Raw genomic sequence first — 121,896 nt, 5'->3', positions numbered from 1 at the left:
AGATGACGACACTAGGTTGAGAGGGAACCCTGCTTAGAGCAAGAGAAGAAGTCACTTGTTCAACTTTCTACAACTCAGATCTATTTTTATTACAACAAAAATACCCCAAAGAAAATTTACGCATGAGGAATATGAAAGGCCTAGTTGAAACTGTAGAACCCATGGCTCCTTGTTATTTAATGCTTACTTTACTTTTTTGTGGTTTTGAAGTATTTTCTTAGTATCAGACTGGTTGTTTTAGTATCATGACAATTCTATCACAAATATTACAATTACATATTTTTCACAAATTGTTAAAGGTCCTATATTATGCAAAATTGACTCTTTTGAGCTTTTAGACATGTTAGAATGTGAAATTGACACATGTTTGAATAATCCTTTATTTTAGTCAGTTTCCAAAGCTCAAAACGCTCTGTTCCACCTTGTGATGTCATGATGCTGTAATTTTCAAGTTAACATCTACTTTTTACCCTTTGTTCTGTAGAGATTGGCAATGGTTGAAATTATCCATATGATTCTAGGGAAGAAGTATGGAGTTTAAAAACACAGTGGAGCACTTCCTGTATTACCACATGATATCACAAGGTGGAAGAGAGTGTTTTCTGTTTGAGAGAAGAACTCAGCCTAAATATGCAGGGTTTGTGTGTTAAACATGTGTGAATGAAACAAAACACAACTTCCGGTATGTTTGTGATGAGGAAACAACATTATAACATAGATCAGAAAATGTGTGTAATATGAGCCTTTTAATGCTTTTTGCTCCTACCACGCAGAAGTCAGGTCAAGTCTTACTACCCCGTAACTAGTGAAGATTCCCACTTCTGTTTACATGGTGTGAAGTTACAGTATTAAATTACTCCAGAGATATTCCAGCTATTCCAGATTTCAGAGTACAACTGTGTGTAGAGGGCGAGGAGTTTGTTATTTCTATTTGTAGCCAGAACTAGTTCACACAGGCTACAGCTGGAGCTATTAAAAATGCCCTGAAAGACTGGACTGAAGAGAGTGGAGGAGGTGGCTGGAGGTGTGGCACTATATGGCAATTGCGATGTGGGATAGAGTTGAACTCTGTCTGAGTGAAGATGACTGGGAAAACGGCAGATTTTTGAGGTTATGAAGGGTGAAAGGTGGCACAGAGAGGAGAGGAGCTGCTGTCACGTCTGCAAAATTAACCGTACTGTCTTTGGGGGACCACATTTGTAAAGCAAGTGATCTGGGCTAACACTGATAAAGATATGACTGAGTTCAAATGACAATAAAATACATTGTTGCATCAGAAACAACATGTGCTTTTCGATTCAACATTGCTATTATGTTGCTATTCCGGTGCAGGTCTATCTTTAGGGTTGAACTCACCAGCTCTTAAGAGTTTTTCTGTGTCTCCTTGTGTTGGTTTATCTCCACCCCTTTCCACGGTCCAATCACACCTCAGCTTGGAGTTAACACGTGCTCCTGAAGCCTACATCATGTATAGGCCAATGAAACATAATGCAGTGAAGTGTTAGCCAGTTTATCACGTATATGCTCTTTGACCCAGTATTTCTTCAAAAGTTATGGTTATCTTCCCTGTCCTGCTGTTCTCAATAAAATGCGTGAAAGTCATTGTGAAATAGACACTGGCCTTATTGCAATAAACCAACTGCTAGACATGAAACACTCGTATATGGGTATAGCTGGAGCATACCTATGTTTCCCTGACTCTGTTTTCTAATATTTAAACAGTGGTGGAACGTAACAAAGTAAAAGTAGTAATGCACTCTAGTGTTTAACTTCAGTACTTTTTAAAGAGGATGCTTTTTACTTCACTACATTTGAGAGAAGGTGTCTGTGTTTTCTACTTCACTACATTTTTGAACAAGACCGAAAAATTAAAGTATTTTCACAACAGTTTGAAACCTGCTGAACCTGGTATTTTAATACTTTTACTTAAGTCTAATTGTATTTTTTGTATTTTTTTTTTGCTCCAGTGTCTGTACTTTTACTTCAGGAACAAAACTGAGTACTTCTTCCACCACTGCATTTAAAAGATATTTGTGAAAGTAAACCCACAACCTCTACCCTCACCAGCCATAACCTTAACCACAATTTCAAAAAAAAAAAAGGCCCTGACCTTAACCATAACCCTTCAACCCAACAAATGTAGGAACACAGAGGTGACCCCATATAGATTACCTATTAGTATATAGACTAGGCCTAACCACTTTTTCTTGTTCAAGATGTTTATTAAAATCCTCCACTGAATCAACACGAATCAGAAGTGATGAATTTCTCCATGAAGGGAATAAAGGTCATTAGTCTATATTAGGAAAAAATGCAAATAAATTAAACAAAATAAAAAAGTTGGTACAGTCGTAGATTTTCTTCAGTGGGATACGATGAATTTCAATTGCATTATTTGCATAAAAAAGACACGAAAAAGTCAAAATTCCATCTTCCACTTACCCTCCATAGGTTTGAACAATGTGCTTTAGGTGCAGTGTACATATTTATTCACCAGAGGGCGCTGTGTTGTTAGTAATAATAGGTCTGTAGCAGGAGCAGTCACTGGAGTTAGTGAAACTTGTACATTAGCAGCATCAGGGTTGTGTGGCTTCTTCCTTTTCTTTACAGGAAATCATAGTAAAAGTTTTTTTAATGTATTTTGTAAAAGTTTGAACACGTTTTTACAAATGTTGACTTGTATTCCGCTGTTCACTGAATAGGATATTTATAATTAGTACATGACCTAACTTGACTATATAACTTTGGTTTGACATGCTCAAAATAAAAAAATAAAATAAAAATAATAATAAAAATAAAAATAATACATATAAAAGTCAAGGGGGTTTGGTCATTTTTGGCAGTTGACGCACGGGCCTCTGATTGGCTGCAGTTTTGACGTATGCTAATGAGGGGAGCGGGGCTAGTGTGAAAGAGTACGTGACGTCAGTTCCCCCATTCTCAGTGAGCGAAACAAACATGGCGGTAGACTCGAGTGGACCAGGGTTTAGGCTAACTTTATTCTTATTTACCTGCGCTTTTCTGGGGACCCGGACTGAGGTGGCGGGCCAGGACACGGGAGGCCCCCCGCGGATACTTGGCATGCGGCTGGAGAGGAGCGACACCCCGGCAGCCACCACGGAAAAGGGGATAATCCAGGTGACGGAGGGCAGTGACATCCTCTGCAGGTTCTACGGGCTGAGCTTGCTCCCCAACAGCTCGGGTCTGATCAGGTTTACGGAACTTTACTCTAGCGATAAAGAGGATGACGATCTGGGAGCGATAGACGTGCAGTTCAACAGGACTTGTCCCGAGCCTACTATAGATGTAATTGTGCGCAAAGGTATGAACATTTCCAATCATAATACAGCCGGAGTGGTCAGTGTTCGGGTCAAACAACTTCGTAAGAGCGAAGTGGTCAAAGTTTTCGGCTTGTGCGTACGCGACAGCTTGGAAGATGACAAATGGCGACTGTTGGATGAAATTGATGGACGATTGCGCGTGGTGGAGGAGAAAAAGTCGCTTCTTCCCATGTGGTTGCAAGTTATCCTGATCGCCTGCCTCTTGGTCCTGTCTGGGATGTTCAGCGGGCTTAACCTTGGACTGATGGCGCTGGACCCCATGGAGCTTCGCATTGTGCAAAGTTGTGGCACAGAGAAGGAGAAGAAGTACGCGAGAAAAATCGAGCCTATTCGTAGGAAGGGTAACTACCTATTGTGCTCCCTTCTTCTTGGAAATGTCCTTGTCAACACCACTCTCACTATACTACTTGATGATCTCATTGGCTCTGGTCTAGGGGCTGTGGTCGCTTCTACGATTGGCATTGTTATATTTGGAGAAATTGTGCCCCAAGCCCTCTGCTCCCGCCATGGTTTAGCTGTAGGTGCCAACACTATCCTCCTCACCAAGTTGTTCATGCTTTTGACTTTCCCGCTCTCATGGCCTATAAGTAAGCTTTTAGACTGCGTTTTGGGGCAAGAAATTGGCACGGTTTACAATAGAGAGAAGTTGGTGGAGATGCTCAAAGTGACAGAGCCTTATAATGATCTGGTGAAAGAGGAACTTAACATGATCCAAGGAGCGCTTGAGCTAAGGACCAAAACCGTAGAAGATGTAATGACTCCGCTTAGTAACTGTTTTATGATCCACAGCGGGACCGTTTTAGACTTTAACACCATGTCAGAGATAATGGAAAGTGGTTACACAAGGATACCTGTCTATGAAGATGAGCGGTCAAATATAGTGGACATCTTGTTTGTCAAAGATTTGGCATTCGTCGATCCGGATGATGCCACCACCCTCAAGACCATCACGAAGTTCTACAACCATCCAGTGCATTTTGTGTTCCACGATACGAAGTTGGACGCCATGTTAGAAGAATTCAAAAAAGGTTGGTGCCAATTATTATTAATCGGACTATGAGTTTAAGAGCTTTCATTCGATGTTTAGAACAGTACCTCTGATGCAAGAGATATTTGATATTCACCGGTAAATGCTTCAATGTTGGGGTAAATAGCATGGACCTAACAATAACCGAAATATCATGATATCGAATCGGCAAAGGTCTCATAATAATATTGTGGACATTCAAAACATATCAATATAAATGTGTTTGCTTAAAGGCTTTGGTTTGTAGCAGCATCAGTTAAAAAACAGAGGGAACTACATGGACCATGATCCTTTGCTCCATTTTAATGCAGACAGTGTGAAAAAATACTGTTAGAAAAGTTCTTTATGTCTTAATTCAGTCAGTAATACAGAACCAAAGGCTTGTCAAGGCTTTTTAAGAGGAATAAGTATAATTTATTCAGTTCTGTTCACATCTCCACAGAATAGCAGTAAATACCGTATCGTGGAATGAATATCGTGACAGTATCATACCATAAGATTTGCATATCGTTTCATCTCTTGTAAACTGCACCTTTTACATGGGGATGGTGATAAAGTGGTATAAAATTGAATCATTATTTATATCTCCCTTTGTATTGCAAATTTGGAGAGCTCATATAGTGATTTATTGATTTGGTTTTTAGTTCTATGTGCTGACACAGACTTGCCATTTACTTTTCCCTCTTTTGCTATTGGTCAGCCTCTGCTCTGACTGAGTGACAAGAGCAGTAAACCAATCACAGGGAGGCGTGAACTTTCAATAGAAGCAAACGGCTTTGGTCAATACATGAGGTAATATAGTCAATAAGACAGGTGCACTTGAATTGTACAAAAGTTAAACTCCGACCTGGGCATAGCGGTGGGTAAGTGAGGAATCTCACTAGACGAGACAAGACTAGGGATGGAATAATAAACAATAAGATTGCGACCCGGCTCCGGATAAGCGGAAGAAAATGGATGGATGGAAGATTGTATTGTTCGTCACGATAAAAAGGGTAGACATTTAATATAATCGTGATGATCACCAACAAAGATAATCACCATTACATCACCAGAATGTGCAGAACAAACCTACTTCTCCATAATCATCTCTTCTAGTTCATTGTTTTCACTTTTACAGTTGTGTAAATATGGAACCTATTCATAATATTAAAATTACAATTATTAATATCCATAACATTTTTAAACTGTCAGTATCTTTAATAATTATCATAATTGCAATTATTTTGACCAGGATTATCATGACACCATGTCAATATTGTCCCATGCTTAGATGAGACACGAGATTTGGTCCACAAGAATGCAACAAGACAAGATTTTGACATAGATTGTGTGGTTCAGTTCACAATTTTGGCCTCACTATTTATGATTTATTTAGAGTTTGTATATGTTTGCTGTGATAGCTCTATTCTACAGGACTCCTGCTTCACAAAACATGTAACTCACTCATGTATTTAAGTAAAAGTACAGATACAGAGGTAAAAAGTTACTCAAGTAAAAGTATCACATGAACAAATGTACTTAAGTAAAAGTATTACCTGTTTAAAATGCATTTTAAGAGTAAAAAGTAAAAGTATTTCACACAAGTGTTAAATGTAGGGATATTGATTAAAAAACTATACATATTTTGGTCCACAGTAACAATACAAATCAGTTTCTTAGTTTTTCTCATGAGTTTTGTGCAATTATTTTTGTTTGCTCACATCAGAATGTTACCACGAACATGGTAAAAATAAACCTTCAAATCATATGAAAAGTACCCAAAAATTCTACTTAAGTACAGTACTTTACTATTTTTTACTTCGTTTCCTTCCATCACTGCTCACTAGTATTAACCCTTTTGTTGTCCAAACTGAATGTAATCACATGGGGGTAAAAAATCTCTGAAGATTATTTTTCACAATTTTATGCTGTAAGATCTTTTGGCGCAAGAGTGAGTGACTTTGACTGACTGACAACAATCCTTTTATATAGATTTTGATGATATGCCAAAAAAATTATATCACGATTTTCTTGGAGCCTAATCACATTTTATACGTCGCTCTGGAGTATAAGTTGCACCAGCGAAAAAATGCATAATAATGAAGAAAACTTAACACATTTATATTTATTCAGCTACATGAAGAATAGACAACGAACTGAATACATGTCTGGTATGTTCACGTAAGATATTAACAGTTAATCAGATAACTAAAGCATAAAAACCAAGTTTGCTCCCTATCTCACTCCAAACCACTAAATCCAATGAATTCTTCATCCTCGGTTTTGCTTCTGAACAACTCCACTCAATTTACATTTTGAATATTTCATGGCAAAGCCAATGTAATCAACAGTATTGTACATTTCAAATTGTTTTTTGTAGTTTTAATCTACTCTTGGGTTTTTGTGTCAGTGGCATAAATTAGTTTCAGTATTATTGTTTATCGTCTATATTTACTTCAGCGATATATCGAGCTTCAAAATGTGTTATCGTGACAGGCCTTAGTATAAGCAGTACAAGCTCACTGAACTTTGGCTGCATTTCTTAGCCCCATGTGGTGTCCTTTGTGACTGTTTAACACACTACTCCATTGACCTCCTTTGCTCTCCCTCTTACAAACTGTCTGTCTCTGGAGCCGTCCCCTGCAGGGAGATGTTTTCCTTTTCTCAGGCGTCTCATCACAAGGTCACAAACAGTAGAGGCACATGCTGCGTGCCGAGAGTAAACATGACTGGCCTCTCTGTGAAAGCAAGAAATAATAATGTTTTATCTATTAAAGGCCCCATATTACACAAAATGGACTCTTGTGAGCTTTAGGTCATGGTATAATGCTATTACCTCCTCAAAAACAAACTGGGAGTTGTGTTTTGTTTCATTCACATATGTTTGAGTAATCAGCTATTATTACTCTGTCTACATCTTTTAAAGCTCAAAACGCTCTATTCCACCTTGTGATGTCATGAAGTGGTAGTTTTCAAGTTAACTACTACCTACTACTTTAGAAGAGATTGTCAATTCTAGTGCTGAAATTATCAAGTTGATTCTAATGAAGGTGTGTGGAGTTTAATAAAACAGTGGAGCACTTCCTGTGTTACCACATGACATCACAAAGTGGAATAGAGTGTTTTCTGCTTGAGAGAAGAACTCAGCCTAAATATGCAGGGTTAAACTTGTGTGAATGAAACAAAACACAACTCCAGATATGTTTGTGATGAGGAAACAACATTATAACATCAATCTGACACTGGGAGCAAGGTGGGTTAAGTGTCTTGCCCGTCAGAGCTGGAATCACACCGCCAACCTGTGGGTCAGTAGATCTACCCACTCAACCAATGATGTTTATGTCGAGAGTGGTTTTCAAATCGCCAACGTTCATATTGGTGGACAAACACTTGACCAGCTGAGCAACTGTCTCCCCAGTGCAGCTTGGTTGTTGTGGTGGTTGTGAACAAGGCCAGTTTAAACACAGGAGTTTTGTGTTTTGATTAAGGATGCCATTGTTATGATCGTTGTAAATAAGGGGGATGTGCTCAGTATTAGAAGGGAACTCAGCCAAGTAACAACTCTGCAGATAATCACTGTAGTAATTGTTGGCAGGTTTAAAAACATTTGGCACTGAGCGTATTTGGCATCTGCACTGCACAAAATATTTCTCATATTTGTAGTACATTCCAGCTCTTGATTTCCTAAATGAGGAAAGTTGAAATTTTACCAATACCCCTTAAGATTTTTCAAAATGTTAGACGCACACTACCAGCGAATAGTTTGGACACAACATCTCATATTTCTTTTTCTTATTAGTCCTACTTTCTACATTTTATATACATACAGAAGACATCAAGTATATGAAATAAGATAAATGGAATTATATAGCAAAGACAAAACGTTAAATGCTCTACTAAATATGCTTTTAAAAAATATTTTGTATTCCAATCCTCAAAGTAGTCACCCTTCATGACATCACAAGGTGGAACAGAGTTTTGGAAATGTAACTGACTAATAATAAAGGATTACTTGGACATGTGTGAATGAAACAAAACTCCAGGTATGTTTTTGAGGAGGTAACAACATTATAACATGGTTTAAACCTTAGAAGAGTCAACTTTGCGTAATATGGGACGTTTAAGCTGAAGTTATATATTAATTACAGTGTGGTTATAATCGGCCTCCCCGCTCTGCCCTTGCATCCTTTGTAACAGTTTTGATCCCTCTGCTTTGCCACTCACTCCCTACCTCCCTAACTCCTAGCACCTACCCCCTAGCTCCTATCCCCTAACTCCTAACTCCTATCTCCTCACTCCTAACCCTCTCTCATCTGAAGTTCCACTCTCTCGCTGCTTGGCGTCCGTCTCCATAGTGATAGCATCCAGCAGCGGCGTTGTGTTTGTGGAGCATGAGAGCCCAATGAACTGTTGACATTTACTGGACTGTGTAGGAGGCAGGCTGTTGCACAATATGTGTCTATAGCCGGTGCCATCCTCCTCATTTAAAACCCACGACCTTTAAATGATCTTATTAGATGTTATGAATGTTTAATGACGCCCCGGGCTGTGGCAGAAAGCTGTTGATGAGGCAACTGAATACACACAGGTAGGCTGTACGAAGCGCCCAAAGATTTTAGTTTATATTTGTTTATATTTTAAGCAGGGAAGGGACTTTTTTTGGAACGAAAGCTTCTCAAAATTTTAAATCACCCACGTTTAATTATCAGTGTTTTTGTTCAAGTCCAAATGCAAACATATATGCAAACTTTTTTTTTCTTGTGGCAGTCTGGTCTTGCGAGATCTTGTACCGTGAGATTTTCACTCATCCCTAATTTTAAATAATAACAGTGAGGGCTGCACAATTTTGGAAACAAATCTAATTCAACTTTACTTTAACTATTCAGTTCAATTTGCTGTATTTGTTTTGGATTCTGTCCAGGGTGCACATTGTAAACAACTCCAGGACCATTAACATTTGAGAGAAAACTTAATTTTGAACTGATAAACTGACACAAGAATCCCATGTTTCCCAAATTCTCTGTTGAAATGAATGGGATTCCTGCTTAACTGGAAGTGCCACCACAAAGAAAGCACGGTTTAGTCGCATTTACAGCAGAAGTGAGCATGGCTGAATAAGGTTAATGGCCACAATATGATTTTTTTAAAAATAGAAAACTGGATATTTTGTTCTGTAGTAGTTTGGTTTGGTCTGTCTCGCTACCTCACCTATCACCTAACTCCCGGCCCCTAACTCCCGGCCCCTAACTCCCGGCCCCTAACTCCCGGCCCCTAACTCCCGGCCCCTAACTCCCGGCCCCTAACTCCCGGCCCCTAACTCCCGGCCCCTAACTCCCGGCCCCTAACTCCCGGCCCCTAACTCCCGGCCCCTAACTCCCGGCCCCTAACTCCCGGCCCCTAACTCCCGGCCCCTAACTCCTACTTTTAGCACCCGTTGCAAATGTAATAAACTTAAAGGTCTCCAGGTAAAATATGTATACACTCTATTTCCCTAGTCCATTTATAGAAATAATGAACAAAATTAATGAATATCTAAAAGAGGAGCTTGAGCTACCAGAAAATGTTACTAATCGACTAACAAAGTATTTTAAGTTAATTAATAACATTTTAATAGCAGTTAATCACAGAAGAAAAGCTCTGGTTGAATTTTTTTTTTGCCTCCAACAGCTCAGTGCAAACCTCAGGCGTAATTGCCAAACCACACAGACACAAGTGAAGCATGAAGGGTGGCCTGTCACATGCCGAGCCCTCAGATCTCCACACCAGGCCAAACTATGGGTGCGTTGGCCTGTCACGATAACACATTTTAAAGTGCAATATATTACTCAAGTAAATATAGACGATAAACGATAGTCTTGAAATCAAACCATAAAGCAGAATTATCCCTCAAAACTGTTTTAAATGTTCCAAATTGTTTAAAAAAATATGAGCTGCAATAAATAAATAACAGCCTATAATGAGTTTAGAAGTTCATAATTCATTGCACCACAGCTCGAAGCTCATCATCATTGTACCTAAAAATAACAAAAAATTTCCCAGTAGTGCAAAGAAAAAGCTCCACAGTAAATATTGACCCCAAAAAGTATTGTTCCATCTGTCATGTACTGAACGATAAGTTGATATAGTATTTATTGTGACAGGCCTAGGAGCGTGATAGTAGGTGGGAAAGTGACAGAGTGGTTAGTGCTCTCACCTCACATCAAGAAGGTCTTTGGTTTGATTCCCAGTTCAGGTCGGGCGTTTATGTGCGACGATATGCTTAGCATGGATTTCTTAAGCCTCCAGATGGATAATCCTAATCAAAGCTACCTGCTTGTTTCCAGAGATGCTGTTATTTTGCCTGGAATATTCCATGGTATGGCATTAAACTTAAAGCTACAGTATGCAACTTTCTGGATGTGTTATGTCACTTGCATTATTCCACGGAAACAAAGTTAAAACCATACTTCAGGACATTCTCTATGAAACAAGCATAGAAACAAGCAGGAGGATACTCCTTGTGAAGATGCAACATTAACGACACATGTTTTAAATAAAAACAGCTGAAAAAAACAAAAACATCTATTTTTACCGTGAGTGTGGCGTCATGTAACATATAACGTGACCTGGTAGCATCACCTTCTTGTGTCTTTGGAGATTAAAGAATTTAACGCCATGCTGTGGAACTTTCTAATCAGTGCAATAATTTCTCCATGAAGTCAAGCAAATGCAGAAAACTTTACGTAGAGCACATTTAATTTGAGATGTCCTTCCGTACATTTAATGATCACAAACAGTTAACTCTATTACTGATTAGCTTCCAAATCTCAAGCTTTTATTTATTTTTTCAGAAAGTATCACCCACCCACAGTTGAGCTCCATAACCCTCACTACTCCTCCACATATCTTCATTTTAGTGAAACATTGTTGAAAATCTGTAACTGGACATGAGTCATAAAGCCGCACACTGTTGGATTCTTCCCTTGTTAAACTTCAGTGACCTACCTTCAGTGTTGTTGGCGGTTGTCATGCCTGTCTACACTGTCCACTCTTTATCAGGGAGTCTGTTTATCTCATAACTCACATTGGGTCAAGATTAAACGTGCTGCGGTTTGCCAACTATTGTCTGGTAGCTTAGATCTCCAAAATCTACAGACAGTTTACTGCAAACTGTAAATTTCTTTATCTTGAAAAGTGTATAATTTACGTTGAATACCACATGCCTTTAAAAAAAATCTAAAGCTTCACCATAGAATGCATAAAGACGTGGACTAAGTGAGTGTGACGTCATCAATAGCGTTTGGCTCCAGTCAAATGAAGTTCATCAAGTCTTGCAGTTACAGGGACGAATATGGAGCCAAGTTGCATATTAGGAATTCCAACTGAGAGTATCATAGCAACCAAAGAGCCAATCCAGAGCAAGGCTGCTGAAGGTAATGCCCCTTATCGCCCGCTCCACTGGGTTAGCAGGGAGGGGGCACTTGGCAACACTGTCAGTCATACCTGTTGCTAATGCTACGGGGGAACGACCTTGGGAAAAGAAGGCACCTGATTTATCTGTTATTAATATCTTAGAGTACAGACACAATACAGTAATAAAAATACCAGGAGCAGGTGTAGAGTGGGTCAACAGAAACATTTTAAGACCAAAATGACACGCCTGTAATGTTAAGTGAATGGGAACCAGAGTCGATGAAGCTTGAAGTGAGCCCATGATCACTTCCTATCTCCTAACACGGCGAATAGTGTGTTAGCTATGTCCATTTATATATACAGTCTATGGGCTTCACACACAGACACACACACACACCAATAATGTATTAAAAAATGTTCTAGAAATCCGTTGTTTTATCAACCCGGATTTTCTAGATATTGTGCCAAATGCAGGATCAAGTATAAGAAGTTGAACACAATTTTGAACCAATTACGAGGAGCATGTTTAAGTTTTAACTGTTAGCCTTTCCCCCATAGTCCTCTAATGTTGAACCATGACAGTTAAAGTTATTTCCACGTGGTTCTCATCCAAAAACAACACATCTGACTGGACAAAACATTGCGTCTCTTGCAGTTGCTTCTATATGGTTTTCATCCATCAAAATGCCTGTTATAATCATGCATAGACAATTAGGGTTCCGATACAGTAGGGGTATCGGCAAAAGCTCTGATGCTGCATATTTTTCAGGTATCGTATCACCAATCCGACACAATGACGACCCGTAGATGTCTAGAGCTAATGCTAAAGCTAACACCCAGAGCAGGTTAAATGCAGACTGTGGTGGCTCTGCAGACACTTATATGCTAATAATAACAGAAAATGACGGCGCTAACACAACCACATTGCTAACATGACCACATTGCTAAAACAACAATAGCGCTAACACGACGACAGCATTGACACGACAACAGGCTTCACTGCTGTTTTTATCTGTGCTACAAAGTGACAGAGAGCGTGGATAAATCAGCACAACAAATTTTTACACTACACTGCAAATTGCAAAACTAGATGACACAGAAGTCAGGTAAAGTTTAATTATATTTTTTAAAATCTGTTTTCTCAAATATCTTTGCAAGTTTTAATGCTTATAAAATAGTTTGAGAAAATGGCCTGTTATTGCATCTAAAATTATAGAACGATACAACATCAAGTCTCGTACTTTCTCCCTACAGGTTTCAAAATTAACCCGCAGTTTGTCAGTGTACACGAACCTTTGCCCTCATCCACCTTTGCCTATAGTGCATATTGTACTGAAGTTTTCTTAAAGGGACGTGTACCAATCTTCATAATGTGTCCGTATATTTATTTTTCACAATCTCACGCTATTATTCTTTGTGACAGCCTGAACTCAAATTGACTTTAACACACCTTTTTACAGTTGCCACTCCCTTTTACTGCAACAACACACTAATGTGTCATGTATCCTTTAGTATAGAACCAAATGTAAACCTGCCTTTATCCACATGTACAGTGCCTATTTAGTCTTATCAGTGTTGAGAAATAACTGAATACATGTACTGAAAATACATATACTGAGTACTGATTTTGAGTAAATTTTACTTTTTCATTTGGTATGATTCAGAGTACTGTTACTTCTCTAAAATCAGATAAATACTTGGCGGTAGACCTGTCATGATAACAAATTTTGAAGCATGATATATCGCTACAAAGAGATATTGCAATAAACGATAATACTGAAACTACTTTATGCTAGTGACACAGGATAGTCCCAGTAAATTAATTTTAAATAGACGGCATCATTAGAAGGCCTGAGCTGCAACAAATAAACATGACCTGCTAATCAGCCATAGAAGGTTTTTTTTGTGGCATTTTTACATAAAAATGGCAAAAATCTCCACACTTTTGTCAAGAAAATGTGCACATGATAAATATTGAGCAAAATGCAGGGTGTCCAAAAAGTCTCTTAACAATTTAAACAGAGTTGTTCTGTTGTACTCAGTGTGTTAATACACCTCTATATGTGATCATTAGTGTCATGAAACACATCAAGACGGGACTCTAGACATGTTCGCTGTAGCATAGCCTCATCAAGGTCCCATGTCTTTATTTGATACACGATATTATTAATATAGCCCCATAGAAAGTAATCCAGAGGTGTGGTATCTGGTGACCCTGGTGGCCACGAAATTGGTCCATCTCTTCCATTCCAACGGTCTGAAAATGTTTGATTGACAAACTCAAGAACTTTCAGCCCCCAATGTGGTGAGGCACCATCTTGCTGGACAGTGATGCAGTTGTGGCGCCACATCTTCAGTCAAAAGTCCGAGGTAAACATCTGCAGTAACTGATCTCTCGTGGAAGAAAAATTGACCAATAATTTACCAAAAATGAAATGTGATTTAAAAACTTTTGTAACCACTGAGTACAATAGAACAAATTTACCTAATATGTCTTATCAGTTGGCTTTGTTATTAAATTTTAAAATTGTAAAGTGACTTTATGGACACCCTGTATATTTTTACAGCTTATGTATATGCAACGATAAGTTGATATAGCGATTATTGTGACTTCTTTGCGATACTTGATCACGCAATTTAGGCTTTGGACTGCATTGATGATAAAAAATAAAACACCCCTCTTGCAATGTGTGGTTGTGCAACTTTTTCTTCCCTAATTAGACATAAATGAATACATAACAGTGTAATGAAAATCAAGATTTATGATACAGTATAACATAAGGCAACTTGGTGTAAAAATATTCTAAGTGTTCAGAATACAGTACTCTAGCCTATGTAACGGAATATGATACAAAGTACATTTTAATGGAAGTATTCAGTCTAACTAAATACCTTTTCAAAGTATTCTTCCCATCTCTGGTCTTTATGACTATGAGTGAAACATTAGCCATTAGCTCGATAAGGGCACACTTGAATCTCCACTCCTTTGTGTGTTTTGTGGCTCTGTACTATCTGCCATTTAGACATGTTCGCTGTTCTGAGAATGGCGGGTTTACTTGCTATGTAACAATACAGATATAAATAATAGTGTATTTTTATAGAATGTATTTTTAAGGTAACCCAAAGACTAGACTAGATGTATATATATGTAATGTGATTATTGTATATTATATCTTGGGTAGATTTTGAAAGGTCTCACTGTAGATCAGAGTTAGTACAATGATTAAGTATATTAAAATATTAAAGAAGCTGCTAATATGTTGTGTTGAAAATTACATATTGTCTAGTAAAGCTTATTTTATGATTGTGGTATCAAAATCAAAATGGAGAATAGAACTTTTTATAGTATCAAAATCAGCCTGGATCGTAAAATGGATAGTAAAATATTACATCATTCAAATGGCTTTACAGGACATGTTTTGTATAAAGCAGCAGGCAGGAGGTTGCGTAACATGAGCTGCAGGAAAGATAGGCGTATAGAAGTGGGAAGACAGGCACAACCAGAAACAAGCACAAAGAGCTCTGTGGGCATACAAATAAGCTACCACACAGGGAGCACGTATTAATAGGATTTTTCACTTGAATTGGAAATATAAATTGATATGGTGGACTAATTTGCTAACAGTGAATACTTTTGAATGTTTTTACATATTTGCATAGAGGTGACCTGGTCTGACTTAGTTCTTATTTCTGATTGGACATTGCCACGCTTATAGTGACTCAGTTTGAATCTCTCCTTACCTTATTCAGCCCCACCCACTTTGCCATAAATGCGACTAAACCGTGCTTTTTTGTGGTACCACTTTCATTAATTTAAATGGAGAACTTGGGAAAAGTTTCTCCTCCAAAATGATGATATAAAGTTAGTTGATTTGTGTCAGATGTTCAATGTTTATGTGCAGTAACAATCTAATAATCTTTTTGGGGGTCAATATTTATCGTGGGTACTTTTTTTTTTTTTCTACTAGTGGGAAATATTTGGCTATTTTTCCGTTCTGCACTTAGAGTTGAGCAGTAGTTTGAATTATGAACTTTTATGACTCATTACAGAAGAAAACTAACTTCCTAAGTGTTGCAATCAGCTATTTATTTATTGCAACTCATATTTTTAACAATACTGTAAATTTTGAATACTTTTTGGGGATGTTCTGCTTTATTTTTGGTTTCAATATTATTATTTATTGTGTATATTTACTATATCGCACTTCAAAATGTTTTATCGTGACAGGCGTATGTGGCAACTTCTGGAAAAAGGTGAAAAGTGACTCAGTTTGAATATGTCCGATAGCTCTGGCAAGTACGCTCGTCATGATAACTACTATATCAACTTTTTGGGCTCAATATTTATCCTGTTTACATTCTCTTTGTGAAAACAGGTACATTTTGTGTTATTTTAGTTGTAATATGATAAGATGTGAGCTGCAGAGGGTTGACTAAATATAACTTCTATGGCAAATTTTTGGTTAATCCTGTTATTTACTTGTTGCAGCTCACGCCTTTTAAATATACTGTCTAATTAAAAAAAGGTTCACTTCAATTGTCCTGGTTTATTGTGTCAGAGGCATAAAGTAGTTTCTATATTGTTGTTTATCGTTATATTTCTCTGTAGCAACCATGCTTCAAAATGTATAAATAAATGGACATAGCAAACCTGCTAGCTGCCGCATTCCAAATAGGAAGTGATTGTGGGTGCGCTTCCGGTACCATCAACTCTGGCTCCAGTTCACTTTCTATTGAAAAACTGTCGTCCCTCTGTCTGTAATTGCTACTGTGAGGCTCGTCACTTTGGTCTTAAGATGTTTGCATTAACCCACTCTCCATGATCCTGGTGGGGTTTTTTTTTCGCTATTGTGTCCGTGATTCCGTGAAGATATGAATATTAATACCAGACCAGGTCGCTCCCACTTCGTGCTAAACCAGCAGTGCGGCCGGGAAGTGGTGTTATCTTCATCAGCCTCACTCTGGATTGGCTCTTTGTTTGCTATGATACTTTCAATGTGGAACTTGGCCCCTATAACTGTTAGCCTTGATGAGCTTCATTTGACTGGAGCTGAACGCTATGAGTGACATCAGACTTAGTCTTCTTCTTCATACACGTCTATGATCGTGACAGACCTTCTGGTAACCATAGCAACTTTAAATAGAGGTGCAGCTGCCACCTTTGACCGTGTTTTATCTATGTATCACCAGGACTAAAACCTGCATGTGTTAGTATTATCGTTGGGTATTTTGAAGTTCATTTTTATAGCCCTATCTCGCAATTCTCCTAAATACACAAATAAATAAACACACGATTGATCCTGAAAATGAAATCTTATGGGAAATTTGACATGGTAAATAATTCAGTATTTCTCTCAATTTCTATTTTTGTAGCATGACGTAACCTGTTGACTGGTACAGAACCTTGTCATCTGTGAGACAAGTTAAACATTTTTGTATCTTGAATAAAATGAGGTCAAATTATTCCCATGGGTATTTTGGTTCTTTTCAGTCATTCGCTGCTTAGATTTCTCTTCCTGTTTCTTTTGTTCCTCTGGTAGTGTGTGCTGCAGTACTTCTGGACTTTCCTCTAGAGACGCGATGACATCAGGCATATTTGAAGCAGAAGTAATTCAGCTAATTGACCTAGACTAGACCTGGATACATACAGCTAGTGTGTTAAATAAAAGTGTTACCTGTATACTACAGTTCCGATACCAGTATTGATACTTTGGCTTTGAGTGGCTGCCGATACCCCGTATTAACCGATACTGTGTGTATAACCGTGTAGGAACAGTGAACACTTATTTCCTTAAAACACAGTTAACTTATTACGCAGGAAATGTATTTGTGTAATGCAACTGTTATTTATCCTTCAAGTCACTACTGAAGAGCTTCATATGAATAAAAATGGTCTTTTTACTGTAAATAGTCTTATTACATAATACTAAAGCCCCAATTGGGATATCAGCTTTACCAGTATTATGGAACCGATACCCAATCCAACAGGTTTTTCAGTATTGACACAGATATTTGTTACCTGTATCGGTATTGGTGCATCCCAACGAGATACTAATCGATACTAATACTAGTATCAAAACTAGATACCCGTTTGAACAAGTATCTATACTGAAAAAAAAGTAACATTGGACAGCATTGGACCTTTCCAGGATAGTTTTAGTGTGATCTAGATCTATATCAGAATTGGCATAAGATCACATGATGATATTACAGGAAATTGTAAAAGCCTGAGGGATTACACAGACATTACAGAAAGTACTTTGATATTTTTGAAAATTACACCCTGTTGTCTCTAGTAACAATTTATATCAAGTATTAAGCTGTTTAGTATCAAAGCCAAGTTTGAAATATAACTACAATAGAAACTGTAGAAGCATTACAAGAATGCTGTAACTCATTATTGCTTTAGTGTCTATCTTTAGTGTGCCCCAACAGGGAATATTCTGCTATCAAGTTTGTAGTCATTTACAGAAAGAACAAAAAATAAACATATTTTGAACTATTGCATTCAGATAGAAGATATAACATAATAACATACATAGGTTACTTTGTTATGATATACATTTTGCCCTATACCAAAAAAATAGGCTAGTAATGTTAAACTGTACAGACAGATCCATTTTAAGTTACCATATTCTAATTAGTTTTACACACTTCATCTGTGTCAATGCAAGCCTGTGTGCTATTTCTGTCTCCTTGCCAAATGAAGCCCATTACTTCACAGCTCCTCTATGCTCCAGCTGAGTGTATTCAGTGTTGGGAGGGAGCTCTGGTTTTAGATGAGCAACTAGGCCTGCCACAGTAACAGGTTTTGAAGTATTTTGCAAAAATAGAAAATGTAGATGGTAAACAGTAATACCGAAACACATTTTTGCCATTGACGCAATAAAGCAGGATTTCTACCGCCCACCCCCACCCCAAAAAAATCTAAATGTACAATGTTATTAATAAACATGAGTTGCTATAAATAGATAGATGGATAGTAAAAGACAAAAATAAAATATGTCAACTGGACAAAAATGTGTTGGAGTGAACACGTTTTGCTGCTCATTCAAGCCACTTCTTCATTTCGGGTCAGATTGCTGTTGGACAGTGCCTTATGTCTGTCTGAAGAATGTAGCAACACAGTCACAAGAGCAGCTCAGGACCCCAGTCTGCAGTTGATCCCTAGCTAAAAAAAAATGGGTACAGAAAATAAATGGTTTAAGAGGGGAGTTTAAAGAGGTAATTTTTGTTAGGACACACAATGCTTTGAACAGGAATGGGGTTTTAGACATAATCTATGTCCTCTTTATAACTCCATCCTCATACATAAATCTAAATAAGGAAAACAATAGGGCTAACTAGTATGCTAATAGGAGTGAGAGAGCACTGATTAGGAGCCTGAAAAATTATGCAAAATATGACTCAGGCACAGTTCACACTAAGTGTAGCTCAATAGACCTAGGCAACAAACAAACTGTAAACAAACAGGTGTGTTAGTTTCACTTAGCTCGTCCCTTCAGACAGATATAAGGCAGTGTCCAGCAGCAATCTGACCAGAACTGAAGAAGCGGCTTGGATGAGCAGCAAAACGTCTTCACTTCAACAACTTTTTGTCCAGTTGACAGATAAAATTTTTGTTTAAATTATGGATCATATGAGGACAATTGAGGGATTACACAGACCTACAGATGGATAGATAGAAAGAATAGTAGAATGAAACTTGGTATGGTCTAATATACATTAACATTGAACTGGACTTAGAACTGGACAGACAATAAAATCTAGTCTCTTGATTCCAATGGATTTTTTTTTAGCTGATACTAATATTTGGCCTTCTGCTGTAATTTTAGATGATTATTGCGGTTTAAAATGTGCAAATTATAACATAACGATCCACGGGTGTCATAGATTATGACTATATAGCAGACACAAGCACAATAAGTCTGATTTAAACAAAACTCTTTAGTAGTTAGTTTGCATCTGTAAGTGGGTGTCATAAGAGAGAGTTGTAAGTTATTTATTCAACCCTTGTACAGCTCAAATATTATCACAGTCCAAAGAAAAAGTACCAATGATAAATTTTGACCGCAAAAATATCGTTCCATAATTTCAGACGGGCAAAACAATGTCTTTGTAAAGTGTTGCGTACACAGAGGTCATGGGTGTTGGTTTGCATGTGGCTCAGTGGACAGTGAGGGCTGCGTTTGCATGTGTGGTTGGTATGCACTGTGCACGTGGCATTCCTCTCCCATACGACCCCCTTGGTCTCTTTGTCAGCAGTGTTTCATGTCAACAGTCGACCCGTACGCTGTTTGTTGGCGGTGTGGGTGAAGCACAAACATATGGCTGTAATATCAAACTTAAAAGTAAAGGCAGGCGTGTAGTGTCGAAATGCAGTTTATGAGAGATATTATTCAAATTATGTGGTCTATTACTCAAAAACTATTCAGAAAACGTGCAATTTTTATTTTTAGCAATATCTATTTTATATTGTATTTAGTTCTAATACTAGTTTTAGTATCCAGATGTAGATTATTTGACCACCCAAACATATCGCTGTCATATCAAGCTTTAAAATATAGGCAGGTATCAATTCCCTGGGAAAGGCTGTACCAATTTTCATAATTCATAATAATAAAATCCCTATTATGAGGCCTATTATTTAAAAAAAAATATTCAGAAAACTTTCAATATATATTTTTATGTTTCTTTATTTTATTCTACATTTAGTTCTAGTTTTAATGAACAATATTTTTAAGACAAAGAATGTGATTTTCAACAAATTATGTGATACTTTTCAGTATTGATACTGTATTGCTGTTCTGCTAAACTGTAGGGTTAGCACTTTGTATACATAGTAAGACCCCATGATTTTGTATATAGGAATAATATTGTATTCCCTAAATAAATAAAGTCTTTACAATTGGATAATTCTGACCATACAAACTGTGATTTCAGTTCCATTACGATTAACCTTGCGTCCCTGTGGGCAGACTTTAATGTATTTGTTTAAAAATAAAAATAAAGTCAGTGTGGGTGTGAAAAGTGCCTTTTGTGGAAAAGTGAACCGTTGCAGAAATTTGTTTCTGTCAAAGGGCAATTAGACTTTCACTTCCTGTTTTTGTAATCCTTTGTGCATTGTGCTGGTTTCATTATAGATTTAAATGTATGAGGACACAACGGTAAAACTTTAGTTAGTAATTATCTTGACAGGCCTAGTGTCATATCAGTTTCATGACTATATCGACTGAAAGTTGGAACAATATTTTTGGGGGGTCAATATTTATCATGTGTACTTTTTCCTTGCACTACTATTTTTTTGCTATAAGATTTGAGCTGTAGAAGGTTGAATTAATAATTTCTATGACTCATTACAGATGCAAACTAAAGTGTTTCATTCTGCTCATGATTTTTTAAATATATTATAGAGTTAGAATAGTTTTTGTGGTTTAAATCTGCTCTTGGGGTATTGCGTCAGTGGCATAAATTCAATATTATCATTTATCGTCTGTATTTACTTCAGCGATATCAAAGCACTTTAAAATATGTTCTCATGACAGGCCTACATGACACATCACTTTGTTCCAATCTGACGTCCTTAGAATAACCAGCTGATCACACACAAGGATGGGCCAACATTGTACACACACTCACACAATCACACAATCTGTGCTTAAAAAGAAATCACAAACTAAAATGATTCTTTAGAAAATGACTTTATAAATGTCCTACGGGGTCTGGTGTTCTTTGAAATAATGACTGGGCTCCATAGGGGACAATTCCTTTTCTGTGACTCCATGTCTCCATATCCGTTGCTACAGTGATGGTGGTTAATGATGGTACTTAGGTGGGCTACTGTGTTGGACCCTGCTGGCTAATATTCCCCATCCAATTAAATCACTCTTTTATTAGCTCCCCCCTGTAATGAATCCTAGTTTGACCGCATTACTCAAGTCCACAGGCAGTATGCCCCCCCACCCCCATCCTCCACAACCAACCCGATTGAGTAACTATTTTCAATTTTTTTTTTACATTTTTCTCTTAAAAAAACACCACAGCTCTACAGAAAATATGAACATTTTGACATGTTCGAGGATCGGTTACCTGCTTGTCTCCATAGAGATAATGTCACTTAGTCTTGAATGTTAAGCAGTATGGCATTATACTTGTCCATTTTCAGTTCAATTCAGTTTAATTCAAGTTTATTTAGATAGCACAGTTAAAACAACGTCAGCTGACCAAAGTGCTTCACATAAAAGTCAACAAAAAACAAATATATAGGTAACACGATACAAAGGAAAAGTGCAGTAAAACACCAAGATATCCTGTCTAGCTAGTATTAAATGCCAGGGAGAAGAGGTGGATTTTCAGTCTCGTCTTAAACTATGTTAAACACTGAGAGGATTGCCTCTCTGCAGATCTTGGCCTGGTGGGGTCACCTGCTTGTCTCCCCGGAGATATACAAGTTTAATGCTATACTGTGGGATAATTCAGGCAAAGCTCTTCTATCTTCATGGAAACAAAACAGATGGCATGCTCACTATAAGAGAAGGTACTCGCCTTTGAAGGCTTTACTTGCTTTATTTGGGGATCAAGTAATGAATGAACAAGTTGGCGGCTTGATTCCAGCTCCCACAGATGAATACTGCCGTTGTGTCTTTGGGCAGGACACTTAACCCACCTCGCCCCCAGTGTCTGTGTACACTGGTGTATGAATGTGTGTGTGAATGGGCGAGTGGTTCTTTGATGTAAAGCGCTTTGAGGGCCTTGAAGTTGGAAAAAGCGGTATATAAAAATGTGACCCTTACCATTTACTATAGTTTTTCACATTTTTAGAAGTTAATATTTAGTTATTCTATATTGTAGCTTAAAAGAGTCGTAAAAGAGGTCATGATTAATTAACTGGAAGGAGTAAAAAATGGTGTTCCAACTTTTTATTACTTTGATCAAAACTCAAACATTTTAAACAAACTGTATTACTGTTTACTGTATCATTTTAGAGTCCTCCCTTTAGGGCACTTTCCACTCTATTCAGTACGACGCCCATGAGTATTGCATTGTCTGGGGGCACTGGCAGACATGAAGGACACATTATCTAAACACTTGTAGCCTTTGGTCCTGTTTTAATTGCTGGTCATACAATCTCCTGTTAAATCCCATTGATCTGTGCTCTGCTTTTGGAAACAAAGAGCCTTTCTATTAGTGGAGCGTTTTATCATTCAAACCAGAGTCGTCTTTCATCCCACTTACTCTCTGTGTGGGAGAGAGGAGACTGAAAGGGGAGCGGGATCTTTGAAAAGCAGGGGTGAGTTTTATCCGTTTAGGAAGCAAGCGCATTTTGATTAACCAAAGAGCTTACCTTAAAAGTTCAAGATTAAGAGTTAAAGCGTAAGTAATAACAGTATGTTGTTTTTTATGTTGACCGCAGTAACACAAAGCCGAGTCATGGTTCCCTGTGTTTTCAGACAGGGAGCTTGCAATTCAATATATTTCAAGTCCAAAATATCTGATTAAATGTATTTCAGAATTGGGCATTTTATAAATAGACTAAAATAAAGCATGTTTTTTATTACATTGAACGAGATAGAAAAAACTTGTCTTTTCAATGAGTCTGCTTGCATCTCTGCAGACCTGACCTGTACTTGCCTGGAGGAGGGTATCTACTTGCTTGTTTCCATGGAAAGGTTCCTTTGGCAATAATCTTCCACCATATTTCATAAAACATATCTAACCCCAGGGACAATGTTCTAAAATGCGGTTTTAACTTTCTATTCCACATCCAGTGTTGCTTTAATTTCCATTACATTTTAAAGAAGCTAAGATTGTTATCGATTGTGTTTAAATTGTGTGTTATTGTGTGCGCTCTATGGGTCCTTTTTATTTGAGGGAGTTGCTGCAGCCCTGTACTCCACCCAGAGCCCTGAAGTCAGCTGGTCCTGCTGCTGTGCCCAAAGCGAGGCCCAAGACCAGAGGTGACAGAGCCTTTTCTGTGGCAGCACCCAGACTATGGAGCAGCGCCCTCTGCCTGTCACACTTTAACACAGAGTGGGGTTAGATACGTTTTATGAAATACGGTGGAAGTTTATAGCCAAAGGAACATTTCCATGGAGTCAAGCAAGCGGACGCCCTTCTCCAGACCAGTTACAAGTCAGGTGGCGATGAAAGCAGACTCATAGTAAAGACACATGTTTTTTTCTATCTCATTAAATGTAATAAAAAAAACATGCTTTATTTTTTAGGCTATTTATAAAAAAAAAAAAAAATCTGAAATACATTTAGTCAGACATTTTAAACTTGAAATATATTGAATTGCAAGTCTTTAACACAATTTAAGACTAATCCATAGAGTGTATATATAAATGGATATAACTAACCTGCCAGCCTCTATGGTCCAAATAGGAAGTGATCAGGGGCGCACTTCCGCCTCCATCGACTCCAATTCACTTTACATTAAAAAAAATTGTTACCCCTCTCTCTGTAATTGCTGAAGTGAGCCTCATCTTTTTGGTCTTAAAATGTTCGTATTAACCTGACAGGATATCTTGGTGTTTTATTGTTCTTCTCCTATGTTTGATCGTATCTGTATATTTGACTTTTATGTGAGCACTTTGGTCAGCTGAAGTGGTTTTAAATGTGCTGTATAAATAAAATTGAAATTGAAAACTGAAGCAACAAATATCTTGCTCAAAGTACTTGGACTAAAACTATATAATTATTGTGAAGTGTTGTGAAAATAAAGACTTCATTGACTTCTTGTGAGTTGTATCCAGGATGTTTTTGCCTGGACAGATCACATTATCCTTCAGTGCTTCAAACCTGCAGTGTTTTTTCCTGCAGTGTCATTAATTATTCAGACCAGGACCCGAGCCAAAACCTGCTGTGTCTGAACTCATCCAGGGTCCATCTGCTCTTAGTGTGGACCGGGGTGTGTTTGTGCCTTCTACAGTTACAATATGTATGTTTGGCGGTTACACAGGCCAAAGTCCAGACCCAGCCCAAACTGTAACAGGACTTACTGAGGCGCTCACAACACCAGCTGCTGTTTGTGTGGACCAGGGAGGGGGCACTGGGACGGCATCTGGGGCAATGTCTGGAATGAAGAGCTGCCACTGAGCTGCCAGACAAAATAAGAAGTGAGGTTAATGCTGACAAACAAATGAGGGGGATTTATTTGACTATTTTGCTCCATCACAAATTAGGGATGTGAAACTAATTGGATTTTAATCAAGAATGAGCCATCAGTGTGGGTCTTTTGAATTGAAAGATCCTATGTCAGTGGTTTGTAGCAGAAGTCAGACTTTTGAGAAAGAATTGTGAACTTTTTTGATTAATTGGTGCAGATTAGGTTCAGGAAATGTGGAATGTGGAAAAATCAAAAATTTTGATTATGTGAGAAACGGCTAATGGCATATTTGTTAAAAGGGCCCATATTACACGATTTTCTGATCTATGTTATAATGTTTTTTGTTTCATTCACACATGTTTAACACACAGACCCTGCATATTTCTTTTCTCAAACTGAAAACACTCCACTTTGGGGTGTCATGTGGTAATACAGAAAGTGCTCCACTGTGTTTTTAAACCTTGAAAACTACCACTTCATGACATCACAAGGTGAGCTTTGCAGATGTAGACAGACTAATAATAAAGTGTTTCTCAAACATTTGAGTGAAACAAAACATAACTCCGGGTATGTTTTTAATGAGGCAACAGCATTATAACATGGCTTAAAGTGCACTAGAACCAATTTTATATAATATAGGACCTTTATGTTGTACTGAAGTTCAAAGAAATTTACAGTTGCACAAGGTTCACACCCAAACTGATTTTTATTTTGACTGTTTAGATCCCTCTCTTTTCACTGTCCAACTTTGTTACATAAGAGAGCTGAAACATTACTTTGGTGCATTTCAAGGACATCATGAAGATCAGGAATAATGGCTTCTTTGTTTGAAATATACACTCCACTTTGTACAGTATCAAATAACAGAGTTGTCTTTTTGTTCCCAACACAGGAAAGTCCCACCTGGCCATTGTCCAGAAAGTCAACAATGAGGGAGAAGGAGACCCTTTTTATGAAGTTTTGGGACTGGTCACCCTTGAAGATGTTATTGAGGAAATCATCAAATCAGAGATCCTAGATGAATCAGACATGTACAGTGAGTAAATCGAACCCCATCATTTTATTTTATTTTAACTCAGTTCAAAGATAAAAGTTCAGTTAAATGTTCAGTTAAGTTCAAAGTTAAGTTCAAAATTAAGTAAAAAAAAAGTTAAAACTTCAGTTAAATGTTTAGATCCTATTTGTCTTTGTCTCATCAGCGGATAATCGTAACAGGAAGAAAGTGGCCCCAAATAAAAACAAGAGGGACTTCTCCGCCTTTAAATACGAGAGTGAATCAAAAGTGAAGATTTCTTCTCAGCTCCTGCTGGCCGCTCATCGCTTCCTAGCAACAGGTAAGAGTACATGCCATATTTATTCTGACACTACTTCACTACAAACATAATTAACACTAGCCAGGAGCCAACTAGACAAATCTAGATAAATGCTGGTCCTTTGTAATTCTGTCTACCTGTCCATACAGTCGCCCTAGCCACCTTGGCCAGCTAATTTTTATGTATTGATTTTGTAACCTTGACTACTTCCTCTAATGTAAGCTATTTTTGTATTTACATCGATTTGATCCTCATTCAGACCATAGACGGTATATATAAATGAACATAGCGTTCCAAACAGGAAGTTTATATAGGTTTATGTATATATTTTTTTTTAAATCCTTCTGTCATTATTCTGGTATTTAGAAAATAGAAAGAATTTTGATAATCTTAATTGACCAAAAACAGGAAAAGTTTAGTCTGATTTCATGTCAGACAGTAAGAAAAAAAAGCGTGTGTCTTTTTAGATAACGTATGTAAACTTCTGGTTTCATCGTGACAGGCCTATTATAAACCATTACAACTAATGCAATTGTGGCTGGGTAAAAAGTTAATTACAATTTAAATAGGACACACTCTTTGCCTCTACTTGGCTGATGTAAGCAGACGTAATTCAGTAGTATGTTTTTGCACTTGTGGTCAGACAAAGCTTATACGAGCACCACAATGGCATGATCCTGGGTGTGATCATGACCCCATCACCTGACTCCACTCACAAGTTCAAACACGCTTGGCTAGACGTGTTTATATCCATTAGTGTAGCTCATTTTAGCACATGTATCTGAGGCTACCAACCAGGAACAGTTTGGAGATGAGCACGACTGGAGGACTGCTACAGCTAAGAATGTCGCAATCTGCTCTGTTAGCATGTTTACAGCATTGGCAATTAGCTTTAGTTGTTGGTTAGCATGACGTAGCTGTTCTTACTCATAGCCAACTCATATTTTGTTATAGGGTTAAATGGTTGTGGAAATCTTTTTTTTTTCCTGTGTCTTTGAATAGAACTGAAATTAGGCAAGATTATTGAGTTATTTGAGTTAAATCTACTGAACTGCATGGTGTGTTTAACTATGCAAACAAGTTAATTTCAACAGAATCGATTATACTCACATCATTTAAGTCCTCACTAGTGTGTGTGTGGGTGTGTGTGTGTATGTGTGTGTGCGGGTGTGGGGGTGTGTGGGGGTGGGGGTGTGTGTGTGCGTGCGTGCGCGTTTGTGTGTGCGTTTGTGTGTGTGTGTGTGTATTGTGTGGTCTATTGCTTTGATTTTGGGTGCGGACCAAAGCACTCGTGGTCGGGCCCATTACAGCAACCTGTCACACCGCAATTGAGAAATCCACTTAAACAAAAGGCACTGCAGAAGTTCTGTTAATAAGTAAAGAGTTGATTTGTAAAAACAGATAAGAACTGTTAGAAATGGTCATCAGAGCATTGTAGTTTATTCTTTTTATAGTAATAATTTCAAAAGCCAAATGTATTTTGAAAGTCCTATATTACGCAAAACTGACTCTTGTGAGCTTTAAGCCATGTTATAATGTTACCTCCTTAAGAACATCCCTGGAGTTGTGTTTCACTCACATGTTTGAGTAATCTCTTATTATGAGTTAACAGCTACCATTTACCTTTAGTCCAGTAGAGATTGGCAATTCCAGGGCTAAAATTATCCAAATGATTCTAGGTGCAAGGTCCTAGTTTTATTGCAAATACATTATATTTATCATTATCAGGTAAACTTTTTTCCCTTGTATCGAACTTTTTGTCTTTTTAAACACACAAAAATGGCTTTCAGTATTAACTTCATGAATATTTTTCACTTCATTTCAAGTTTATTTATATAGCACATTTAAAACAACTTCAGCTGACCAAACAAACACAAACAAACAAATATCAACAACAAATACACAGATCAAACGATACGTAGGAAAAGTAATATAATCAGTACCAGTGGTGAAAGAAGTAATCAGTTTTGTTCAAATAAAAGTACATATACCAGGGTAAAAAAAAATACTAAATTAAAAATATGACATGAAAAAAATCTACTTAAGTAAAAGTATTAAAATACCCCCTTAAAAGTGTACTTAAAGAGAAGAAATCGGTATGTAGTGGGGTTTTTTTCTAGCTGTTTTTAATTTGTATATTTCTGTTTGCTCAAAATACGAACGTATTAAAAATAATCCCTCAGAATTTTCAGCAGGTTTCAAACAATAATAAAAAAATACTGTACTTTCCAGTTAAAAAATGTAGTAGAGTAGAAAGTACAGATACCTGTTCTCAAAAGTAATGAGGTATAAGTACAAAGTATCCACTGAAGTACAGATTTTATTTACAGGACAGATTTATTGAGAAGGTTTTGACTGTGGTCCTCTCAGATAAAAAGCACTAAGTATCACTGACCATTTGAAACAATAACATTTCAATTATGATGAAACTGATGATTACCCAGCCCTTGTTTTGTATACCACCCACCATAATGCTGGACTAACTGCCTGTTTACTTGTTTCTGCAGAGGTCAGCTTGTTCAGCCCGTCTCAGATCTCAGACAAAGTTTTACTGAGGATTCTGCGACATCCTGACGTCATCCAGGAAATAAAATACAACGACAACGACAAGCGCTCGCTCCATCACTATGTTTACCAGAGGGGCAAGGCTGTGGATTACTTTGTGCTCATCCTACAGGTATGCACTTCAATATAGAACATGTAATTTAAAAGACACACTGTGTCACTTTTTTGCCAAAAATACCTGCTTGTAAATGTTAAGCCTTTGGCTATAATTTTCCACATTATGGTAGTTATAGTTGGAGAAGTATGGCTTTAACTTTCTAATTCCATGTAATCATTCAGGTAATGTACTGCCTCCTGAGTGTTACACCGTGTTTTAAAATTAAGTTTCATTTCAGAGTGTGTATGTTAAACAAGTCCAGGTGCATTTGAGAGAAAACAAGAATTACACAGATTTCGAATTGTTTGTAGAGGTGTAAACTACAGGGTCAGCAGCTTTTACCATAGACTGTATAAAGAAGTGAATGTGATGTCACCCATAGCTCCAGTCAAATGAAGCTCATCGAGACCAGAGTTATAGATGTAAATTGGAGCAGAGTTCCATATTTGGAATTCCAACAGCAAATATCAGCAGCCAACGAACCAATCTGGAGTGAGGCTGTTGAAGGGAACACCCCTTCCCACCTGTTTGCCACAGAGCGGGTGCTTAGCAACGCTGTTAATCCAACCTGTTGCTAATGCTGTCAGGAGCGACCTCGGCAAAAGAGGGCAGCTCATTGTTTGGCCGTTATTCATTTTCATACCTTGATTTATGGACAAAATTGGGAAATGAAAATACCAGGATCATGTAGAGCAGGTTAATACGAACATTTTAAGACCAAAATGATGAGCCTGACAGCAACAGTTAGAGAAAAAGGGGCAACAATTTTTCAATAGAAAGTAAATTGTAGCCAGAGTTGATGGAGTCAGAAGCGTGCCCATGCTTACTTCCTGTTTGGAACACAAGGGCTAGCAGGTTAGCTATGTCCATTTATATAGTATACAGTGCAGGGGTTTTACACATAGAGTCATAAAATGAAATACTTTATTTTACTTAAATATTGGCCTGTGTGACTCACTAATTTCAATTATTATGTGATGCAAGAGTTAAAGGTTTTAAAAATAAATTTCATGCAGTGGACCCCCTACTTGACTCTCTGAAAATGCCGGTCTCACTGCGCACCTGATTTAGAATTCTGACCTTATAAACACCTTCTCTTCTTCATCCTCCCTCTTTCACCTTTTATGACTATTAAGGTTCTCTGAAAACATGATATCCAGACACCAATACCAAAACTAGATACTTATTTGAATAAGTTTAGATACAGTGTTTTGTATCTGTGGTCTATATCTGAAGCTAATATAAGATCACCAAGACAGAGCTATTTTTATGTTGAAAATGACTTTACCATTAAACACAGTAAACAGCTGTAACCACGAGACCAAAATACAGGTAAGATCTGTGGATAAACGGATCATACACGGTGCAAATACAAATGTTTTTCAAGGTAGTTTGGAGCAATAGTACATGTAAATGAATAAATGCAAGTTGGATCAGTTAAATGCCACACTGTGGAACATTCCAGACCCTCCACCAAAAAAGTTACATAGTCCTACTTTAATAATCTATAATTGTGCTATCAGAATCAGTGTTGAGTATCAAGCCTTTTCGTATCAAAATCAACTCAAATATTTGTATCGTTTGCTAACACTGATTGTCTATTTGGTTCATCATGGGACATTTGACACATCAAGCACTTTGACCAGCTGAGGTTGTTTTAAATGTGCTTTATAAATACACTTGAAATAAACTGAACCACACCTAAGGGTAGAAGCATGTGTTTTACATTGTTTAAAATGGAGGAAGTAAAATGGACTTAATCACAGTAATTAAAGTTGAAAAGGCTCAGAAAACTACCATGTTCTGTAATAGCAGTTTATATAGTGGTTATGTTGTTATGGGTCTATGTTAAAAAAATATGTTCATTAGCTGCTAGTGAAGTCACCATTGAATTATTATTTATCTAAAGTCAATGGAAACAGGGAATTACTTATTAAATTATTTTATTTAGAGCAGACCTATTCGGACTTATATTGCAGTTTTCTAAAGCAGAAGTCACCAGATTTGTTTCTTTTATTAAGTCGTATTAGATGAATATTGTGGTGCTGTAGTTGTGTCTAATAATAATAACATCATAGCCTCTTCATAAAGCTGATATATTTGCCCACACCCCATCAGAAGATATGATAAATCTATTGAAATTATATTTCGTATTTAATGTGTTTGCTTTTCCTCTTCCCACCAATGATCTCATTCAAATTTCATATAATGTGGACTGGGCTGGACTCAGAAAGTGCTGCATGATGATTTTCCAGGTCATATATGGGACACTGACTCTGAAATATTGATCCACATTATGTAATACACCCAACACATTTAGGAGTCGATGAGTTTATTCAATTTTCCCCCTACAGTTCTGTGCACTCTGCTATAAAGACATACCAGACCATGAGGCTTTTATCTCCAAACCATAATCTGGTAGCGCTTGGGCAGACTTTGTGCTTTTAATAATCTAATTACATTTTCAGTTCAGTTGAAAGTAATCTTGCAGTGTTCGTTTTGAAATCTATGATATACAGTAGCCTTCCGGTGTGAGGAAACACACACACACAGGTTAGCTATGTCCATTTATATATATATATATATATATATATATATATATATATATATATATATATATATATATAATATATATTATATATATTATATAGATATATATTATATATATTATATAGATATATATTATATATATTATATAGATATATATTATATATATTATATAGATATATATATAAAATGTTTGATTAACAGTGTCTAAGCGACCGCTCTCTGGTAAACCAATGGCGAGGCGGGAAGGGTCGGTATGTTTAACAGCCTGGCTCCGGATTGGCTCTTTGGTTGCTATGATACTCATGATCGGAATTCCAAATATGGAACTCTGCTCCAAATTGGCCTCTGTAACTGCTCAACTCGATGAGCTTCATTGGACTGGAGCCGAACTCTATGGGTGACGCAACACTCCCTTACTCCACTTCTTAATACAGTCTGTGCTCTCAACTTACTAGTGTCAGTCTCCAAAACACACCAGTAACTGACGAATACAACCTTCACATCAACTTGTTGGCATGGCAACAAAGTGTCACTTTTAAAAGCAGTTACAAAACATGTTCTCTATAAACACTGGGCCTTTTATTTTATTTCGCATAACGTTTGAAATTGTGCATTGTGTTCTATAGCTTAGTCTCCATGTTAGCTGGTACATGGGACAGTAGCCTACCCTCATGGCATACTGCATAAAAGATACATGACTTAAAACTATTGATCCACGTTATGTAATACAATAAATGCCCATTAGGGGTCAATAGCTACGTCTTCTCTTTAGGCCACTTAGCTTCTTTGTCATGGGCTTCAAGCAAATGATTAATTCCTGGTTCAAAATACTGGTAAACCTTTACTCTATAAATGTATTTGGAGATTTAAAAATATTTATATTATTTAAAGGTGCACTATGTAGCTTTTCTGGTGGCATCTGATTGTCTTTATGGCAATGTTCAACAGTATGGAATTAAACTTAACATTTTATTCCCTTATGGCTGTTTTTATTGCTCAAAGATACAGTGTCAAGACTCTACAGATCTGACCAGTAACTAAAATAGAAGTTTAATGCCATACTGTGTCATATTTTTAGACAAAGCATCTCCACACAGACAACCCTCCTTCAGAAAAGTTACCTAGTGCAATAATAGTGTACTTTTCTTTCTTTCAAATTTACTGTTGCAATAAATCACACAGGCCTACTTCTGTATTTACCATAGACTCCAATACACACACGCACATACCAGGCCTGTTCTCACTAAGGCCACTCACTACATTCCCACAGTTTTTCTTGCCTTAAACAGTCGTTATCTCACTGCAGTAATCCAGGGATGACTTTGACTTTCTCTGCTCTTACTCTCAGCTCTTGTGGAGGATTTTGGGACCCCCCACCGACTAAAATCCATGGGGACATTTCGGTAAACTGGGTGGTATTTGAAGTCAGCATGCCTGGATGGAAAATTGACTTAAAGCAAAAAAAAGCTTCTCAGTAATGCTTGTTTTAGCTGTTGTTAATATTTGAGCAGTAAATTTGACTCAGTGGGAAGTTGTCTCAGAAATAAAAATAGCGGATGTGGTCATATACAATACATGAGAAAGAAGGGCGTATTGATCTTGTTTGTCTAAATATTTTTCCATCCACTGCAGTGAATCATTCCATACTTAGCACCAAGTTCTTTTGAAACTATGTTTGTTTTATAATCTTATGCAGTGTGTGGAGTAGTGAAAGTGACTTGTAGCTGTTGCCTTTTTAAATTGTTAGCAGTTTTGTGAGTTTAAAACATCATTTTCAGGACTTTTGACCAGATAAAAGCAGCGCTGGAAGGTAACAAAGTACAAGTAGTAAAGTACTGTACTTAAGGAGAATTTAGGTGTCTGTGCTTTACTTAAGTACATTTTACAGCTGATACTTTTACCTTTGCTTCACTACATTTGAGAGCAGGTATCTGTACTTTCTACTTCACTACATTTTTTAACTGGACTGAAAAGTAAAAAGTACTTATATAGTACATATGATTTGAGGGGTTATTTTTACCATGTTTGTGCAAACATCCTGAATAAAGTTTTCGAGTTCAAGTTTCAGCTTTGAGCAAAAATAAATACACAAAATTCATAAGAAAAATGAAGACATTGATTTGTATTGTTACTGTTGACCAAAATATGTATAATTTTTTTATCAATATCACATTTACACTCAAACAAATGAACAACACTTGTGTAAAATACTTTTACTTTTTTCTCTTAAAGTACATTTTTAAATACATTTACTTAAGTAGATTTTTTTCATGTGATACTTTTACTTGAGTAACTTTTTACCTATCTGCACTTTTAGTTTTTATAACTTTATTTTTTTATTTACATAATCTCTCATATTCCTTATAGCCTTACCAAGAGCTTACATTTAGCACATTTACACACAACTTGATCTTAAAGGTAGGTAGGTTCCTAACATCCTAATTACTACTTGCTGCATTGAGTTTATAATCCCTTTTCTCAACGTTTAGTCCAGTTATGCTGTCAGTCACACCACAGCTTCTGACAATGCAGTAGCTTTTTTTCTGGTTCACAGATGATAAAAACGCTCCGTAGATGTACACTGCCTGGCCACCAGGATTTAACTAAGCAAATAGGTTGAGGTTGCAGCAGTTGGTCAGGTCTAGGTTCAGCAACAGTCTGTGCTCAAAGAATGAGGTCAGCTGACACCTGAATATACTGAGTGACCAGGTTATTCCATCAATGGATTTTTTCTTCCCTGATGGCACGGGCATATTCCAAGATGACAATGCCAGGATTCATCGGGCTCAAATTGTGAAAGAGTGGTTCAGGAGCATGAGACATCATTTTCACACATGGATTGTCCACCACAGAGTCCAGACCTTAACCCCATTGAGAATCTTTGGGATGTGCTGGAGAAGGCTTTGTGCAGCGTCAGACTCAACCATCATCAATGCAAGAACTTGGTAAAACATTAATGCAACACTGAACGGAAATAAATCTTGTGACATTGCAGAAGCAAAATCGAAACAATGCCACAGTAAATGCATGCCTCAATCAAAGCTAAAGGCGGAACAGCGAAATATTAGAGTGTGTGAGCTTTTTTTTGTTGGTGACTTTTTTTTACATTTGGTTATGCAAACAGCACATTGTGTGATTTGCAATGTCAATATAATGTCCAGTTTGTTTTTAGACTATTTCTCTGTTTCAGATGACAGATGATGATGGGGGGGCAGATAAATGAATTGTTCAAATGCAGATTTTTGTTGTAATACAGTGAGTTCTTAGCTCTAGTCTTTAATAGAAATGATCTGGTTCAACATTTGTGCATTTACTTTTTTTAAACAGCAAATGAATCATACAAGTTCAGCACAAAATAATGATAACATAAAGTTACATTTACAGCAAAACAAATTTTCTTTCAGTAACAAAATTACTTATTTTTGGTATATCTTCCAAAACTAAAGTTATAATAATCTCAATTTCAAACCATTCTTCATTCATTTTTTGTCCCACCCTGTTTTCAGTGAAATCTTATACATATTAATATCAACATACTTAACATAATGGTTCTACACATTTAATTTTGTGTATTTGAATTTACTAGCAGAATTAGTAAATTAACTTTAGCTTGCTTTTAAATAAATTTTTGTAGTTATGGTAATTGAACAATGTAATTATATTATTCTAGCTCAAATGGCCAGTCTTTCGGGCTATATAACGTTCTAATTGTTTCCAGAAATCATGACATGGGAGACATGACATTCATAGACTAGATGTTTTAAATGATCAATCTCAATATTACAGAAGTTGCATTTTGAAGCGTCATAGGGAAATCTGGCTCTTGCGCCCCCATCTGGGAGTATGACATCATCGTATCCTAGACCAGACCGTCAGGAGCCACCTAGTCTCTTGTGTCAATGGGAAACGCTATTCACAGATTCTTGGGAAAAGCAAAGATATAAATAGTCCCTGTGATTAATAGTTTGTAATGATGCGATGCTTTTTGTAGTCTAAACACATAAACGTGACACATTCCAGAGGGATGACATCAGGACGTGTATGAGTCACTTGTCCTCTGGTGAAATGGAAAATCCGGTGAGAATAACATGCTTTTCTCATGAAGGAATTTGAATAAATAAATAGACAAAACCTGTGTATTTACTGCCGGGTAATTTCTTGTCTAGTCTATATAATCAAGATTTATTTTACACATATTACGGTACTCTATTTTCTGATCTATGTTATGTTGTTTCCTCATCACAAACAGACCCGGAGTTGGGTTTTGTTTCATTCACATATGTTTAAGACACAAACTATTTAAGCTCAGTTCTTCTCTCAAACTGAAAACACTCTGTTCCACCTTGTGATGTCATTTGGTAATACAGGAAGTGCTCAACTGTGTCTTTAAACACCATACACCTTCACTAGAATCATTTCAGTAATTTCAGCAGTGGAATTGCTGATTTCTACAGAACCAAAAGGTGAAAGGTAACTACAGTTTCATGACATCACAAGGTGGAACAAAGCATTTTGGGCTTTGGAGATGTAGACAATATTAATAAAGGATTACGCTAACTCTGTGTGTGAGTGAAGGAAAACACAACTCCAGGTCTGTTTTTGAAGGTAATAACATCATAACATGGCTTACAGCTCATGGGAGTCAACTTTGCGTAATATAGGACATTTAGACTATTTTTTTCTTTTAATAATTTTGAGCTTTCCTTTGTCCAAATAGTAATTTTCTTAAAACGGCATACTTTGTTTCTATTGTTTTAGCAGTAAGGGAAGAAAATTTTGTTTCAACCAATCTTTTCAGCCTTTATTAGACAGAACATATCGAAGTGTGAAGGCAAGGTAAGTTTATTTGTATTGCACAATTGGTACACAAAGTAATAAAAAGTGCTTTACAGAATAAGACATTAAACGCTGTTAGTCCAGGTTTAGTCCAGGTTTAGTCCAGGTTTAGTCCAGGTTTGGTCCAGGTTCGGTCCTGGTTCGGTCCTGGTTCAGTCCTGGTTTAGTCCTGACTCTGGGCACCAGCAGGAGGCCTGTCCCTGAAGTCCTCAGAGTGTGAGATGGTTCATATGGCACTAACATTTGGGAGATGTACTTTGGTGCTGGTCCATGGAGAGACTTGTTCACAAACAGAGCTGCTTTAAAGCCTATTCTCTATTATGTTTTTGATCCTCAATGGCACATTCTTTAACTTGGGGGTGAAGGGTTAGGGGAGACATTCAGTAAAGGAAATTGCCAAAGCCAGAAATTGATCTCACAGTGCTGAAGCTATCACAGAGACATATATGCAATAGCTTTGGCCACAAGACTCAGGGATTCATTCACTGGACCAACTTGATTCCCTTTTTTTTAATTTTATCATACATTTTTTGTAATATTGTGCTTTTGTAATTTTTAGTTCTTACATTTGCTGATCTGTATTGTAGAAATGTAGTATATTTAAATTCCTGTTCAGAGCTTACATTTATATCATAGACTGTATAAAGAAGTGGACTAAGGCAGTGTGATGTCGCCCATAGCTTTCGACTCTAGACAAACGAAGCTCATCGAGGCGAGCGGTTATAGGGGTGAATTTGGGCCAAAGAGTGATGGTGTTGAAGGTAACTCCTCTTCTAACCTGCATCGCTGATTTAACACAGAGCAGGTGTTTGGCAATGCAGTTAATCAAACCTGTTGCTAATGCTAGCGAGAGCAATGCCGGGGGAAAGAAAGCGTCTGATTCATCTGTTATTAATGTTCATATCTTGATTTACCGACATAATAGAAGTACCAGGATCATGTACAGCGGGTTAATATGAACATTTTAGGACCAAAAGGCTCACAGCAGCATTTACAGAGAAGTTGTGACAGTTTTCCATTGTAAAGTGAATTGGACTCAGAGTCGATGTAGCCGGAAGCGCGCCCATGATCACTTCTATCTGTAAAGTGGCAGATGGCAGGTTGGCTACATCCAATTATATATGCAATTTATGATTCATACCTTTGTGGAAATAGTATCCGGTTGGTAGTGGTAGTAGTAGTAGTAACAAGGAAAGCCACAACCCCAAATTATGTCATTAACAAAACAAATTAGTTGAAACGGATTAGTTTTACTCAGCTAAGTCACCACACAGATATGAAACATGCGGATTAATTCTGACTTAAACTAAAGTCTATTGTTAAGACTCTGTGACTCTCCACATTTTTCTTCTTCAGAAAAGACTCTTTGACATGTTGCAACCACCAACCTCTGAGCCCTGTGTGTGTGTTGTGTGTTTGTGTGGTGTGTGGTATAAAACCTATTTTTACATTTACAGACTCCACTCCACCTCATCGGCTCATTGCAGCAGAATTATAGTTAGCGCCTTGATATTAATATTGATGTGGTTTGGAAATGTAGATGGTCAAGTTCATTTGTATAGCACAATTGAAGCACAAAATAATTCTTCCCAATTTGGACAGAGTATTTCTCCTGTATACATGTATTTGTACTTATTGCTAATTTTGCAGTTGCTTAAAATAAACTTTATATGAATTTAGTGGATTCATACGGCTTTAATCAATCAAATTTCATCGCATTTTTATATTGCGCTTTTTCACCTTCAAGGCAAAGCACTCTACATCAAGGAACCACAGTTTGCGTGTGAGTGGGTGCATTCATACACACACTCATACACCAGTGTACACAGACACTAGGGGCAAGGTAGGTTAAGTGTCTTGCCCAAGGGCACAATGACAACATTCGTGTGTGGGAGCTGGAATCATGCTGCTAACTAGTTGAATCACCAACCTTCAGATCAGTGGACAAATGCTCTACCAACTGAGCTACTATCACAATATCATTAAGAAAAAACATGAGCCGCAGAATGAAAACACGAATAGCTGAATGAAAAAACTTTAAATAAGAAAAGATTCCCCATTTGCTCAAAGAAAAAGTCCCCACGATAAATATTGACCCCCAAAAAGTACTGTTCCATTTACCATGTACTGAACTATAAGTTGATATAGTAATTATCATGACAGGCCTACGACTGTACACTTTCTTTCTTTCTTTCTTTCTTTCTTTCTTTCTTTCTTTCTTTATCTTTATCTTTCTTTATACAGGGGAACCCAATGAGAGCACTTGGGTGCCCTGTTTAAAACACAATGCAAACAGAAAAACAAACAAAACAAACAAGCCTACAAGTCCATACAGGTGTGTGTATCAAAGGTCATGACCAGATTATGAAATTATGATTGTGTCACTAACGTATCCAGTTTACATTTCCTTGTGAACAAACGTCAAGTGATCTGGTATTAAATGTTCCAGTATGGTATCTGGTATCTAAGTACTTTCATATTGTGGTTTATAACATTTGAAACTCTATTTGATTATTGCCTCTTCTAAAGTTTCACCTGTTTAACTAGGATATCTTAAAGATACAGTTTACTATTGTCACATGAATGGCTTCAGTCCATAGTACCTCATTAAAACAACAGCAAAAGACACACAGTTCTCAGTCACGGTTTAATGAGTCATAACTATTTGAACTTTGTCCAGGTCACGCCCACAACTCCAGGGTCAGCACATGTCATCTTAACCAAAAACAAGCCAGATTACTCATTGATTATATTGACTGTGATAAGCAATACTTAAATACTTCATTGAATAGTATTGTTGTAGTATCGTAGTAACAGATATTTTGGTAGTGCAACAAAAATGTGCTAAGCTGTGTATTTAAATATATTCGTTGACGTTTAAGTATCAGATGTGAACTTAACCCTCACCCACAAAAGTGCAGAGATATCAGTTTATAACCTTGTTTCAAAGATTGCAAAAAATTCTTATTCAAATTTTTATTTTTTTCTCACCTATTTTATTTTGTTATAGTAAAAGATAGATGCAGGATTCCCCAGTGGTAAAACGTAAAAAGTAGTAGAGTAACTTAAGTAACAGTTTTAGGTATCTGTACTTAACTTTTTTTTTTCTTTTTCTTCACTACATTTGAGAGCAAGTTTCTGTACTTTCTACTTCACTACATTTTTTTAACTGGACCGAAAAGTTTTTAATCGACCTGCTGAAAAGGTTGAGAGTTATTTTTTAACGCGTTCATAATTTAAGCAAACAAAAATATACAAATAAAAACATCTAGAAAAAACGATCGATTCAGTTGTTTCTGTTGAACAAAATTCAGCACAAATCTTTAACAAAATCTTTACATTTGAAGCTTTATTGGAACTCAAAATCTGCGTGAAATACTTTTACTTTTTACTCTTTAAATAGATTTTTAAACAGGTACTGTAATACTTTCACTTAAGTAACACAATTGAGTACTTCTTCTGTCACTGGGTTTCACATTGTGCAAATCTCCAAAACAAGCGTTATCACAATATTATTATGATTTGATTTCTTGCTTGGAGTGCAGAGGAGTTTTTATGTAATATTTTTGCATAATTTGATCCTAACATAATTTGTGAGTTCGCTGGCTGGGTTTGGAGAGCAGAAGTTGTAAAAGCAGGTCTGACCAATGCATCAGCTACACGATTTCCACCTCTCACTCTGCCCTCTGCCGGGTTTGAAATGAGTGTATATAGAAATGAGGCCTCCTACATGTACCACGCAAAGTACTGGAGTCAAGAGTGCAAAATGTGATAACTACCGTACTTTTTGTTAAAGGTGCATTATATACTATACTATATTATGCATTATTATCTTTTCTGGTTTTCCGGATGGTAACTATGGAGATGTTATCACTTTGCCTGGAGTATTCCACAGTATGGCATGAATACAAATCTTAGCTACCTTCATACATTTTTATATAGCGCTTTTCCACCTTTAAGGCACTCAAGCACAGTGTCTTGCCCAAGGACACAAAGACAGCACTCATCTGTGGGAGCTGGAATTGCACCACCAACCCGTGAGTCAGTGGATTGGACCGCTCTACCAATGATGTTTATGTTGACAAACCTCAAACCTTTGGGCCAGTGGACAAACACTGAGCTACCCTATGATAGATTAAAAAAATTCAACATTAAACATGCATTCTTACAGTAAGTTTTTAATATACTTTTGCAGTATAATTCTGTGTTGTGTTGTATATCAATATTCCCATCTTGTGGCTTTTTAAAAATTACTATACGCATTAGGACTGCGGTCCTCAGTTGATGATGCCTCGTTCAACCAAAATATGTATTATGCAACTAATAATTTTTTTTTAGACTATAAGGATTTATGTGGACAACAGCAGAAAGGTAGGGAGAAGGTAGGGAGTGTTTTATCTAAAGATCTGGGAGTGAATCGTGTTCAATTTGCCTTTTTTTAATCCTACAAATGCAGCTTTTCCTAGTACTTTTCTGTACAAATAGTGGTGGAAGAAGTTCTCTTTTTTGTTAAGTAGTAAAAGTACAGACACCGGAGCAAAAAAAAGAACTCAAGTAAAAGTATCACGTGAAAAAATCTACTTAAGTCGTCGTACAGTACTTTACTACTTTTACTTTGTTACATTCCACCACAGTCTGGGACGATATTGAAATTTGATGTCACGATTATCATGACCAAAATAATTGCGATTAACGATGATGTCACTGTCATTTTTAACTGTAGCCTTGTACTTTGTTGTAAGTGAAATCAACAGTGATCCAGAAAAGATCATCAGGGAGAAGTAGTTTTGTTCTGCACATTCTGGTGATCACGATGTTATAAAATGTCTACCCTTTGATTACGATAAACATTATTATTGTTTCTAGTTCTATCCCTAATAAATGAGTGCAGTTACTTTTGCTACACCCTCTCTTAGTTGGCAAATCAATCAGCAACACGTCTTTTGTCGACCTTTTCTTTTGTTAGCCGATCACAGCCCTGATGACCAAGTTACAAGCTCGTCTGTGACAGTAATCAATGCTATTACCGTTGTAACATGCCTCCAGGTCAATTTTGAGTCAGAGCCCGATCATTACTAGAAAGAAACACAGGTTAGACAAGTTTCACTGTTTTCTATTGAGATTAAAAGAAAAAAGGTAATGGGTGTACGCGTGTGTTGTTGTGTCCTTGAGCAACGCACGTGACCTCGTTTTATCCGTGCGGCTGTAGGAAGCAGTGTGGAGTCCAGCGGGTGTGAACGTGTGGCGAGTTCCAAGTTTAGACCAGGGTCGTTCTAACCTCTGGAGTCATGCTATGAGCAACAGGCCTTTGTTATGAGTTCAAACAAGATACAAGAAAACGTCAGGGTATTAATAAAGGGATATGTTTAAGAGGCGTAGAGCAAGACAGAATGGATATTATACAAAAACGACTCTTTGGAGCTATGTTATAACGTTCCCTGCCTGTAGAGAGTTTAGATGACATCCATACACGTTTGAGTAATTTAGTGATCTCTGCCAGGCCCTATTTGAACCCTGCTTATGGTTACATGTCATTAATTTATGCCACTGACACAATAACAATAATACAAGATGATCCTAGTAAATCATTTTTAAATAAATGGTACCATTTAAAAGGCCTGAAAAAAAATCTCAAAATATCACAGCAAAAATAACAAAAATCTCCCCACTTTTGCAAAGAAAAAGTACCTGAAAATATCTCGCTCCAGCTTTAATATATTGAACAGACAGGCGTAGCTCCCACATGCCTTTCTTCCATAAGTAAACAAAAGCATGGCGCAAAACAATACGCTACAACTCGACAAACCTGATGTGATGTGCAGTCGTTTCATAAGTGGAACGCACGCCAATTGTAATATGATAGCGCTCTGAATGGGGAGCGACTTAGCGCGGAGAGCAAAGCAAGGGGAAAGAGCACTTTGGGCAGCTGTGGTTGTTTTTAGATGTGCTTTAAAAATGAATTTGACTTGATTTGACTTGAAGGGGGAGTGACTTAGCAGTGGGGGAGGGGGACTCAGAGGATCAAAAACAAAACTGAAACTTATTAAACATGTAAATACATTTCCTTGTGGCATATATAGTTAATATTTCAAACATTTAATTCAATAAAAAATGTAATTACATAATTTTTAAGACTTGGATATAATTCAGAGATCTGCTAAATATTTTTTCTGTTGTTGTGACTAATTTAAAATGCTGCTTTGTCTGATTTTCTCTCTGGCTCGGGAACGTCTCTTCCTCGTGTCTCTAAGCTCATATGGGCTTTTATGGTTGTGTATTTAGTTACATGGCTTATTACTTTTTATTGTATTATTGTATTGTGGGCTGTGTATTGTTCAACCGGTGTCGGCAATAATCCTCTTATAGGACAATAGGCAATTTTTGTATAAAATGACCTTTGACACTAGGGCCGTGCATCAAATAGTCAGTTAAGTGGGACTAAACCAGGACGGAACAGATCAGATCAAACCAAGTTCAAAAAGTTAAAGCTTCAGGGATATAGACAGACTAATAATGCAGGATTCTCAAACATGTGTGAATGAAACAAAACACAACTTTGGTTATGTTTTTGATGACATAACAACATTATAACTTGACTTAAAAGCTCACACGACTCCAAACCATGACAAAAACGCGACAGATCAAATCAGGACTTCTCTAGTACCACTATCCGAGCATTTATTTGATTTATTTGGTCGTGTTTACATTGTCTTTATTGTGTCTTTGGAGCACCTGTTTCATCAGTTGACTCTTTTGGGGGAGGAGGTTGGATTAACTGTCCTGTGTTGTTGCTGCCGTTCACACATTCCTACATGCCAAATCAGGCCAAGCTGCTCTCCTCCTCTGTCCTCATATCTCCCATTTTCTGTGAGTTTGTTGAGTCATAGTGAAGCAGTTTTCAGTCAGGTTTGCAGGCAGCTCCAGTTCAAGCGGCTGTGTTGTGATATGTGGTTGTGCTGCCATCCAGTGTCCAAAAACAGAAATGCAGTTTAATACATCTTCAACCGAGCTTTTCAGAATCTAAACTTTGTTGTCCGAAGTGGAGAGTATCTATTATATGAATTGAAATAAAACAAATTTTCAGTGTAGGCTTTCAAGTACAGATCCAAAGTGACAATTCTTCTGTTTTGAGGTTATTTATTTTTATTCATCCTCAACTGCTGTTTCAAGAAGTTGTGTTTCTGTAGATAGCATGTTTTTCTACCTTCAAGGCACTCAAAGCAGTTTAAATCAAGAACCACTTAACCCTTCACATACACAATTTACACAACAATCAGTTCACAATTTAGGCTACGTTCACACTTGTTGGGAAAGGCGCATACAGTACATAGGCACATGTTCTCCTGCTCAGTCAAGTTATTGAAAAGTCTGTGTCAGTGAAGCAGCTCACATCAGTGTCCCACGTCTTACACACCTCACACCACATGCTTCTCAAAATGTAAATGGCAGGTAAGGCCACTTATGTGCTTCGTGAAATCACCCTGTTAAGTAAACGTTTGCTCCAGTTGCTAAAATTACTTGAAATAGCCAAAAATGTGCCAGAACTCTGGGCCATGTTTACTTACGCGAACACGACATACCATGCGTTCCATTGTGTTGTGTTGTGTTCTGTTCTGTTGTGTTCTGTTTCGTGCATGCGAGTCACTCCGCGACCGCATTTTGTTCACATTAGGGATAAATAGCAGTCACATTTTTCTTGTAATGTAAAGGACTACATAAAAAAATCAGATACAAAAAAACAAAAATTTAAATTGGGGCATATACACTGTAGTATGAACGTGGCCTATGTCTTCTCTCAAATATGAAGTCTCCTGGACATGTTTAAAATGTACACTTTTAACTGAATCTGAAAATCTAATTGCTTGTTCACTATTAAATATTACAAAAACAAGCAGCTGTCCAGTCTTTGTATCGTCCTCATAAAATGTTCTAACTGTGCATTTGTGTTTATGTTGCAGGGCCGAGTGGAGGTGGAGGCGGGCAATGAGAACATGAAGTTTGAGAGTGGACCTTTCTCGTACTATGGGGTCATGGCCCTCAGCGCTCCTGCTCTGGGTGAGTCCTGCCATCACCGCCCTGGCCCAAAAAAACCCAAGTGTTGTCAAAAGACCTAATAATGTGGGCAGTTGTCTATAAGGCTTAGAATTTCTCATTTGTAGTCTTTCATGTTTATAGGTAGATATTTTAACAATTGGCCAGTAGGGCTGCACAGTATACCCCGGGAATATCAATATCGCAATATGGGCTGACGCAATAATCGCTCTTCAGAGTTCAAATTTTTACAAAAAGTTACTGTTTTTGGAAAGAAAAGCTGATTGTGTTAATGATTTTCCTTAAAGGTCCCATATTACGCTCTTTTCTGATCTATGTTATAATGTCGTTTTCTCATCACAAACATACCTGGAGTTTTGTTTTGTTTCATCCACACAAGTTTAACACAAACCCTGCATATTTAGCCTGTTCTTCTCTCAAAGAGAAAACACTCTGTTCCACCTTGTGGTGTCATGTTGGTAATACAGGAAGTGCTCCACTGTGTTTTTAATCTCCATAAACCTTTGCTAGACTCATTTGGATAATTTCAGATCTGGAACTGCCAATCTTTACTGAACTAAAGGTAAAGTAGCTATTAACTTGAAAACTACTGCTTCATGACATCACAAGGTGGAACAGAGCATTTGGAGCTTTGGAGATGTAGACAGACTAATAATAAAAAAAATTACATGTGTGAATGAAACAAAACACAGCTCCATGTATGTTTATGATGAGGTAACAATATTATAACATGACTTAAAACCAACCATCATGTGACTAAATAATGTAATAATAATATATTCAGTGTATTGTTCACTACAGGCTGGTGCAAAGTGGAAATTTTCCAGAGGAGGGTCCACTCCCTGCTTATCTCCCCAGGGATGCTATTCCTGTGCTAGAAATATTTCACAGGATGGCATTAACCTGAAAAATATGCATTCTTACTATGAGCTGATAAGTTTATCTTTAGTAATAAAACATACATCGGCAATTGAATATCAGAACGATGGACAAGGGGAAGGCCATATTGCGGAACATTTCAGGCAAAGAAATTTGGAATTTATTCAACTTTTCCCAGTTATAATCCAGACCAATTATGAAAATATCTATCTTTAAACATGAAAAACTAAAATTACAAATTACTATATTTTATTTTTAATACCACCTATACACTGAAGTAGATGGTCAAACATGGCAAACTGTGATATTCAGATTCATATGTATTCATGTTTTCTTTATTGGCCGTTCTAAGCAGGAGGGGAGAGTTTACCGGGTGCACCAGGCGGGTCAAGTTTTAGCTGGAATGTAGTTTAACTGTCTAAAATGTCTTCCAGCGATGACCTTTGAACTCTCCTCCTTGCTCCACACTCCCTATAAACAAATAGTCACTCCCTCTTGTGCTATATTTAAACACAAGATGTTTGAATGTTTGTTTATCTCCATAACACATTTTCTTACAGTTTTTATTTATTTATGTATTTTTATTTACTTTAATAGTCTTGTCATTCTAGCAGCAGTGATTATGAATATCTCCAGGAGGTAGAGGTGGGCAATATTGACTAAAATACACCTCAAGTAAACAAAAATGTCACATTTTAATCAAACAGTTGTGTGTCTGTAGTTCCTGCAGGTATAAAATATAAATGATGATATAAATTTATGTAATTTTCCAGAAAATGAAATGGAAATACAACATGTGCACTCCAACCTTAGCAGCTAGGCTAAACAGCTGCTATTCAGGGTCTAAATGTAACAGTGCACAAATCTCTTATTCATTACAGATTAAAAACAGCAGGATAGTCATTTAAGAGGACCCATCATCAGTAAAGTTAAACAGTCACTTTTAAGATGGGCCCATAGACTGTATACATAAATGGACATAGCTAAACTGTTAGCCGCTGCGTTCCAAATAGGAAGTGACCATGGTGCACTTCTGGCTCCAATGACTCTGGCTCTAGTTCACGTTACATTAATAAATTGTCGCCCCTCTCTCTGTAACTGCTGCTGTCAGGCTCATCATTTAGGTCTTAAAATGTTCGTATTAACCCGCTCAACATGATCCTGATGTTTTTATTTCACTATTCAGCCCCTAAATCAAGATATGAACATTAATAACAAATCAGGACATATCAGGCACCTTCTTTCCCTGAGGTCACTCCCGCTTTCGTTAGTAACAGGTTTGATTGACAGCATTGCTAATCATCCGCTCCCTGGTAAACTAGCAGTGCGGGCAGGAAGGGGTGTTACCCTCAACAGCCTGTCTCGGGATTGGCTCTTTGCTTGCTATGATACTCACGGTCGGAATTCTGCTCCAAATTGGCTCCTATAACAGCTGGGCTTATTGGTTGCTGCATTCAAAACATCAATTTTCTATATAACCTTTTTTGACGAGGTGGCCCACCTCTACCTGTATGGAGCTTGTGTTTCCTAGTACTTCCTCTCTCATATTTGTCTGTTTATGTCTGACTGTTCCCCCTTGCTCCTCCCTCTGTCCTGTCTCAGTGGCCGCTCCCCGCCATCGTCACCTCTCCTTTAAGAGGTTTTCTCTGTTCTCTCGGTTGCCAGGTAACCTCCGGCATGTCTGGGTGCTTTAACATTAGAGGATGGATGGCTAACTCTAAGTTAGCAACATGTGCGTGTTAAAAGGTTACACTGACGAGAGGTAGAAGAAGTTTGATCTCAGATAATTGTTTTGCTTTAAAATGGAAAATTAGACTTAAGCCGTTGAATGGCAACAATTGGCAAATCACAAACACTGAAACTCCTCCAGCTAAAGTAGTCCTGACTAAGCCAATTTACAGTGATGGAAGAAGTACTCACTTGTGTTACTTAAGTTAAAGTACTCATACCTGCTCTCAAATAAAGTAGTGAAAGTAAAAAGTGCCCACTTTAAAATGCACTTAAGTACAGTACAAATACCTAAAATTTGTACTTAAGTACAGCGCTTTATTACTTGTTCTTAGTTACATTGCAATACTGCCTCTAGCAACAAGATCGCAGAGATGGGTCCCCCCAGTGGCATTGAAAGATGGGTCAAATGCAGACGACAAGTTTCCCTACAGGGGCAATTAAGTGTACCTTAAAAAAATTATAATAATTATACAGCCTAAGTAATATAATGTCCCCTGCAAATTATTATACAAACCTCCAATGGGGTCTTATTGAACATGTTTCTAGAGGCAGGTTTAGCTGGTTTTATTATTATACCTGTCTAAGGAGTTCATATCACAGTGTTTTCTTAAATATTGAGTAAAAGTTTGCAGTCTTATCATTTTTAAAACAAAAATTATTATAGAAGTTATAAATTGGACATCCCCAGAATATATGCTACAGAACTGGTTAAAGCCAAGTATATCTTTTACTTAACTGTCATTATAGCAGGGGTGGGACAAGATCCAATTTCCACAAAACGAGAGACGAGATTGGGCCCATGAGAACAAGATAAGATCAGATTTTAACATAATTCATAATATATAAATTATTTTTTTCCTCACCATTTATGATTTATTTATGTTGTGTCTTATTTTTGTTTTTTGGAACTACAACTTATAACTTGCACTTTTCTGTCCAATCTAAATGTAAAAACACAGAGGAAAATCATGTTTGATAATTTTGTCTCGTGAGGTCTTGTGGTACGAGATCTTGTCCCATCCCTTTATTATAGTTGCGGTTTTCCTATTATCAATATAAAAAGGTTTTGGAGAACAGATCTGTCTTCATGCTCCATTTTTCCTTTTAGTCAAACAGAAACTAAATAAAAAAGTTTGTAGATCAAAAATGAAAGCATATTCCATCATTTATTTTTAAAATCCCGAGAATGAAAGATTTTAAAGGTCAAAAATGTCCACATGACTGGCTCTAGAAAGTGAGAAAGAAGTGAGAAAGATCAGTTCTGTTTTCTAGTCTTTGAACCGATTAAGTCATAATAATAATCATAATCACTCATTATATTGCTATACTATAGTGTCTTTCCTGTTACTATTTCAATTAAGAAATGCCATGTACAGCTAATAAGTTATCCCCATTAAAGAGCCCATGTTACATTATTTTATGATTTATGTTATAATGTTGTTTCCTCATCACAAACATACCCGGAGTTGTTGCTCAAACATGTATGAATGAAACACAACACAACTCTAAGTATGTTTTGGAGGAGGTAACAACATTATAACATGGCTTAAAACAATTCAATTTTGTGAAATATAGGACCTTACATAATAAGTTGGTAATCATTAATTTACATGTGACTCCAGGTTTGAAACAACTTCAGTATAAATCATTATTGGAGAGTTTGCAACTGCATGAAATGTATATGTTTTAGACGCATGGCAAAATATATTTAAAACAAACTAAGAATTTATGTAATAGTAGCAGGATTCTGCTAGCTTGGTGAAAACTTTCAGGTAACTTTATATTTATATCTGCTGCAGAGTTGGTTTGGTTTGTTGACTTCCATACATTAAACTAAATGCACTAAATCGAAGTTACAAGCAAAAAATGCAAAAACACAACCAATTTTAAAATGAACAAACATCAACATATATTTCGTGTGTGTGACAGTATCCTTTACTAACATGGTCTACAGTAATGACCCTAGTGCAGTCTAACCTCTAACTGGAAATAGTACTAGTTTGTGGCTTAACCAACATCACATTAATGTTATTAAACAAACAAAAAACTAAAAAAGAAACTAATGCAGTTGACGTGTCCAGGGAAAACTGTATCCTATGACTCACTGAGGCCCCCTACTGGACGGCTCACACCTATGGGTAATACAGCCATGCACAGCTGATGGATGTAGTGTATTTTTGCATGTGACGTTCCTGGATGTTTTGGAGGAAGTTAGCATGCCACTGTAAATCTTATGACTGTTGAATGACACACACAAGACTTACACATTTCAAGTTTCATTATGAAGCGGTAGAGCTGGAAACGTACTACAGGAAGTGATTCAGTACTACACCAAGTGATTCAGTATTACAGCAAGTGATTCAGTGTTTTATATTGTAGTCTAGTCAACATACTCAGGTAGGATTATCCCACATTGTGTGAATTATGGCAATAGTGTGTGATATATATTTTATATATATATATATATATATATACATATATAGTATAATTTTATTTATTTATTTATTTTTTATAGGTATTGAAGCAACTTAATAGTTAAACAACTGTCAGTGCTCTAAAGCTACAGCATAATTTAAGATAACCAGGTGTTCAGCCAGGTGTTTTTGTAGCAATAAAACCACCTGGAATTGAATCTAGATACGCTTAATGCCATACTGTGGAATATTCCGTAAATCAATAACATGGCGGCAGGCAGGTAGCAGACAGTCCATCCAAAAAGTTACATTGTGCTTCTTTAATCTTAGTAGTTTTGACTAGTTAAGATTACTTTATATGTTGGACCTACATTATTTGACTTGTTTCCATGCTTTTTAATTCAAGCTATTTATTTGCTCATAAAATGAGAAAATGGCTACTTCATTGGCCAGTATTTTTTCTTATATCTACTAATTTATTTTAGAACCAGTCAAAATTGTCATAAAACAACTGAAGCAATTATTCCTCTCTAGAGATGCTCTGATACCGATACTGATGTCAAATATTGGCACAGATACTGCAAAATTTGCTGGATTGGGTATTAGTTCCTTGATATCAGTTAAGTCGATTTCCTGTTTTGGTCTTTAATTGGGTGTAATTAAGACAATTTACAGGCCGATTTTGGCTTACAACATCTTGTAATGTTTGAGCCTTCATTTGTCCCACAACAGAGCTACAGAGCTGTTAAGACAAGTGTCTGTGGCTGTGGTTATGTTCTGTGTTTGTGTCTGAATGCTGCATATATGAATCACTCTCTTGTGAATATTTGCATGGTTTGTCTCAGGACAAGGTCCCATTCTTTGAGGAGCCATTGGAATCTGTGATGTTTGCCATGAATAATTTCATAACTTTCTTAAATATATTTCTCTGTATCTACTATGTTATGTAGTCATCAGGGCTTGGTTTTCTATAAATATTAGTGAAGAATTATTGAATTATATTATTATATTATTGAATATTTGAATGTATTATTTAGTAACTAACTCTTTATAAAGTAGTGGAATCTTGTTTGTAGGTGTGCAACCAGAAAATAGTCTCAACTTAACTATATATTAACCCATTTCCTTCATTAATCCCCTGTCTCCATTGTGTTGTACCATTATTTGTATGTCACTTATCCAGTTGTCTATTAATAGTAATAATAATAATAATAATGTGTTCATAACAGATTCACTGCATCTTGTCTCCCATTGAAACCTTTCAGAAAGTGGCTTCACTGCAAAGAAAACCATATCTAAATGGGTTAAAATGACTTGAATTCAGAATATCAATCTTAAAACCGCTTCATGCAACTTTCTGGTAGAGAGTGTCACTTTCTTGTTGCTATGGAGATGTTCAAATCTTAAGTATGGCATTAAATTAACCAAACAGGTGACATCAAAGGGCTAGGTATTTTTGTAGCTATAAAACCACCTGTAATTGAATCTAGATAGATATGTTTAATGCTATACAGTGGAATATTCCATAAAGCATCTGAGTAGTTTTGACTAGTTGAGATTACTTTACATTGGATCTACTTTACTTCACTTATGGATCGATTATTGGTTCCTTGATATCAGTTAAGTCCATATCCACCTAAACTTTTCCAGATGTGACATAATATTCTCAATTCAAGTCATATTAAACCCGGTTAGATATTGTGTTTTTTCCAGTGCAGTGCTTGTCCACAGAGCTCACAGATGACATCGTTCTAATGCTTGTACTTGTGTGTGTTTCAGAGTTCCGGTCCCCCTCTCACATAAGTGGTCTGAACCGCACGTCGTCTCTGAGCGGAGCCGACCGGACCGAGTCTCTGTCCATCAGCGGCAGCAACAGCCAACTCAACAACAGCCTCCCCGTGCAGCAGTACATCCCCGACTTCAACGTGCGGGCCCTCACGGACCTGCAGTTTGTCAAGGTGGCGTATTTATTGTTTTTCTCCTCCTCATCCTTCTTCTCCTGCTTCTCCTTCTTCTTCTTCCTCTCCTTCTCCTCCTCCCCCTTTTTTTCTCCTCCTGTTCCTCCTCATCATCATTAGGCCCGAGCCCATACAGGGCATAGGGCCTATTGCTTCCGCAACGATGAGTGCATGGGCGAATTCCATTGGGTCATCCCAATCAATAAAGTCAATCACACCCATGTGTTTTTTTGCTCCGTGTTGCCATGGCGATGCCAAACTGCCAATGTTATCCTAATGGGAAACCTCCCAATTTTTCCCATTCATGGGAACAATATTAGCTTCATGGAATAATGTGAAATTTAGCACCATGACTCTTCATGTCATCCTGATCAAAAAAGTCAATGGGACTCATGTCATTTTTTTCATTGGGTTGCCATGGCGATGCTCGAAAGAGCCTATGTTATCCTAATGGGAACATTTGCAAATTTTCGTACATTTCAAAGTCTTATAACGACTTGTTTGCTTCATTGAGGAATGTGAAATTTGGCACAGTGATTCTTCAGGTCGTCCCCGTCAAAAAAGTCCGTGGGGCCAAGTTTGTATTTTGCACAGTGTTGCCATGGCGATGCTTGGAAAAACCCATGTTTTTGCATTTTCTGCATCAGTCCACCCACTGTGTGTACACTTTGTTTAGTGACAAGTACAGCCCAAAGCTGCAATAACACAGACAAAACTGGCGCGTTAGCGACACCCACAGGGAGTGCCGGGTCGGCCGAGTGCGAAGCACCGCCCGCGAGGGCCGTTCGCTGCCACTTGCAGCTTTAATTACACTGGGTTACAAAAAAAACATTTTTGAAAGTTGTCTGTGTTTTTTCAACTAAATTAGGACCTTTTAGCACCGCTGAATCCAAAAATGTTTTTTCTCAGTCAGGTCAGGTTAGGCTAATTTGATTTTGAAAAATCCAATCTTCTGACTAAATTGATTACAATTTTGTGACATTATCAGTTGATTTTCTTTAATATTTCTCATCCAAAAAATGTTTTAGGAGATAAAAAATAGTTTTCTAACAGAATGTATTAATTAAATGTTACGTTATATTAATTGATAAAGGTAAGTACATGTAAATTGGAACGTTACGTTATCATTGTGCAAAATTCAGGACATGAACTTCTGTTTCTATGAACCCCTTGAATGCTCAGCAGCAGGGATGTCTCTCTTCAGAGTCCAACAGTAATCAGCCATCATGACTGCATCCCAGCGTCCCTGATACCTGGTCTCCATCTCTTTTATGTCCTGATGGAATCTCTCCACCTGCTCATCACTCAGTGATCCCAGATTCACAGGAAACCTGAACATTTAGCTCCTTTTGGGAAAAAGGATGTGGAGCATCATCATTAAAACCACACTGGAGGAATCTTTGTCACTGATGTCAGGAACTTCTACAAAGACAGGTACTGGAATTTCATCACAGTGAGCTACAGGACGACGTGCTGATTCACGGTCAGGATACTTGAGGCTGCTTCGGTTCTTTCTGTTCATCCCAGTCACATCAATAGCCCAGAAGTAGCTATTGATGTCGGCTCCCTCCAAACTTCAGACAACTCTTCTTGCCTTTAGTCCACTGACGCAGATACTCGGTGCATGACTTGCATGCCATGTGTGGCGCCCAAGCTTCATCTTGGTCACCAAGTTTAATACCAAAATAAGCATGGTAAGCACGCTTTATGAAACTTGTGACTTGATTCCTGTTAGGAACATTGGTGTATTCACTGCAGATGTAGCAGAATATGTCAGGCTTATTTTTGCAAGATCTTCTAGTCGAAGCCATTTCATTCACTTGTAATATAAAAAAAAAACAATTAGTCATAAGTTGGCACATGCAAAATCTTCAGAATTTGTTTATAGTGAGAAATATAACAGAATTTTGCATCATATGATGTGAAAATACTCATACATTTAAACAAAATTGTCCAAAAACAAATATGTAGCTTAGTTCAGAACGTTGACCTGATTGAGCAAAACCAATGTGATTTTTGGATTCAGCACATCAAAATTATCCTAAATCAGCTAAAAAATCTTAGACAATAAATTTAGTGTTGACCAGTGTTATTATTATTCCTACTATTTTTATTTTTTATGGTCTATCATTTTGTGAGCTTCCTCCTTTAGAAACAACATCATATTTAAAGCGTTGCCCGTTACTCAAACTATTGACTTCCTGTGGTGACACCTGTTTTAAAAAGGGTGTGCCATCTCACTCAGAATTCTTCTAAATAACAACTGTTTAATCAAACCTGTACAAACTTGTTTACTATGAGGCTTGGTTTAAATCTTGATTCTCCCCTTTGTGTTGTTTTCTTTAATCCACCCAGTATATCCAGTATGGGCTGGACGTCTCTGGCCACACGGAGACTCAAACACTTGTATCTACTTATATACAAATGTATTCTTGGTCAGCTTCCTTCATACTTGCAAAGGCACATAGTTCAGAGAGATACTGGTGCATACAGCCTTCGCTCACAGGATCTGTTTTTATTGTCTGTTCCCAGGGTTAGGTCTGAGTTTGGGAAAAAGGCTTTTCAGTTTTCTCCTCCTTGGGCCTGGAACCTATTACAAAATGACTTGAAAGTAAAGGAGCTGGTCTCCTTAGATTCTTTTAAACATTAGTGTGTAATTGTTTTAATTGAACCTGTTGAAGCAATTTGATCGATCTGTGTTTTTAAATTGTGTGTATATGTTTGTTTTTTTGTACCTAACACTGTGGCCTGTTGGCCAGGACGCTCTTGGAAAAGAGATTTTTTAATCTCAATGAGTCTTCTTCCTGGTTAAATAAAGGTTAAATAAAAATATCATACTTTCATTTGAGCTTTCAATTTCTATACGTCACAAAATTAATAACACGTTCACATAAATAACTATAGGAACATGAGGAAAATGGTGGTTAGACTTCCCACTGTGAGTCATACTAAACACTGACAAAACATTTATATTGAACTTATTTTAAATTATTTACGTTTCAAATACGCTTTAGTTTCTCTAAGTTTAAGTGCAACACGTACTACTTTACGCAACTAAGATATTACTATTGCTTAAAGGTCATTCTCCTCCTCCTCCTCCTTCTCCTTCTTCTTCTTCTTGATTGGCAAGAAGTTGGCAGAGTTCCCTCCTTTAGAAACAACAACATAGTGTATTTAAAGTGTTATATCAGTAAAAACTTTCCCCGTTAACCAAAACTATTGACTTCCTGTGGTGACACCCGTTTTAAAAAGGGTGTGCCATCTCACTCAGAATTCTTCGAAATAACAACTGTTTAATCAAACCTGTACAAACTTGTTTATTATGAGGCTTGTTTTAAATCTTGATTCTCCCCTTTGTGTTGTTTTCTTTAATCCACCCAGTATATCATACTTTCATTTGAGCTTTCAATTTCTATACGTCACAAAATTAATAACACGTTCACATAAATAACTATAGGAACATGAGGAAAATGGTGGTTAGACTTCCCACTGTGAGTCATACTCAACACTGACAAAACATTTATATTGACTTTTAAACTATTTACATTTCAGATACGCTTTAGTTTCTCTAAGTTTAAGTACAACACGTACTACTTTACGCAACTAAGATATTACTATTGCTTAAAGGTCTTCTTCTTCTTCTTCTTCTGCTTCTTCTGCTTCTTCTTCTTCTTCTGCTGCTTCTTCTTCTTCTGCTGCTTCTTCTTCTTCTGCTGCTTCTTCTTCTTCTGCTGCTTCTTCTTCTTCTTCTGCTGCTTCTTCTTCTTCTGCTGCTTCTTCTTCTTCTGCTTCTTCTTCTTCTTCTGCTTCTTCTTCTGCTTCTTCTTCTGCTTCTTCTGCTTCTTCTGCAAGAAGTTGGCAGAGTTCCCTTCTTTAGAAACAACAACGTAGTGTATTTAAAGTGTTATATCAGTAAAAACTTTCCCCGTTAACCAAAACTGTTGACTTCCTGTGGTGACACCCGTTTTAAAAAGGGTGTGCCATCTCAGAATTCTTCAAAATAACAACTGTTTAATCAAACCTGTACAAACTTGTTTATTATTAGACTTGGTTTATATTCTACAAAAATATAAGACTTATAAGACTTGTGAGCTTTAAGCCATGTGATAATGCAGCTACCTCCTCAAAAATCACACGTTTGAATAATCCTTTATCATTCGTCTGTCTACGTCTCTAAAGCTCAAAATGCTCTATTCCACCTTGTGATGTCATGAAGCGGTAGTTTTCAAGTTAACAGCTATTGTTAAACTTTAGTTTCGGAGCTGAAATCATCCAAACGATTCTAGTGAACGTGTGTGGAGTTTGAAAACACAGTGGAGCACTTCCTGTTGTGATGGTAATGTATAATTGCATTTGATCTGTGTGACTCAGATCCAGAGCGGACATCAAATTGTACAAAGGCTCTCACCCATCCTCCAGGAGAGCCTTTGGTGTCTTACCTGTCCACAGTTGTAAAAGTTCATTATCTCATGGATATGAAGCAAAAGTCACCCTGCTTTGATATGTATGTAGCCTTGTAATTCTGGTATAAATGCTCAGAGCTCAGATGCTCTGGGAGAGATCCTCTAAAGGAGAGACTCAGGGAGATTTTCTTGGGACACCAGAAGGCTACCAGTCTGTCCATATCTGTTATAACTAAGAATAAACCTTTTTGTATTTCATAACTCAACAGGCTTCGCAAATAAATTATTATTCATCAATAGAGTAATTTTCCAAAACACTGTATCACCACATGACATCACAAGGAGGAACCTGGAGTTGTGTTTTGTTTCATTCACACATGTTTAACTCACAAACTCTGCATATTTAGGCTGAGTTCTTCTCTCAAGCAGAAAACACTCTGTTCCACCTTGTGATGTCACGCAGTAATACAGGAAGTGCTCCACTGTGTTTTTAAACTACTTACACCTTCACTAGAATAATTTGGATGACTTCAGCCCTGGAATTGCCAATGTCTAATAAACAAAAGGTAAAAAGTAGCTGTTAACTTGAAAACACCTGCTTAATGACATCACAAGGTGGAACAGAGGATTTTGAGTTTTGGAGATGCAGAGAGCCTAATAATCCAGACTTACTCAAACATGTGTGAATTATACAAACACAACTCCAGGTATGTTTTGGGTGAGATAACAACATTATAACTTGACTAAAAGCTCAGAGGAATCAATTTTGCATAATATAGGACCTTTAATAGTATTTTAAAGTGACAGTATTCATACTTCAGTACAATGTTTACTCTACCCACCTCTGTATCTTTATAATTAACCCTATATTTTGTGTCATCTTCTCCAACCCCTACAGATCACCAGGGCCCAGTACCAGAATGGCTTGATGGCATCTCGCTTGGACAGCACCCCTCAGTCTCCAGAGAGCACCCATCAGACGCCCATCCTGGACCCTACCGTACCCCTTAGTACCACTACCACCACCACCCCTCCACCCTCCACCCCCCTGGCCATCTCAGATCTGAACAGGCAGGACTCAAATGTGCTAGAAAATGGACCGGATGAGACCACGTTACTCCTCCAGAATGAAATCCATGCCCCCCATAGTGCCCCGAACCACCACAGCTCTCTGGACAACAGTATCTGACCCTCAGCCCGACCCACTCACACTGCACATTTAGGCTGAGAGACACAGACTGTGCTTAAGAGTGGGAACAAGCAGATCCAAAGACGGTAGACATGCCAAAGGAAACACTGCAAATGTCTACAGAAGTTGAAATAGCTTGAATTTTGAATATTAATTTTGTTTTATTATTTTTACTCTAGATTTTTTTTTTTTTTTTTTGACTGGTATATTTGTTTATTTTTATTTAGAATGGATTATCCAAATTTTTACTAACATGATCTACAAAATTAGCCATAAATTCTCACTCCAGGGACAGATATTTTTTCTTAAAAGTACAAAAAAAATAAAAATAAAAATCTTGAAACATACAAAAGCGTAAACCAAAATCAGGGTTACAAGATGATTTTCAGAAATTATATTATCATAATATTAGTATTTAACCCATAGACTGTATAAAGAAGTGCAGTGTTCGGCTCCAGTTAAATGAAGCTCATCAAGTCTAGCAGTTATAAGGACGAATTTGGAGCAGAGTTCCATATTTGACAGCGAGTATCGTAGCAATCAAAGAGTCAATTCGGAGCGAAGCTGTTGAAGGTAACACCCCCTTCCCGCCCACACCGCTAATTTGGCAGGGTGTGGGCATTTAGCAACACTGTCAATGAAACCTGTTGCTAACGCTAGTGGGAGCGACCTTGGGGAAAGAAAGCACCTGATTTGTCTGTTATTAATGTTCATATCTTGAGCTACAGACACAACAGCAAAAAAACATACCAGGATCATGTTGAAGGGGTCAATACAAACATTTTAAGACCAAAATGACGAGCCTCACAACAGCAGTTAAAGAGAGAGGGTTGACAGTTCTTTAATGTAAAGTGAATTGGAGTTATAGTCGATGTAGCCGGAAGTGCGCCCTGCTTTGGAACGTGACAGCACGGTCATGGCAGCTAGTGCGTTAGCTATGTCCATTTATATATACAGTCTATGATTTCATCTTTATTAAAATAAGATTTTAGTAAATTAGTTAAAGAAAAACTAACAAATACACTAGTTAAAACCATTGTAAATGGACCAGAATTCAAATATTTTTCCCCCAAGAAATCATAATTACATATATAATTACAGTACAATTTATCTTTACAGTGGGGGTCCCAAGTTGCGCACAATGGTTTTTTATTAGCCCTGCTTGAAAAATGTGGATATCCATGATAAACCTACAAACCAAATAGATCTAAACAAGCCAAAATTCAAAGTTTTAAGTTTTAATTCAAGTTATTTTAAATCTGTAAACTTTGTGTTTTGCAGTGAACAGACATAAGGAAACTCCAGTTGTTTTGTAAGCCTGTGCACCTTCATGTAATTGGACCTCTGCTACCTTTCTTTCTCTGTCCTAATAGAAAGACTCAGGGAGACCCCACAACCCCTTTTTGTCCCTCCCAAGCTACTGTATGCCCCCGAACCCAAACAACTCTGCCGCATGTGTAGCACTGTGCAGTCTTCTTTCCATCTATCTCACCAGCTAGAAGGCAAAGAGCAACTTACACCAAGAAACACAACTTGCATCTTCCGTAAAAGGCTTAAAATGAACTGATATTTATTGAACTAATATGAGTGTTTGGGTTTATAGCTACTGTACTACTGTTTGTCTTTTCCTGGTTTGAGAAGTGATCGCCTCTTGTTGGCTTTTGGATTTTACAAGTAATTATGTCATAGGGAGAGTTTTAACCATAGAGAGCAGGGTCACAAATCAAAAGCTTTGGGGAAAATCAGCCATGTTTGTCCATAGAGATGCTTTAGCCTAAACAGTATAAAAAGCAAACAAAAGAGCTCTGAAATAATCACAATAACTTCCAAATTAGTTAGTTAGAATATTTATTTTAAGCCTACACATTTAATTCACATATTAACATAACCGCACAGACACAACAAACATTCACACACATCCAGACAAGACACTGGCCCAATGCTCTTCGACCCTACACCTCCCTCCCCTGATATTACCCTTTGTGTTGAGGACATCACTCTCTCACCTCCAGGTGTTTCCTCATTATTTCTCTTTTAAATACACTTTTAACCTGATCCAGATTCGTACAAACTTTTAATTCTTCTGTTAAGCTGTTCCACAGACTAACTCCACTGAGATGGGCATTGATTTTAAAGTAGCTCTACATTTAGGTTGATATAATACTTTTACCTCTGAATGTGTAACTATGATGAGCATCTCGAAATCTTGATACAGATCATGTAAATTGGCTACAAGGGAGTGAATAGATGCCCTGAACATTATCTTATTCATGTGCCTGTACAGGGCAAAGGGCATGAACATCGTCCTCTCAGTCGCCCCCAGCCTTAACAACACTATTAGTTTATAGTCAACAATGAGTCAAAGTGACAGGGCTGAAAATCACTGTATATCATCTAAAGAAGTGGGGTGTCATAAGTTGTTCAATTTATTGTGATAACTATCATGGTTTATGTGTGGTGGAATCGCAAATTTCCATAGAAATTTTTTTCAATTTTTCAATTTTGAAAGCTTCAAACTTCGGCTCTGAGCATACAAAAATAAATAAACAAAATTCCTAAGAAAAATTAAGAAATGGGTTCGTATTGCTGCTGTTGAGCAAAATATGTATAAGTTTTTAATCACTACATTTAACACTTTAAAAATGTACTTTAAGATCAAAAAGTAAAAGTATTTTACACAAGTGTTGTTGATTTGTTAAACGGGTATTTAAATACTTTTTCATTTGATACTTTGACTTTTACTTGAGTAACTTTTTATCTCTGTATCTGTACTTTTACTTAAATAACAAAACTGAATACTTCATCCACAACTGAAAATGGATAACAGCCCCAGGCCGTCACTGGTAATACTTTTGAGTGAAGGCAAACCCAAATAACACCACATGTTAAAATCATCGATTACTTTTAAGCCAGCCATTACTTTTGGGAGGTGTAACAACAAAAACACAGTTGCAAGATATTGCTTACATAGTTTTGTTTTTTTTTAACTACACATTTTAAACCTGATTTGATTAGTTTTAGCGATCTAGGTAATGATTTTACTATATTACAAAAACTACTTGCATATTTCATTGTAGCTGCTCCCCATCGCTATGACATATTAGGTGTTTTAAATTTCATGTCATCTGAAAACCAGCAATAGGTCTCTCTATAAACTGTTTCTTGATAATCAGCCTGAATGAGTCACTGGGTACATCGGCTTTGATTTTGTGTTTCTTTCGTTTGTGTTTCTTTTCTTTCCTTATCGTAGCAGCTGATGCCTGCGGTTCTGTGCCTGTATGCAAGTGTCTGAACTAAAGTGTGCATGTGACCAAAATACCATCACTTAAAGGTGTACTATGTAACTTTTCTCATTTAGGCACCACCGCCGCCTGCTTGTCTCCATGGAGATGTCATTGCTATACCTGGAATGTTCCACAGTTTGGCATTAAGCTTCTCTCTCTCAAGCAGGTAATGAAACTAAGCCAAGTTACAGGTCAGACAGAATGTTTGTCCACTGATCTGAAGGTTGGCAGTTCAATATCAGCTCCCACAGATGAATGCTGTCGTTGTGTCGTTGGGCAAGACACTTAACCCACCTCGCCCCCAGTGTCTGCGTACACTGGTGTATGAATGTGTGTGAATGGGTGAGTGGTTCCTTAATGTAAAGCTCTTTGAGTGCCTTGAAGGTGGAAAACCGCTATATAAAAATCTGATCATTTACCAGATCTGTGGGAAGGCGAGCTGGCTCACTGTAGGAATACTTGTTCATCACTGCAATAAAAATGCCTCTAATTGAATAAATAAGATAGATTAAGTTGAGATGAGAAGTTTAATGACCTACTGTGGAACATTTCAGGAAAAACAATAACATTTCCATGGAAACAAGCAGATGGCAGACTATCCATCAGAAAAGTTACATAGTGCACCTTTACTTTGTTGGGAACACAACCAAAAGAGGGGATCGCGTTCACCTCATGACTAGAAAATTCTTACTAGAGTTTTATTTATTGTATCCTTCAATGCAAGTGTGTATATAAAGATATTGTATTTGTGAAACGATTTATGAGTTTTCTTGCTATTTGATTTTACATTGCGTTTCTTTTATATGTTTTTAATTGGTTTGGTGGGGTTGGGTTCACACTGGTGTATTTGTAAATTATTATCGTTTTTCCCCAAAGCCAATCCGTGAATAAGGAACATTACACTCCTTTTTTTTACTGTACCTGTACGCACCTGTCATTTTAAATTAAAGTTATAGACTGCCAAATACTATGACTGCCCTGTGTTTCTTTTGGGGTGGAGACGAAATCTATAATTCTCTCAAGTAAATGAATACGGGTGGGCTGAAAATGTAGGTGAACAAGGAAAGAAGATTTTAAGGTGTAACTGGGTGGCACATAGCTCAGAGTGCTCATCTTCTGATCCAAAGCCTAACGGTTTGAATCCCGCTCTCAACATAAAAACATCGTTGGTAGAGCAGCTGCTGGTCCACAGGTTGGCAGTGCGATTCCAGCTTCCACAGATGATACTACCATTGTGTCCACAGGTAAGACACCCAGGGCTGATTCACACCTGAAAGTCCACACCAAAGTCCAGAAGTATTCTATTATTTTTGTTCGTTCCTTGGACTTGTTTTCACACTACTTGCCTCAAATCCAATCAGACTTCCCCTGGCACTATTTCTACTGTTGTCATGACAACAAGAGCACACATCATGAACGTGGAGCGTCTTTGGGGAAGTAGACATGAGCAAGACGGGGCCGGGGCTTTTCAGGGCCACAAACTGTACATATAAATGGACATCGCTAATGTGCTAATGCCGCTTTCCAAATACGAAGTGATCATGAGCGAGCTTCTAGCTCCAACGACTCTGGCTCTGAAATATTGTCACCCCTCCCTTGGTAACTGCTGCTGTCAGGCTCGTCATTATGGTCTTAAAATGTTCAGATTAACCCGCCTTACATGATCCTGGTGTTTTTATTTCACTATTTTGTCCATGAATCAAGATGTGAACATTAATAACAGACAAATCAGTCAACTTCTTATTCTGAGGTCTCTCCCGCTAGTGTTAGCAACAGGTTTGATTGACATCGTTGCTAAGAGCACAGTCCCTGCTAAACCAGCGGTGCAGGCGGAAATGGCCATTCCCTTCAACAGCCTCACTCCGGATTGGCTCTTTGGTTGCTATGATACTCGTGGTTGGAATTCCAAATGTGGAATCGGCTCCAAATTTGCCCCTGTAACTGCTACCTTCGATAAGCTTCATTTGACTGGAGCCGAACGCTATGGGTGACGTCACCCTCAGTCCACTTCTTTATACAGTCTATAGCAGGGACGTGCGCAGACAGAGGACAGGTGGTGCTTAAGGCCCTGCCCCTTTGACTTAAGTGCCCTCGTAGTTAACATATTTTTTAGGTTTAATATTTCCCCCAAGAAAACAGCACAAGTGTAAAAGCTGTTTTATACTCTCAACTTTAATATATAATAATTTCACTGCCATCCACACCTGGACTTTGGACCAAACCAAACTGGAAAATCTAAAAGTCCCGCCCAAAGGTTACAAGTGTAAAATCCATCTTGACCCCAGTGTCTGTGTATGGATGTGTGTGTGAATGTGTGTGTGAATGTGTGTGAATGTGTGTGAATGTGTGTGAAGGTGTGTGTGAATGTGTGTGTGAATGTGTGTGAAGGTGTGTGTGAATGTGTGTGTGGGGGTGTGTGTGTGAATGTGTGTGTGAATGGGTGAGTGGTTCTTCGATATAAAGTGCTTTGAGTGCTTGTCCGTAGAAAAGCTCTGTATAAGTTCTACATATTTACCACTGGGTGGACAGAGACAATTTAACACAAATCAGATTAATAGGACTGCTGCCTCCATTTTACCAGTGGTGGATTAAGTACTAATTCCCTTACTCAAGTAAAAGTACAAATACAGAGGCAGAAAGTTACTCAAGTAAAAGTAAAAATATCACATGAAAAAATCTGCTTAAGTAGAAGTATTTAAGTACCTGTTTAAAATGTACTTTAAGAGTAATGTTTAAACTGTAAAAGCAGTTATATTGATTTAGAAATTATACATATTTTGGTCAAGAGTAACAATACGAATCAATTTCTAAATTTTTCTTTTTCTTCTCTTCTTGTTTGCTCAAAGTCAAAGCTTGAACTTGAAAAAGTTGCAAAAGTGTCCAATCAAGTGTAACTTTAATATGGAAAGTGGTTGTACTGTTCTTAAAATACACTCATGTTTTTGATTTAAAAACTGCATCAAGGCTGGGTCTTTCACTAACACTAATACAGCACTAACAGACAGGAATAAAGTATTTTCCAAAACTCTTTTCTTTATATTGTGGCAGCCGCCAGTGAATACCTCTGCATTTAAACATGCAATATGTACCTTTAAATACAGAGTATAACTTTCTGGAGGTGGCACGTCGTATGCATGACTAATGTAAAACCATATTTTGGAACAACATGGAGATGGATACTGTGGAATATTATAACCAATGGAACAACATTTCAAAGGAAACAAGCAGGTTGAAGGTCTCTCTAGGACAAATAAAACACTACAATCACATGCACAGCAGTCTAACAGAAGTGAACATGATCCTTTGGAGAAGTGTGTGCTGTTGTGAAATCCTGCTCCCGCGCTGACATCACTGGGAAATTTGGCTGTAAAACTGAAATGAGCGGATCCATGACTGACCTGATACTGTCATTAATCCAGTAAACAGGTTTATGGTGCTGGACTTGTGGAACCTGTAATGAGGAAATACAGATAGTAAGCGAGTGTAAGAATACTCATGTAGAACAGGCTTCTTTGGAGATATAAAGTTGAAACCAGAAGTCTACATACACTATATAAAATACACATATGCTTGTTTTCTCAGTCTGATATGAAATCAGACTAAACGTTTACTGTTTTAGGTCAGTTAGGATTAACAAGATTATTTCTATTTGATAAATGCCAGAATAATGAGAGAAGGATTCTTTTTGGACAAATTTTCATTACTTTCTTTAAAGTCAGAAGTTTACATACATTTCATTAGTATTTGGTACCATTGCCTTTAAACTGTATGATTTGGGTCAAATGTGTTACGGCCCCTGGCCGTTAGCTCCTCCTACTGTGTGCCTCTCCCCTTTTCTCTCTCTTCCTCTCTCTCGGCCCCTCCAGTGTATCCCACAGCTGGTGTTGACTGACAGCCCTGCTCTACCTGCGATTGGAGGGACAATCAAGGCTTGGCCAATCGTCGCCCTCCACCTGTGGCTGCTCCAGTTTAAAGGGACCCGCCTCCTGCTACTACTGGCTGCCAGATTCTGGCTGTGAATCGACATGCCATTTCATTGACTTTGCACTCTATTCTTTATGTTGTTTTTTTTTGGATTGTAATTCTATGTTGTTAACTGCCCTTCATTTTCCCTACATAAAAGCTACTTATTTTATTATACTATCTTGTGTTGCCTTCCTTTTTTCCCTAGGAAACAGTTTGTAACACATTGGGGGCTCGTCCGGGATCCAACAATCATTCCCAGATAATAAGTGGCCAAATTTAATTAGTAGGTAAGTGCAGGGTAAGCTAATTTTAATTGGATTTAAAACAAAAAAAAATGGCATCATTCGACCTGCAAGAGTTTGTGGACAACCCCACAATCGACCAAATAGTTGTTTGCAAAAAGGAGTTAATTGTTATTGCCGAATATTTCAACATTTCTTACCCCAGAATGGCCAGAAAAGATGACCTCAAGCGGCTCGTGAGGGACGGGTTGGTGGAGAGGGGTGTAAGGTATTTCTTAACAATGTAACACTACATCAGATGCCTGTAGCCCTATTCACCAAGGACTGTGTGACCCTCACCCTGAGAGGGTCATAAAACAATGAGATTGTTTGATTTAAAAACACACATTGTTTGATTTTGCCAAAAGGTTTTTGACGTGTGACCACATGTTGACGAGAAGAGGTCCCGCCTCACACGCACACACACACCCATGCACTGGGAGACCATATAAAAGCTGTTAACACAAACATCTCAGGACTCTCTCTCTTCCTATCTTTCCTGAGAGTCCGGTGCTTCATTGTTCACTTTACCTGTGAGGAACTCATTAAACCCTTCTGACTTATACTTCAGTCTCTTAGTCCTCTTTGACGCTTGCACCAGAAACGAACAATTCTAACAGGGGCGTGTTCCAGAGGCTGGAGGACCTTCTGAAGCACCTTCTCTAAACCCTGTGCTCACGATTACCCTGAAGCATGAGGAAAGACCTTCGCGTACTCCTCCTAGGGCAGAGGGTTCGATTGCTGGGGCTGATGAACGGACTGAGCAACCGCTCACACTCCCCCGGTTTGATCCCCTCTCGTCTACCTCCTCTCCCGGATCCAAGGATGCTGCTCAGCGTGAGGTGCGCGTGGCGCGCATCCAAATGGAGGCCGAGGACAAAGAGCGGAATCGTAGAGCTAAACTCGAGTTGCAAATCAGAAAACTTGAGATTGAGGCTGACACGGCCGTGAAGCTGAGACGCCTTGAGCTAGAGGCCGAAGGCCGCCTCTGGCTCAGTCCTACCAGCCCTGGACTCGCTGCATCTGCCCTCTCCTCCACCGCTCAGACCTGCCCAGCGATTGACGTGAGTAAATACATCCCACTTGTCCCAATATTCAGAGAGAGTGAAGTTGACTCCTATTTCGCAGCTTTTGAACAAATTGTGATGGCTTTAAGCTGGCCTCGTGATGTTTGGCCCCTCCTGTTGCAAAGCAAAATGTACGGCAAAGCTCAGGAGATTATTGCTGCACTTCCCCTAACTGAAAGTTTGAGTTATGACACAGTCAAAACTGCCATTTTACAAGCCTAGGAGTTGGTACCGGAGGCGTACCGGCAAAAATTTAGAAATCTCTGAAAAGCCCCAAGCCGTACATATGTTGAGTTTGCTCGGGAAAAAGGAACGTTATCTGTTTCTTCTGCTAAAGCCCAAAATTTTGATACCATACGGGAGTTAATTTTGTTCAAGGATTTTAAGAAAATCCTCCCTGATCGAGTGGTTGTTTATTTGAATGAACAAAAGGTGAAAACTCTGTCTGACGCTGCTGTTTTAGTCGACGAGTATGTGTTACTCATAAGTCTAATTTTTCTGTAAATCTGGGTGAGAGGTTACGTGTGTCAACCCCCCCCCGCAAACAATAGAATGTTATTACTGCCACCTGCCTGGACATGTCATTGCCGACTGCTCTGCCCTCAAAAGAAAAGCGGACTTGTCCGCAACCCAAACAAAAGGTGTTGGGTTCATTAAATTAGGCCCAGGTAGCTTAGGTCCCAATGCCAGCCTAAAGTCTGACTCGTGTTTTGAGACATTTATTTTTCAGGGACTAGTTTCTTTGACTGGCGAAGCATCTGATCACCGCCCCATCCGCATCCTGAGAGACACTGGTGGCTCCCAGACAGTTATTCTATCCAGTGCGCTCCCGTTTTCTCCTGGGTCATCTTGTGGGTACCGAACTATACTGCGGGGAATAGAAATGGGAGTTAGTCCCACGCCTGTTCATTTTGTCCATATAACATCTAAACTCGTTTCTGGCATTTTCCCTGTAGCCATCTGTCCCGCCTTGCCCATAGAAGGAGTAGAAATGCTGATGGGAAATGACATTGCAGGGGGTAAAGTAACTCCTTTCCTCGAGGTAGTTGATTCCCCGTCATGTGGCGGTGCACTTTCTGGCGCATCAGAACTGTATCCAGTCTGTGCCATCACACGCGCCGCCGTGCGCAAAAACCCTGAAATAAACTTGTCTGACACTTTTCTCGCTACTGCGACATCCGAAGCCTCTGTTCCAAAGCCGGAGGTAAAGCCCCACGGTATAGCCCAACTGCCGCAAAAATCTAACGCCGCTAACCCACTGATTTCTCCCCCTACAGAGAATTTGCCATTACCGTGCTCCCGTGACCAGCTGTGTGCAGAGCAGAGGGCGGACCCAACACTACGCTCTCTATTTTCCAATGTGGTGAGTGAGAAACAACTGGACAACGCAAAACCCGGCTACTTCCTTTACCATGATATGCTAATGCGTAGATGGTCCCCAAATTGTGTGGAGGAACGAAAGTTCCGTATGTAACTACGGTTCTATGAATCCCGGATGACCGCCAGAGGCGGTGCTTCAAGCACTGGATGATCACTCTTGCGCATGCGCAGGTCGAGATTTAATAACAACAAATTCACCTATGACCTTCCGGTGACCCACGTGAGGCTATATAGTCACGTGACTCCGGAAGCACAGTCCCTTAACCTTCTCGCGAGGGCACGAGGATTCCGAGGGACAGAGACCTCTGGCGGTCATCCAGGATTCATAGAACCGTAGTTACATACGTAACTTTCGTTCTATTTCATCCCTTCTAACCGCCAGAGGCGGTGCTTCAAGCACTGGATGACTTGTAACAACATGGTCACAAGGAATCCATAGACCATGACAAGTAACCTACCTCCTCATAATGAAGCATGATGCTTGCGTAACACTCCATCCAGGGGATGGGGGACCGCGAAATTCACCCGGTAAAATCTGGCAAACGTGCAGGGTGAGGTCCAAGAGGCCGCAGCACAAATCACATTTAGGGGAATCCCATGCATAGCAGCCCAGGAGGTAGAAAGGCCCCTGGTTGAATGGCATCTCACGCCCTCAGGCATCAGCCGCCCCTTGCGAGGTATAAGCATGTTTAATGTTCTCTTCAACCCACCGAGAGAGATGCTGTGTAGAGAGAGCCCTACCCTTACGTGGTCCAGCATAACACACAAACAGACTTTCCGACCGTATTATACCTGCCGTAACCTGTATATAAGCCTCCAATGAGCGAACAGGGCATAAAGGTTCTGTGGTGAATTCCATGCCAAACCTCGCTAACTGGAGTGGTTGGGCATTATCAGCAGAAGATAACACCTTAGGGAGAAAAGAGACGTTAGGCCAGAGAGTTACACCTGAGCCATCAGCATGCTATCTACAGCAGGACTCATTGACAGACAGGGCCTGCACTTCACCCACACGCTGCCATGACCCGAAGCCATGGTGAGGAGAAATGCCGTCTTAAACGACAGCCACTTAATGTCTGCCTGGGCAATAGGCTCAAATGGATGAGCTTGCAGAATCTCCAGGACCAGTGATAGATCCCATGAAGGAGCCACTGGTCGTGTAGGTGGGTGAAGCCGTCTAGCACCTTTCAAGAAACGGGAAACGTTCTTGTCACTGCCCACAGTGCCACCATTCACACCACTGTGCCAACAAGATATTGCAGCCACATATACCTTTAATGTCGAAGGCGACAGACCATGATCCAAAATTCCTGCAAAAACGCCAAGATAGCAGAGACTGAATAGCGCACCGCATCTTGTCCATGTCCTTTGCACCATTCCTCAAACAGTTTCCACCTGTTCGTGTACAGCCGCCGTGTCGATTGTGCCCAGGCATTGCAGATAGTATGTCCTATTCCTCCAGCATACTCTGAGAATGCGACACCGGGCCTTGCAGAGGCCACACCCAGAGCTGAAGGCGGTTGGGATGGGGATGCAGTATTTGTCCCCCCAGCGGTGTTGTCCCTCAGAGAGAACCAGAGAGGGCAATGGGTCGCTTGCTGTGAAGCGAGCAGATCCACTTCGGCCCTGCCGAAGACCCTCCAGATGGTGCTGACCACCTCTGGGTGAAGCTTCCATTCCCCCGGCAAGAGAGTCTGGCGAGAGAGGAAATCTGCCACCTGATTCAGCGTCCCCGGGAGATAGGCTGCCCGCAGGCTGGCAAAATGGATGGACGCCCACATGAGAAGCTGCTGTGCTCTCTGTGTGAGATTCACTGATCTGGTCCCTCCCATGTGATTTATATGGTAAACCACCGACCTGTTGTCTGAACCTACAAGCACATGCCTGCCTTGCAAGTTCGGCAGAAAATGGTGCAGTGCCAAGTCCACAGCCATTAACTCCAGCACATTTATGTGTTCTTTGATCAGACTCGAGGTCCATGTCCCTTGTATCACACGACCTTGCCACGTTGCGCCCCAACCCGTGGAGGATGCAGCCTCTTGCGTCTGTGTGCAACCCGAGTTGGATCCAGATGCAGGCTGTTCAGCCACATCTGCATCGGCCGTAATGAAAGTAGCCCCAGCGGAACTACACTGGAGGCTGCAAGCAACCTGCCCAGAAGCTGGAGATAATGTAGGAATGGCAGGGCCTCTCCCTCTTGGAATGCAACCAGCATCCCCATGATGTTGTCGACCCTTGTGGGAGAAGGGCACGCAACCATGGTGACAGTGCTTAAAGCCATCCCCAAAAAGACAGTGTCCTGGGTCGGGACCAGATTGCTCTTGTCCATATTCACACAGACCCAAGCGGCTCACATGCTCGAGTCGTCGAGGTAAGGTAGAATCTTCAAACCCCGCGCCTGTAGTGGAGACAAGGCTGCTGCCACCACTCGAGTGAACACCCCGGGTGACAGGGACAGCCCAAGTGAGAGGACCCTGAACTGAAAATGTCTCCCCTGAAAAGCAAAGCGAAGGAACCTCCAATGATTGCGTGTGATCGGTACATGAAAATAAGCATCTTTCAGATCGATTGTCGTGAACCATTCACCTGGGGAAAGTGCCTGAAGCATCTCTGAGGTGTCAGAACACGCATCCAAACCGTCCCCAGTATACGGGTCAGTGTCGTGGAAGTGCGTATCTGACGCCGCCACAGACAAGGCATCGTCTACACAAACAGAAACCACATCCCGCTGGGCAGCTCGCTGGCCGCTATCCCGAGTCTGCATGGACTCAATGAGAGCTTTCATTCTAGTGAGCTCTGAAGTAAGGCTATCCACCTTCGAGGATAATCCCGCAGAGCGATCCCCTTTGCTGCGCTTATGCGGAGTAGGGGAAGCGTCGACAGCAGAGCACTTTCTCCTCACCTTCCCGCTCGCCGGCAACTGGGTGTCCTGTATATCAGAGGGCCCAGTTCCTCCAAACACGGCCAGGCGGTCAGCACGCAGGGATCTCGGCATAATGCTGCAACTCATGCAAGCATTCTCCGTCAAGCCCTCCTTAAGGTGGTCCACACCCAAACATAAGGGACATAAATCATGTCCATCCTCAGGTTGAAGCGGGGTCATGCAAGCTCTACAGCACATGGACTCCATCACAACAGACGCTAGATCTGGTCGAGCTGAAAACACCACTCTTGATCCGCCAACTGGGATTAAAAAATACCACGTCGAGCCGAAAACGCCACTGGTGGTAGACTCAAAAACTCAAAGCGAACAGTAACACTGCTGATAAGAATGAGCTAAAGAACCGAGCACGGTTCCAAAATAACAGAGATATTTTAGCCGAATGCGGCAATAGTCAATGCAAAAAGTCGAGCTGAACCGAACACAGCAGCAAATACAAACCAGCTCCACCGACCCGGTGTCGATTCCAACAAAAAATGCAGAAACTACTTACCATACAGTCCTTGTGAAACGTGCACCTCACCGGCGTCAGGGAACCACCTGCTCCAGGTGAGGCAATCCGCCCCACTCGCTACCCCGACACTGCACTCAAATCACAAGTCACGGGACTCTGAGCAGTAAGCTGTCTCCAAAGGGAGAAAACAATTGTGGTACCAAGCAATATTCGCGAGTAGCTACAACACACTCGACCTAAGCGCGAGAAGAAAAAAGGGACTGTGCTTCCGGAGTCACGTGACTATATAGCCTCACGTGGGTCACCGGAAGGTCATAGGTGAATTTGTTGTTATTAAATCTCGACCTGCGCATGCGCAAGAGTGATCATCCAGTGCTTGAAGCACCGCCTCTGGTGGTCAGAAGGGATTAAATAGAACCAAATCTTAAACAGTTTGCCAAATTGTAATTCCCACTAAGTATCGTCCGTTCATCCTAACATTAGGCCATGAAAGTCAGTGGTCAGGACACTTGGGGGTAACCAAAACGTACCAGTCTGTTCTTAACCAATTCTTCTGGAATGAAAAAAGATGTAACTACACACTGTCGCACCTGCCATGTGTGCCAAGTTATGGGTAAACCTAACCAAACAATTCCCCAAGCACCTCTGCATCCTATCCCTGCTTTTGATCAGCCATTCGACCGTGTCATAATTGACTGTGTTGGTCCCCTACCCCGAACTCCAAGCGGATATGAGTACCTACTTACCATTATGTGCGCTGCCACTCGTTTTCCCGAAGCTATTCCTCTGCGAAAAATTAATTCCTGTGCGGTGCTAAAAGCGTTGACGCACTTCTTCACCCTCTTTGGTTTGCCCCGAGTCATCCAAACTGACCAAGGGGCTAACTTCCAGTCAAACATATTCAGAGAAGTAATCCATACTCTGGGCATTCAACACGTCGTCTCAAGTGCGTATCATCCTGAGTCACAGGGCGATTTGGAAGGTTGGCACCAAACTTTAAAATCCATGTTAAAAAAGTATTGTTTCCAAACGGGTAGAAGTTGGGATAAGGGTGTTCCGTTTGTCCTGTTCGCTGCTAGAGATGCTGTCCAGGAATCCTTAGGTTTTAGTCCAGCCCAATTGGTTTTTGCTCATTCCCCTCGTGGCCCTTTAAAGGCACTAAAGGAAAAGTTCCTTTCCCCGTCCTCTTCTCCTAATAACCTACTCGATTATGTTAGTACATTCCGTGAGCGTGTCCTGAAAGCCAATGAACTGGCCAAAATAACGTTAGCCAATGCTCAGACAAAAAGGAAGTGTCGTTTTGACAGAAAGGCTGTGAAACGTGAATTCAGCGCAGGTGACGAAGTGCTCGTCCTTCCCATCCCAGGCCATGCGCTTTCTGCTAAATTTTCCGGCCCTTACGTGATTAAACAAAAAATCAGTGACACGGATTACATTATTAGTACCCCAGACCGTAAACGAAAATCTTGCGTCTGTCATGTCAACATGTTAAAAAGGCATAACTGTCGTGACCCAGGCTCAGTGGAACCTAAAACCCCGCCCCTGTGCGCATCCGCGGTAATCGTGGCCGCTCAAACAGCTGATGAGGATGGGTTAGGCAACCGCAAACAGCAAGGCCTTCGTCTCCCAAATTCCGAAATGATAAGAACATTGCCGTCTCATTTAACTCATCTGTCACCGAACAACCAACGTGACCTAATAAATTTAATTCAGGAATACCCTTGCCTCTTCGGAGATGTGACAAGCCGCACCACCGTTTTAACACACGACATAGATGTAGGAAATGCGCGTCCCATTCGCCAGCATCCCTATCGCGTAAACCCTGTGAAGCGCTCACTAATGAAACAAGAAGCTGACTATTTGCTACAGAACGGTTTAGCCACACACAGTACAAGTGCGTGGAGCGCTGTTTAATTGTAGGCAAACCTGATGGTTCCCCCTGCTTCGTCACTGACTATCGCAATTAATACCGTTACCGTCCCTGACTCCTATCCTATGCCCCGCATGGACGATTGTATTGACAACCTTGGTTCCACTAAATATGTCAGTAAATTAGATCTGCTAAAAGGTTATTGGCAAGTGCCGCTAACTGATTGTGCGTCTGAAATTTCGGCGTTTACCACCCCCGACCACTTCATGCAGTACACTGTTATGGCTTTTGGAATGGGTAACGCTCCTGCTACCTTTCAACATCTTGTAAATACTGTCCTGCAGGGTCTCCCTGATTGCAATGCCTACTTGGATGACTTGATAGTATACTCTGTCTCGTGGGAAGACCATATCACCACGCTCCAACAAGTGTTTGCGCGCCTAGCGGCTGCCTCTCTTACCCTTAACTTGGCCAAGTGTGAGTTTGGAAAAGCTAGTGTCACATACTTAGGACGTGAGGTTGGTCAGGGCCAGGTTCGTCCCCTAGAGGCTAAGGTTGCCGCCCTAAAAGCCTACCCTCCTCCTGCCACCAAGTTTTTGCCGAAATTTTTCCAGCGTCATTTTGCCTTTAACAAATCTGCTCAGCCCCAAGGTAGAGTTTAAGTGGACCTCAGAGTGTAAATCTGCTTTTGATAGTGTCAAGTCCCTTTTGTGTCATGCCCCGGTGCTCGCTGCGCCGGACCCTTCTAAGCTGTACAAACTTGAGGTAGATGCCAGTGCAGTTGGAGCAGGTGCGGTCCTAACACAGGAGGATGCAGAGGGCGTGGACCACCCGGTGAGTTACTTCTCTCGCAAATTTAATAAACATCAGCTCAAGTATTCCACTATAGAGAAAGAAACGTTGTCCATGTTGCTTGCTCTCCAGCATTTTGAGGTGTATCTTGGGTCCTGCTCTCAGCCTGTCATGGTACTTACTGACCATAACCCCCTAACGTTTTTGTCACGCATGTACAATCACAACCAACGGTTGATGCGGTGGGCGCTGATGGTGCAGGATTTCCACTTGGAAATTCGCCATAAGAAGGGTTCGGAGAATGTGTTTGCTGATGCCTTGTCCAGAATGTAGGTAAGGTAACTTGACAACAGATATTTGTAACGTTCTGAAGACAATTTAGTGTAATACTCCAGGTTGTATCTTTATGGGGGGGAGTGTTATGGCCCCTGGCCGTTAGCTCCTCCTACTGTGTGCCTCTCCCCTTTTCTCTGTCTCTCTCTTCCTCTCTCTCGGCCCCTTCAGTGTATCCCACAGCTGGTGTTGACTGACAGCCCTGCTCTACCTGCGATTGGAGGGACAATCAAGGCTTGGCCAATCGTCGCCCTCCACCTGTGGCTGCTCCAGTTTAAAGGGACCCGTCTCCTGCTACTCCTGGCTGCCAGATTCTGGTTGTGAATCGGCATGCCATTTCATTGACTTTGCACTCTATTCTTAGAGCCTCCTTTTGTTGCCTTTATGTTGTTGTTTTTTTGGATTGTAATTCTAAGTTGTTAACTGCCCTTCATTTTCCCTACATAAAAGCTACTTATTTTATTATACTATCTTGTGTTGCCTTCCTTTTTTCCCTAGGAAACAGTTTGTAACAAAATGTTTTGGATATCTTTTCACAAGCTTCTCACAGTAGTTGGCAGGAATTTTGGCCCATTCCTCCTGACAGAACTGGTGTAACTGAGCCAGGTTTGTAGCCAGCCTTGCTCGCACATGCCTTTTCAGGTTTGCCCATACATTTTCAATAGGATTGAGATCTGGGTTTTGTAATGGCCACTCCAAAACACTTTGTTATCCTTAAGCCACTTTGTAACCAGTTTGATAGTCTGCTTCGGGTCATTGTCAATTTGGAAGACCCATTTGCGTCTGATGTTTTGAGATGTTGCTTCAGTATTTCCACATAATGTTCTTTCCTCATGATGCCATCTATTTTGTGAAGTGCAACAGTCCCTCCTGCTGCAAAACAACCCCACAACATGATGCTGCCACCCCTTATTTCACAGTTGGGATGGTATTCTCAGGCTTGCAAACTTCCCCCTTTTTCCTCCAAACATAACGATCCTCATTATGGCCAAACAGTTCAATTTTAGTTTCATCAGACCACAGGACATGTGTCTAACAAAGGTCTTTGTCCCTATGTGCATTTGCAAACTGTAATTTGGCCATTTTTTTTTATTTTTTTTTGAGTAATGGCTTCTTCCTGCAGAGTCATGTCGGTACAGTCCTCATTTCACTGTGGATAATGACACTCTCTTACCAGTTTCAGCAGCATCTTCACAAGGTTTTATGCTTTTGTTCTTGGGCTGATAGGCACATTTTGGTCCAAAGCAAGCATTCCCATGGTCTTTATACTTGTATTTAATAGTTTGAATAGATGAATGTGGTCTTTATACTTGTGTTTAATAGTTTGTTCTTAATAGTTCTTGTTCAAAAACTGGTTGACTTGAATGTAAGCCCAGCACTTGTGAAATGGTTTTACTCTCTTTTAACAAATAGATCACAACAAGCGGGGGTTAACAGCACATTATCTAGAGCAAAAAATTGTAGTACAGGTGTGCCACAAGGTGCAGCAAGTTCACCCATTTTGTTCACCCTGTATACAAATGGATGTCGTAACAGTCAGCCAGGAAACAAAATCATTAAATTCTCAGACGACACAATTATTGTGAGTCTTCTTCATAATGGCGACTGTATTTCCACCTACCATCAGGAGATTAGCTCTATTCTTTCTTGGTGCAGTGAGCATCACTTAACCCTAAATGTGAATAAAACTAAGGAGATGGTGTTTGACCCTCGAGCTCTGCAGATCCATCATCCTGTTGTTATTGAAGGTCGACAAATAGAACAGGTTGCATCTTTTAAGTATTAAGGTGTGTGCATTGACAACCTGTTCAAATGGAATGTGATTTTCTTTGTTCCAAGCTGTCTCAGAGGCTCCACTTTTTAAGGAGGCTGAAGCTGTTTGGTGTGAGCACAAAAATCATGACCTGTTTTTATAATGCTGTGTTGGAGAGTCTGATCCGCTACAGTATGGTCGCCTGGTTTGGCTCTTTAACTGTCCAATGTAAAACTAAGCTTGGAAAAGTGATAAATAAGGCCATGACGGTGATTGGCAGGAAAGAGTTCCCTTCTCTGCAGGACATATTTCAAAACTCTGTGCTCGCTCAGGCCAGACGGATTGTGGGAAACCCCTCTCACCTGTTGCATGGGGAATATGAAATTCTTCCATCGGGCAGGCGCTATCGGGTGCCTAACTTTAAGAGTAACAGATACAAATTCTCATTTGTGCCCACTTCTGTTACACTACTGAACAAATCTGCACAACAAAGGTGCACTTAGTCACTTTATTTTCAGTGGTGCAATAACTGCCTGTGCAAAAACTGCAATTATGGGCTGGTGCAATAATTATTTGTGAAGTGGGGCTTGTGCAATAACTTGGACACTTTATGGTTGTGCAGTGCACAAATGGATAAAGGACATTAATAATGGCACATGTATCTTGAGACTGTTGCCTGACTGTACTGTATGTGTGAGTGTAACTGTGTTTTTAAGCTGCGGGCAGTGAGCCCAAGACAAATTTCCCTTTGGGGACAATAAAGTTTATCTTATCTTATCGAATAGATGAATGTGGCACCTTCAGGCATCTGGAAATTGCACCCGAGGATGAACCAGACTTGTGCGAATCCACAAGTCTATTCCTGATATCTTGCCTGATTTCTTTTGATTTTCCCCTGATGTTACACAAAGATGAAGTGTGTTTCAAATAAATCCACAGGTGTGTCTAATGTGTCTAATTAACTCAAATGTTGTCAATAAACCTCATCAGAATCTTCCAATGACATATCATCTTCTGGATTTTCCCAAATACTTTAAATGCATATTAATCTTACTGTATGTAAACTTCTGACTTTGAAGAAAGTCATGAAAAATTATCTTAAAAAAGGTAATAATTTTGACATTTTGATTTCATAATGCTACTGTCTCGGTTATTAAAAGTTTATTTTCATGAGTGTTTTAGAGTCTGTGAAACCAGTTGCAGCCCCATTATAGCAGTGTACTGGAAAAATGCACAATGGCATATAGCTTAACATTCTGGTCACAAAGCAAAACAGAGTATGGGTTATCATGAGAACTACAAAACCAGTAACTACTAACTCCTCCTCCCTGAAGCCGAAGCACAGCAAAGTGAAAAAAACAGTATTTCATCATCACTCGTCACCTTTGGTGAGGTGAAAGGGAAAATTCCCTTCACTTGTATATAAATACGAGAGGAGAGTGCACAAATCAGTACTGACAAAGCAACAGCTGGGATCTAATACAAAGACCTCATCCACAACTTCTTATCTCCCAAAAGAATCAAAGGTAAATAGACTTTGTTTTGGGTGTTTACATTTTCAAATACCTTTTTTTTAGAACAGAGATATTTATTTAGAGATATTTTATTTTTGCAGCAAATTAAAAGATGGAATCAAAAATGATGTACCATGCCGGCCATTTGCCTTCTCCGGTGAACCTGGAGATTTCCCATCATCCTCTGAGCATGAGACGAGTGGTGAACGTGGTCATCGCCATGGAGCACATGAAAAACAGTGTGGCCCAGTCCCTCCTGAGCCCCGGCTTTGGAGATGAGAATCTGCTCAGCAACTTGTTTGAGAACATGATAGAAGGTAGAATATAATCATTATAATATAATCATTTAGGGCTCTAAGCACATGTCTCTGCACTAAAGCTAAAGTTTTTTCTTATTTTCAAATGCTTTTTATCACAGAGAGGATTGTGTCAGAGGTGGTAGAACCTAAGTTCACCAGAGTTGGAGAGCATTATTGCAGTGTGACTGACAACCAAAAAAGGGTCTTGGTCCAAGAGAGCCTAAAGCTGCATGCTGTCATTCTGCAGGGAGGCAGTGTGAGACGCCAAGGTGAACAAAAAACAACTACATTTATGACAGTTATTTCACACAGAAATACTGTACAATTATATTATTCTGAGTATTAAAATTCTGCTTTTATTTATCTTAAGTTCAACTGAACCTGTCGACATATCGACCCCCAGTACCCAGCGCTGAGGAAAGACCAGTGGCCCTGGGCATAAGAGACACAGACTACTACCTGTCCTGTCACAAGGAGGGCACTGAGCCAAGTCTGCACTTGGAGGTAAGGCAGCTGTACATGTGCTGTGCTCGCACTGTCGGTGGAGTGGAGTTATTTACATATCTTAATGTGATTATTTGATAAATCACAAATCTCCCTTTTATTTCAGACTGTGGCAGACAAAGGCGTGCTCCAAAACATCATCTCTGGGAGTGAAATGACGCGTTTCATTTTTTACAAACACGACACTGGTCTGAACCTGAGCTCTCTACGCTCTGCTCGCTTCCCTGAGTGGTACATCAGCACCGCAGAGATGGACCATCAGCCCATCCAGATGCGTGCACAGGCCACCAGCTACAGCACCTTCTCCTTCCAGAGCCAGAATTAGACCCTCTCTGTTCTCTCACTGAAGCACTACTGCTGGAAAAAGTACCTCAAAATATCTCGCTCCAGCTTTAATATATTGAACAACCAGGCGTAGCTCCCACATGCCTTTCTTCCATGAATAAACAAAAGCATAATACAAAATGATATAGAACAACTTGACAAACCTGATGCGATGTGCAGTCGTTTCATAAGCGGATTGTAATGTGATAGCGCTCTGAAGGGGAAGCGATTTAGCACAGAGAGCAAAGCAAGGGGGTGCAGCTGTGATTGTTTTTAGATGTGCTTTAAAAATTAATTTGACTTGACTTGAAGGGGGAGTGACTTAGCATGGAGAGCAAAGGGAGGGGGGGACTCAGAGGATCAAAAACAAAACTGAAACTTATTAAACATCTAAATATACTTCCTTGTGGCATATATAGTTCATGTTTAATACATTTAATTGAATAAAATGTTCTAGTCTGTTCTAATTTAAAATGCTGCTTTCTTTGATTTTCTCTCTGGCTCGTGAACGTCTCTTCCTCATGTCTCTAAGCTCATATGGGCTTTTAAGGTTGTGTATCTTGTTTACAAAATAACCCAGGTATTGTCAAAGGACCTAATTTTGTAGGCAGCTGTCTATAAGGCTCAGAATTTCTCATTTGAGTTGTAGTTTTTTATGTTTATAGGTAGATATTTTAACAATTGGCCAGTAGGGCTGCACAGTATACCACGGAAATATTAATATCTGTGCTCAACAGTTTGCTATCACCACTCACTTGCACGGTTAACATGTCACTTCAATCTGGAACATTCCCAAGAGCTTTCAAAACTGCGGTTATCAAGCATCTCCTAAACAAGAGCAGTTTGATGCCACAATATTGAACAATTATCGACCCATCTCAAATCTGCTGTTTTTAGGCTAAATCCTCGAAAAGTTGCTTACCAACAGCTTATTAACTTTCTCCAAATGAACAACTCCTTTGATGTTTTCCAGTCAGGTTTTAGACTCCACCACAGCACTGAGACTGCTCTTATCAAGGTGACAAATGACATCCGCCTGAACACTGACCTCAGCAAAGTCTCAGTCTTGATCCTGTTAGGCCTGAGTGCTGCCTTTGACACTGTGGATCATGGGATCCTCTTACAGAGACTAGAGGACTGGGAGAGCATCTCTGGTACCGCACTGAACTGGTTCAAGTCCTATCTAGAAAACAGGGAGTACATTGTTAAAATCGGAAACTGTGTCTCAGATAAAATGTCCCTGACCTGTGGGGTGCCCCACGGGTCAATCCTGGGACCCATGTCGCTCAATCTCTACATGCTGCCGTTAGGCTGGTTAATACGCAGCAATAATGTGTCCTACCACAACTATGCAACAACAACTAATGCAGTTGACGTGTCCAGGGAAAACTGTATCCTATGACTCACTGAGGCTCCCTATTGGACGGCTCACACCTATGGGTAATACAGCCATGCACAGCTAATGGATGTAGTGTATTTTTGCAATGGCGTTCCTGGATGTTTTGGAGGAAGTTAGCATGCCACTGTAAATCGTATGACTGTTGATTGACACACACAAGACTTACACATTTCAAGTTTAATTATGACAGTGGTTCTCAAATAGTGGGACGCGCCGTATGACTCCGCGTATGATGGGCTCGACACACGAGGAGCGACTAACGACAGCGTGCAGCGACACTCATCGCATGGGCTTTAAAATCGAGCACACGGGCAGCGACAAAGTTCTCACGTCGCGCTCTGTTCCAGAGCAGATCGAGCCTCCTACACGTCTGATTGGCTGTTTATTTGGAGGGAATTCTGAGGTTAATAGCGGTAGATGGGAAAAAGACGCTAAAATGAAATCTCGTAAAGTTTTGCTTCATTTGACTAAAACATTACAATTGGTTGCAATCTACAAAACAAAAAACAAAAAAGCGATCCTGGGTCCACCCTATTCTGCAGCTAATTCTGTTTAATGTAAAAACCTTAAATAAATATATATTTTTAATGTTGAATCAGTCTTTAATACATTTGGTTATTAGCCTCCATAAATTTATCTGAATTAACAAATTTGCGCATGTTAACTTACCACTCATATTCACCCTGGCACCAACGAGTTCCCAGGCAGCTGCTTTTTTAAAATATCTCGGTAGTCTCTTTGAGATGTCAAAAAGAATTGGGAAATCCGACACCGTGAGTATAATTTTCTCCTCCATGATGTTTCTGAAGTGGACAGTGCATTGGCTCGTCAATCAAACTCTCGCTGATTGGCTGTTGTGCAGGCGACAGCGATAAAAGTACAACATTTTTCAACTTTCATTAGTCGCGTCGCAGGCTCGCGTGTGCACGTCGACATGCACGAGCGCGAGGTTTTCACGTGCACGACTTTCGCTTGTCGCGGAGGTGAGAGAGACGAGCGATTTTAGCAGTGTCACACAGAGACCATTGAACATAAATGGAGAGCGAGCGACGTCGCTCCCCGTGTGTCGAGCCCATGACACTGTAGTACTGTACGCAGCGCGTACGCAGCGCGCGCACAGAAAAAGAGCAGGAGAGAGCGAACAGATCGTGACACAGGGCAGTGAAAAAGAAACACTTTTGCTAAAGAGACACTATGGAAAACATTTTAACAGGGATGAAAAGAAAGGCGGATATAGACGGAGGTAAAGTCACACGAAAAGTAAGACGAGGAAGTCTGATGAAGCGCATTTAGCGCTTGGCTTCACCGTGACTCCGGTGGGACACGAGGACAGACCGGTGTCTGCTGTGTCTGAAAATGTTGGCAGCGGACAGTATGAAGCCAAATAAGTTAAGACCCCACCTCATTACACCTCAGTCACGCTGATAAGACGCTGGAGTTTTTTCAGCGTAAACGTGCCAAATATTGCCAACAATCATCCACTTTGTAAATGTCACTTAAAGCAGCAAGCACTGAGCATCATGTAAGGTGGCGTACCAAATTGCTAAATTACTTGTTTTAATTTGATATTTATTTAATTTTAATGTATTATTTTGATATTTGTTTAATTTTAATTTATTCATTTGATGTTTATTTAATTTGTGCCGCAAATTTCCAGCAGAGGGCGATATTTTTTTGGGCCAACCAGCCTCCTAAATATGCACATGTATTGTTTGAACACTTGAGTTTAGTGAAGTACTGTAAAAAGGTAATCAGGGGCGTTGGACTGGGAGGACTAAAGGGAGGGGGCAGGGAGGGGGCAGGGAGGGGGCAGGGAGGGGGCAGGGAGGGGGCAGGGAGGGGGCAGGGAGGGGGCCTTTCCAAACTCTGAAATGGGAATTTTCATTAGACAACATGTGCGGGCCCACCTAGATGATTTGTACCTATGGCCCAAAATTTGGTTCTAAACCCCTGAATGTGACTACACTGCTCCCTACACAGTTTGTAGTAAAAGAAGGTTATGGTTGAGTTTGTACAAAATTTGTATTTGATAATTTGGGGAAAATGACCTAAATCAGCTCTACATATCAGCCCAAAAATATCAACAGAGATCATCAACCATCAATTTCTCTGGATTCTAAACCATCGACATCGGCCATGAAAAAAAACCAAAAACATATCAGTCAATTTCTAGTCCCATTGAGGAAATTTCCATGTTGCAAGACAAAGTACCACACCTCAAAATATGCAGTCAAGATTTATATACTTAGATCTACCAGTTTATCAAACCAAAAGATGCAAAATGTAGTAAAAATAATCATAAAATACTACTTATTTTCTTTCTTCTCCTTCCCCTTATTCTACTCCTCCTCCTTCTTCTCCTTCTTCTCCTACTTCTTCCTCTCCTTCTTCTCCACATTCTTCTTTTTCTTCTCCTCCTCCTTCTTGTCCTTCTCTTTAAATAAACTATAAGGCAACAGATATTATGTGTGATGTTTGCAAGGAAAGAACAGGAGAAACACCATTATAACATAGATCAGACAACAGCATAATATGGGCCCTTTAATGTTATGGTGCTATTGCGACACTACACTCTACACTACAAATGCTTGCGCAGCAGTCTGGCGGAAGTGAACATGATCCTTTGGAGAAGTGTGTGGTGTTGTGAAATCCTGATCCCGCGCTGTGACATCACTGGGAATTTTGGCTGTAAAACTGGAAAGAGCAGCTCCAGGACTGACCTGATACTGTCATTAATCCAGTAAACAGGTTTATGGTGCTGGAATTGTGGAACCTGTAATGAGGAAATACAGATAGTAAGTGAGTGTAAGAATACTCATGTAGAACAGGCTTCTTTGGAGAGATGTAACATTTAATTGTCTGTGTGTGTTTTCCGTTAATTTTATTCATTCGTATAAAATTGAAATACCATAACATAAAATAGAAACAAGTAGAGAGACAAAAATTTTAAATCGTGAGGGGTCAAAAACAAAAACTCAAAAACAGAACTCCAGTTTGTACTTTTAGGCCAGGCTTAGTCCTTGATTAGACCTGGAATAGCCCTGTTATAGACCTGTTTTAGCCCTAGATTAGACCTGGAATAGTCCTTTTATAGACCTGGTTTAACCCTAGATTAGACATGAAATAGTACTGTTATAGACCTGGTTTAGATGTGGTTTAGTCCTAGATACAGACCTGGAATAGTACTGTTATAGACCTGGTTTAGATGTGGTTTAGTCCTAGATACAGACCTGGAATAGTACTGTTATAGACCTGGTTTGGCCCGAAATGAGACCTGGAATAGTCCTGTTATAGACTTGAATGAAAATTTGTGAAAATATAAACCCAGATGCAACACATATATTTTTAGTGTTTAACTTTTAGAACCGTAGATCCATTTATCAGTTTTAGATGGAGCCGTACATATAACTTTTAGGCAGTGGTGGAAGAATACTCAAGTAAAAGTATCGCATGAAAAAATATACTTGATAGTTTTGTCTGGCTATTTTTATTTGTATTTTGTTTGCTCAAATTACAAAGTTGACAAAAAATAAATAACCCACAGCCTTTTCAGCAGGTCTCAAACGAGAATAAAAACTACTTTTACTTTTCAGTCTTTTTCAAAAATGTAGTGGAGTAGAAAGTACAGATACCTGCTCTCAAATGTAGTGAAGTAAAAGTAAAAAGCATTCACTTTAAAATGTACTTAAGTAAAGTACAGATACACAGGGCTGCCCCAGTACAGTTGAGAGAGATACATGGTTAGACCTGTTTTAGACCTGGTTTGATCCTGTTTTAGACTTGGTTTAGTCATATTCTGGTTTAGTGCTGGTTAGACCTGATTAAGACCTGGTCTAGTCTTGGTTTACACCTAGTTTGGACCTTGTTTAGACCTGGTTGAGTCCAGCTTGAGTCCTGGTTGAGTCCTTATTTAGACTTGGTTTACGTTTGGTTTATTTCTAGTTTAGTCCTAGTTTAGACTTGGTTTAGTCCTAGGTGAGTCCTGGTTTAGTCCTGGTTTAGTTCTGATCTCTTTTAAATCGTCACTGTGCCATTTTGTTCTGTCATGTTTTTTTTGTTGTTTTTTGTTGTTGTTGTTTTTTTATGATCTCTCTGTTTGCGACTTCCCTGACATTTCTGTCCAGTCATGTTAATATCACACACTTCCTCTTTGGCAATGTTCAAATTTCTAAATTGGGGTGTGAAAGTGCCTAACTCTCTAAATGCAAGTATTGGGACCAGAGGAAAAAATCTGAAGGGGAAATACTGGCAAAACAAGGCTAGTTTATTAGTATAGCACAACTGGTACACAAAGCAATTCAAAGTGCTTTATAGAAAAAGAAAGACATTAAAATCACAATACAACAAATCGAAACATAAATAATCATCATGAAATTAACATGAAAAAGAACAGTGCAGAATAAAAACCTTTCAGTCGGACGCACAGCTAAACAGAACTGTGTTGAGCCTGGATTTAAACATTGTCAAAGTAGAGGCCTGTCTCACATCTTCAGGAAGACTTTTCCAGGTTTTAGCTGCATAAAACTGAAACGGTGATTCCTCATGTTTAGTCCTGACTCTGGGCACCAGCAGGAGGCCGGTCCCTGAAGTCCTCAGAGTGTGAGATGGTCCATGTGGCACTAACATGTGGGAGATGTACTTTGGTACAGGTCCATTGAGAGACTTGTAAAAACAGAGACAAACAGAGCTGGTAACTATCAATCGTTTAGTTATATACCCACCACTGTTTTGTGAAGGGTTAAGTTTGGCTGCAATAGGAACCATTAACGGCTTTATTTCTAAGATGCAAAATGATTATCTGTTTGGAAACAATGTCAACTTAAATGGTAGAATGTATCTGTCCAGTTGATCTAAGTTTAGCTTAATATAGGGAATAGAATTATTATTATTATGATTGTGATTATGTGATTATTATTTTTTTTATTTTATTTACTCAAATATGCAGATCTCTTACATTCCTCTGAGCTTGTCTGCAAATTTTGGGGGAACTTACACACTCACCAGCTTCATAGAGGCCCCAGCAGTAGATCCTGGGGATCTTCTGCACCAGGCTGTAACAGCAAACAGCACTGCGGAAGTAAAATATTTAAACCAAACCAACCAATATTACTGTAGAAAAACTAAAATGCACTGGGCTCAGTTGGTAGAGTGTTTGTCCACTGATCAGAAGGTTGGCAGTTTGAATCCCGCTCTTGACATAAACACTATTTGTTGAGCGGGTAGATCCACTGACCACAGGTTGGCAATGCGATTTCAGGTCCCACAGATGAGTGCTGTTGTTGTGTCATTGGGCGAGACACTTAATCTACCTTGCCCCCAGAGTTTGCATACTCTGGTGTATTAATGGGTGAGTGGTTCCTTGATATGAAGTGCTTTGAGTGCCTGGAAGGTAGAAAAGCTTTTTTTTACTGTACAATACATTATTTGAGTATGAGTAAAAGTACGGCAACTTTACTTTTAATCAATTTTTAATATGTATTATTTACTCAAGTGAATTCAATTGAGTAACTGTGTACTACCCACATCTCTATATAAGTGTAGATGCTCTTTAAAGGTCTTCAGTGACTAAAATATAATATAGAAATAACCAAAGCTTCCCAACTATGGTAAACGCTAAAGCTATGAAATACCAAATATTCCTGGTTCCAGTTTCCAGCATTATCAAACCTTTGTATACACATGGTGAGTGACTATACCACTATAGTAACGTTGCGTAAGCGAGGCAGAGTTTGGTATTTCTTCACTTCCTCTGCTTTGAAAGGCAGGGCAGTCACGCTAAGAGGGGGAGAAAATCCTGATTATTTAAAATGACTTGACTAGTTTTGGTTCTTTCTTACCTGTTTAAACACATTGCTTTATTTCAAGTCAAATTATACATTGTTTACACATTTGCACTTACCCCATTCGCTCCAGATTGACTTTTTGGTTGCTATAATGCTTTGCTGTTGGGATTACAAATAAGGAACTCGGCTCCAAATTCACCCCTATAACTGCTTGCCTCCATGAGCTTCATTTGACTGGAGAGGAACTCTATGGGTGACGTCACACTCACTTAGTCCACTTCTTTATACAGTCTGTGATATATTTAGATACATTTTTGAGAGTCACATTTTCAGGGTCCTTATATTATGCAAAATTGACTCTTGTGAGGTTTAAGCCATGTTATAATGTTGTTACCTCCTCAAAAACATACCCGGAGTTGTGTTTTGTTTCATTCACACATGTTTGAGTGAGCCTTTAATATTAGTCCGTCTACATCTCCAAAGCTCAAAATGCTCTGTTCCACCTTGTGATGTCATGAAGTGGTAATTTTCAAGTTAACAGTTACGTTTTACCTTTAGTTCAATAGCAATAGGCAATTCCAGGGCTGAAATCATCCAAATGATTCTAGTGAAGGGTGTATGGAGTTTAAAAACACAATGAAACAGTTCTTGTATTACCACATGACATCACACGGTGGAGCGAAGTGTTTTCAGTTTGAGAGAAGAACTCATACCCCATATATACAGTGTTTGTGTGTTAAAGATGTGCGAATGAAAAAAAACACAACTCCAGGTACAGTATGTTTATGATGAGGAAACAACATTATAAAGTAGATCAGAAAATAGCGGAATAGCCCTTTAAACATATGAGGGCTGCAACTAATGATTATTTTAGTAGTCCACTAGTGATTATTTCTGTTATACTTTGAGACTTAAACACATTAAATTGCCCATATTACGCTATTTTCTTGTTGTATTTTGTTTCATTCACACAAACCCTGCATATTTAGGCGCACAGAACACTCTGTTCTACCTTGTGATGTCACTGTGTTTTTAAACTTCGTACACCTTCATTACAATCATTTGGATAATTTCAGCTCCGGAATTACCAATCTCTACTGAATAAATAATTACTAAAGGTAAAAAGTAGCTGTTAACTTGAAAACAAACACTGCATTGTATCACGAGGTGGAACAGAGCCTTTTGAGTTGATGTAGACAGACTAATAATTACTCAGTGATTACTCAAACATGTCTGAATGAAACAGAACAGAAGTCCAGGTATGTTTTTGAAGAGGTAACAACATTATAACATGGCTTAAATCTTACAAGAGCCAATTATGAGATTTTGATTTCATAATGCTACTGTCTCGGTTATTAAAAGTTTATTTTTATGAGTGTTTTAGAGTCTGTGAAACCAGTTGCAGCCCCATTATAGCAGTGTACTGTGAAAACGCACAATGGCATATAGCTTAACATTCTGGTCACAAAGCAAAACAGAGTATGGGTTATCATGAGAACTACAAAATCATTAACTACTAACTCCTCCTCCCTGAAGCCGAAGCACGGCAAAGTGAAAAAAACAGTATTTCATCATCACTCGTCACTTCCTTGAGATGAAAGGGAAAATTCCCTTCACTTGTATATAAATACGAGAGGAGAGTGCACAAATCAGTACTGACAAAGCAACAGCTGGGATCTAATACAAAGACCTCATCCACAACTTCTTATCTCCCAAAAGAATCAAAGGTAAATAGACTTAGTTTTGGGTGTTTACATTTTCAAATACCTTTTTTTTTTTTAGAACAGAGATATTTATTTAGAGATATTTTATTTTTGCAGCAAGTCAAAAGATGGAATCAAAAATGATGTACCATGCCGGCCATTTGCCTTGCCCGGTGAACCTGGAGATTTCCCATCATCCTCTGAGCATGAGACGAGTGGTGAACGTGGTCATCGCCATGGAGCGCATCAAAAACAGTGTGGCCCAGTCCCTCCTGAGCCCCGACTTCAGAGACGAGAACCTGCTCAGCAACTTGTTAGAGAGCATGATAGAAGGTAGAATATAATCATTATAATATAATCATTTAGGGCTCTAAGCACATGTCTCTGCACTAAAGCTAAAGTTTTATGTGAACTGTGTCTTATTTTCAAACGTTTTTTTTATCATAGAGAGGTTTGTGTCAGAGGTGTTCGCAGCACAACCTAAGTTCACCAGAGTTGGAGAGCATTATTGCAGTGTGACTGACAACCAAAAGAGGAACCTGGTCCTGGTCCAAGAGAGCCTAAAGCTGCATGCTGTCATGCTGCAGGGAGGCAGTGAGAGACGCCAAGGTGAACAAAAAAAAAAAAAATACATTAATGACAGAAATACTGTACAATTATATTATTCTGAGTATTAAAATGCTGCTTTTATTTATCTTAAGTTCAACTGAACCTGTCGACATATCGACCCCCAGTACCCAGCGCTGAGGAAAGACCAGTGGCCCTGGGCATAAGAGGCACAGACTACTACCTGTCCTGTCACAAGGAGGGCACTGAGCCAAGTCTGCACTTGGAGGTAAGGCAGCTGTACATGTGCTGTGCTCGCACTGTCGGTGGAGTGGAGTTATTTACATATCTTAATGTGATTATTTGATAAATCACAAATCTCCCTTTTATTTCAGACTGTGGCAGACAAAGGCGTGCTCCAAAACATCACCTCTGGGAGTGAAATGACGCGTTTCATTTTTTACAAACACGACACTGGTCTGAACCTGAGCTCTCTACGCTCTGCTCGCTTCCCTGAGTGGTACATCAGCACCGCAGAGATGGACCATCAGCCCATCCGGATGTGTGCACAGGCCACCAGCTACAGCACCTTCTCCTTCCAGCGCCAGAATTAGACCCTCTCTGTTCTCTCACTGAAGCACTACTGCTGGGCATAGCAACATTTCATTATGTAATATTATTGTATGTACTGAGTACAAAGTATGCCAGTGTAATGACAAGTCACATTTTGACACAAGGGGTCGTCATTTCACTACATGCAGGGCATGTAAACATTATTTATTTAACTTATTTATAATTTATAAGTATAAATGTGGTTTAAATGACAAACTAACTCTATCCTAAATAAAATATAAAAGAAAGCTTCTGTTGTTCAGAATTGTTTTGCCTCAGTGCTACTGTTTTCATCTTCGGCTCATTCTTATACAAATTTAGGCCAATCAAAATAGCAGTTAATGCTTAATATATATACAGTGAGTGCAGAGGATGGAAACAGCCTCTTGCCTGTCTGGTTACTTATTTGTAGCTACATTCCATGTCATCTGTGATCAAGAATCAGTTTTTCAAATATTGAACAGCGATAAAAAGCTCAGACATGCACACGGTTAATATAAATGATATGTGCGCGTGTCCTGCAGCTCAGGACTGCGCATGCGCGGTGAGTTGAAGATTTGAAATCTGCCCAATGAGAATCAGAGGAGTCTTTTTCAAAATAAACCCGTTCAGTCAGTGCAGTCTGTGCGGATATGAAGCTAGCTAACCTTCAATAACTACAATTATACACACATCTACAAAGATGGATACAGTTCCGATAAACAAGAACGAAGAAAATGTACTTACCCGAAAAGGTGAGCACTAAAACTCCATATATTTACGGTTAGACTGGGCTCGTCCTGGATTGCAGTGTAACGCCTCTGTTGTTTGGATACAGCAGACTGTATGTACCGTCACTGAGCTCTTAACTGTGAACAACACTCACACAGGAATCATATCTATTGCTGTAAATGTTGTAGCCCAAATTTGTTGCGATTCAATACTTTCTATCCTCTTATATGAATTATTTAAATTACTGCACCAATCCAAAAGCTTTGAAAACAAAAGCACTATGTACAGAATTTGAAATATAAAATGTAATATTGTATTTATTTATTTTTGTGAATGTAAATACCTAAGCATCATGCATTGTATATTTGAATAAATACTAAAACAAACAAAACAAAAAAAAGCTCATGCAGGACGAAGGTAACTTAAACTAAAACTTCGTCTGACCATTTCTTCATAGTAGTTGCGTTTTATCAATATATGTTCAGATGAGTAGCCAAAATTGATAAAGTAGAAGTTGTTAAATTAGAAGTACAAAGTTGTTTGTTTATTTATTTATTTCAGGGACAGTGCATATTGATCAACATTTCTGTAAATATGCCAGAATTAGCCAAAGGCTATTTTTCATCCGTTGTCCCTTGACAGCAGATACTGTCCACCTAAAAACACCTAAAAACAAAAGTAAAAATTACAATACAATAAATACATAGTGATCCTAGAAATTACTCAAATTTAAGAATAAAAGTATTTGTGAAAACTACCACTCAAGTAAAAGTAAATGTTGGGAAATAACATCTGATTTATAACTTGAGGTTAATGAAATTAGAAGGACAAAACCTTAAATAATGCAGAAATCTGGTCTTTTCAAAAGACTGACACAAAAAATTTGAAAAAAACGACAATATATCTGAAGGAGCAGTGCAAGAAACACAAGTTTAAATCATTTCATGTTCTCAAAATAAAGCTTTTGTGCTTGTACTTACATAAAATGGGACGAAGAACCACAACTTTTACTCAAGTAATAGTACTGTTATTACAATAAAAAATATTACTCAAGTAGGAGAAAAAGTAGGCTGCTAGAAAAGTACAAAAAAAAGTAAATGTGACTGAGTACTACTCACCTCTGTATTAGTGGAAAGCTCCACAAGATGGCAGTGTATGAATAAGCCATGTTGATAGGCCTGTCACAATAACATATTTTGAAGTAGGATATTTTGCAGACAAATACAGACAATAAAACATAATGTTAAAACTAATTTATGCCACTGACACAATAACCCAAGAGCAGATGTAAACCACAGAAACTGTTCTAAATGTACAATGTATTTTAACAACAGTTTAGTAGCACTTTAGTAGTTAGTTTGCACGTGTAATTGATCATAGAAGTTATTAATTCAACATTTTACAGTTTAAATCTTTATATTGCTAAAAAAAAATAACCAAAAACCTCAAATAATACATACTGACCCCAAATGATGAGTACAGACACCAAAAAATATTGTTCCAGCTTCCATATATAGAATGGTGTGTTGATATAGTAATTATCATGACAGGACTACATGTTGAAAACTATTTTTTTTGCATTTATTTCTATTCTATAGCTTACTGGTTTAACCTAGTCTTGTTAGCTAAATTAATGTGTACTGTTAATATGTACTGTGAAATATGTCAGTTGTATCAGGTTGTATCTTGAGCCAGGACCTATGACCGAGTCTTGTACATAATAATATGGTTATTACAACTTGCCGAGAGAGAGAGGCCGATAGGGTGACTTTGACCGCGAGATTGAGATTGACCAAACTGATTTTTGGATTTTATAATTTTAGAAATTCGGCGTCAAAAGTTGATGGAATTCCTCGCAGCAAAAGCAAACCTGACTCTATCCAGTAAAAAGTAAGAGATTTTTTGTGTTTGTAAACATTTTTATTCAATTTGGAGCGCCACATTTATGGAACCATGTTTTCCTCCAGACCGAACATGGGTAAAGATGAGACATTGAAAAGCTCTTCTAAAGTAAGTGATTGCTTGTTTCACTGATGGCCAATATAACTATCTATTGCAACCTATTTTATTTCAGTTTTTTATATTTAGGTGCCCAATGGCAAAGAGAACAAGATTCCTGCTCCCAACAACGATGTTAAAGTTAAAACACTACAGCCCACTTCTGTTCAAAAACCTCTGGGTCTTAAAAACTCAACCAAAACAAGTTCCAGCAACCTGTATGGAAAGCAGAACAGTAAAAATATATCCACCACAGCGACTAAAGATGCAAAAGGTCAATACCAAATACCAGTTTTCACAAAGATCTACACAATTGTAAACTCCAAATCCACATCAAATGCAGCCAGTCAAAAGCAGCCATTTACAAGAGTGCCCTCTGTTGGCAAGATTTCATCAAAGACCCTCTCTGATTCTTGTGCTGTTAAAGTGTCAAACATCACTACAGCCCTATGTACAAATGCTGCATCTGCTACTATGAACAAAACTGAAAATGGAAGAATGATCCATGGACCCATTATTAAGACCAGAACGGGACTGATGCCTGCGGTAATTCAACCCAGAAACTCAAAACCAAACATTTTGTCAACTGTTGCCGACACAAAAATGTCTACCTACAAGGCGCGATCCAAAAGCTTGTCACACAGACCTGTTTCACAGCCTTCAATTACTTCTTTGAGAAAAACCATCTCTACAGTCGCTCTTAGACCTGTGAGTGAGAAGACAGTTACTATGGCGACAAGAGGGGAAAATAAAGCACAAAACAAGTCTCGTCCTTCAACTGCGACAAGTAAAATTGTTGAGAAACCGCGATGTAATACGCTTTCTGATAGACTGCAGTCATTATCAAGATGCTCTACAAGGTCTGTAAATCCAGACACAAAGGTACAAACTACTAAGACGAAATCTACAGTTGCTCTCAAAGTGGACAAAAATAAGCCAGGCCTCGGAAAACCACCAAGCACCATGACAACAAATCGGGATAATTTCAGAGTGCACAGAGTGGCTACTGCATGTAACCACGGAGACAAAAGCAAGATTTCCAAAGAGATTCAAACCAAGAAAACATCAAAACCGTTCCATGCACCTGTTGCACCAAAAGAAAATAAAAGGCCCATAGTACCACAGTCCGCTCCACAACCGTCCAGGGCCCGGAACCTCAGCAGCCGGCCCACCAGCATGAAGACCCCAGAGAGGAGCACTCCACAGCCTGATACCAAACCACTTACTGCTGCTCAGGACCGAATGTAAGTTTACCCCACATCTTCTGTAGATTTTTATTTAAATGGTTTCGGTTTCATTTAGTTGATGAGTTGTTTCTTTTTCTAATATTTTTCTTTTTCTTAATTTTTTTGCTAATGTATGCATTAGATTATGAGTATGGATGTGATGTGTGGGTGATTGTGTCGATTGCAAAAGTCTGACCTCCTTTGGTTTGTTTAAATAAGTAGGAAGGAAACAATAAAAGGTTTACCCCATTTGCAATAACTGAAAAAATAACACATTATGTATAGGTTTCAGAGTGGTTCAGAAAGTAGGACTACCACAATAGCAATTAATTAAATACTGCATGGTGAAAAGTCCTCAAAATTGCATCAAACAATATGAACATAGTGCATTGTTCATAGACTTCTGCTTTGACTGTGGGGGTACGGACAATTTGTTCAAGTAATGTTTATTAAAGGGCCCATATTATGCTATTTTCTGATCTATGCGTCCTCATCACAAACATACCTGGAGTTATGTTTTGTATCGTTTCATTCACACAAGTTTAACACACAAATACACGCAATAATTGGGTAATTTCAGCCTATCTCCACTGAACTAAAGATAAAAGGGTAGCCATAAACTACCATAGCATTTTGAGCTTTGGAGTTACTCAGACATGTGTGAATGAACGATGGCAATAAAAGGATTCTGATTCTGAAATAAAACATCTCCAGGTATGTTTTTGAGAAGGTGACAACATTCTAACATGGCTCAAAGCTCACAAGAGTCAATTTTGTGTAATATAGGACCTTTTAAAGTATCACTTTTGGATGGAGAAAAAGTGAAATTTGCCTTTTATTTAATCATGCATCAATCCTATTCTGACCACAAGAAGCAAAACGTGTCATTAGTTTCTGTTCAAATTTGTTGTTCAACTTGTATTTAGCCCGTATGGAGAGATAATCATGTATGAATTAGACTTATAATATAATATAAAATAATATCCATTTGTATTTTGTAGAAAAAAGCTTCAGGAATGGAGAGCGGCGAAGGGAATTTCATACAAGCGTCCTCCGATGTTCGTCAAGTCTCAGGCCAGACGCACTGTTGCAGTACCTCAGCCCTTCTGGTCCCACATGGGAGAGGAGGACAAAGCACACACCCTGATTTGTGCTGTAGACCGCTCCCTGGAAGATTGCATCAAACTTTTGGGGGAGGTACAGTGCCCTTTTAGTGTTGTCACGATTAGGGATATGACAGTAAACAATATAATATCATTTATCATGATAAAAAGGGTAGACAGTAATCGTTCATAGGACATTTTGCATAATCATGATGATCACAACACAGACAATCACTTTTATATCTCCAGACTGCAGAAAAAAGCTACTTATCCATAATGTTATGATTTTCCCATAAAACCTTCTAATCTACGTAGTGATTAATTGTCTAAAGGGCTACACCTGTAGTTAATTTAAATTATTTTGTACCACAGGGTTGTTCTACACACCAGGTCAAAGAAGTGCTCTCCAGACTACCAGTAGTTTCGCAGAAGTTTGCAAAGTATTGGATTTGCCAGGTCCGTCTGATGGAACAGGAGGGAGACCTAGATGTTCTCCCCGTGTTTGAGAAGGCAGTTGGACTTGTTTTGGAGGTGAGATTTTAAGTTTCTTTAAGACTTTGTTGTCATGTCGGAATGTAGCAGGCACGTTACGAATGTCAAAAGAATCTTATGAGTTGTTTTTCTTTGACAGCCCATAGATGAGCTCCGCACTGTGGTGTTTGAGATTCTGAAGAAAAGGGATGACAACCAAGGTAACATTATGTATATCTGTTGTGCTGTTATACAGTGAGGCAAATAAGTATTTAAACACCCTGTGATTTTGCAAGTTCTCCCACTTAGAAATCATGGAGGGGTCTGAAATTTTCATCGTAGGTGCATGTCCACTGTGAGAGACATAATCTAAAACAAAATGTGGAAATCGCATTGTATGATTTTACTGCTGCAAATAAGTATTTGAACACCTGAGAAAATCAATGTTAATATTTGGTACAGTAGCCTTTGTTGTGCAATTACAGAGGTCAAACGTTTCCTGTAGTTTTTCACCAGGTTTGCACACACTGCAGGAGGGATTTTGACCCACTCCTCCACACAGATCTTCTCTAGATCAGTCAGATTTCTGGCTATCGCTGAGAAACACAGAGTTTGAGCTCCCTCCAAAGATTTTCTATTGGGTTTAGGTCTGGAGACTGGCTAGGCCACTCCAGAACCTTGATATGCCTCTTACGGAGCCACTCCTTGGTTATCCTGGCTGTGTGCTTCGGGTCATTGCCATGTTGGAAGACCCAGCCACGACCCATCTTCAATTCTCTAACTGAGGGAAGGAGGTTGTTCCCCAAAATATCGCAATACATGGCCCCGGTCATCCTCTCCTTAATACAGTGCAGTCGTCCTGTCCCATGTGCAGAAAAATACCCCCAAAACATGATGTTTCCACCCCCAGCTTCACAGTAGCGATGGTGTTCTTTTGATGGTACCCATCATGCTTCTTCCTCCAAACACGGTGAGTGGAATTAAGATCAAAAAGTTCTATTTTGGTCTCATCTGACCACATGACTTTCTCCTATGACTCCTCTGGGATCATCCAAATGGTCATTGGCGAACTTAAGACAGGCCTGTACATGTGCTGGTTTAAGCAGAGGAAACTTCCGTGCCATGTTAATGTTAATAGTTGGAGTCTTACTGATTGTATGGGGTGGACAGGTGTCTTTTAAGCAGCTAACGATCTCAAACATGTGCTTCTAATTTAGGATAATAAGTGGAGTGTAGGTGGATTTTTTAAAGGTGGACTAACAGGTCTCTGAGGGTCAGAATTCTAGCTGATAGACAGGTGTTCAAATACTTATTTGCAGCAGTAACATACAAATTTTATTTTATTTTTTAAATCATACAATGTGATTTCCAGATCTTTTTAGATTATGTCTCTCACAGTGGACATGCACCTAAGATGAAAATTTCAGACCCCTCCATGATTTCCAAATGGGAGAACTTGCAAAATCACAGGGTGTTCAAATACTTATTTGCCTCACATGTATCGGTTATGTTGTGGCATGTTTCCCATATTTTTGAACTAATGATTTTCCCATGATTTCTGTTTAGAGAAGTTATTCTGCATTTTTCCTTATTTCTTTATTTAAAATCATGCTTCTGTTTCTTGAGTAATCTAGTATTTGGCCTATGTTTTTTTTTCGCTACAAAAGCATGTTCTTTTTTGTTTGTTTGTTTGTTTGTTTTTTGAATAGGGACAGATGCAACAAACATAGATTAACAATTCAGTAATCTCTTGCAGGTATCATAGTGTTTATAGCCTAGGCTAATTCACAACACCAATCCACAGAAGGGCTTTTAAAACTGTTGATATTTCACTAAAAAGCACTGGGATGATTTGTAGAAAAAGCAATAGATACAGTGATTTGTCAAGAGAATGGTTTTACTGTTGTTTCTAATGGGGTTTTATTTCTTTTATTCTGCACTATTCACTGTTGTCACTTCTCCAGATGAACATGTGCTTATTTTATGAGTGAATGAATGAATGAGCTGACTCGCTGCCAAACAAAATTTACCTGTTACCTGTAAGGTGACGCCCCTTCCCGTCCGCATCGCTTGTTTAGCAGGGGGTGGCACTTAGCAATGCTGTCAGTCAAACCCATTGTTAACACTAGTGGGAGTGACCTCGGGGAAAGAGGGCACCTGATTTGTCTGTAATTAATGTTCATGTGTTGAGTTATGGACACAATAGTGAAATAAAAAATACCAGGATCATGTAGAGCGGGTTAATATGGACATTTTAAGACCAAAATGATGAGCCTGATAGCAGCAGTTATGGAAGGAGGGAAAACAGTTTTTTGTAAAACTGTTGACCACTTCCTATTTGGAATGCGGCGGCTAGCAAGTTGACTATGTCCATTTATATATACAGTCTATGGTTGGTACCAATAAAGTACCGGTAACCTTGAACCTTGTGTCTTCCTAATATGTACTGTAAAGGGCCACAGCACTCCAATACATCCATCATCAACATCATATTTAGCCTAGTTTTGATGTAATTTTGTGTTTCCATAAAGAAACACTTAAACTTTGTTTATCTTTTGTTTCTGATTTTTAGATAAAGAAACGGAACAAACTGGAGATTCTTTGGAAGCGCTGAACCCTGTAACACCAAAACCTTCCAGAGCCCTGATTTGTGCAGAGAAAGGAAACTCCTCCATGGTCAAATACAAGATTACAGCCACACCAGGGTAAATGTTCTTTTGTGTTATTGGAATGCAGATTGGACTATTTTCATTAGACCTCGCACAATAATTACTATATCTACTTATTGTTCAATACATGACAGATGGAACAATTATTTTTGGGTGGTCAGTGTTTATCGTGGGGACTTTGTTTGCACTAGTGGGGAACGTTTTGGTTACCGGTATATTTCTGTTCTACGATGAGATTTGAGCTGTAGAAGGTAGAATTATGAACTTCTATGACTCAATATAGACACAAGCTGGTTTTCTCTTATTTATTTATTGCAGTTCATAACTATTTTGTACATTAATTAATACCTTTTGTGGTGTGTGTGTGTTTACGGTTTGTTTTAAATATTATCGTTTATCGTCTATATTTACTTACTGTATCAGTGATTTTGCTCAGGTTCCAGAAGTAAATTTTCCATTAATTTTTCCCATAGACTTTTTGAAAAATCTAACCTTAAGAGTTCTAACCAGGCTAACCTGCTACGTGCTAACTAATATCCATAATGCAGTTGTTTTAAGTCCACAAAGGCCATTTCAAACACAAGATTTAGCAAAATGCTTTAATAGGTTGCAGCTGATGTCATCAACATTCCCTGGGGGTGTGAAGCTAACTGTAAGCACTACTCTTCCTGAAACACTGTTACTCAATTTAGGCTTTAATCTGAGCTTTATTTTAACACAATCTGACTAGAAAGAGCTGATTTAGCTGGTCTATGCAATTGGGCTGGTCTTTGCAATGGTTTGTGCAATTAAACAAGTCTCACATGTAAAATTACTATCACAAGCTTAGCAGTGTTTTACTCACCTTTTTATTGAAAATCAAACTCCTAAACAGAACCATGAATGCTTATATTGATCACAAGCTCCTGAAAATGTGTTGTTAAACTCCATTTTGTATTTTTTCTTGTTTTCAGACTACATAAAAAAGTGTGTCAGTTTTTACTGATGTGTGTGCAAATAAACCTTCTTTATCTAATTTCTTCTATGCAGTGGTCACCCGAGTCAGCGCCGAGACTCCACAGTTGTGAATGGACAGGAAGTGCGCTTCTTCACTCCGGTGCGGCGCTCTGTTCGTATCGAGAAGGCAGCTCCTCGGTACCCGGTGTCCCTCCAAGACCACGACCTTTGCGTTGCTTCATACAATGATCTGATCGCTGAGGAAGAGAGGCAGATTGCACAGCAAGGCCAGTCTGAAGGCTCCCCTGCTGTGCACAACTCACCCATGTACATCTACAGGGAGAACGAAGCACTGAGAGATAAGGTGTTTGTAGAATATGTCTGCAACGATGAATGAATTAACTATCTTTAATACATAGAAAAGATGTTTTTTACCTTGTACAGTGTTGTCATATGAAAACTTGTTTTGGGGAGGGATTGGTGTCTTTTATCAATATCCAGTTTTTTATATTTATTTTAAATGTAACAAGTGATGTTGTCAATACAGTTATGTCTTGTGATTTGTCTTTAAAGGTCCTATATTGCACAAAATTGACCCTTGTGAGCATTCAGCCATGTTAGAATGTTGGTACCTCCTAAAAAACATATACCTGGAGTTGTTTTGTTTCATTCACACATGTTTGTGTGAATGAAACAATTATTGGGTTGTCTACACATCCAAAGCTCAAAATGCTCTGTTCCACCTTCTGATGTCATGAAGTGATAGTTTTCAAGTTAACAGCTAACTTTTACCATTAGTTCAGTAGAGATTCGCAATTCAAGGGCTGAAATCATCCAAATGATTCTGGTGAAGGTGTATCGAGTTTTAAAAACACAGTGGAGCACTTCCTGTATTACCACATGACATCACAAGGTGGAACAGAGTGAGTGAGGAAACAACATTAGAAAATAGATTTAAAAAACAGCATAATATGGGCTCTTTAAAGGTGCATTATGCAACTTTTTGGTGGGAGCCAGCATTTTGTCTCTATGGAGATGTTATTCCTTTACCTAGTATGTCTTATACAGTGTTAAACTGTGTGTGACCTGTAACTTGGCCTGGTGGTGCCATTTGCTTTTTTAAATGCCAAAATGTTACATAATGCACATTTAAGGGATATTTAGTTCTTTGCAGTGTCTCATTGTTTCAGGTCATAGCATTGTAATAAGTTAAAAGTATGTTCTTTTTACCATGTGATGGTCTATGTATTCATATAATGTACATAATAAGTAAATGGCTTCTTTGATAACAAAAACATTTACCTGCTCAGTACTGTTCATTTACTCTTTTACTAGGCCTAACTTGAGATAAATTCATGTTTATCTGATTTTCCCTGCCTCATTAGTCATCACCATTTGCTTTTTGTTATTATTCTCATATCAGAACGTTTGGCAACACCCGCACTACACAACTCTCAGCTTGAGCTATTTAAACGCTGCACCATTCCAGAAAGTTGAGATTTATGGACACTAAATGCTAAACCAAGCTTTCATTTCAAAAGTATTCTGACTTGAGTATTACAAAAATGCATTTGCCAGGAGTGATCCAGCAGCTTATGTGGTTGTTCCACAGCTCTTTTGTTTTCCTATTTACATTATTTTTCTTGATGTTTCACTATGGGCTTTTTTATGGACGAAGATCACAGTCCCAGGATAATGGAGGGATGTGTGTTGGGTAAGTGTTGACCCTAATTGGGCTGATCAAAATGTTGCAGTAAATTTTTCATAATTGTTTTTTCAGTGGGGCATCCCCCACGCTTCACAAATGCGCACCGACCACCCTGATGTGTAAACGTGGGACATGCGTAAAACTAACCAAAAAGACTGGGTTGAAGTTGGAAGCGATGTTCGTCCAAGACGGAGCCATCAAGAGTATGGCTTTTTGATATTGTGTGTTTTGAGCATTTTTCTGTGTCTTTGAGTATTTTTCTGTCTTTATAGGAGACCTGGTGATATGGAAAATTGGCAACAGAATTGCATTACTTTTTCAGTATGGTAGCAGTGAAACCTACGTGGTGACAGTGAAACAAAGTAAACTGGAGGTAGGAGATGATAATGGTGGTGGGAGATTTGTTTTGCATAATCTAATCCAGGGGTTGGGAACCTTTTTAGCTGAGAGAGCCAAAAAAGTCACATATTTTACAATGTGAGAGCCATACAATTTGTTTAACTCTGAATACAACTAAATGTGTGAATTTTTAAATAAGACCAACAAGTTGAGAGTATAAGAGGTCTGAATGTTATCCAGTGGTATCTAATACATAAAATACTTCTTGCCATTAATGGTGATGGATAAATACGTTTATCCATCTGAATAGGTCTTTCTTTTGCAAACTCCATGAAAGACTTGAATAAATCCTCTCCTTGTTGAGACTTTCCTCACGCAGTGTTACAAGCAGCATACTTTACGATCACACTGAACTGTTGACTCATCCAAAGATGACGATCATGAACACTTCTTGCTGATAAAGGCTTGTCTTTTATTACTTTGATTATCTTATCTTTATTCGTAAAGTCTTCAAAAAGTTTATTAGCCATATCATGCCTGAATGTTTTTGTAAACTATCTGTCATCTTGATGGGTCCATACAGGAGGTGCTGCTGTTGCTTGCTCTCTGTTTAGTGTCCCCCGCTGGATATTTCGATGCAAATGTGGCATGGCATGTGTAAAAGTGTCGCTTTATATCTGAGCGTTTCAGCAATGACATTTTATCATTGCATATTAGACTGTCCATTCATACTGAAAATGTACCGTACTCCTCATCCTTTTTTTTCTTTTCGTCATCTTCTCTCCATAAATTAGCTAGCTGATTTACTGGTTAAAAGGCAGCAAGTTTACTTAACCTCACAATGACTCGTGTAGGCTACTGCATATAATCCAATACAAACAGGCGTGGACTCTCCTATACTCCCACACCCTAAAGAACAGGGGTGACTGGCTCCAGCTCCGCCCTGAACAGGTGCAGTAAAACATTTATTTATGGATTAAAATGCACAAGATTTTTTTTTTAAAGATTATTTTTAACACTGTGGTTTCTGTAATGTTTTACTTGAATATCAGACGATTTATTCATTACTTATTGTGTTAGGATTTATCTGAGAGCCAGGTGCAGTCATCAAAAGAGCCACATCTGGCTCACGAGCCATAGGTTCCTGACCCCTGATCTAATCTGCGGTGGAAGGTAACAAAGTAAAAGTACTAAAGTACTGTACTAAAAAAAAAGATAAGTATCTGTACTTATAAAATTTTAAAGTGGGTTCTTTTTACTTTTACTCCATTGCATTTTTAACTGGACTGAAAAGGAAAAAGTACTTTTGATATGATTTGAGGGGTTATTTTTTACCAACATCCTCACTAAAGCTTTCGAGTTCAAGCTTTGGCTTTGGTCAAACAAAAATAAATAGCCTGCATAAAATTCATAAGAAAAATGAAATGGATTTGTATTGTAACTGTTGACCAAAATATGTATAATTTTTAATCAATATCACTACATTTAACACTAACAAATTAAGAATACTTGTGTGAAATTGTTTTACTTTTTACTCTAAAAGTACATTTTTAAATATATCCTTAAATATTTTTTACTTAAGTAGATTTTTTTTATGTGATACTTTTACTTGAGTGACTTTTTGCCTCAGTATCTGTACTTTTACTTGAGCAACAGAATTGAGTACTTCATCCACCACTGTCTGTCTGTGTGTTTATGGACTTAAAAAAAACTTTGAGTAGACTTTGTTTTATGTTCACAGCTGACCCCGTTGATACAAACCAAAGATGAAGCCATTATTAAGGAACATATCCAGAATTTGGAGCCTTGGTTTCAAATAGAAAATGTTCAAAATCACTACTTCTGTATCCGGGCAGAAAACTGTAATAAATATGTAACACTATTTCGGGAAGGGAGGGCCTCATACCTGACTCTTAGTGATGAGGTAGGGGACACTGTACATTTTATTATAGCCTACAATCAGTATGAATTAATATGAATCTTTTTGGGCCTTTTCTGCTTTTTTTTTTTTTCCAGCAAGACCTGACCAGCACCTTTATAATATCTCCATATACCATGTAATGACAATGAGCGAACTGGGGTGTAACTCTCCAGCAACGGGCCAGTGTGAGATGGTGACAACTAAAAAGACAATAAGCCTGCTATTAGAGATGACCAAAGTCAACAATGACATGAATAATATGGGCGTTCACTGCTCCAACAATTATTAAATATTAACGGCAGCGTCAGCATTCTGATAACGCTGAATCTGTGGATAGATATTTATCAGAATGTGGGAACAAAAAAATATCTGTAAAAATGTTCAATTCAGTGTAATATTTTGATAAAGCATGGAGACCCTACATGTTTGTTATTCTTATTATTTGCTAAATGCAGGTCATTGGGTTCAGTTCAATATTTACATTTTTATGTAATAATGTGATTATATTAAAGTAAAATTGTTTTGGATAAATCTTGTTGTTTTCACCCTTTTGCTTTATAATGAAAATTTATAAAGAACAAAACAAACAGTAAACTGATCTAAGATAAAACTATATGCCTATTACAGATGATAGTTTAGAGTAGTACACATATATGAAACTTAAAAGCAGATCGTTCTGTTGGATTTTGTCTTCATGTTGGCTGTAGCGTGTGTAGCAGATCTATTCATCGTTTAGAGCATTTCTGCTTTTGTAGTTTTGCTAGTTTGGACATTTATTTTCTTAATAAAGCCTAACAATGTTTTTTTTTTTAGGGTGAATTGAAGTAGGATGATTAAGCGTTTAAGTACTTAATTAATAATTATTACAAAACAATAGTTCTGATTGTTCTGAGAGGATCGCAGTTAGTGCGTCTCATTGTCAAAGTCCTGTAAGTCACGTGTGCATGAACACGACACATGTCATTGTGGGCTTGAGAGAAAGGGCTACAAATTCTTTGTACCATTTGTTTTATTTGTTGTTCATTTGTTATTTGAAAAAAATATATATTTGTTATTTGAAAAATTAAAATCTGTCAATTGGACAAAAAGTTGTAGAAGTGAAGACATGTCGCTGCTCATCCAAACCACTTCTTCAGTTCTGGTCAGATTACTGCTGGACACTGCCTTATATCTGTCTGAAGGGAGGAGCTAACAACACTGAAACTGACACACCTTATGTTTACAGTTTACATTAGGGGCCTGAATGATTATGCTATGTATGACGCAGGCACAATTCACACTTAGTGTAGCCTACAAGACGAAACTGTACACAATAGGTCTCAGATTTTAGTTATACTTTTACTTCTTATCCAAACGTTTTTAAGCTGCTGGCAGCACCTCTGCTGACTGCCCAGAGCTTGATTTTTGGTTTTACTGCCATCATTTTGATTTATAGTTTATTTAAATAATGTTAATGTTAATAATATGTTATATGGTATTTTAGTGTTTTATTTTGGTAGTGAGGTAGGAACTGTTGTTTTTTGTTTGGTTCCGCTCGACCGCTGAAAGGGAACGCACGCCTGGTTTTTACCTGAAAAGTGTGGCGTGTTTGCAAGATATATTAAAGTTACACAAAGTTAATCAAAGTAAAGCTCACTCTACCTCCTAAATTTGGGTCAGCCAGCGAGGTATGTGTTTGTAGTTTCATTTGTTATTTTATGTCTTCAATTATTATATTTCTAATTGTAATTTATGTAAATGATTTAGTTCGACGGTGGTTCGGTGGTTTGGTGGTTTGACAGCATTGTTGTCATCTACAATCAAGTTTGCACTTGTATCAATTAAAGATTCATCCAGTCATCAGTAAAAGAACTCTTTATTGACACGAGGAGGTGGCGTGATATTTGGGCTTCATGTTTTTACCAGGAATTCGACAATCATTTCTGAGCAGGATGAGTATCAGCATGACCTTTCCAACGAACCCAATAATGAGCACATTGCTGCTGACAAAACAAGTTCTCCAACTTCCACTTGTAATGAGCACACAGGGAAAATTGTAACAGTACCAAAAATACTTTATTAAAAGGCTCATGTTACGCAATTTTCTGGTCTGTTATAATGTTCCTCATCAAAAACATCCTGGGAGTTTTGTTTTGTTTCATTTACACAATTTTAAAACACAAACCCTCCATATTTAGGCTGAGTTCTTCTCTCAAACAGAAAACACTTCCCCCGTGTGATGTGATGTGGCAATACAGGAAGTGCTCCACTGTGTTTTTAAACTCCACACAACTTCACTATAATCATTTGGACTATTTCAGCCCTGTAATTGCCCATCTCTACTGAATTAAAAGATAAAAAGTAACTTAACTTTAAAACTATTGCTTCATGAGATCACAAGATGAAACAGAGCATTTTGATCTTTGGAGATGTACAGACTAATAAACCAGGATTACTCAAACATGTCTAAATGAAGCAAAACACAACTCCAGATATGTTTTTGATGAGGTAACAACATTATAACATGGCTTGGGCCTCACAAGAGTTAGTTTTGTGTAACATAGGGCCAAGCCATTTTTCTTGAACAAATTTCTTGAGAAGTATTAGTAAGCTTTATTGAATGAGTTGTCTTTGGCGATCAGACCCCGGCAGAAGACATTACGATGAAGGGTTTGCTAGTGTTATAATGTTGTTTCCTCATCACAAACAGACCTGGAGTTGTGTTTTGTTTCATTCACACATGTTTAACACACAAACCCTCCATATCTAGGATGAGTTATTTTCTGAAACAGAAAACACTCCACCTTGTGGTAACCATAGACTATAAAGTGGACTAAGGGAGTGTGACGTCATCCATAGCCTTTGACTCCAGCCAAATAAAGCCCATCAAGGCTGGCACTTATAGGGGTGAATTTGGAGCAGAGTTCCACATTTGGAATTCCGACCCAGAAAAGCAAAACATAAGAAATAGTAAAAAATCAAAAAGATATATTAAATATGCAAATTAACCTAAAATAAACTGGCAAACTAATTTCCTATAATCAAAAATAATAAACTACTGTAAAATAGGCCAATAGCTCCTACAGCGTTCACGCCTCCCTCTCTGTCAAGCCTTATCACAACTATGATCATCATTTTTCATTATCTGCCTACATCTTAAGCTTTATAAAATCTCAAAATCTGCATGAAATATTTTTGCTTTTTACTCTTTAAGTACATGTTTACACCGGTACTTTAATACTTTTGTAACCCTTAAATATCGGTCTTCCCAGTCTCCGGAGGCTGTGAGTACGGCGGGTTACATTTAGATATGAGTTATTGACTTTCTTGCTCTTTTCCTAGCTAAAATCACCAACAAGGCAGGACAGTGCACAGCTCATCTCTTTATTGAACAACCGACACTCTTAACACGTGCGCGCCCTGTGTGCGTTCACACTCCCCAAATGCACTGCACCGCAACAACAATAGGAACCAACATTAAATGTAATTTACCCAAACATAATATAAATAAATATTACTTATTAATAAAACAAGTACAAAGTAATAAACAAAATACAAATGCCCCAAATTAATGTTAATATATAAAATAACATACATCAAATAAATCAAAGGTTACGCTTTTACTTAAGTAGACTTTTTTTTTTTTTTCAAGTGACACTTATGTGACACCCCTCCCCGAACCGCCACCTTAACGTGGTGGAGGGGTTTGAGCACCCGAATGATCCTGGGGGCTATGTTGTCGGGGGCTTCATGCCCCTGGTAGGGTCACTCATGGCAAACAGGTCCAGGGGGACCGGTCAGACTAAGAGCAGTTCAGAAGCCCATCATGAAGAGAAAAACAACAAGGCCGTTTACGTCGCCCGGACTGGCGTTACCGGGGCCCCACCCTGGAGCCAGGCCTGGGGTGGGTGCTCGGCAGCGAGCGCCTGGTGGCCGGGCCTTTCCCCATGGGGCCCGGCCAGGCCCAGCCCGAAGGAACGACGTGGGGCCGTCCTCCCGTGGACCCACCACCTGCGAGAGGAGCCATGAGGGGCGGGTGCAGAGAGATCTGGGCGGCAGTCGAAGGTGGGGACCTCGACGACCGGAACTCCGGACATGGAGACTAGCTCTGGGGACATGGAATGTCACCTCGCTGGGGGGGAAGGAGCCTGAGCTTGTGCGGGAGGTTGAGCGCTACCGGGGGGACTTCAATGCCCATGTGGGTAATGACAGTGACACTTGGAGGGGCGTGATTGGGAGAAATGGCCTCCCTGATCTGAACCCGAGTGATGTTTTGTTATAGGACTTGTGTGCTAGTCACAGTTTGTCCTTAACAAACACCATGTTCGAGCACAAGGGTGTCCATCGGTGCACGTGGCACCAGGACACTCTAGGTCGGAGGTCGATGATCGGCTTTGTTGTTGTGTCATCTGACCTCCGACTGAATGTCTTGGACACTCAGGTGAAGAGAAGGGCTGAGCTGTCAACTGATCACCACCTGGTGGTGAGTTGACCTGGCAGGCCCAAGCGCATCGTGAGGGTCTGCTGGGAATGCCTGGCAGAGCCCTCTGTCAGAGGGGTCTTCAACTCCCACCTCCGGGAGAGCTTCTCCCTGATCCCGAGGGAGGCTGGGGACATGGACTCTGAGTGGGCCATGTTCTCCACCTCTATTGTCGATGCGGCTGTTCGTAGTTGTGGTCGTAAGGTCTGCGGTGCTTGTCGCTGCGGCAATCCCCGAACCCGTTGGTGGACACCGGAAGTAAGGGATGCCGTCAAGCTGAAGAAGGAGTCCTATCGAGCCTTGTTGGCTCATGGGACTCCTGAGGCAGCTGATGAGTATCAGCGGGCCAAGCGTGCCGCGGCTCGGGCAGTCACAGAGGCAAAAACTCGGGGTTGGGAGGAGTTCGGGGAGACCATGGAGGAGGACTATCACACGGCCTCAAAGAGATTCTGGTAAACCGTCCGACGCCTCAGGAGGGGGAAGCAGTGCTTCACCAACACTGTTTACAGTGCGGGTGGAGAGCTGCTGACCTCGACTGGGGATGTTGTCGGGCGGTGGAAGGAATACTTTGAGGATCTCCTCAATCCCACTGTCACGTCTTCCGAGGAGGAAGCAGAAACTGGGGACCCGGAGGCGGACTCGTCCATCACCCTGGCTGAAGTCACTGAGGTGGTTGGCAAGCTCCTCGGTGGCAAGGCTCCGGGGGTGGATGAGATCCGTCCTGAGTACCTCAAGTCTCTGGATGTTGTGGGGCTGTCTTGGCTGACACGTCTCTGCAACATCGCGTGGCGGTCGGGGACAGTACCTGTGGAGTGGCAGACCGGGGTGGTGGTCCCTCTGTATAAAAAGGGGGACCGGAGGGTGTGTTCCTATTACAGGGGAATCACACTCCTCAGCCTTCCCGGTAAGGTCTATTCCAGGGTACTGGAGAGGAGAATCCGACCGATAGTCGAACCTCGGATTCAGGAGGAGCAGTGTGGTTTTCGTCCTGGTCGTGGAACACTGGACCAGCTTTATACTCTCCATCAGGTCCTCGAGGGTTCATGGGAGTTTGCCCAACCAGTCCACATGTGTTTTGTGGATTTGGAGAAGGCATTCGACCGTGTCCCTCGTGGTGTCCTTTGGGGGGTGCTCTGGGAGTATGGGGTCCGGGGCCCTTTGCTAAGGGTTGTCCGGTCCCTGTATGACCGGAGCAGGAGCTGTATTCGCATTGCCGGCAGTAAGTCAGACCTGTTCCCGGTGCATGTTGGACTCCGCCAGGGCTGCCCTTTGTCACCGGTTCTGTTCATTATATTTATGGACAGAATTTCTAGGCGCAGCCAGGGGTCGGAGGGGGTCTGGTTTGGGAACCACAGGATTTCATCTCTGCTGTTTGCGGATGATGTCCTGATGGCTTCATCGAGCCAGGACCTGCCGCAGGCACTGGGGCGGTTTGCAGCCGAGTGTGAAGTGGCTGGGATGAGAATCAGCTCCTCTAAATCCGAGGCCATGGTTCTCGACCGGAAAAAGGTGGTTTGCCCTCTCCGGGTGGGTGGTGAGTCTCTGCCCCAAGTGGAGGAGTTCAAGTATCTCGGGGTCTTGTTCATGAGTGAGGGAAGGATGGAGCGTGAGATTGACAGGCGGATCGGTGCAGCGTCTGCAGTGATGCGGTCGCTGTATCGGTCCGTTGTGGTAAAGAAGGAGCTGAGCCCAAAGGCGAAGCTCTCAATTTACCGGTCAATCTGCGTTCCTACCCTCACCTATGGTCATGAGCTCTGGGTAATGACCGAAAGGACAAGATCACGGATACAAGCGGCCAAAACGGGTTTCCTCCGCAGAGTGGCTGGGCGCACCCTTAGGGATAGGGTGAGGAGCTCAGTCACACGGGAGGAGCTCGGAGTAGAGCCGCTGCTCCTACACGTTGAGAGGAACCAGCTGAGGTGGCTCGGGCATCTGCTCAGGATGCCTCCTGGACGCCTCCCTAGGGAGGTGTTCTGGGCATGTCCCACCGGGAGGAGGCCCCGGGGAAGACCCAGGACACGCTGGAGAGACTATGTCTCTCGGCTGGCCTGGGAACGCCTTGGGATCCCACCGGAGGAGCTGGAGGATGTGTCTGGGGTGAGGGAAGTTTGAGAGTCCCTGCTTAGACTGCTGCCCCCGCGACCCGGCCCCGGATAAGCGGAAGAAAATGGATGGATGGATGGATCTTTCAGACACAATCATTTTAAAAGTAGCTCACATACTGCAAAAGTCTGAGCACCCCTGCATTAAACAGAAGGTATGCACATGATGTTTATATTGTTTGCATAAAGCTGAACAGTTCTTGTCAGACTTAGTCCACTTTATGTATTATCTTAATTTCTTGTGATATATTTTGCAATGTATTTTTATTTTTTTTTGACAATGAGTGTGATTATATCCCATTGTTTATGTTCATGCCAAGATCAGGCTCCCAAAGTCTCTTGCTGTTCTGAGTAATTAAGCCACTTGAATACATGAAATTTTCCTTTTTTTCTGTGAATTAATTTGAAATTCATTCATTCGAGTAATTTTTCTAGACAATGTGGCCCTACACGTTGCTTGTATTGTGAAATTGAATTGAGAAAATGTGTAATTTGTAAGTATCTGGCTTATTGCCTCCACATAAATCAAGAATAACACTAATGCCATAATTCTTCCATTGAAACCAACTTCCATGCAGGAAGGAACACAACTGGGTTATCAGATATGGGAGCTAGAAATGAATATTAAAATATTGCTAAATTTGAAATGATTTTTACTAGTAACTGTTAGCTTGGTAAAGAGGGGCTTTTGAAAGAAGTTGGTCGTTACATCATAATGTTTCCAATTCTAGATTGAAATTTCCAAAATCATCCTGGCTGCACAGGAGCAGGCCTTGAGCACCAGGCGACAGAAGCCCAGATTTACCACACCAACCAAGACCCAGATCTTCCACACCAAACAAGACCCAGATCCTCCACACCAAACAAGACCGATGTTAAAGTTCAAGTCTGAGTCCATTATTACCTCTAGATTTCTAGCCTGATTTTAAGGTTTTAGAGAGAGAGACTGGAGGTGACTGCTGACACTTTCACTTTGCTTCTGTGGGACAAAAACTATGACTTCAGTCTTGTCTGAGTTTAGCTGGAGAAAGTTGTTTTGCATCCACACACTGATTTGTTGGATGCAGAGGCAGAGTGAATCCACTGGTCCATATTCACCTGCTGCCAATGAGACATAGATCTGAGTGTCATCTGCATAGTTGTGGTAGGACACATTATTGCTGCGTATTGTAAGTCGTATTCTATCAAAAATGACAACTGGAATCGATCAGTTAAAATCACAAAAATGTATTCCCTGTCAAATACAATCCTAATAGAGAACTCTGGGTCAGACCATTATCCCTAACAGCCGACGTATGCAGGACTTAAGCCAGGCGCTCTGACTGCCTGCCTCTCCCTAGATTAGGAGTCTCAAACCCACAGCCCGGTGGCCAATTGCGTCCCAAGAGACAATATTTTGTGGCCCGCAGGACAATATGAAAGTTTAATGTTAGTATGTAGAAGGCTCCGTCAAATCGGTAAACCCCAAACACACTTGTCACTAGTCCTGTGTACTCTCATCACAAAAGAGTCAACAAATAATGATGTATGCATTAAATCCACAAGAATTGGAACATTTCCTCATGTATGTTGAAAACAGTGGTAATGTTTGTGAAGATTTTAACAGCGCTTTTTTGTGGAATACCTGATGTGGCCCAGGCTCACCCAGATTCTGCCTCCTGCGGCCCCCAGATAATTTGAGTTTGAGACCCCTGCCCTAGACCCAGAGGTAAAAAACAACATGAATATGCAAATAGTATGTTGGACAGGTTCACGCCTTGGTTCCTCCTTCCGACCTCTTTCACTTCTCTCGGATACCCACAGCTGCATCGGTCTGTTTTTTGGCCTTGAGTCATCTCCGGCTGGTGTAAAGGAGTTTCTGCAAAGCAGAAAGCTGCCTCCTGTTATTCAGAACATACAATGTTGCATTTAAAGGGCCCTATTAAAATGAAAACATTATTTCAATGTTTAAGCATTAAAACAGTGTTCAAATCAATGTGTGACTTCATCAAACAGAATTCACACAAATATATGAATTCAGTGTTTCGATATATATGTGTGATGCACCTAAGAAGATTTATTACTTACATCCTTCAGTATTAACTGGCCTAACGGCAGCATGTAGAAATTAAACAACGGGGTCCCAGGATTGACCTGGCCACAAGCCAAGGACATTTTATCTGAGACACATTTTCCAATTTCAACAAAGTACTCCCTGTCTTCTAGATAGGACTCGAGCCAGTTTAGTGCAGAACCAGAGATGCCCACCCAGTCCGCTAGTCTCTGAAAGATCATGATCGACAGTGTCAAAGGCAGCACTCAGATCTAACAGCATTGAGACTTGTTCAGGCGGATGTCATTTGTCACCTTGATAAGAGCAGTCTCAGTGCTGTGGTGGGGTCTAAAACATGACTGGAAAACATCAAAGGAGTTGTTCATTTGGATAAATGAATCAGCTCTTGGTAAACAACTTTTTCAAGCACTGTGCCTAAAAACGGCAGATTTGAGATGGGTCGTTAACTGTTCAATATTGTGGCATCAAGACTGCTCTCACTTAGGAGAGGCTTGATACCTGCAGTTTTCAAGACTCTTGGAAATGTTCCAGATTGAACTGGCATGTTAACTATGCAAGCGATGCTGACAGCAAACTGCTGAGCACAGACTTTAGGAATCTAGTGGGTAACACATTGAGGCAGCATGTAGATGAACTCAGTGCCATCTTGTAAAACGTGTTCCTATAGTTTGTGGAAATAGGTCTGAATTATTTATTAAAGTCAATAAGATATGGAACAATGAGTTTGACTTTGAAACAGTCTTCCGCAAGCTCATAGGCCATTATATAGTAGAGGATTATTTTTTTTACTATATCTGTTAAACTGATTAACTTGCTCCCTAACGACAGATGATTGTTTGCACAATACAGCCTGGATACTTAACCAGGGTAAATCTGAATTTTCATGTATCCAGGCAGGAAGAATCCTAGCTTGCACTGAAAGGACATAATATTCCATGTTAGCCCCATCCACCCTGTTCTTTGTGTAACTGAAGTGTCTCTAATTTGAGTTTTGGTTTCCTTCCTTCCCAGATGAAATCCATCATGGCTTTGTTAATTACTTTTATATCTTCAGATTTTAACATCACATTAAGCATTCAAGTAGGGTATAATCTTTTGGGTAAGATAATCATTTTTATAAGACTAATTTACCCCAGAAATGAAACTGGAAGAGCCCTTCACCACGTCAGCATCTCACGAAGACCCACAATCATTTCATTCACGTGTTCCTTGTATAACAGACTCAATGTTGGAGTACCTTTAACTCCAAGGTATATAAAACCTGACAGCTCCCAACGAAAGGGCTTAACATATACAGGTTCAACATTTCCTGAATCAGCCAAAGCCATAATAACAGATTTGTCATAATTCACTTTATATCCGGATGTAAGACCAAACTCTCCAATACATCTTATCAGCACTGGTAGAGAATTAGAAGGATTAGTCAATGTCAGAAGGATGTCATCTGCATACAACAGTATCTTAGGTTCTTTATCCCCAATTGTGACCCCATGAACATTTGGATTTTGTCTAATGACCATAGCCAGAGGTTCAATCGCCAAAGCGAACAATAATGGTGACAAGGGGCTGCCCTGAGCTGTACCTCTGCCCAGTTGGATGGATGGAGAAGACAACAGACTATTAGTTAAGACCGAAGCTGTTGGTGCTTTGTATAGTAATTTGATCCACCTTACAAAATTTGGTCCAAAGCCAAATCTTTCCATGGAATTGATGTAATTTTTACTGCCTTGAACCTTGTCATTAAAGAATACTGCACTTAGATGTGGAAATTAGTTAGGAAACGGTGGTGGAGCTGGAGGGTTTGATCTTAATCTGTTTACTGTACACATAGGACACAAGAGTTGTTCCTGCATCTTCCAGTAATGTCTGAAAAATTACTCTCCCTTGTTCTGCATAAACTGTGGTTGTACATTTACATCTTTGTGAATCTCTAACCTCTGTAAATAATGAACCTGGCACTTTGATTTGCGCCATTTCCGCTCGACCCTCCGGCACTCCCTTTTCTGTGCACTGACCAAGTCATCATTCTTCCATGGTTCTTTCTGTTTATTTATGTGTCTCCTTTGAATAACTGCCGCTGTTAGTTTGGCCTGTGGTCATCGGAGCACTAGGGGCAGTAAACTGCAAAACTGGAGGAGTGGCTGCAGCAGATCCCAGAAAAAACATCAGACATTTCAGTCAGTACAGTGCAGCACTAGGAACAGCAAAGATACTGCAGAACCCTCAAGCTCCCAGGCCTCTGAGGACCTGAGTTTGGAAAAAAGTGATAGACACGAAAATTTACAAGATCATATCTGAAGGAGCGGTGCAAGAAACACAAATATTCAAATAATTTCATATGATCAACAAAGGCAAGGCAATTTTTTTTTTTTTATTATTTATACAGCACAATTGGTACACGAAGTAATTCAAAGTTCTTTACAGAATAAGAAAGTAATTAAAATTATAATACAACAAATCAAAATATAAATAATCACAAATAATGATCATAAAATGAACATTAAATGCAGAATAAAAACTTTTCAGTTATATGCACAGCTAAAAAGTTTGAATCTGGATTTAAACTTTGTTAAAGTAGGGACCTGTCTCACATCTTCAGGAAGACTGTTCCAGGTTTTAGCTGCATAAAACTGAAACACTGGTTCATATATTCATAAAGCTTTTGTCACTTGTAGACTTATTCACAGTAGAAAGAGGAACCAAAACAAGTAAGAGAACTGTTACTTCAATAAAAAACTACTCAAGTGGAAGTGTTAGAATAAAAAACTATACTTAGCTATTCTGCACAACCACTGCATAGTTTATTATTGTACCAGTGCTCATGGGAAGACACGGACTAGATTACAGCTGTGTGACACAGACATATGTCCAGGAAATGCAAGATGTTCTATATCTATATGGCCAAACTAAGTAGGGCAATGACTTACTGATGGGCGTGTGATGACTCACTCGTCACCCTGGTCAAGCAAGCAAAATATGCTTTAGCAATCGGAGCAAGAGACAAACACACCCCCAAAGGATGCGACAAGCCAAGAGGTCTGGCTGACCTGCGGTGGCCTCTCACTATGGCATGCATATAACACTCATTGTATGGGTGTAAACATTCAGTCATTCAGTCTCTGTCTGGGAATCCTTGTACAGGTATTGCTCTTTACTGACTGAATAAGTAAATTCTTCTTTGAGCTTCATCTTTGTTTCAAGGTTATTCTTTGTCTTAGCAGAAACTAATGAACATGAGAGGAAAGGGCTGTTTTCCTCAACAGGAGTAAAAGTAGGCAACTAGAAAAGTACTTTTTCTATAAAAAGTTACTTTAAGTAAATGTAACTATACACCTCCGCATTGCCATTACAAAAATGTACTTTAAGTTTTACTCTTTGATTGACAGTAACGAATTGAGCAACTTTCTTGAGTTCTGATTGACACCACAAAGCCTATTAACTTTCACAGCATTCTTCTGTTGAAACATGTGACACACCCAGGAAATGATAAGGAATACTGCAAACAACTTTCACACAACAGATAACAGCACTGTCACTCATAGTACAGCAGTGAATGGATGTTGATGGCTTTTCCGAGAATCATGCGGAAGTCCAAACTACAAACAGATAGAGATCGTCTTAGAAAATTTTAGAAGAAGCACCCACGAATTTTACTTTTAATTAATTATTTAAAAAAAAAAACCTTTCACTTAAGTATTTTTTCATGTGATTATTTTTTTTTTTACCATAGTATCAGTACTTTTACTTAAGTAACACAATCAAGTACTTCTTCCACCACAGTTTAAAGTCCATAAACTATAACCTATATTTTTTTATCCTGTTTGGATTGGTGTGTTCAAGATTTTTTTTTATTAAGAAGCAATATGTAAAAGCTTTATACAAAGCACATTTATGCAAGTACAAGCACATTATTAAATGGCCTACAATATGCACAAGCCAGCAGTACAAATGTTTAAAAACAGATTTCGATAAGATTAGAAGGTTAATCAGGTTGAACCTGGTTAGTAACTAACTCTCAATATTTCTGTAACACCCATGTCAGCTCATCCTGAAGACTCACACCCCAGAGCACCCTTCTTCGTTACATCGACAGGGAAGTGTACAAAAGGTGCTGTCCAAGCCTTGCTGAAAGGAAACACAAAAATATGAGTTTTACCTTCATTCATATTAATACAGCCTAAACAGTAACAATATTAGGACACATACCCTGTTACTGAGGGTAATGCACCTATTTTCTTCTATTGTTAAATATTTTTTTGAGTTCGCTGCCCGGATACAGAAATGATTCCCAACGGGTTCAATTTGAAACCAAGGCCTCAAGCTCTGGATAGTTTCTTTAATGCCATCATCCGTGATTTGCTCCAGCCGGGTCAGCTGTGAAGGTAAAACACCAAGTCAACTGAATTGAATATAGCTTATAAAACACTTCAAATTATGCAAAATAAACATAGAGTGGTAACTTAGCTTATCCATTATAGCCTATAGGCAGTGAAATTTTCATACCTCAAGTTTATTTTCGTCTTCAGTAACCACATAGACTTCACTCTCACCATACTTAAAACAGAATGCAATGTTCGTGTTCCATTTCCATATCTCCAAGTTACCTGCAAGACAAAAATAGCAGGATCAGACATGATTTCTATGCTAATTAAAAAATTAATTTTAGTCTTACAAGTGATAGCTCCGTCTTGAGTGTCAGTCGCTACCAGCTTCAATCCATTCTTTTTGGTTAATTTAACGTATTTTCCATATTTATTCTTCATAAAGGTTGTTGCACATTTGTGAGGTGTGCCATCATATGCCTCGTTTCTGTAGTATTTTAGAGCTACTCTGTTGAAACAATAATACTAATAAAAATATATAGGCAAATACACAGGAATTCAGCATGAAAGACTTGATTTTGGACTGAAACAAAGTACAAGTAGTAAAGTACTGTAAAATCTTTAGGTATCTGCACTTTACTTAAGTACATGTTACAGTGAATACTATTTACTTTTACTTCACAACATTTGACAGCAGGTATCTGTACTTTCAACTCCACTACACTTTTGAACAGGACCGAAAAGTTATCGAGTTCAAGGTTCAGCTTTGAGCAAACAAAAATAAACACACCAAATGATAAAGACAAATTAAGAAACTGATACTTACTGCTACTGTTGACCAAAATATGTATCATTTTTAATCAATATCACAACTACAATATCATAATTTACCAAATGAACAACACTTGTGAGAAATACTTTTACTTAAGTAGATTTTTTTTCATGTGATACTTTTACTTTTACTTGAGTAACTTTTACCTCTGTATCTGTACTTTTACTTAAGTATCAAACCTGTGTACTCCATCCGCCACTGCTGATTTAAACACATTGTTTGCAGTCTGCATGGATCCGTACTCACGTGTGAGAGCGGCGCCGGGACCGTGATTTTCTCCGGGGTCGTGGTCTCCGCCGGGGTGGCCTCATGTTCGGAAGGCAGCAGTATAAAGGCGTACAAGCTTTGGCCCTGCGCAGTAACATGTTTGATCCAAGGCTGTAGGAGCGCGCTACTGCAGCCTTTAAATAGGCAAGCACGTGTGGGGTTGGGGTTGCATCACGACGCAATAGATTACGTCCCAGTGATGAGTAACATGAATTTTAGGAGTAGTGGAGAAGAGGATGGTCTGTGTGGGAAACAGGGGCGGCACCAGATGGGGGCTTGAGGGGGAACTACCCTCCCCTAGAATGGCCAATGCTCCCAAATAGCTCCCCAAAAGACTACAGTAAAAGAAAGAACACATATTGGGTTGTAGAAATAACTATAAGGGGCTAAGATGTCTGTGTAATCCCTCAGTCGTTCAGTTATGATTTATAGTAACAAAAAAATAAATAAAAATCTGTCAACGGGACAAAATGTGAAAAGGTGAACTTGGATGAGCAGCGAAATGTGTTCATTCCTACAACTTTTTATCCAGTTGACTGATTTCAATTTTCCTTTTACTATACAGCAGAGGTGGAAGGCAACGGACAGGCAGACCTTTGTATTTTCACTGCTCTCTGCTGCCGTCTGTGGTGCATTCAAGGACAGTTGGAATTTTGTACTTTAGGCGAGAAAGTGCCATTCTCTGGCCGTGTCCCAATTAGCCAAACTGGCCTTAGAATCACCATTCGAAGTGTGCATCGAAGGGCAGTTACGTAATTTCCGGTGCGACAAGGGCTGTCCCATTTCAACGCACCCTATTGAATGCGGCCGACAAACCTGCCCTTCCCTTTGCACCGTTTCCATGGAGATTGGACGTAACCAAAGCGTGCATCCGTGCACGCTTCACGCACTTCTATATCCCATCATACACCGCGGCTGCGCAAAAAAGAGAAGAAAATGGAGTCCGTTGCACATTACACGTTCAAATGTTCGTACTGGTTTACCTCATCAGTGCGACATGAAACTGTTAAATCTGAATAAAGATAAGTACAGGCCGTGTGTTTGATGATTAAAAAGGAGGGGAGTTACATGGAATAAAGGAATGTGCAGTTATTGCTAGACAATAAGAAGATATTATTATCATTAAAAATTATTACTGCAATAAGAATAATGTAAGAATGTTTGTTTCTATTGTAAGTGTCAAAGACCAAGAGACTGAAACATAAAGTCAGAATGTTTAATGAGTTCCACACAGTTAATGTGAACAATGAAGCAACGGACTCTGAGGAAAGGACAGAACAGAGTCCTGAGACGTGCACAAAATCTTCATGAGTTCCGTACATTCCATACGTCTGCGCCCCTCGTGGGCACGTGTCATTTACTTTCGTGTTAGTAAATCAAGACACTAGCTTGATGTAGCGCTGCACTGCTAGAAAATACCTTATAATAATCAGATGGAAAGAACTGGCACGACATAGAAGGGAAACAGCGCCCTCTACTGTTATTAAAGTGGTGTAGCCACTGGCCAAAATACCGAACGATTAAACTGCAATATCCCACTTTATATACAACTAATCAGTGTTCTCTGGTTTATAGACTATGAATGTCAAAATGATATTGTTACCTCTGTCTCTGTTATTACGTTTTCACAAGGTATATTTTGTTAAAGTTATGAAGTAGCTACAATGAGTAAAAAAATCACCTCGAACGTTATATTTGCCTATTGATATTCAATCTAAATAGAAAGAAACGGCTGTGACGACGACATCTTGACTTTTCTTCTATTAAATAATGAATCATTAAAAATAACGTACATAATGTACGTATCGTACGCTCAAAGACAGCGGTGGAAGTGCGGTCCATGGTGTAGGCCTGTCCCACTTCAGCAAGATGGCGGCTACACTGAGGAGGGCAGATTCTCGACCGGAACCTTCAAACTACACTTTGAAGAGTACTTCGCAGGGACCCTTCAAAGGGTGCATTTGGCGAATTGGGACACGGCCTCTGACTCTTAGTTCATTATTGCTTTGTATTATCATCTGTAGCTTATTTCTAATGTGTTCTGTATTCTATATTGTGTATTTACATATTTGTTATGTTTATTAATACCATATATCTGATATTTCATTTGTTGTATCATTCATCACATTCATAGCATTTATTTTCTGCCTTTTAGAAACCATGAACAACTATGAACATGAATCATGAACATGAGCATAAACCGTAAACACAACTTCAATAAAGAGTGGTAGAGTGTGGACTGGCGTCTGGTCACTTTGTTCTTGCCGAACAACCTGGGGAGATTGTGGATACTAAATTAGTCCTAAATACAGTCCTTCCCTGAGGGCACAAGTTTGGGTTTCTTCCCAGCACCTCATCTACACTAATCAAAACATAAATAATCACAAATAATCATCATAAAATTAACATTAAAACAGAAAAGTGCAGAATAAAACCCTTTCAGTCATATGTACAGATAAACACAACTGTTTTGAGCCTGGATTTAAACATTGTCAAAGTCCTCAGAGTGTGAGATGGTTCATATGGCTCTAACATGTGGGAGATGTACTTTGGACCTAGGCCATGGAGAGACTTGTTCACAAATAGAGCTGCTTTAAAGTCTATTCTTTGAGCTACAGGAGCCAGTGCAGAGACCTGAGCACAGGACTTATGTGCTCGTATTTCCTGGTTCTAGTCAGGACCCAAGCAGCAGTGTCCTGGATGTACTGCATTTGTCTTAAGACTCATTTGTAGAGGCCAGTGAGCAGACTGTTACAGTAGTCTAACCTACTGGAGACAAATGCTTGGATAAGTCTCTCAAAGTCTGACTTTGACAGTATACCTTTGATTTTTGCAATGTTTTTTTAGATTGTAAAAAGCTGCAGATGTTACTGATTTGACGTAGCTGTTAAAGTTCAAGTCGAGTCCATTATTACCCTTAGATTTCTAGCCTGATTTGAAGGTTTCAGAGAGAGAGAGACTGGAGGTGACTGCTGACACTTTCTCTGTGTTTCTGTGGCCAAAGATGATGACTTCAGTCTTGTCTGAGTGAAGCTGGAGAAAGTTGTTTTGCATCCACACACTGATCTGTTGGATGCAGAGGCAGAGTGAATCCACTGGTCCATATTTACCTGCTGCCAGTGAGACAGAGATCTGAGTGTCATCTGCAGAGTTGTGGTAGGACACATTATTGCGGTGTATTAACTGGCCTAACAGCAGCATGTAGAAATTGAACAACAGGGGTCCCAGGATTGAACCCTGGGGCACCCCACAGCTCAGGGACCTTTTATTTGAGACACATTTTCTGATTCCAACAAAGTACTCCCTGTTTTCTAGGTAGGACTTGAACCAGTTCAGTGTGGTACCAGAGCTGCCCACCCAGTCCTCTAGTCTCTGTAAGAGGATCACATGATCGACAGTGTCAAAGGCAGCACTCAGGCCTAACTGGATCAAGGCAGAGACTAAGGCAGCAGTCTAAGCAGGGACTCCCAGACTTCCCTCACCCCGGACACGTCCTCCAGCTCCTCCGGTGGGACCCCAAGGCGTTCCCAGGCCAGCCGAGAGACATAGTCCCTCCAGCGTGTCCTGGGCATCCTCCCGGTGGGACATGCCCAGAACACCTCCCTAGGGAGGCGTCCAGGAGGAATCCTGAGCAGATGCCCGAGCCACCTCAGCTGGCTCCTCTCAACTTGTAGGAGCAGCGGTTCTACTCCGAGCTCCTCCCATGTGACTGAGCTCCTCACCCTATCCCTAAGGGTGCGCCCAGCCACTCTGGGGAGGAAACCCGTTTCAGCCGCTTGTATCCGTGATCTTGTCCTTTCGGTCATTACCCAGAGCTCATGATCATAGGTGAGGGTAGGAACGTAGATTGACCGGTAAATCGAGAGCTTCGCCTTTGGGCTCAGCTCCTTCTTTACCACAACAGACCGATACAGCGACCGCATCACTGCAGACGCTGCACCGATCCGCCTGTCAATCTCACGCTCCATCCTTCCCTCACTCGTGAACAAGACCCCGAGATACTTGAACTCCTCCACTTGGGGCAGAGACTCACCACCCACCCGGAGAGGGCAAACCACCTTTTTCCGGTCGAGAACCATGGCCTCGGATTTAGAGGAGCTGATTCTCATCCCAGCCACTTCACACTCGGCTGCAAACCGCCCCAGTGCCTGCTGCAGGTCCTGGCTCGATGAAGCCATCAGGACATCATCCGCAAACAGCAGAGATGAAATCCTGTGGTTCCCAAACCAGACCCCCTCTGACCCCTGGCTGCGCCTAGAAATTCTGTCCATAAATATAATGAACAGAACCGGTGACAAAGGGCAGCCCTGGCGGAGTCCAACATGCACCGGGAACAGGTCTAACTTACTGCCGGCAATGCGAACACACTAACCACCTCGGTGACTTCAGCCAGGGTGATGTACGAGTCCGCCTCCGGGTCCCCAGTCTCTGCTTCCTCCTCGGAAGACATGACGGGGGGGATTGAGGAGATCCTCAAAGTATTCCTTTCACCGCCCGACAACATCCCCAGTCGAGGTCAGCAGCTCTCCACCTGCATGTCCCCAGAGCCAGTCTCCATGTCCAGAGATCCGGTCGTCGAGGCCCCCGCCTTCGACTGTCACCCAGATCTTCAAGCAGCGGCCCCTTATGGATCCTCTTGCGGGTGGTGGGTCCACATGAGGACGGCCCCATGTCACTCCTTCGGGCTGAGCCCGGCCGGGCCCCGTGGGGAAAGGCCTGGCCACCAGGTGCTCGCTGTCGAGCACCCACCCCAGGCCTGGCTCCAGGCCTAGGGGTGGGTGCGACTAGGTGCGGAGTTACGCTGCTGGAAAGTCTGCAACCCACTCAGCGATGATAGGATCCAACGCTATAGGGTTAAACTAACTCGCACTTGTTTATGCGTGTGCAGCGTCCATGATCTGACCTAGGGTCAGGTGTAATCTGACTGTTGTCCTGTATATTAGTCATGTGACTGGACTGGACGTGATCTATCCAAAATGCCTCGACTGGTAGATCGCGATCGACGTAATGAACACCCCTGGTTTAATGTGTCCAAAGACATTACAATACTGGTTGGAAGTATTTCTAACATAAAAATGGCTTTAACCCCTGTCTGCTCCATCGTGAGGTTATCTTCCGCTGGCGTAAAATGGGAAAAAAAAAAAAAACTGTATTGTGCAAGATTAACATTTGTACAACATTGTCTGGATGGCCCTGAGTCACACATTCCTGATTCCTGATTTTGCACTATTCTGCTGCTTTTCCAATAAAAATCTTACCTCATATTTTTAAAGGAAATATTCACAAAACACAATGATGAAAGGCTTCACTATGATATGACCCATGGGAACAGTGTTTATGTCGGAGTACGTGTGTGCGTGTGTGTGTGTGTGTGTGTGTGTGGGGGGGGTGCGTGTGTGTGTGTGTGCGCGCGCATGTGTGCGTGTGCATGTGCGTGTGTGCGTGTGGGTGTGCATGTGCGTGTGTGTGCATGTGTGTGTGGGTTTTATTTGTGAATGCTGTAGTATTTGTACAGTAATAACTTGCACTTGTTTATTTATGTTAAGAATACTTAAATACTAAAATGAAACAAAGGATGAGTGTCTCTGTGCTGTCCATCAGACCAGCTTTCTCTTGTCATTGGTTGAATTTCTTGTTCCTCCAGCACCTCTTCATCTTCACTCCACCTTCTGAGACATTCACTGAGCACGTCAGACATTGGGGCCTTGTCGTTGATGATTCATCCTGGACAGTGTCTTTCACACTCATTCTCCTGTATGAGCTTGTGCTGATGAGGTGTCTGAAATGCTTTCCCAGCACTAATGTTTGCTTTTTGAAATTCAGTTTATGCACCTGGTTTAGAAGTGAGATTTAAACTGCCACAAACATTGTGTGATGATTATTGACATCTGTGACTGGCTCAAAGTAACACAAGTGTAGGGTGTGTGTACTGCAATGGATTGTTGCATGTGGGTTTGGGGCATTAGATTTTTTTTTAAATAAATATATCTATATCGATAATGTAGCCTAAGGTCTAAAGCAAAGAATAAAAATACTATTTCACTTACCATAATATACATGCAAAATAACTGTACCCGTGCTCCCTCTGGATCTTCTTTGAAGAACTTGTTTGATATAGACATTAGAGATCAACCGATATGGGTTATTTCATGGCCAATGCCGATACCGTTTTTTATTCATTTATTTATTTTTTTAGAATGCAAATCAACCAATGAGTGCTGCCGATATGTGGGGCCGATTTTGATTATTTTCCTCAGATTCTGTAATTTAAATTTACTACAAACCCACAGCCCCTGTTTACTATAAACCTATAAGAGAACTGTGTAGTCATGTTTTGTTCAGATATCTATTCATATTAAAGTGTTAATATAAAGCTTTGTGTCCATTCTTTAGGCATCAGATCAACCAACACAAAATATCGGCTTATGCTGGAGATTTAAGGTCTATAGCCAATATGCAAAAAAGTCCAAATATAGGCCCGATATACCGGTCTATCTCTGAACTCATCTGGAATAACGAATGGTTTCAAAAATTGTCTAATAATAAAGCTATTTTAATACTGAGCTCAATTAGATTTTTAGTTCATGTGTTAAAGTTATTGTTCTAATCATGGTACATCAGAGGGTGTAACGTTTGGAGAATGGGAAAGTTATACAGGCTAACTCTCACGTACATTTCAAGAGATTTTGTCAAGATCTAAACTACTCTAGCGGGTTTGATGACTATTAAGACACCAAGGACACAGGATATTTTGTTATTTTGCAGAGCACCTTATAATAGGCCTACCCTTACATAGTAAAATGCCACGATGCCTGTTTTGCCTGTCCTCCTGTGTCCTCTCCCCCTCTCCTACTTGTCTGCCTGGAGCTGAGAGGAGTCCCTGACTCCTCCTGCACGCACCTGGAGTGCATCACCGCAATCACCGTCACCTGCTGCCGAGTATTTGAGGGCTCGGCAGAATACACTCAGAGCCAGATCGTCCGCGTGTAAATGTGAATGCTCCAGTTTAAGTCTTTGTATTTTGTTACCTGCTTGCTTGCCTCTGACCGTATTTTTGCCACTCCTCAGATGCCTGTTCTCCCGCTCGTTCCTGCTCCTGCCTCTGCGCACCAGCTCCGGTAAAGTTCACCCTTTGTC

General features: G+C 39.5%; 6 protein-coding genes across 9 annotated transcripts; 5 read left to right on the top strand and 1 right to left on the bottom strand.

The window, feature by feature from the left end:
* Window positions 1–2,930: 2,930 nt before the first annotated feature.
* LOC117375627 (metal transporter CNNM4) lies at window positions 2,931–61,091 on the top strand. Its single transcript, XM_033971927.2, has 7 exons — window positions 2,931–4,369; window positions 25,743–25,886; window positions 26,050–26,184; window positions 28,671–28,840; window positions 44,170–44,266; window positions 51,067–51,245; window positions 56,547–61,091. Exons 1-7 carry the CDS (start codon window positions 2,959–2,961, stop codon window positions 56,835–56,837), a joined length of 2,427 nt encoding a protein of 808 aa, XP_033827818.1. The 5' UTR covers window positions 2,931–2,958; the 3' UTR covers window positions 56,838–61,091.
* A 15,224-nt stretch (window positions 61,092–76,315) lies between these two features.
* Window positions 76,316–77,910, top strand: LOC117376367 (interleukin-1 beta-like). Its single transcript, XM_033972825.2, has 5 exons — window positions 76,316–76,484; window positions 76,574–76,789; window positions 76,891–77,040; window positions 77,142–77,275; window positions 77,382–77,910. Exons 2-5 carry the CDS (start codon window positions 76,585–76,587, stop codon window positions 77,598–77,600), a joined length of 708 nt encoding a protein of 235 aa, XP_033828716.1. The 5' UTR covers window positions 76,316–76,484; window positions 76,574–76,584; the 3' UTR covers window positions 77,601–77,910.
* An 8,512-nt stretch (window positions 77,911–86,422) lies between these two features.
* Window positions 86,423–87,764, top strand: LOC117376787 (interleukin-1 beta-like). The gene is made up of 5 exons (XM_033973328.2): window positions 86,423–86,508; window positions 86,602–86,817; window positions 86,932–87,093; window positions 87,186–87,319; window positions 87,426–87,764. The coding sequence occupies exons 2-5, from the start codon at window positions 86,613–86,615 to the stop codon at window positions 87,642–87,644; spliced, it is 720 nt and encodes a 239-aa protein (XP_033829219.1). The 5' UTR covers window positions 86,423–86,508; window positions 86,602–86,612; the 3' UTR covers window positions 87,645–87,764.
* Window positions 87,765–88,228: 464 nt separating this feature from the next.
* Window positions 88,229–98,043, top strand: ckap2l (cytoskeleton associated protein 2-like). The gene is made up of 9 exons (XM_055224371.1): window positions 88,229–88,376; window positions 90,177–90,243; window positions 90,321–90,363; window positions 90,442–91,595; window positions 92,579–92,774; window positions 93,053–93,211; window positions 93,312–93,372; window positions 95,724–95,856; window positions 96,850–98,043. The coding sequence occupies exons 1-9, from the start codon at window positions 88,325–88,327 to the stop codon at window positions 97,151–97,153; spliced, it is 2,169 nt and encodes a 722-aa protein (XP_055080346.1). The 5' UTR covers window positions 88,229–88,324; the 3' UTR covers window positions 97,154–98,043.
* A 164-nt stretch (window positions 98,044–98,207) lies between these two features.
* Window positions 98,208–101,180, top strand: LOC117376517 (uncharacterized). Of its 3 annotated transcripts, XR_004541767.2 has the most exons (7): window positions 98,208–98,470; window positions 98,537–98,667; window positions 98,737–98,837; window positions 99,658–99,754; window positions 99,884–99,976; window positions 100,545–100,727; window positions 100,820–101,180. XR_004541767.2 is itself a non-coding variant. In XM_033973015.2 (5 exons), exons 1-5 carry the CDS (start codon window positions 98,322–98,324, stop codon window positions 100,862–100,864), a joined length of 609 nt encoding a protein of 202 aa, XP_033828906.1. In that variant the 5' UTR covers window positions 98,208–98,321; the 3' UTR covers window positions 100,865–101,180. The 3 variants fall into 3 exon arrangements, 1 of the variants encoding a protein (XP_033828906.1); XR_004541766.2 differs by having other exon boundaries at window positions 99,658–99,976; XM_033973015.2 differs by lacking the exons at window positions 99,658–99,754; window positions 99,884–99,976.
* A 10,535-nt stretch (window positions 101,181–111,715) lies between these two features.
* LOC129456537 (uncharacterized) lies at window positions 111,716–114,866 on the bottom strand. 2 transcript variants are annotated; one of them, XM_055224390.1, is made up of 5 exons: window positions 114,739–114,866; window positions 114,011–114,168; window positions 113,842–113,942; window positions 113,545–113,712; window positions 111,716–113,463 (listed from the first exon to the last, which is right to left on the bottom strand). In XM_055224390.1, the coding sequence occupies exons 1-5, from the start codon at window positions 114,855–114,857 to the stop codon at window positions 113,395–113,397; spliced, it is 615 nt and encodes a 204-aa protein (XP_055080365.1). In that variant the 5' UTR covers window positions 114,858–114,866; the 3' UTR covers window positions 111,716–113,394. The 2 variants fall into 2 exon arrangements, with proteins under 2 accessions (XP_055080365.1, XP_055080366.1); XM_055224391.1 differs by having other exon boundaries at window positions 113,174–113,459; window positions 114,739–114,851.
* Window positions 114,867–121,896: the final 7,030 nt, after the last annotated feature.

Source organism: Periophthalmus magnuspinnatus, chromosome 9, assembly GCF_009829125.3.
Source record: "Periophthalmus magnuspinnatus isolate fPerMag1 chromosome 9, fPerMag1.2.pri, whole genome shotgun sequence".
In the NCBI taxonomy this organism is placed as follows: domain Eukaryota; kingdom Metazoa; phylum Chordata; class Actinopteri; order Gobiiformes; family Gobiidae; genus Periophthalmus; species Periophthalmus magnuspinnatus.
This window is presented reverse-complemented; position numbering and strand designations above follow the sequence as displayed.

What these genes read in the sequence shown, in the direction of transcription:
- LOC117376367 (XM_033972825.2), top strand. Translation starts at nt 76,585, where the DNA reads ATGGAATCAAAAATGATGTACCATGCCGGCCATTTGCCTTCTCCGGTG. An exon ending in GTTTGAGAACATGATAGAAG is followed by an intron (nt 76,790 to 76,890) that starts GTAGAATATAAT and finishes TTTTTATCACAG; the next exon opens with AGAGGATTGTGTCAGAGGTG. An exon ending in AGCCAAGTCTGCACTTGGAG is followed by an intron (nt 77,276 to 77,381) that starts GTAAGGCAGCTG and finishes CTTTTATTTCAG; the next exon opens with ACTGTGGCAGACAAAGGCGT.
- LOC117375627 (XM_033971927.2), top strand. Translation starts at nt 2,959, where the DNA reads ATGGCGGTAGACTCGAGTGGACCAGGGTTTAGGCTAACTTTATTCTTA. An exon ending in GTTAGAAGAATTCAAAAAAG is followed by an intron (nt 4,370 to 25,742) that starts GTTGGTGCCAAT and finishes TTCCCAACACAG; the next exon opens with GAAAGTCCCACCTGGCCATT. An exon ending in CCTCAGCGCTCCTGCTCTGG is followed by an intron (nt 44,267 to 51,066) that starts GTGAGTCCTGCC and finishes TGTGTGTTTCAG; the next exon opens with AGTTCCGGTCCCCCTCTCAC.
- LOC129456537 (XM_055224390.1), bottom strand. Translation starts at nt 114,857, where the DNA reads ATGTTACTGCGCAGGGCCAAAGCTTGTACGCCTTTATACTGCTGCCTT. An exon ending in AAGACGAAAATAAACTTGAG is followed by an intron (nt 113,713 to 113,841) that starts GTATGAAAATTT and finishes TTACCTTCACAG; the next exon opens with CTGACCCGGCTGGAGCAAAT. An exon ending in GCATTACCCTCAGTAACAGG is followed by an intron (nt 113,464 to 113,544) that starts GTATGTGTCCTA and finishes GTTTCCTTTCAG; the next exon opens with CAAGGCTTGGACAGCACCTT.
- LOC117376787 (XM_033973328.2), top strand. Translation starts at nt 86,613, where the DNA reads ATGGAATCAAAAATGATGTACCATGCCGGCCATTTGCCTTGCCCGGTG. An exon ending in AGGCAGTGAGAGACGCCAAG is followed by an intron (nt 87,094 to 87,185) that starts GTGAACAAAAAA and finishes ATTTATCTTAAG; the next exon opens with TTCAACTGAACCTGTCGACA. An exon ending in AGCCAAGTCTGCACTTGGAG is followed by an intron (nt 87,320 to 87,425) that starts GTAAGGCAGCTG and finishes CTTTTATTTCAG; the next exon opens with ACTGTGGCAGACAAAGGCGT.
- LOC117376517 (XM_033973015.2), top strand. Translation starts at nt 98,322, where the DNA reads ATGCATTTGCCAGGAGTGATCCAGCAGCTTATGTGGTTGTTCCACAGC. An exon ending in CCAAGACGGAGCCATCAAGA is followed by an intron (nt 98,668 to 98,736) that starts GTATGGCTTTTT and finishes CTGTCTTTATAG; the next exon opens with GAGACCTGGTGATATGGAAA. An exon ending in TGAAACAAAGTAAACTGGAG is followed by an intron (nt 98,838 to 100,544) that starts GTAGGAGATGAT and finishes TTATGTTCACAG; the next exon opens with CTGACCCCGTTGATACAAAC.
- ckap2l (XM_055224371.1), top strand. Translation starts at nt 88,325, where the DNA reads ATGGATACAGTTCCGATAAACAAGAACGAAGAAAATGTACTTACCCGA. An exon ending in CTGACTCTATCCAGTAAAAA is followed by an intron (nt 90,244 to 90,320) that starts GTAAGAGATTTT and finishes GTTTTCCTCCAG; the next exon opens with ACCGAACATGGGTAAAGATG. An exon ending in GAAAAGGGATGACAACCAAG is followed by an intron (nt 93,373 to 95,723) that starts GTAACATTATGT and finishes TCTGATTTTTAG; the next exon opens with ATAAAGAAACGGAACAAACT.